At 34.5% G+C, this 129,562-nt stretch overlaps 6 protein-coding genes across 7 annotated transcripts; all 6 read left to right on the top strand.

Annotated features, from left to right (window-relative positions):
* Positions 1-13,566: 13,566 nt before the first annotated feature.
* On the top strand, positions 13,567-16,134 carry LOC140814810 (uncharacterized). Its single transcript, XM_073173907.1, has 5 exons — positions 13,567-13,899; positions 14,030-14,231; positions 14,517-14,585; positions 14,720-14,852; positions 15,038-16,134. Exons 1-5 carry the CDS (start codon positions 13,584-13,586, stop codon positions 15,656-15,658), a joined length of 1,341 nt encoding a protein of 446 aa, XP_073030008.1. The 5' UTR covers positions 13,567-13,583; the 3' UTR covers positions 15,659-16,134.
* A 25,163-nt stretch (positions 16,135-41,297) lies between these two features.
* Positions 41,298-44,646, top strand: LOC140814367 (O-fucosyltransferase 20-like). 2 transcript variants are annotated; one of them, XM_073173316.1, is made up of 6 exons: positions 41,300-42,144; positions 42,299-42,467; positions 43,185-43,274; positions 43,356-43,639; positions 43,774-44,032; positions 44,112-44,646. In XM_073173316.1, exons 1-6 carry the CDS (start codon positions 41,546-41,548, stop codon positions 44,337-44,339), a joined length of 1,629 nt encoding a protein of 542 aa, XP_073029417.1. In that variant the 5' UTR covers positions 41,300-41,545; the 3' UTR covers positions 44,340-44,646. The 2 variants fall into 2 exon arrangements, with proteins under 2 accessions (XP_073029416.1, XP_073029417.1); XM_073173315.1 differs by having other exon boundaries at positions 41,298-42,144; positions 43,185-43,639.
* A 23,563-nt stretch (positions 44,647-68,209) lies between these two features.
* Positions 68,210-70,117, top strand: LOC140814980 (thioredoxin-like protein Clot). Its single transcript, XM_073174073.1, has 2 exons — positions 68,210-68,428; positions 69,754-70,117. The coding sequence occupies exons 1-2, from the start codon at positions 68,284-68,286 to the stop codon at positions 70,005-70,007; spliced, it is 399 nt and encodes a 132-aa protein (XP_073030174.1). The 5' UTR covers positions 68,210-68,283; the 3' UTR covers positions 70,008-70,117.
* A 2,415-nt stretch (positions 70,118-72,532) lies between these two features.
* Positions 72,533-80,684, top strand: LOC140814346 (chaperone protein dnaJ GFA2, mitochondrial-like). Its single transcript, XM_073173295.1, has 18 exons — positions 72,533-72,783; positions 72,886-72,979; positions 73,089-73,166; positions 73,815-73,897; positions 73,999-74,082; positions 74,168-74,206; positions 75,635-75,742; positions 76,526-76,570; positions 76,649-76,736; positions 76,926-76,990; positions 77,104-77,178; positions 77,811-77,883; positions 78,423-78,514; positions 78,618-78,689; positions 78,966-79,022; positions 79,315-79,363; positions 79,985-80,051; positions 80,323-80,684. The coding sequence occupies exons 1-18, from the start codon at positions 72,709-72,711 to the stop codon at positions 80,417-80,419; spliced, it is 1,341 nt and encodes a 446-aa protein (XP_073029396.1). The 5' UTR covers positions 72,533-72,708; the 3' UTR covers positions 80,420-80,684.
* Positions 80,685-81,977: 1,293 nt separating this feature from the next.
* On the top strand, positions 81,978-82,589 carry LOC140814128 (histone H3.2). The gene has a single exon (XM_073173006.1). The coding sequence runs from the start codon at positions 82,050-82,052 to the stop codon at positions 82,458-82,460; it is 411 nt and encodes a 136-aa protein (XP_073029107.1). The 5' UTR covers positions 81,978-82,049; the 3' UTR covers positions 82,461-82,589.
* A 22,883-nt stretch (positions 82,590-105,472) lies between these two features.
* Positions 105,473-108,734, top strand: LOC140813696 (disease resistance protein RPM1-like). Its single transcript, XM_073172339.1, has one exon. It carries the CDS (start codon positions 105,672-105,674, stop codon positions 108,486-108,488), a length of 2,817 nt encoding a protein of 938 aa, XP_073028440.1. The 5' UTR covers positions 105,473-105,671; the 3' UTR covers positions 108,489-108,734.
* The last annotated feature ends 20,828 nt before the right edge of the window (positions 108,735-129,562 follow it).

Below are 129,562 nucleotides of genomic sequence, written 5' to 3'. Positions count from 1 at the left end.
GAGATTGTTAGAGTAGGTGCACGTCGAGCCAAGTGTTGGCCGACTGTTCACAATGAAACTCTTTGTATAAACGATCTTTATTTTAATAATATTTCAATTTATTAATTTGGCGCATCTTTATCTTGATACCCATGCTTGTTGCATAGATAAAGTCCTTGAATATACAAATAGTAGAAAGAATATGAGATGCTCATATGATGAGTATCATGAAACTCATATTTGGAATACTGTATATTCTAAACCGTTCCTAGTCGATTCAGCCGCCACTAAGAAGGATAAAGGCCGCTCGAGTTAGAGACTAGTATCTGCGATGTGAGTACCATGTTTCATTGGTAGGGGACATTGTGATGTCCGAGCATGCAGATAGGTGCTCCTTGTAGAGTGCACTGAACAACCCTCCATAAAAGGACTTTCCAAGTGGTTCTCACTTATCGAGTGGAAAAGTCCTGGTTTATGGTTGTACAGAATTAGTCCTTATGACCCGGGACAACATTGAGACTCTATGTGCTAGCGTTTCACTTTGACTTGTTTACCGACTCTTATGGGGTCATTAGGTGGCAAGGTTGGGTGTTACGGCGAAACATATAGGAGTCGATGCATTGTAGTCGGGGATTCACCGCTTACCTACGGGTATGGATATCCTATGTGTTTTTCATGTATATGTGGGTTGAAATCTCTGATCAGAGTATGGTGGTAATTATGAAAGGGGTTTCATAGATTACACCATCGATGCAACCACAACATGACACATAGTATCGATTCATTGACAACTCTCGATAGACCAATAGTTGTCGAATCGGTCGGGATATATGAGTTGAAGGGACCGTACTGTACGCTAACCATAATTGAATGGTTCTTGCAGGCACTATCATGTGATACCTAGGGAATCACGTAAGCGATGCTGCTAGGCGTTTAACGTGATTGGTTGGGTACTATCAGACTTGAGTTCTGACGTTCTTACTATCAAGGAGTTGATAAGTAAGAATGGAGCAATTGGGGTATGCTCGAATAAGGACATGTTTAGTCCGAATCACATTGAGATGTGAACCCACGGCTAGTTGTATCAATGAACCATTGAGGGCCACACAAGTACTTGCTTTGTAAATCCCGAAGAGAAGTAAAATAGTTCAATGTGTTGAACGACTTATAAATGTGTTTATAAGCGTAAAGAAAAATAGAAGTATGACTTCTAAGAGAGAAATATAAATTTTAATTTATGGAAGTGTTCCTAAGATTAAAATTTGGCCAAGTAAATAATGTAGTTGAAAATTGTGATTTTCATAAACATTATTGGGGACTAAATTAAATTAATTCAAATGTTGAATTAATTAAACACTAGTGGACCTAGTAGAGTCTAAATAATTAAATTAATTCAAGTGTTGGATTAATTAAATAATATTGAGTCTTGTAGAGCTCAATTAAAATAATTATTTAAACTAGTGGGACTTGAGTAAATTCAAGTAATATTTAATTTATCTCAAATGTGTTTGAGATAATTAAAATTTAGTCCATGGTTTTTAATGTGATTAAAAACCATATTATATGCATGAAATTCTAGGGTTTGCATGCTTTGGGGAGGTGAAGGGTTGGAGACTAGGCATGCAACTTTTTGCAACTTTTGAGAGACAACTTTTGTCAAGACCTAGGCTAGTCTCCCACACTCCTCATCCATCACACCTTGGCCGAAAATTAGAGGGATATTCTCTCAAATTTTTCTTTCCTTTGTTCTTCATTTTCTTGGAGAAAAATTCTTCTCTTTGATAAATCCTTAAGTTTTTCTAGTGCAAAACTTAAGGGGATTTACATAGCCAAGTGGTGGGCTTTATTCTTGAAGGGGAGAAGAAGGAGCTTGTAGATTTCTCTACCAAAACAAGAGCTTTGTTATTATAAACAAAGTTGGAGCCATTTCATCAACTCTAAGGAGTTGATAGGTAAATTTCTACAAACATCCTATGAATGTTTTTGGAGTTTTTGTAAATATTACACACAAACATGAGGTGGCCGAAAATTTGCTCTAAAAATTTTATATTTTCGCTTCCGTTGTGTTTCCGGCCTCCGTAACCGGTCCGCTTTCAAGTACACACACACACACATACACACACCACCACTCAAATACAGTCTTGCACAAAGACGTTAAACTTGTGTATGTAGTCTTTAATACATATACGTTAAAGAATTGTCGGCTGGAAGGTGTTGTCTTCAGTCGTAGCTAGGAGTTCAGTTTAGGCAGCAGTGTAAGTCCTAGCTGAGTAGATTTATACAAGATGTTGTATAAATCAAATTCTTCTAGTGGATCCTACCCGTTGAGGTAGAAGGGGTGACGTAGGAGCAGTTGAAGTCTCCGAACATCCATAAACATATCTTGTGTACTTAACGGATTAACTATCGTTTTAAAATTGTTCCGATCAGTTGGAGTGTTCGTGTGTTCAGTTGTCATCTTAACTGAAATACAAGAATGAAAAAACTAATCTGTGTTCTTTCGGTTAGTCGGTTTACATAAGTTAAAATATTTTCTAACATTTCAGTTTTCTTTATGAAGGATTAAGTCGAGTTTCTTCCGCTTGGTTTAAAACCAAACTCGATTTAATTCATCGATGTTAATATTTTTCGAACACGACCTATTGAAGCTCATTGAAGACTATTATGTGGGAAATGTCTTCGAAGGCACTAGCACACACGATCCTTCAAACTGCTTAATTAAGGATGCTAATAATCAAATAATGTTAACCGAAATTAGAAATGGTAAACTTCTAGTAATTATCTACCATCACCAACCTGTTTTACTATTATCAATAATGATAAACAGTGGTTATGGCATAAAAGACTCAATCATCTTAATTTTATATTAATTAACAATCTGCATAAATTAAACACAGTTGATGGTTTCTCTAGCATTGAATTTGTTAAAAATCATGTGTGTTCAACATGTTAGTTAGGTAAACAGATTCGATCTAGTTTTAATAATAAAGGTATAAATTGGCTGACAGATGCTTAGAAATGCTGCATATGGGTTTGTTTGGGCCTATACCTATAATCAGTTTTGGAGGGATGAGATATACTTTTGTAATTGTTGATGAATTTTCTCGATTTACTTGGGTGATATTTCTTAGTGGTAAAAATTATATTATACACTGGTAATTGTTGATGAATTTTCTCGATTTACTTGGGTAATATTTATTAGTGGTAAAAATTATATTAGTACCCAACCTATTAAATTTCTTGAGAGTATTCAACATGAGAATAGGATCAGAAGTAATTGAAGCACTGAGATCAAGGAATTCAGCATGAGTATTCTGCAGTAAGAGCACCTCAACACAATAGAGTTGTTGAAAGAAGGAATATGGCTCTGAAGGAAGCTAGAAGGACAATGCTTGCTAATTCTATGGTTTCACAAATATTTTGGGCAGAAGCTATCAATATAGCATGTTACGCACAGAACGAATCCATGATCAACAAAAGGGCATGTAAAACTCCATATGAAATATGAAATGAGAGTAAACCTTACTTATTTTATTTTCATGTTTTTGGCTACAAATTTTGCGTTCATAATAATGAAAATTCATCTTTCTGCATTTGATGTAAAATCCAATGTTGGAATATTTCTTGGTTATTCAGCAGTCAGTAAGGCTTTTCGTGTATTTAGAAAGAAAATTTTAAATGTGGAAGAAATTTTCCTGTTTTTGATGAAACTGAGTTGATCGTTGATAGAACTAACCTAGTTAATTTGATCAATCAAATGAAATTTGTTGATCTGAAAAATGACAACAAAGAAGAAATCAATGTAAATAAGAGGATTCATTAGTCACCTGAACTGGAAATCTCATATCAGACAGCTATACAAAGAAATGAAGAACGGATGAACCAGGCTGATATTCAAGTTGATGACAATCTAGCTAATGAGATTCAAGTTGTTGAGAATCTAGCTTATGGGAACCAGAATGAAAAGAACCTATCTGATCTTACTCCAATCATTGTTGACAGCAATCCACTTGGACCAAGTTACAAATGGATTAAGACTCATCCACCCTCACTAGTGATCGGTAATCCTTCCGCACTTCTTAGAACTAGACAAAAAATTATCAATGAATTCTTCCATGCTTGAAGCTCTATCACGTTACAATTGGGTTGAAGAAAAGCATGATGAGTTAAATCAGTTTGACACAAGCAAGGTTTGGTACTTGGTACCTAGACCATATCATCATCCAGTCGTTGGAACGTGAAAGGTTTAAAGAAATAAATTTGATGAAAATGGAAGTGTTATCAGAAACAAAGCAAAGAGTTTGAAAAAGGATTTAGAAAATAAGAGAGAATTATTTATGATGAGACATTTGCACCAGTAGCCGATTAAAGGCAGTTCGAATTGTTCTTTCTTGTGCTTCTTATAAAAACTTTGAAGTATTTCAGATAAATGTGAAGAGTATTTTTCTGAATGGGTTGTTACAAGAGGAAGTATACATGGAAAAACCTCAAGGTTTTTTTAATCATATTTTATCTGATAATGTGCTTAAATTAAACAAAGCTTTGTATGGCTTAAAAAAGCATCACGTCTAGTATGATACTCTATCACAATTTTACTTGTTCATTGGCTCACATCACGTCTAGTATAATGCTCTATCACAATTTTACTTGTTCATTGGCTCAGTGAATAAAACTTTATTCATATTTGTTAAAAATAATCATGCACTTTTAGTTTGGATTTATGTTGATGACATTATATTTGGGTCCGCTCACTCAAATCTCTAAGAGAAGTTTGTTAAACTGATGCAGGATAAATTTGAGATGATCAATATGGGTGAATTGGCTTTATTTCTCGGATTGCAAGTTAAAAGGTTGGATATTGGAATCTTTGTCAGCCAGATAAAGCACACCAAAGAATTACTGAAGAAATTCGGAATGGAGTCATGTTCAGCACCACAACCTCCATGATCTCATAAGTTATGATTGATAAAGATGAAGGAGAAATATCAGTCGATATAACACTGTATCGCAGTTTAATTTATTCTCTTTTATACCTAAATGTCAGTCGACCTGATGTCATGTTTTCAATTTGTATTTGTTTGTTTTCATTCTGATCCAAAACAATCTGATTATCAGCTGCCAGGGTCATTCTTAAATATCTTAAAAGAACACAAAATGTTGGATTTTGGTATGCTAAGGACTAATTGTTCGATCTAGTTGAATATTCTGATGTAGACTATGCAAGTTGTAAGCATGACAGGAAGATTACAAGCGGATCATGTCAGTTTATTGGAGACTAACTGATTTCTTGGTTCAATAAGAAGCAAACATCAAATTGCCACTTCAGCTGCAGATAAAACGTCTACTGCTTAAAATAATGCTATAATTTTTTTTAAAAAAATAACTACTACTTGAAATTTTATATTTAAATGCATGCATGCAATACTACTGAAACTTCACATTTTTAAAATATCTATAATCAACTAGCAAAGTAAGATATTGCAATTAAAAATCCATAACAAATCGACATCCTCAAGCTTACGTTTCAAAAATAAATCAATTATGAAATATGAGTAAAGTGCCTGCCAACCATCAACATATAAAAACGATAGGGTATAAAAATAAATGTCCAAATCATTCATATCTCATAAACATGGTGTGCAGAAGAAATAAGGTCTTCGGGTTAGCGTACGCACATCCAGCCCTGCTTACTCAGTCTTCGGCGCCTCCAGTCTTTTTATCGATATGCTCACCTGCATCATTCACACCTAGTGAGTCTAGAAACTCAACAAACCTGTAACGTTATAGCAAGTACATATACATAACAAGCAACAGTGAAAAGTACTGTAATGAAAATACATTTCATGATTGTAAAAGTATTATGCATAATCATAACCTGTCGAAGCATAATTATTTCATAACATATCACATCCTATCATCATATACGTGTTTGTTTTTTCTTAATTTGAATTCCGTTCATTAGTTGTGACTTTCGTACCATCGTGTTAGTCGATGGATCTATCTGCGTGTAACCGTGATACCCGACGACGGGGACATCAGCGACAACATTACACATCCACTGAGCCATGGCCTTACATGTCATTGTGTCATAGTATTAGTTAATAGTTACAACCAACTCTCATCCTTCAAAATATGTCATCATATTCATCACTTAATAAAATCATGCATATACGTTAATTTTTCTTAAAACCAGGCATGCGGCGTATTTTCATATTTGCATAAAAAGTCATATTCATGATAGTATAGCACTTAAAATATGTCGAAATGTGTTTAAGGCGCTTTCAGGACTTCTAACTCGACCCGAGTGCAAAATGACTATTTGCCCATGGAAACCCAAAATGATCATTTTACCCCTGAACTTCAAAATTTCGACCCGATGCTTATCAAACTCCTTAAAACACCCTGAAACAAATTTATGAGCATTTATTAGACGTAAATTCAAGCTCGTTACAAAACTTAAACGATTCGTTCTAAAACTTGGACCGGGGTCTCGGTTTTAGCCCGAATCAACCCGAAACTAATCAAATATTTCCCAACTTAAACCTACATGACCAACCTATAAACCACTCGTTCTAGACCACTTATGACTCAAGAAACAAGCCCCAAAGGTTTCTGGAATTTTCTGCGCAATACATCTTCAAACCCTAGTACCCTAAACTTACAAATTTTCGACCCTAGGCCCTACCGGCTAGGATCAGCCTTGGACCAACCCTTCCTAGCCCACCTTAAGACCCTCATGGACTGACCTAACCCAAGCTCACAGCCCCATGCATGCTGCAACATGCCGACAGTCGTGAGCCACCAAAGAACCTCTACCCGCGACAAACTTAACTCACTCACCCTCAATCGGTTTCTCCACTAACTCCAGCCATGTTCGAGCCATCCTATGCCATGGCTCAGACCCACTAGGGTCTGGTCCAAGGCTAGGGATGACCTTTGCATAGCCGGTGCACCCAAATCATCTGATCTATCCATCCTCGACTCAAGCAAACAAGGTGCACCCTTCGGCCTATGCAAAATCTCGACCCTCACCAAACTCCAGCCCTATGACACCGTAAATTTCAACGTAAAAATCCCCTTGCACAAACACGAGAAAACGTGAGGTATGATCATAAGGAATGCATTAATCAATGTAAAAACACACAAAAACGATAGTACATGCTAGATCAAATAATTTTGCATGAAAATATACATATATCAGCATACATAGCATCAATGATGAGCAAAAGTATTATACAAGGCATGCCTTAAAGTTTATATGCTTGAAAACTCGAAGAACTATGCTCGGGACGTGAACCGGATAGGCGGGGAAGAAGCTTGCTTGAAAGAACTACGGAGAAAATCGAGAGGCTCCTGGTGCTGCTGTAAAAACGTGGGGTTGGAGACTGATGAATGAGGGGAGGGGGCAACAAGGGGGTGTATTAGGTTTAGGGTTTGATTAGGTTATGTTTAAGTAGGAAATTTGTGCATTAATAGACCCTAATAAAAAATTTAAATATATTAAAAGAGTTTTGAGCCCATTAAGAATTAAAAAAAAACCCAACAAGCCCAATAAGACTCTGGAAAAATATTTCGTTCAGGTACATTTTTGAAAATAATGCCCGAACCCTTAAAAAGTCCTCTGAATCGATAAAATTTGTGTATCGGCTAGCAATATAAATTGGCAGATAAAAATATCCAACCAAGGCTCATTTTCTAAAATCATACTTAAAAACACCTAATATTAAATAATTAAAAATAATTATTCAATAAAAATATTTTTCCTAGCTATCTCCGGTCTCGATACTCTTTCGAGCGCGAAAACAACTTAAAACCCTAACGCATGAAATTTTTTTTTAAAAAAAAACAATCATCTATCCATGCCAACCATGAAATAAATGGATAAAAATCATTAAACACATAGTTAAATAAAACCATAGATTACATGCAGTCGTGTTACGTAGTTCGAATTTTCTAGACCTTACAGTAGAAGCTGAATACCTAGCTGTTGAGTTCAACTGCTGCGAATTCACAAAAACTGAAAAACTATGAAATTGACGCCAAGGAGTCACCAATCTTCTGCGATAATACAAGTGCAATATCTATCACATACAATACAGTCTTGCATTCTTGGACTAAGCATATCGATATTCATCATCACTTCATCTAACATCATATATTGAAGAAGAACATACACTAGGAATATGTTTCAAACAATAAGCAGATGATATCTTCACCAAACCGCTCACAGAGAGTAAGTTTTCTTACTTTAGAAATATTTTAGGACTTCATAATTTATCTTGAGTGCATGAATTTAGGGAGAATACTGAATCATGAAGCCCTGCTGATAAGACAGTTGTCAGACACGGGGTTGGCCTTCTTCAACAAGATCCTCGATCTAAAAATCCTGAGGCTATATTCGCTTGTTATATGCCCTCATGACTCAGCCAAGATATGCTTCCATCCAAATAATGGCCATTTCTCTCTCTTTCTTCAATGAAATCCAACTCACGAGCATGGGCTTCATCATTCCCTTTCTGATAACTCCCACTTGTGCATAATTCTGACCTACTTTGGGTGGTAGCACTGCCTCAAACCCATATACTAAGCTGAAAGGTGTTTCCTCTATGGCGATCTAGGGAGTAGTTTGATAAGTCCACAAAACACTTGGTATCTCCTCAACTCAATCTTTCCCGACTCCATACAACCGGGCTCTGAGATCTTGAACAATGGTGTGATTGGTGACATTGGTCTATCCATTAGCTTGTGGATAGGCGACTGAGGTGAAATATGGTATGATCTTCATTTCTTGGCACCAAGATATCGTTTTTCGCCCCTGAAACTACCGACCATTATCATATATCATTTTTCTTGGCACACCAAACTGACATACTATATTCTTCCATAAGAATTTCAGCACTTCCTCCTCTGTGATTTTGGCTAATGGTTTAGCTTCAACCGACTTAGAGAAGTATTCAACGGCTACTAGCAAAAATTCTTATGGGCCCAGGCTATTGGGAAAGGCCTCACAATCTCCAGGTCCTAATTATCAAAAGTTTAGGATGTCCAGATTGGTTTCATGATTGATGGCGGGTTGTCCTAAAAATTATTGTACCTTCGGCACCCTTCACATGACCGGACCACTAGGGTGGAATCCGAGTTCATAGTAGGCCACCAAAAACCTCCAAAAAATTCATTACTGGACAACACAATTCACGCGATATGATCTCCACATGATCCTTCATGAATTTCCATAAACACATATTCGGCCCCCTTCCCTGCCACAAATTTGAGCATCGAGTCCTGATAAGAACTCCGGTACAGTGCTTCATTTATTACCACAAACTGAGGGGATTTTCTTATGACTTTTCGAACCTGGCCCAGTTTTTTGGGTAATCGGGAGGTAAGGATGTATTCAAGTAGACGAGACATCCATGTAACCTCCCGAGGAGTTGATTGCCCAATATCAATTGTGGCGACCAACTCTGTAGGGCACAACATCTCCCACTCATTTATCTCGGTCAGGGATGCTACCATTTTTGCCAAGGAATTGGCCTCTGTTTTTCTTCCTGAGGGATCTGTTCCATACTCCAATAAAATTATATGACAATATGGGTATTTTTCCAACCTTTATTCCCGAGATTTCTAGGTTGCCTGTATTTGTTGGGTGACCGACCGTGAGTCCAAGCAAATAATGACCCGAGTTGCTCCAGCTACTTGGGATGCTCTCATCTCGATCATAACATCTTCATATTAGACCTCATTTTTAGAAGCCTGGAAATTCATCTTACTGTCAGCTTTACTTTTTCTCCTTGTGTGGAGATCAAAATAACTCCTACGCCACTTCCTTCTTTGTTGGACGGCCCATACAGAAATATTATTCACAGTTCTTCTTGCATGAGATCGACCATCTAGGTAAGGAAATCAGAAAATTCCAATTCACCTAACTCCACTGTTCATTTCACCAACCCATCCGAGATGTCCAGATGAGTTGCGATTCTCTCGAGTGCACTATTATTGAGGACCACAATAGGGTTAAACATGAACTAAGGCCATAGTTTTCTCGCAATGGTTACTCAGGCCAGAGCCACCTTCTCCACATCTGTATACCTCAGCTCGGGTTCCTTGAGAGTGTGATTGACATAGTAGACCGGTTTTTGAGCTGCTTATTTTTCTTGAAAAAGTGCAGAGCAAACAGGATGCCTGATTGCAGATTGATAAACCCATAATTTGTCCATGGGTTTGGGTTTTACCAAGACCAGTAACCCAACCAGATGACCTTTTAAATCCTGGGAAGTATGTCCAAATTTGTCATCCCATTCAAACTTTTGAGCTTTTTTTACACTTGGAAGAAAGGATAGCTGCAATGTGCCGACCTAGAGATGAATCGGTAAATGACAACAATCCTCCCTATAAGCCATTGTACTCCCCCCGACAGATTTAGGCAAATCCATGTTCATGATAGCTTTCATGAAGAAAGTTTTACCCGAAGTGAAGAAACTAACATTGTCCTAATCTTCTCGGGTCAGAGATATTTGATGGTACCCCTGATAAGAATCCATGAAACAGAGCAACTCATATCTCAAGGTGGTGTCCACCAGTTGATCAATTCAATGCAAAGAGTAGTGATCCTTGGGGTAGGCTTTGTTCAAGTCCATGCACTTTCTATACTCGCCAAAGGTCTTCGGGACCAAAGCCACATTCGAGAGCCAGGCAGGGAACTAGACTTCTCGAACTCGGTCGGCATTCAGCAACTCATGCACTTGCTCCGTTATCACTTTTTCTTTCTCGGGGCCGAATGTCTCTTTTTTTGCTTGATAGGTCAGGAGCCTACTATCACATTCAGTTTGTGCTCATCAACACAGGCCAGGATTCCTACTATCCCTGAATATGGCCATGAAAATATATCAACATTTTTATGTAGGCAATCAACAACTTGACCCAGGTAGACTGTTCAAGATCTCGGGCCACTTTTTTGGTTTTCCCGTGGTGCCTCGGAACTATTACCGCTTCTTCTTGTTTCACATCTTCTATTGCCTACACCTCCCAAATTGAGTGCACTTCTCTCCTCCCTGGTCTCCGATAATCACTTTCACTTCTCGTCCTTTTGTTTTCCAATTGGGACTGTTTCGGCATTACATTTTTGAGAGGACGGCTGATATTCCTTGACTTTTCCTACCCGATTTCCCACATGGAATTTGATCTCTCGTGGTAGGTCGAGCAACATCCATTAAATTATTCACGGCTGGCATCCCCAAGATGATATTATATGAAAAAGGAGCGCTGACCACTGTGAATGTAGTCATGACTATCTTTCTTAAATCTTTGGCCCCACTGTTAAGCATAGCATCATTTCTCCTCTCAGGTATATAGTATGGCCAGCGAAACAGAAAAGGGAGGACTTCACTAGCTCCAGACTGTAGCCCATAAAATCCATCTGGCCGAGAGCCTCCTAAAATATAACATTGACGGAGCTCTCGGAATCCACAAATATCCGTCTTACATCATAGTTGGCCACTTTAGCTTAAATAATCAGGGTATCATTGTGAGACATGCTAATGTCCTGTAAATCCTTGGGACCGAAACTAATTAATGGCCCCTCTTCTTGGGATGCATTGTTCACCCCCAATATTTCTCATCTACTACAAGCCTTCCGGGCTTAGTTACAATCTCCATCGGTGGATCCTCCAGAGATAATTTTATTAATGATCAGTGTTGGAGACTCCTCTCCTACTCTTTCATCTTGATTCATGTTTCCTCGGAGAGGCCCGTCTCGACTTTCTTTCTTGGCCTAGAGGGTAGGTGAGCCCTAAGTTCCTATGTGTCCATTGGAATGACCGAGTCTTCTTTGCAGAAGGTTCGGCTTCGATCGGGCCCGATTGAGAATGAGCCTGCTTCAGTCTCTTACAATCGCTGGTGTCGTGCAGAATTTGGTGGCCATACGTTGGTCCGATGGGGGTTGGGAGGCCTGTGAGACAGCCGTGTCTTCATCACAAATATGCAGCGTCTGATCTCGAGAGACCTTCAGGGACGTGTATTGAGAAAAACGCCCCAAAGGGTTTTCTTTCTGCGCCCAATCCTCTGCCCTATCGGCCTTGTCTCATCTTTCTTTTTTTCAGGGCCTCCTTTTTTTGTCTCTGAGATTCTTCCATATTAATGTATTTTTCTGCCCAAGACAATAGATCTTCAAAATCTTGTGGCAACTTTCTTCCCAGATCCCCTCGGTGAAGTCTGTAGTCTAGATCTCGGGAGCATGGGATGTTACTTACAGAGCGGCATTAATAAATTGGCAGATGTGTGCCCTTATGATTCATCCTCGATCTGTTTTACTTTAAACAAACTAAAAGCAGTCTTCTTGTATCTCTTGTTGCTGCTGAAGTTGTGCAACAAAATGCACCTGGAGTCCTCAAAGTGATGGATGCTCCTAGGCTCAAGCTTCTCAAACCAGCGATGGGCCGAGTCCACCAGAGTGGTGAGAAAATCCTTACAATTAATAGTGTCTTCGTAACAATGCAATATGTCTACTTTCTCGAACCAAGCCAAGTGCTCCTCTGGGCCAGTATTTACATCATATTCACTATTCGCGCTGACTTGTAGTGAATGGGCAAGGGTTCATTCACTATCCGGGCAGAAAGGGGCAATCTTTTGACTCGACACGTGTAATATGAAAAGACTCGACCCGTCCTTCCAGCTCTTTCACTTTATTCCTTAATTTCTTTAGGGAGGTGTATCCATTCTATTCTTTTAATGACTTTTTTTAAAAAAGTGGACTTTTGTGGAGTTGATGGATTTTGATTGACTTTTATAGAATCTCGTAGAATTGTTAAACATATTTCATACTCTCTTATAGACTTTTTTTTCAGATTATTGTAGACTTTTGTAAACTTTTCCATAGAATTATATGAATTTTGTAATATATAATTGTGATTTATTTTTTTATTAAATTTTTTAAATAATTATTGGACATGTATGACCTATTCAATTTTAATTGCTTTTTTTAATTTATGAAAATGTAAATGAATTTTACTTACTTAAAGATTAAATAAATTTAATTTGTGAAAAACGATAAATGAACTATCCAATTTATTGAAATCAAAATTTCAATTCTTTATGTTAATTCAACATATTAATGAACAATATTTTTATAAGTTTATAATAAAATTTTATTAAATGAACAATCAAAATAATAAGTAGAGTGAAGAACCTTAGATACGACTTGAGATAGAAGAGAAATAGCGTATTTTTCAAAAAAGAAAGTCCATCAAAATCTTTGGTATAGGTGGAAGAATGTTTTAGATTTTCATAAGACTTCAAGGTTTGTACATAAATAATAAAATAAGAATCTTTGAAAATCTATGGATTTTTTGGATACCTCTTGACTTATGGAGAGTTTTAAAAAGTCAAGTTTAAATATCACATCTGCCAAAATTTATGTTGAATACCAATAAACATATATAGAGTATATAAAAATTTAAATTGAATACATCTAAATTTTAAAATTCCATAAAAATCTTTTAAAATATAGATTGAATATACCCTCTCAGTTACTAGGCCATGGTGGGGGTCTAAAATTAATCTCCCGCGGAAGAGATTAATCCCGGGCCTTTCCTCCTACGACATCGTTTATGCCACACCTCATAAACCCTACTTTTCTTCTCGAACCCCAATTCTGTCCCGTCCTCTCTGAAATACTCGGAACACACACATCCATGGAGGAAAAACAAGAACCCTCAATTTCAACCTCGACTGAGAAAAATCAGCCAATTCTGTGTGAGGAGTGCAAAACAAAACCATCAAAGTACAAGTGTCCGGGCTGCTCTCTGCGTTCGTGCAGCCTCTCATGTGTCAATGCCCATAAACAACGTACTGCATGCACCGGAAAGAAACCAGTCGTCAATTCTGTCCCGTTGTCGAAATTCGACGATAATCTTATCCTCTCCGGTAATTGTTGATTTTTCGTCGGGCCTCCAATTTGTGAAAATGTTTTTTTTTCTTTCAAAGCAACTAATCTGTATTTAGCTACCTTTTAATCAATGGAATCATTAGTTTTCTTCTTCTTCTTCTTTTGTAGATTATAACATGCTGGAGGATGTTAAACGTATTGCTGAATCTGCTCAGAGGAAAAGAGTTAAGTTGTGTGGTGATTATCACTTTAGACTGCCCTTTCCCCTCAAAAGTCTTCGGAGTGCTGCTGGTAGTAGGAGGACGAGAATCCTATTTCATTCTAATGGAATGTCAAAGAGAGAAATGAACAAGACTTGTTACAACAACAGGTATTTGCAATCTCATCAGTGCTGTGGGATACAGTGTGTTTTGTTGTGGGATGTTATTGTTTATTTTAGTTTCTGTTCATGTTTAATTATTTCAGGAAACTGTTTTTAGAAATAACTTCTAAAAGTTCGTACAAGTTTACATGTGGTTTATCTTGTGTCATTCTTTCAACAGAGTATCTCTTTTCTCGGGTGACTATATATGCTGCCATTTGATATCTTGTTTGTTGAAACTTTTAACTCAGTTGACCTCAAGAGTTTATGCTAATGTTTGATGTTTTTTTCCAGGAAGAAATTCATATCATGGACCATTGAGTGGCGGTTTCATTCGACGGGTGTTGTGCTAATTGACCATGGGTGAGGATCTTTGTGATCAGATTTCAAAGAATTGTCTGTGAACTCTATATTTTTTTCTTTTTGTGAGACTATTTTTACCCCGTGCAGTTCATGCATATAGTTTTGTATCTCACATATGAGTTCTTCCACTGCAGAATACACGAGAATAGAACTTTCTCTTCGGTGATTGAAAATCATCTAAAGCCTGGCCCTTGGAACCATAAATTGAAACAATTTTGTGACGAGACACTGGATTCTCTTAAATTTTTCATCCGCAAATTTCCAAAGGTTTTCTTTCTTTTGCATTATTTGCAACTCATGCTTATTTCATATCTGTTGTTAAATCTTGGGTAACTTTGCTACTTGATTTATTTCAACTATTTTCAAGTTAAAAGATTCTTGATATTGCAATACAACTTACCTTGGTAGACTTATATTTGTTATTACCCTTAATAATGTTTTCTTAATTGCAGGGGCCGAAATCACCATTTCGTCAATTGAACATGAAAGCTCCAATTCGTGACCAACTAGCAAATATGGTCATTTTAGAGTTCCCCGTTGTCTATGTGTTCTTACCTTCACATAGCTATGATTTTGAAGTGATAACTAATTCAATTCCAATTAAAAGGGAGATTAAAGAGTCTGCTCGTAATGATCGCCCGAGTCCTAAAGGTGTGACATTTAAGGTCGAAGAAATCGAAGATGGGGGGGCTTCAGAACCTCATGTTTCCCATCTCACAAACTGTGCCTATGGGAACAGTAAGACCAAGAAAGAACCAAAATACTCAGTTGAGAGCCCATTAGCTGTAAGAGTGGTGAAGCAAGCCCAATCCATCTTCCAAAGTGATACATGCACCAGGGCCACTCAAGATGGTAATGAAGGCAGCAGCTTCAGCACAATGCAGTTTGCTCCATTTGATGATATAGATTTTGAACTCGAGCCAGGTTTACTCGACGTGTACTCAAATCTTTTTTCAGAAACCAATATTGACAAGTTGCTTGATTTTGGCTCAGTGTTAGCTTATGAGCCCAAAAATTTGGAAGCTGAAACGTTTTTGTTGGACGAAGAACTGGAAGAAGGAGAGATAGCATAATTGCAGCCTATGCCTCTTCGCCTTGCAACTCTAGAAATACTCTGATGTGCATTAATGATCTGAGTTTCCGTACATATCAGTCCTCTATATGGACATTGCAGCAGACTGAAATTTCGGTCTCTGTGAACTGAAAGAGGTAAACCTTTTGTGTCTGATTGGCATTCCAAAGGCTGAAGGTTCGGCAACGTGGGGAGACAATTTTGTGGCAATAACGAATCATTGGCGTTATGTTATAATCTTTCTTGAGCTTTGGTATTTATTTAGACATGGTTCTCGACGAGTAATTTATGAATATGAAGTTTTGCATGTAATCAATCCCTCGTCTCTGAATTTTTTAAGGAAGAATGCCCTGTAATATTGTCCGCGAGCTTCATTTTTTTTTAGGGTGGTGTTACTGAGAAGTTGGCTGCTGTCGAGAGATGTTCAAGTGTACCAAGGCTTTCCTTGCAACAATAGTTTCAGCATTAAAGTGGTTCCACGTCTGTGTTATATGCAATGCATGATCAAATTTCTCTCTAGTGAAAACAAGAACCTCTTTATACAATTATAATCTCTTAAAAAGCTGAGTTTTTAAATTACAAAATAAAATCCATGATGTTGGGGGTTTATTTTAAAACTAATTCAAATTTCAAATTTCATTTCAAAACTAATTTTTAAAAAAAAAGTATTTGCAAAAGTAATGCAATCCGCGTTCTGCGCGACGGATTTTTAGCGACGGAATATATTCAACAAACCGTCGCTAAAATCACATTCGCGACAGTTTTTAACATCCGTCGCTAAAATTGAATCGGCGAGGAGTTATAACCGTTGCTAATATTCGCGACGATTTAAAAACCGTCGCTAATTTCGAAATTTTGAAATTCCCAACCAAAAGAAAATGGTTCGGATATCGGATTATATATTTCTAAAACAGAAAACCGAAATAAAAAATCGAAAACATAACCCAACCGACCGATGAACACCCTTACCGACAATATGTGAACCTCAAAAGACAAGTCTCGATCTTTAAAATTTATATTAATTTCTTACCCACATTTTTTCACATCCTCATAAGAGATATGACAAAAATTCATGTGAAACAGTCTCACGAGTCTTATTTTCTGAAGTTCACATATTGTGGGTAGGGGTGTTCATCGGTCGGTTGGTTTATGTTTTCGGTTTTTTCGGTTTTCTGGTTTAGAAATATATAATCCGATATCCGAACCATTTTCTTTCGGTTCGATTCGATTTTCTACCAAAACGGTTCGGTAATTTCGGTCGGTTAATTCGGTTTTAATATAATTATTTAAATTAATAATATAAATATATTGTAAAATATAATATGCTAATTTTTTACGTGTTTTCTTTGTAAAATATTTAAATATAATGTCTAAATTAATTAAACATTGTAATGGTCCAAAATTTCGAAATTGCGACGGTTTTAAACCGTCGCTAATGTTAGCGACAGTTATAACCTGTCGCAGATTCAATTTTAGCGACGGTTGTTAAAAACTGTCGCTAATTCATTTTAGCGACGGTGATCAGACGTGGCTCCACATATGCAGCGTCCGCGCTTACGAAGTACGGACGCTGCTCCACGTCCGCGCTTACCAAGCGCGAATTGCATTATTTTTGCAAATACTTTTTCTTTTTAAATTACTTTTGAAATAAAAATTGAAATTTGAATTAGTTTTAAAAAAAAAACCCATGATGTTGGTGGTTTCATGTATGAGTAGGTCTCTTATGAGACGGTCTTACGAATCTTTATCTATGAGACAGATCAATCTTACTTGTATTCACAATAAAAATTAATATTCTTAGCATAAAAAATAATATATTTTCATTGATAACTTAAATAAGAGATATGTCTCATAAAATATGACTTGTCGCAACTTGTTTTGCATTATTGGGGTTTTAATGGTTACTCTCTTAGAAGAATAATAAAAAGTGAAAACATGGTGGGTTTCGTGCTCTGATCCAAATTCAAGTCCATCAATTTTAAATGCTTAATTGTACACTAACAAATACGTTTTTCTTTTCTTTCTTTCTTTCTTTCTTTTTTTTTTACTTTTTTTTTTATTTTTGTGTTTCATTATGACATTCTTCAAAATTAAAGTCAATCAAAATACACAATCCAAATCAGTTTGTAAATACAAGTCCTTCAATTTTGACTTAATCAGATTGCGTTTAAATTGAAAGATTTGGAATTGATAAAGTATTTAAGTTAATAATTTGAAATGACTGTTTATGAATATAAAATTTACACATTGACTAAAAAATAACTATTAAAGTTTGAAATTCAAATGTAAAGTGGATTTAACCAAACAAATTAATTGATTTGTTGTTATATATTTGAAAACTCTATCCATCAATTGAAGTGCAATATCAATGCATTTGGAATAAGAAATTTAAAAGTGACAGATTTCAAATTTATTTGATTCATTGAATTCATTTAATCAAGTACATACCAAATTCATTTCATATCAATCGAGCACATGCATTGATGATTATGACAAATTTCAAACTCAATCAATATGAATATATGATGTGTAATAATTATCTTTGTAAGATATAGTAATCGAAACATGACGTCTGAGTTCTAATACAATTTAAAATACTTGAGCTACATAATTACCAATAGCTATAACTTTTGATAAAATGACAAGTTTTTTCCTAAAATATTATTTAAAGTTCATCTATCAAAGCAGAAGAGAAAGGTGTTATAAACTTATATCTCAATTATTGAGTGTTCAACGCCGACAAAGAACACAAGGGACCAAGTGAGCTTAGGGGAGGTTAAAATGTAATATTATAATTATGCAGCTGGATTCCAAGAGAGAAAAAAAGTTCACACGAAAAATAATTTAGCATTTGAAAATTCTAATTCTGCAGCCACAAAATAATAACTAAATAAAAATAGTAGTTTTCTTGTGAAACGGTCTCACGGATTTTTATCCGTCGGGTCAACTCTGCTAATATTTACAGTAATAAGTAATACTTTTGGCATAAAAAATAATATTTTTTTATAAATAACTTAAATAGGGGATCTATCTCATAAAATTGATTCGTGAGAGAATCTCACAAAAACTTGTATAATTAAAAAAATTATGGAAAATAGTTTATATATATATACCCCACAACATATCCAGTTCTTAGACACTTGACAGACAACAAGGCCCAAAAATTAGGGCTTTTACTTTGAGAATAGTGTTTAGAGGGGCCCAATATACAATGAGGCTTTACAATTAATTCATGGCAAACAAAATGGATGGTTATTGGTGGAGATGCATATCAGGTGAGATGTTGGGAATGGGAATGGACAATTATTTAAACAATTGAAATAATTAAATTATTAATAATAATAATATTTTCTGAAAATTACATTTAAATACACGTTTTATGTATATACAAAGATAAAATTTCATCCTCTTGGATATTTAAAATTTAAATTTTTTCCCTTGTAAGAAAATTATGATTCTTTTTCTTATAATTATTGTTTTTGTACATCAATTGTGGGAACCCGGACGCTAATCAAGTTCTTAATCATCATTGGGACTAATTAATCAATTATAATACAGGGTCTAAATTTTTTTATTTTTTTTAAATGCGAAACGTAGTGAAATCAAACTAATATACATATCAGTATAAAATACAATACAAGTCATGTACTGCATGCATTCAAAATAAACTAAGGTTTAACAACTAATGTCAAGTGCTCAAACCCTACTATACATCATAATCAAAGTCCGTAGTCTCCACTCTAATCACGATCTCTCTCTTCATCTCCTGGACCCTGATCCTGCCCCACCTGTAGTCATGTACACATACAAACAAGACAACAGCCGGATAATTCCGGTGAGACTAAATCCCAGTATAAATCAATGAAACATGCAATCATACAAACAAATATAAAGCATGTAATCAGGTAACAGATATATGTATCAAAATCTGAAACATAACCAATCATAAACTGTCGACAATGCTCATAACTCTGTCATTCAGACTAGCCTCAATCCTAGTCTAGGGATCCCGGTTTCCAAATGTGTTGTTCCTATATCGAATTCCGTAATAGAAGGAACTCTGTTCCTATTACTCGATATAACCAAATATGGTATTCCTATATCGAATTCCGTAATAGAAGAATTCCAATCCTATTACTCGATATAACCAAACATCCGGCGTCCTGACCTAACCGTCATGGACTGTAGCTCTATCGCTAATATCCCATCTTGAGACATCGTGCAATGTGCCCGTGGCGATTCCACCACTATCAGGCACTTCTGTCACAAGGTTACTCGTCTAATACCTGCTATCTATATTCAAGAGAACAAGTACATCAGTCAAATCAATGCAAATATCAATGCAATAAAGTAAAGTATGTGATTTAGGGAAACTCAAGTCTAAACCGACTCAAGTCGATCTCCCAGTACCACATTGACTTATACCTTTCTTTCGTCGGTTTCTGGCTCAGTCGAAGTCCTGAATTCACAGTCTGTCTGACAATGACAACATCAATAATCTCATGTCAATAGACCTTTCAAATCGATAACAATCTGATCAATCTTGATTTAATTCAAAATCAACGGCATAACGGTACAATTTCAATATCCCCGTCAATACAATATCCTCAAATCACAGTTACAATCCATAACCCATATCCAATACAATCCGTAATCCAATCACTATTCAAATCTGTCTGGTATAAATCAATATAACCCAGAAAATTCATAACAATTCCATAATCAGTCCGTTTCTTAATCTGACTTCGATTCTATGATGTCTAACATGTCAAGAACAACATATATGAGTTCCATTCAATTCTGACAATATCATAATTCTAAAACATGTCAAAACGTAGTAAAACTTACGTCCAGTTGTAGCCTACGTTTCTAGGAACTCAATACCGAAGTCGGATTCAAAATCAGACGGACGGATTTCTCGCAAAAGGCGTGAGGATTTTCAACACAATTCCTATGAACCTTCTCTCGATTTCTGCTGAATAATTTCGAAGGAATCCTACTATATATATCCATGCATGCATACGTCGAGGTGTCACAATCTTCGCAAAACACGTCGCACCGCGGGTGCGGTAGCTTCAAGACCGCGGGTGCGCTCATGCTTCGGCAGTCTTTTCATTTTCTGAATTTCCACGACCGCGGGTGCGGTCTTGTTTGCATCGCGGGTGCGGTCTTGCACCGCGGGTGCGGTCGTGTTTCTTACCGCGGGTGCGGTCTCAGTTTTTCAAAAATTTCTACCCTACTGGACATCGACCGCGGGTGCGGTCTAACCATGAGCGCGGGTGCGGTGTTGCTTCGGCAACACATTCTAAAATTCAAACTAAATTACCGCAGATTATCTTCAATCGTGTCTCAGTTGGCCCCTTCGTAATCACGTTAAATTATAAGTCAATAATCCTTTCTTAACAGTGATTAATTCTCGGGCATTACATTTCTCCCCCCCTAAGATACGATTTCGTCCTCGAAATCACAGGCATTTCATTCGTATCATTAAGGAGTATATATATTAAAGTCGAAGAAAATTTACATCAGTGAAATAATGCTGGGAATTCTTGTCTCATATCCGATTCAGTTTCCCAAGTAGCTTCTTCAACACCATGACGAGTCCATTGAACTTTTACAAGAGGAATCGTCTTTGTTCTGAGCTGTTTTTCTTGACGATCGATAATCTGGATCGGTTTCTCGACATAACTCAATGTCTCGTCCAGCTCGGTCTCGTCTGGCTGAATAACGTGAGAATCGTCAGGGAGATATTTCCGCAGCATTGATACATGAAAAACATCATGTATTCCAGATAATGAAGGCGGCAAGGCGAGTCGATAGGCACGATCTCCTATCTTTTCGAGAATCTCATAAGGACCCACATATCTTGGAGACAATTTCCCTTTCTTGCCAAATCTGACAACACCTCTGAAAGGAGAAATCTTCAGGAATACTCGGTCTCCTACCTCAAATACCAACGGTCGTCGTCTGAGGTTGGCATATTTGGCTTGTCGGTCCGGAGCTGCCTTCATTTTCTTCTGAATCAATTTCACTTTCTCAGTCATATCTCAGATCATATCAGGTCCGGTCTCAGGAACTTCAGAGATATCATCCCAGTAAAGAGAGGATCTGCATTTCTTTCCGTACAACACTTCAAATGGGGCCATCTCAATACTCGTTTGATAGCTGTTGTTGTACGAAAACTCGCAAAGTGGCAACGCATCTTGCCAGTTAGTGCTAAAATCAAGCACTACAGCCCTCAGCATATCTTCCAATGTCTGAATCGTCCGTTCTGACTGTCCATCAGTCTGAGGATGATATGCGGTACTCAGCTGTAACTTCGTACCAAGAGCTTGCTGTAAACTTTGCCAGAAGTGCGAAGTAAACCGAGGGTCACGGTCTGAAACAATCGACTTCGGCACTCCGTGCAGTCTGACTACTTCCTTGATATAGATATCGGCCATCTGATCATATCTGTACGTCATTTTGTAGGGAATGAAACATGCATATTTGGCCAATCGATCAATCACGACCCAAATCGCATCACAACCTCTGGAGGATCTCGGTAACTGTGTCACAAAATCCATGGAAATGTGATCCCACTTCTATTCAGGAATGGACAAACTCTGCAACAATCCTCCTGGTTTCTTTCTCTCCCGCTTTTACCTGTTGGCAATTCAGACACTTGGCTACAAATTCCGTAACATCAGATTTCATCTGTTTCCACCAATACTGTGTCTTTAAATCATTATACATTTTCCTGCCACCAGGATGAATGCTAAAACGACTGTTGTGCGCTTCTGACAGTATTCGCTGTCTCAAATCCGAAACATTCGGCACAACCAAACGATTATTCACATACAAAATACCATTTCTCACCTGATATTCCGATCGATGTCCCGCTCTGACCATTGCAATCGAATTCTGTATGTTTTGATCAACCTTCTGTGCCTCTTTAATTCTCACTATCAATGCCGGTTCAACTCGAATCGCACATAATCTCAGAAGCTGACGATCTGTTTCAAAAGCTAATCCAGAAAAACAGCAGTCTTGCATCAAATTCGAGACACCTATCGTCGATAAGGATAGTGCACATACCTTTCGACTCAGCGGATCTGCTGCTGCGTTGTATTTCCCTGGATAGTACTTGATTTCACAATCAAAGTCTTTCAGTAAATCCAGCCATCTCCGCTGTCTCATATTCAGCTCTGATTGCGAAAATAGATATTTCAAGCTTTTGTGATCAGAATATAATTCGAATTTCTCACCGTACAAATAATGCCGCCATATCTTCAATGCAAAGACTATGGCTGCCAATTCAAGATCATGAATTGGGTAACGAGTTTCATGGGGTTTCAGCTGTCTCGAGGCATAAGCAATCACATGCCCCCGCTGCATCAAAACACAACCCAATCCTCGATGAGATGCATCACAATAAATAACAAAGTCACCAGTACCTGAATGAATCGTCAACACAGGCGCACTGGTTAACTTCTTTTTCAACTCCAGAAACTGGATTCACAGTCTTCTGACCAAACAAACGGAGCATTCTTCTGAGTTAACTGCGTAATCGGTTTGGCAATACTCGAAAAATCTTTAATGAATCGACGATAATATCCTGCCAAACCCATAAAACTGCGAATCTCTGGCACAGATGTAGGTCTAGGCCAACTAATCACGGCTTCAACCTTACTGGGATCAACTGATATACCGTCTCCCGATATAATGTGACCCAAAAACACAACCTGTTTCAGCCAAAACTCGCATTTCGACAATTTAGCATACAGTTTCTCTGCCCTCAAAATTCTCAAAACAGTCCTCAGATGATTAGCATGCTCAATCATATTCTTAGAATAGATCAATATATCATCAATGAATATGATCACAAAATCATCCAAATATTTCTGAAAGACGCGGTTCATTAATCCCATAAATACCGCCGGTGCATTCGTCAAACCAAATGGCATGACAATAAATTCATAGTGTCCATACCTGGTTCTAAATGTTGTCTTAGAGATATCAGAGTCCCTGACTCTCAGTTGATGGTATCCAGATCTCAAGTCGATCTTGGAATATACAGATGAACCCTGCAACTGATCAAACAAATCATCAATACGAGGCAATGGATACTTATTCTTTACCGTTGCCTTGTTCAGTTGCATGTAGTCGATACAAAGTCTCATCGACCCATCCTTCTTTCTCACGAACAGTACTGGAGCACCCCAAGGAGATACACTCGGTCTAATATACCCCTTGGCCAGTAAATCCTCCGACTGTTCCTTCAACTCTTTCAATTCGATCGGTGCCATCCTGTATGGAGCCCTAGAAATCGGAACTGTTCCTGCCATTAACTCAATGCTGAAGTCTATCTCTCTAATCGGAGGTAATCCAGGAATCTCATCTGGAAAGACATCAGCAAATTCACACACCACTGGCAAATCCGCCAATGATGGGCTCGATTTCAGTAAATCAACTGAATATACCAGGAATCCATCCGCTCCCTTCTGCAATAATCGAGTCATATTCATTGCAGATATCAAAGGAATTCTAGCACGAGAACCCTTACCATAAAATTTCCACTATCCCGCCATCTCAGGTCTGAATCGAACTATCTTGTGGAAGCAATCGACTGTAGCTCGGTACTTGGTCAACATGTCGATACCGACAATACAATCAAAATCAGATAAACCAAGCACAATACAGTCTAACTCAATCGTATGCCCATCGTATTGCAGTGTACACGATTTAACAGATTTTACTGATATCAAACATGTTCCTAACGGAGACGTAACAGACACTACTGCAGACAATGACTCAATAGGCAAAGAATGCATCAACGCAAATCGCTCAGATATAAATGTATGAGATGCACCAGTATCAATCAGTACATATGCAGGATAACCAGAAATAAAACAGTTACCTGCCACAACATCATCAGGTGCATCCTGTGCCTGCTCCTCGGTCAAAGCAAAAACTCTGGCATGCTGTCTCGGAGGCTGGCTCACTGTCTGGCCCCCTCCTGGCCTCTGCTGTGAGTGAGTAGGCGGTGCTGGCTGAAAAGTATGAACGGCAGATGGTCGTCTACCTGCCCGAACCACTGATCCCGATGACTCAGCTGCCTGGGATCCCTGGGCACTCCTCTGGGGACACACTCGAGCAAAGTGTCCCTGTTGTCTACAGATACGACAGCTGCCAATCACTCCTCGGTACTGATCTATGGAATTCCTCCCTCCACAAGTACCACAGTACGGTCCTGTATAATTCTGGCCCTGACTAATCTGTCTCGAGCCGCTTGAACTGGACGAGCTAGTTCCTGATTTCTTGAATTGCTTCCCTCTAGCCCTCAAGAAGGTGGTGGTTGTTGTTGTCCCGGTACTGGAAGCACAAATGAAGCCTCTCTCTGCCTCATCAGTCCTGCTTCGGCTCCCTTGGCTCTGTTCAAGGCATCGGTAAAATTGTTTGGTCTCCCGGTATTCACCAAGGTAAAGGTTTCAGGATTTAGGCCATTTATGAACTGGTCCGCAACGGCCTCATCATGTTCAGCTACGTGGGGAGCAAATCGGAGCAATGTAGAGAACTTAGCCACATAGTCCTCAATGTTTAGCTGGTCCTGTCTCAAGTTTGCGAACTCGGCTCCCTTGTCCTTCCTATAAGATACTGGAAAGAACCGTAGATAAAATTCAGACTTAAACACATTCCATGTAATGGCCGTACCTCGTTGTTCCAATGCCCGTTTCGTCGTGATCCACCAGTGTTTAGCAACATCATGCAATTGGTGTCCGATCAGTTTCACCCTCTTTTCCTCCGTATAATCCAAAGATTCGAACATCGCTTCAATATCGTCCAACCAACTTTCACATTCCACGGAATTCTCCGTACCTTTCAAAGTCGGTGGACGGAAAGATTGAAATCTTTTCAATAGTTTCTCCATCGGTGTAGGAGTCACATCCATGGGAGGATTCGATGTACTCCCCTGTTCTGGTATTCTTCTCGGAGGCATATCTGAAATCAAAAGGATTAGCAACCCCAACCCAAAGTTCTATTTCAGTCCTCCTCCGATCATCTTACTGCTGATCCAGAATCGGCTCTGATTCGTTCTTAATAATACATGTTTTCAAATCAAGTCAGATAAACAGATAAACATGTACTATAAAGCAGTAAATCATGCTAGCAATCAAAAGCAGGAAAGAAAACCTCAATCTACCCCGCTCACTAGCCTCTTCTATCTCAATCTAAAGGATCTATGGCTCTGATACCACCTGTTGTGGGGACCCGGACGCTAATCAAGTTCTTAATCATCATTGGGACTAATTAATCAATTATAAAACAGGGTCTAAATTTTTTATTTTTATTTTTAAAATGCGGAACGTAGTGAAATCAAACTAATATACATATCAGTATAAAATACAATACAAGTCATGTACTGCATGCATTCAAAATAAACTAAGGTTTAACAACTAATGTCAAGTGCTCAAACCCTACTATACATCATAATCAAAGTCCGTAGTCTCCACTCTAATCACGATCTCTCTCTTCATCTCCTGGACCATGATCCTGCCCCACCTGTTGTCATGTACACATACAAACAAGACAACAGCCGGATAACTACGGTGAGACTAAATCCCAGTATAAATCAATGAAACATGCAATCATATAAACAAATATAAAGCATGTAATCAGGTAACAGATATATGTATCAAAATCTGAAACATAACCAATCATAAACTGTCGACAATGCTCATAACTCTGTCATTCAGACTAGCCTCAATCCTAGTCTAGGGATCCCGGTTTCCAAATGTGGTGTTCCTATATCGAATTCCGTAATAGAAGGAACTCTGTTCCTATTACTCGATATAACCAAATATGGTGTTCCTATATCGAATTCCGTAATAGAAGAATTCCAATCCTATTACTCGATATAACCAAACATCCGGCGTCCTGACCTAACCGTCATGGACTGTAGCTCTATCGCTAATATCTCATCTTGAGACATCGTGCAATGTGCCCGTGGCGATTCCACCACTATCAAGCACTTCTGTCACAAGATTACTCGTCTAATACCTGCTATCTATATTCAAGAGAACAAGTACATCAGTCAAATCAATGCAAATATCAATGCAATAAAGTAAAGTATGTGATTTAGGGAAACTCAAGTCTAAACCGACTCAAGTCGATCTCCCAGTACCACATTGACTTATACCTTTCTTTCGTCGGTTTCTGGCTCAGTCGAAGTCCTGAATTCACAGTCTGTCTGACAATGACAACATCAATAATCTCATGTCAATATACCTTTCAAATCGATAACAATCTGATCAATCTTGATTTAATTCAAAATCAACGGCATAACGGTACAATTTCAATATCCCCGTCAATACAATATCCTCAAATCACCGTTACAATCCATAACCCATATCCAATACAATCCGTAATCCAATCACTATTCAAATCTGTCTGGTATAAATCAATATAACCCAGAAAATTCATAACAATTCCATAATCAATTCGTTTCTTAATCTGACTTCGATTCTATGATGTCTAACATGTCAAGAACAACATATATGAGTTCCATTCAATTCTGACAATATCATAATTCTAAAACATGTCAAAAAGTAGTAAAACTTACGTCCAGTTGTAGCCTACGTTGCTAGGAACTCAATACCGAAGTCGGATTCAAAATCAGACGGACGGATTTCTCGCAAAAGGCGTGAGGATTTTCAACACAATTCCTATGAACCTTCTCTCGATTTCTGCTGAATAATTTCGAAGGAATCCTACTATATATATCCATGCATGCATACGTCGAGGTGTCACAATCTTCGCAAAACACGTCGCACCGTGGGTGCGGTAGCTTCAAGACCGCGGGTGCGCTCATGCTTCGGCAGTCTTTTTATTTTCTGAATTTCCACGACCGCGGGTGCGGTCTTGTTTGCATCGCAGGTGCGGTCTTGCATCGCGGGTGCGGTCGTGTTTCTTACCGCGGGTGCGGTCTCAGTTTTTCAAAAATTGCTACCCTACTGGACATCGACCGCGGGTGCGGTCTAACCATGAGCGCGGGTGCGGTGTTGCTTCGGCAACACATTCTAAAATTCAAACTAAATGACCGCAGATTATCTTCAATCGTGTCTCAGTTGGCCCCTTCGTAATCACGTTAAATTATAAGTCAATAATACTTGCTTAACAGTGAATAATTCTCGGGCATTACATCAATCTAATAATAGAATCATTTTTAGGGTATATGAATATAAAATTAATGTATTATGGAATGGGAAAATTGAGTAGAAATTTGTTGGCAAAAAAACTTGTATGAGACGGTCTCACGAGTCGTATTTTGTGAAACGGGTCTCTTATTTAGGTCATCCATGAAAAAATATTACTTTTTATTGTGAATATCGATATGACTGATTCGTCTCACAGATAAAGATTTGTGAGACAGTCTCACAAAAGACCTACTCAAATTTGTTTCCCAAAAACTACAGAAAGTGAGTTGGGAATGCAAAAAAGTTTGAATATAAAATAATGTGCACATAGAAATGCAAAATTGTGTCGTGGAAGATGTAAAATAATGGGGATTTTTCCGGCCATACCCATGCCTATCTCCGTGTGAAACGTGGTTAAATATATGTAAATCCGAACGCTTATAGTTTATAAAAAAAATATAGTAAGTTGTAACAGTGTAACTCAAATCTTTTAAAATGAACAACAATTTAAACACAATATTTTGATTGTTTTATCCAATATAACAATGATTACATCCCAACATTACGCGAGTTCATTGTTACAAGTATAACCCCTTATGAATCATTTCAAATAACTAGTTTTTACAGAGTCGATACATTATGAAAAATTATCGATTTACGTTCTCAAAAAAAAAATTAAAATAAAATAACGTAAAAAGACGAAGAAATATTTCCTATGTTCATTCGATGTATGTGGTTTTGTTGCAATAATGGAACGAAAATGGGAGAAAATAAATGCACATGGGGAGGGGACATTTCCCATATGAAAATAACATGGCTCTTGCTTTGCTTTGTTTCCTAATTTCAAAACATTCTCTCTTTTGGTTTCTTCCACTCTACGCCAAAATTAAAGCTCGATAATTATATTTTACATATGATCATATCGACTTGTCCAACAGCTAAATACTCACAAATATGATAAAATCATAATATAAAATAATGTAATATAATATAATAATTGATACTGGTATGTTTGAATTATTGGGGCCGGCGAGGATAAATTTATTCAAATAAATAAAAATATATTGAAGTTGTAGTGAGATTTTTACAACTGGATTTTTAATTGTTCTTAATATTTTTTAGGCTGTTAAGAAATATTCTTGAACATCTAGATTTATTGGACCACTAAAAAGTATAAATGCAGAAACAATTTAGATTGTCCAGTGATATAATATTTGACAATTTAATAATATATTGAAATGAGATTTGCATGAATGTAAGTGTGTAATGTAATAACACAAATATTATTATGGATACTCGGATATAAAAATATTACGTGAACTCCTTTTTTTACAGAAGATTTTCACTAAAAGACTTTGATTTTACAATGTTTTGTAACAACCTACTTCAGTTAGAACGTATCACTGCCTAATGAAATTTTTAGTAATCACTTTACACTTCTGGATGTTAAATAATCATTCGTTCTCCGGAAACTCCACGGTCAGATTTGTCGGCTTGAGTTGTTGGTGTAGCACAAATTTGATCAGTGATGATATGATATAATTCTGATAAGAGTGTGTTGTATGAGTAACCTTAAAGTATTTCTTGTGCGAGTTCTTAGAGATATTGATAATAATGATTTGAAAAATGCATGAGAGTTGTATATAACTTCTTTCTTGAAACCGGATCCTCACTATATATAGTTGAAAGCATCCAATAATAGGATAAAGCTTTTCAACTATCACGTGTACATTTCATTAAATGTCCATTTAATATTTGTTTGTTTTTGCAACTTAAAGCTCTTAGCTTCTAAAATTTTTTAGACAATTTAAGAAACTTTATGTCATATCAGGAGTTGGTAGGATACTGTTCATACTATAAATGGCAGTTTTCAGAACGACTGGAAGTAAAGTATTCACTTTTCTTTGCAAATTTTTGACCGACGATTAGAAAATAACGGTTTCATATAAAGTAGTGTGGTCTGAAAGCTGGTTTTATGTAACAATTCGATTATGTTATTTTGTCAATTACAAAAAATTAATGCATTTAACATTACCTGTGGATATTATGTATGACATGCACACAATATTTTTTAACTTTTAAAATATTTAGATAATATAGAGTAAGTATCTTGTGATATAGTTTCATGGATCTGTATATGTAAGATATATTGGTCATTTATTTGCACTAAAAAGTAATACTTTTGTCATAAAAAGCAATATTTTTTCAAAATTCAGGTATGAGGTCGTCTCATAAAATTGATATGTGAAACCGCGCTATAATAATTGTTTTTACGCTCGATATAAATGATGTTTAAAATTAAACATGAAAAAATCTCAAAATATTATTTTTTGCCACAAATTGTTTGACATTATCTAATCGAAATATTAAGTTCACTAATGAAAATAAAGTGTTCATTTATGTAATTAATCAAAGAGTGAGTCTTATGTGAGACCGTCTCACGGATCATAATCTGTGAGACGGGTCAACTCTACCCATATTCACAATAAAAAGTAATACTCTTAGCATAAAAAATGATACTTTTTCATGGGTGACCCAAATAAGAAATCCGTCTCACAAATAATACCCGTGAGACCGTCTCACACAAGTTTTTGCCTTAATCAAATACATTGTACACCATGTCCCCTATGGACACAATAATGGCTGTATATTATTGATGATTATTGGATTAGCCAAGAATATCATAGGTTGGTGATTATTTCGATTCTCTCTCCCATAATTATATTAAAAATAAATGTATATGTATTGGTAAATAGTGTTCAAAGAATAAATTAATTAAAGGAACAATAATAAAATCTTGAAATTCTTGACATAAATTTTACATTGATACGATTCAAACGGAAATCAAAATTAACTTCAATTTGATTAACATATATTTAAAAACCAGAATTATGTGCAACCAAATCAAATCATATCCAAATAATTCGGTTTGATTCTATCTTCTATCGAATTCGAAAACTCCGAACCGTTACTTCGAGAAAAATCTTCTTTTTTGTGAGAGAAAAAAGAAAAATTTGGGCAAATAATCTCTGTAAATCTGAAGTTTATTTTGTGAAGGATGGATATATGAGCCTTCCAAAACAATTTAACATAGACTTTAACTTGGAATGTCGTGTAATACTAAAAAATGAGCTGTTCCCAGAAAAAAATATAAGGCGTGATTTAAACGTAGGTAGGTGATTGCTTAAATATGAGGATTTCTTGATTATGACATCAACATTTTTATTTTAATTTTTGAGCTGGAAGATTATGTATTTTGTTATAATAGTAGGTCTTTTATGAGATGGTCTCGAGAATTTTTATCTGTGAGACGGGTCAATCCTACTGATATTCACAATAAAAAATAATATTTTTAGCGTAAAAAATAATGTCTTTTCATTGATGACTCAAATAAGAGATCTGTCTCACAAAATACGACACGTGAAACTGTCTCACACAAATTTTTATATTGTTATAATCATATATCGAGCTCGAAAACTCATCTTAAATTTTAGGATTTTTGTGTTATATGAACTATGGAGCATAGGAATGACACCGACATTTTTATTTACTAATAATTAGTTCATTCATCATTATAGGCGTCTAAAAAATAAAACATTATATGTTGAATAAAATTTATTGATTATTCAACCTTTTTATATTTTATTATTAAAAGGAACTTTATTAAACAATTACAAAATGTAAATAGATTTTTGATTCATCATTTTACTAATAATTAGCCCGTATGCTTCTATTTGATTGTCAAAATTGATTGTTCTGTTGTTTGAGGTATTCAAAAAATGAGAGGATAAACAAGAAGAAATCAAAGGAAAATGGCTTTGTAGAGGAAAGTGTTGAACACTTTGTCTTTAAAAAGAATTTTCCCTCACAATGTCCTAGAGTTTTTGGCAATCTTCTCCCAAGATACAACTACAATACTTGAATAATGAGCACTCAAATATTCAAGTTCTTTCACAAAGAAATGGATGAACTCTCTCTTGAAGAAGACAATACGCATATGATGTTATGATAAAAGTGTTTTTTATTTTTAATAATCATGCATTTAATGCTTTTCAAATGAAAAGACATGAACTTAATTCATAGGGGGTGTCCATTGGCCATTGTAACTGATCACAATCATCAAACAATGCCAAGGAAATGAAAAACATTAGAAAAATCGAAGGGACACGAAAACCTGCAGGCACCCGCTCGCGTATGCACGCGCGCGCGCGCTGCCGAGCGCTCTCGGTAGCGCTCGGCAGCGCCTGTCGAGAGCTCTCGGCAGGCGCACTCACATGTGCGCCGCTCCACGCGCCAGCCACTGTGCGCGCGCCTGCCACTGGCATGCGCGCGCCCATGCGTGCAGGCCCGCGCCCATCCGCGCGCATGACACTGCCATACTGTTAACCATTTTTTTTTCATTTTCGTCCCTTACATGTTCCGACTATACGTTTTAAGTTCGTTCAACATTTGATGAACTTGTTTCGAGTTTATTTCAGAACCCACCGAACTTAATATTCGTTCATTAAGTTTCGTTCTTCGTTTCGAATTTTTCCAATCAAACACATTGATTTATTTGCTCAATTTTCATTCATTAAGCACCAAAATTCCAACATGTTCAACTAAATTGAATCTTCCAAATATAATTATTTAAAAAAAAAAGAAATTCCTTCTATTCATCTTACATATATGTTGTCGAGGTGGAAAATTTTACAATTTTTTTTACCATAATTTATTTTATATTAATGAATTTGTTATAATCAAATGAATTTTTATCGTTCCAGAAAACTTTAAATTTAATGATATTGTCTTGATTATTTGTTTTCATATTTGAGTTACGATTTGATGAAATCATTTCTTTATTGTATGTAATATGTCTAGTATAACTATATTAGTTACAAAAAATAAAATCATAAATAAGTCGAGATAAAAAAAAATTATTTATTCTATATATGTAATCAGTTTTATCGTGTCAAAAAGGCAGAATAAATTTTAAATTTTTTATTTGACATTCAAATAAAATCTTTGAACACTCATATGATTTAAACAAAATTTAGTCATTCATGGGGTGTTTATGAATTTACTTTTTGTGAATAAATCACTTGAAACCAACTATTTCGGGACTAACAGAGATAGTTATTGAAGTATTCCCTATGAACAATCTTCTTGAATTCTTTTTTCTCCAATCGAGTTCACGACTGGAATATTCGTTCCTCAACTAAATTGCACTAGAAAAATTAGATAAATTTTAGCGTTTGAGATCAAAAACCAAAAGGCGGCTCACCCTTATTTTCTTAATTTGAAGTGGCCGAAAATTGGAAAATGGTGGAGAGGGATTTTTCGAAAATTTGAGTGTGTTGGAGGCTAGGGTTTTTTGGCCTCTTTACTTAATTATGAATCATTAACCTAATTACATTAATTATAGATTAGAATTCCTTAATTAAACTCTTTGAGATTAGTTAATTGATTAGATTAGTCCAACTAGTTTAATTAATTATTATATTAAAGTTCATTAAGAGCTTTAATTATTTAGTATGTTGAACTTGTACTTCTACAAGCATGTTATACATACTTCTCATTATATTTTTAATTTATTCTTTAATAAACTCAACTTTTGAGTTTAATATTTTAAATTATCAAATTTTCATAAATTCAACTTCTTGAATTTATTCTCTCCAAATTTTAGTTATCATAAATTCAACTCCTTGAATTTACTATATTGTAAGTTTATATAAATTCAACTCCTTGAATTTATTGTATCAACAGAAACAAGTGATCAAGAGCTTGTGTGACACTCGATGGTTCAAGAATACAGATACCCGTGAATTCACTGCTTTTAAACATTTTTCTTTTATTCGGGTTTACCCTAATTTGCCTCGTTCTATAGACCAACATTTGACCATGAGAATGTCAGAAATCATTTTTCTGATTAAACTCATCGAATCATGGTAAGAGCGTCTAGTATTATCGCTACATGATTCCACAAATATTATTGATAGTTTCTGCAAGAACTAATTGGTTATGATTAACGTACAGTACCATCCTTTCATCTAATATATCCTGATCAAATATGCAATCATTGATTCGTCGAGGGTTGCATATTAGATTCAATATCAATGTGACACATTCATTAAATATCCATAGTGTCATCGTATACACAATTAGAGAACCATTGTCCCTAATGTACATATTATACTCTGGCCAGAGATTTCATGGACTACTATTTCGTTAGATCACATAAGATATTCACACCCGTATGTGAGCGGTGAATTCCCGACTACAATCATACACATGTCGCAATTACACCTAGCCTCGCTACCTTGTGACCCTTGTGGAGTTGGTAAACGAGTCAAAGCACAATCCTAGTATGCAGAGCCTCAGTGTTATCCCATGTCGTAAGTACTAATTATGTACAATCAGAACTATTTTTTTCTATGAATAAAAACCACTTGAAAAGTCCAAAGAATGGTTATTCGGTACAATCATCATATGATAATCATCTGCATGATTGGACATCTCTATGCTCTTACCATAAAACACGATACACAACATCACGTATGCTAGTCTAAACTTAAACGGCATTTATCCTTATTTTTAGACGACTAAATCGACTAGGAACAAATATACCCTTACCATGAAACACACACACACACACCCCATACCATTCACTAATTACTTCAAAGAAAAGTTGTAAAATATACCATGCAATCTATTGTATTTCTCACTTGGATAGAAAGTGTAATATTACAAGAGGTTTAAACATGAAAGTTATATATATATATATATATATATATATATATATATATATATATATATATATATATATATATATATATATATAATATGGAATATTTTAGTACATCGTACTTATTATATTGAAAAATATTGCGCACATCGAATATAACGATATATCGTACATTTCAGTATGATACAATATCATACCGAACTTTTCGGTATCAGTATGACATTTAAAAAAATTAGGCATTTTGAGAATTTTTTTTACATATTTTAAAAATTATAATATAATGTCGATATCGATATGATATCTAAAAATTTCAGTATTTTTAGTGAATAACATCAATTTTTTTTAAAAAAAATGTATAGACGGTTTTATATATATTTATATATACCGAAATTTCGGTGTAATGAGTTTTTTTTTTCAAAGAACATTTAGAAAATCTAATATATCGTACCAAACTAGGTCTAATCATAGATTCTTTTAACTTAGTTTTCATCTAAGATGTCATTTTTCTCACACTATTAAAATTAAAAATCGTGTGTAATTTTGTCTTTTTGCAATATTTTTTTAAAAAAAGTCAAAATGAAATGTAATTAACAAAGTACAGAGTATAAACAACACATATATTACTAATTACATATAGATATGATGTATTGCAATAAAAAAAATTTATTGAAGTAGCGACTGAAATATAATATTTGGACCGATATACAATTTATTAAGATTTATATCGTATACTGAACACTAACCAAAAATTGGCAAAAACTTGTGTGAGACGGTCTCACGGATCATATTTTGTGAGACGGATATCTTATTTGGGTCATTCATGAAAAAATATTATTGTGAATATCGGTAAGGTTGACCCGTCTCACAAATAAAGATTCGTGAGTCCGTCTCACGAAAGACCTACTCTCAAAAATTTTGGCAAAACGACTAGCGATATATACCAAATACGACTTACATTTCAAGCCAGCATCAGCCTCATCTTGTCATAGAAAAGGGAACCAAATTGGCCAATTTCTAAACCACGGTTTTGTAATTGAACCATCAATGTGCCTCGATGAGACATTATCAATAAAACAAGTTAATTTAATACTAGTCCGATAATATTTCTCTTTCACCCCTTACGTTGGCACATATTCCGAAAAGTCCCCCCAAGATTGAAAACAGACGTTAGCAGATAGCGACAAGAACCTACTTAAAATGACAAATCACCCCCTCATCAAATACGAAATTCGAGGTGGACACATGTCAAGTCACTGTCTGCCACGTAGGAAAATCCGCCACGCTGTACTGTCATGTCACCACTTCCCAGCTTTAATTTCGAGATTCGAAGTGTAATAAATAGCTGTAGACATCCACTTTTACCGTGTGATTTATTTTTTAATTTATTTTTTTATAAATTGATTTTATTTATTTATTAGTAATCTTGTCCGAGATATTATTATAAATTCGAGAATTGTTTGAAGTTTGAAAGTAAAAAAATAATAAAATATTGTAAATTTTATTTTTATTGTGAGTGTGTGGTGTTATTAAATTATTAAATTAATTTTGAATCTTGATTATTGTTTTATCTAGTTTTATTTTTGTATGATTTGAACTATATTTTATATTTGAAAACACGATATTGTAGTTGTTTTCAAATAAATTAGAATATATGTTTTAATATTTTTCATTAAAAAAATCGTAAACCTACCACAACCGCTCGAAACCATTCAAAATCGTAAGACTAATTTTACGTGTAAAACCGCGATTATTTTTTAAGAATATCAAACCGAATTGCGCAAAACCACACCATGATCACCCATATCCAAGTCTATAAATATATGAACTTGTAAATTAGCTAGGTTCTCAGAAATCATCGCACAATTCTCATATTCAAGCTTTCAATAGCTCAACTACTTTCAAGACTTCTTATTAGTACACGTTTAAGTATTATATCAGATTATTAAACATCAATTTGTGCTTCATATATTTCATTTCGAAATACTTGTAAATTGACAGTTAGTGTACAGTTCAGTGTTGTTTAAGTAAGCTAATCAATGAATTTCAGTTAGACAATGATAAAACCTTATTGAACCGCGTTGTTACAAAAGTTGAAATTTCCAAAGTTTTCTAGTGAACATCTTTATCACAAAGAAAAAAGAAAAAGAAGTACGTAGGAGTAGTTCAACTATTCGAACATACAGAAAACATCTTTGTGTTATTTACATTTCAATCAGTCTACTTTTGATAACCCAATTTTGTTCTTACTTAGCAATTTTTTTTATTGTTCAATATATCAGGCTAGCTTCATTTCGCATATAACTAATCTGATTATGCAATTGATGGTAACTTGACGAGAATCGCAATAAAAGTTGTTAACCCATCGAATTTCAAATAAACTAGTGTGATTGTTTGTTCGACTCTTTCTAAAATCAATCACCCGATAAATTCATGTAACCCTTCTATATAAATTAATAAGCTTTTAAAATGTTGTGTTTAAAACATTCGCAAAACTAATAAATGGAATAAATATGCCTTTTTTTATTAGTTTGTTTCCACCACGCTCTAAGTAATGGTATATTAAATTTCTCATAAATTAATATATAGAAAAAAATTAAATTTTTTGAGAGAATGTTGCCATATACAGGGAAAAATTATATTTGAAAATTCGAAATATTCTCATTATAATAATTAATTTCTATGATGTCACATTAGTATTCTGCAGTAAAATCTCTATAAATAATACTCAATAAATTAATAATATATCTAAGTAATATTTTTTCTCGATCTCAACTTGGGTCAATGTGCTAAAATTAATAATTTTGATAAATTAATAACATAATAATTTTTTGAAATACGCACGTACAAAACTATGCTCTCATCAACGTTATAAATTAATCATTCTTGAAAATTAAAATATAACTAAGACCATTTTAGTAATATATGATCCTATTTTTTTTTCATGAAACCTCTAGCGAAAATGATTGGAAAAAAGAGAAAACTACTTTTATTATTGTTTTTGTTTATATAGTTAATTTTATTTGATAAGTAAATATAATAACTATATTTAATTAGCAAAAATAATGAATATCACTCAGTTTATAAATATACATGTACAACGAATATATATATATATATATATATATATATATATATAAATTCAATGATTTTTTATGTAATTAAATTTAAGTTATTGGAATCAAGAAAATGATTATTAAATAATACATTTTTAATTTATAGATTAATTAATATCTCTCTAAATAAATACAAATTGATGGACTTAATTTTATTAATTTATTAAAATTTTACTGTATTCCTAAAATTAATTAAATAAAATGGGCCAAAAATATTAATATCATAGCGTTTTTTTTGTTTGTTTTTTTATTTAAGAATAGCATTGGTTTTATAATCCCCCTTTTGAGTAAATCTATGAGTAATATACATTGTATGAACACAAAATATATAAAATACAGAGGAACCAGGCTGTCTGAAATCCAAATGACGGCGTCAAATATATATATATATATATACACACACACACACACCAGGCTGTCCGAAATCCAAATGACGGCGTCAAATATATATATATATATTATATTTAAATATATATTAATTATTTATTTAGTTTAAATAAAAATGTAACTTTAATTTATATTTTATATATTTTAAATTCAAAATAAAGTTTTCCTCACAAAGAGACAAACCTATTCCCAATGTCTGAGATGATCCAACTTTTTTTTATTCGGGAAATTGATTTCAGTTCTCGGTCGTTCCATTTTTTTGTGTTCAGTTTCTGAGTACTTTTTTAGTACCACATTGACACATGAAGTGTACCATATTTTAATGTTATATGATATAGTATCATAATTTTGTGAGTAGGAGTGAACCCAAATAAATGTTTTGATTGAAGATTTTTCATCGATTTCCTCTTTTTTATTGGTTTTGTTAAATCTTAATTAGAATAAATTATTCAGGAAAAATATACAAAACCTAGAAGTTATGATTTCGATTCATAGATTTCTACTTCTACTTTTATATAAAAACAAAAGAGGAAATTTTTCAAACATTTATTCGACCATCAAAATCACTTCTATTTTTTTTATAAATAAAAATATTTTAAATTGAACTTATTTAATTTTTTTAATATACAATTTCTAATATATTTTAATAAAATTATTTCTTTATACAATATGATAAGAAATTTGGTAAAAAAATTACGGCCACTAGAAAATAAGATATATTTGGGAAACCTGAATAAATCTGAAATTCTGGTTACCACAATATTCAAATTAATTTTTAATTTTCTACTTTTAAAATTTTAATCTAAGCTTAAATAGTTCCTAGTATATTATTATTATATTAAAATTGATATTATTCCACTTTTTATGGAAAGTGATATTTTAATAAATGCAACCAAGCTTTGAGCCTTGAGGGAATGGAATGATGCCAATATTATTATTAAAATAATTATGTGTCAAATAATTAATTTCCAGCTGTTTTTTTCCTTTTTCTGGGAAAGGAGGTAAATGAATAGCTAAGCTGGATACAACCTTGTTCAAAAAAGACTTTTCCCTTGGTATAATCCTTCTATTTTTTAAAAATTTAAAATAAAAACCTACGTACTTCGTACGTTATATTGTATTATTATTATATTGCTAGTTTTCTTTTTCAAAAATCTTTATAATTTTGGACTTTTTAGAAAAAAAATGTGGTTTTGTTTTTATTTTTTTGAAAAATAAAATACTTTATAATTCTTGAATTTTCATGAAAGAATAAGATGTTTTGTTTTGATTTTGTTAAGGCATGATTTCGTAAATAGGATAAGGGAGTTATTGATAAATAATCCTACTTATCTCACGTTTGATATTTTTTTAGAAAGCATCGTGTTCTTTCATGATTTAATGATAAAATACATTACAGATTAAGCCCTTAATAAATAAATTTATATAAGGATAAAATATCCTTCCTATAAGGTGCGATAATTTTAATTTAATGAAAAAATACCCTACAAATGACTTAATTGTCCTCAATTTATAAAAATCTTAAACCCTTTCTTCTCTCATATCATATTATATAATATATAAAATTAAGTGAAAATAAAGAAATCATACAAGCACTGTCGACGCATGAACATATAAGAAATAGAACTTAAGCGACAATTTTGAAATTATAAAATTTATTATGATAAAGTTAATTTTGTCATCACAATCTAACATATAAATTTAATCACTCTTATTAAAATTATATCGAAATTTAAATATAATATCCTACGTCTTATTTATCTTTAACTTATCCTTATATTATATATCACCGATTATCTTATCATGTGTACCAAACTATGCCTTAGTCTTAATTTAGTGCACACTTACCCCCATTATATGGATAAATTAATTAATTTACTCCTTTTAATTATTGATTACACAACTTATTCAAGATTTTGGAAATAATTTCATTAATTTAAAATCTTTAAGATTTACATAATTATAAATCTAGTGACATGATTATATTTTAGGTATGTAATTAAAGCATCCGGTTAGAATTCATATTGAAAACCCCCGGGCATGATTATAAGCGTTGATATCGAGACTATGAGATATTTAACATACACTCACGTCCAAGAATGAACATCTGGAGCATTAAATTTACAAAATATTATCGGATAACTCATATGATAGTCTAAAACGTAACAATAGGTCTTGAATCTGAAATCATGTTAAGACTAAGACTTTGAATCAACTCAACCTTAAAAACTAGCTCAATATGAAAGATTATCAAAATTCATATATACAATTCTAAAAAAATTTAATCGAGTCGACATGAGACATTTAACATTAAGTCCTAACATTACGAATACCATAAGAGCAATGTGGATTCAAACCACTCAACATCTTAGAAGGCATATTTATTCTAGAAGGCAAAATCAATTTCGGAAGACAACACCATCCAAATTTAACTGGTGAGGGAATCCGCGGGGAAGGTTAGTCTCTTACAAGATTAATTAGGCGAAGTCAGGACAAAAAAATTATATTACTAATTACTTCTACTTAAATTTTATGACCGGTTATGCCAAAAAATTATATTACAATTACTTACACTTAAATTGTGTGCCAATTTTTTTATTTAAAAAAACACGATCATTTATTTTTATGAAACGAGAAATCACAGCTGCTATTTTTCAGTCAATATTGAATAAATCTATGTGGTAATATAATAATTTGCAATCCACGTTAGCAAGATAAATCGCACTGTAGAAACATTATGAGATACACCCATCCGATAAACTGCGATAGAGAGAACCAAACACATTATCATTATAATTAAACATAAAGACAAAACATGACTGGTTAGCTAATTAATAAGAGTATGTCTTTTGTGAGATGGTCTCACGAATCTTTATATGTGAGATGTGTAAACCCTACCGACATTCACAATAAAATTAATACTCTTAGCATAAAAAATAATACTTTTTCATGGATGACCCAAATAAGATATCAGTCTCACAAACTACGACCCGTGAGACCGTCTCACACAAGTTTTTTCCATTAATAATCTACATGGATTAAGTGTGGACTAAATATGTTTACGAAAGATAAACTTATTTTAAAAAGTGTAGAAAATTAAATGAGATTAAATAACAATTTAATGTGAAGTGGAACTAATTAAAGTACCAACCTCGAATAAAATATGAAATATTTTCAATAATTTTCTTCAGTCAAACGCGGTCTATAAAGACGACAATTTACATACTTGTAGCCTCAAAACACCGAAAAAATTGAAAAAAAAATTGAAAAATTCAAAAACACTGACGCAAATTCCCATCCTCTGCCTAAATATTACAAGAACCAATTGCTTCAACGCGCTTGAATGAGTTTTCGCGTTTCTTCTCTCTCTTAAATCTTCTTTCCAAGAAAGCTAGCTCAAAGGAAGAACCCTACTTCTGCATTTATTAATATATCTCTGTGCAACACTCTCTTCTCCTCCTGTGTGTGTGTGGTTTTGGGGTACTCAAATGTGCGAGATGGCCGTCTGCAAAAGCAGCAAGAAGAAGCAGCAGAGTTACATTTCGGTCCCATCTCAAATAATCAGCTCAATCTCACATTCATCTCTTGAATCGTTGTTGGTATCTCCCAAGAAAAAGCAGCCTCACCCCTCGAAGCTCAGGGCTCTGCTCCACTCCCCAAGGTTTCTCATATTCTTGATTTTTCTGCTTGGTTTCCTCTGGATGTTGAGGGCGTATGATTTTGATCCTTCGATGCCTTTCTCGAGAAACCCATGTGCGGTTTCTAAAGAAAAAGGTGAAATCTTGAACGGTCTGTTGAGTTCTCAGCTGAGTATGGAGGGGAAAGAGGGTGAAACTTATGAAGAAAGTGGGTTTTGGAAGCAGCCCGATGGGATGGGATACAGACCTTGTTTGGATTTCAGTGAAAGGTATAGAAGAGATGGTAATGAAATTGTTAAAGACAGGACAAAGTATTTGATGGTTGTGGTTTCCGGTGGGATGAATCAGCAGAGGAATCAGATTGTGGATGCTGTGGTCATCGCAAGGATTCTTGGAGCAGCTTTGGTTGTGCCCATCTTGCAAGTTAACGTTATCTGGGGTGACGAAAGGTATGTTTTCTTTTGGCATTTTTCTTTTCGTTTGCAGCCTTTCAGTGTCAACTTTCTTGGTTCAAATATATTTTTTTGATATGTTTATTCTTGAATTTTTTCCTTCTAACCGGTTATATTGACGTTGTTTCTGTCTTTGCTGTTATTTTTGCAGTGAATTTTCTGATATATTTGATTTGGATCATTTCAAGAATGTTTTGGCAAATGATGTGAGAATTGTGTCATCTCTTCCCTCAACTCATTTGATGACAAGACCTGTGGAAGAGAAGAGCACCCCTCTTCATGTGTCTCCGGAGTGGATTCGCTCTCGTTACCTTCGACGGGTAAGAATTGGCATCGAAATTTGCTCATAAAGCAGGGGCCCTCAAAAGGGTCGGACATATGAAGTTAAATTTATTAGTAAATTTGTCAACAAAATGAAAGTTTTATATGAATCTGCATTATAAATGTGTGATCTGATTTTAAGCAATTTATAAGCTTTATCAAGTAAAGTAAGTGCATCAATGCTTTAAGAAACATGAGTGCGATTTAAAACAGGAAAAATTTAGGCTATCATTTTGTGGGGTCGAGGATGGCATTTAGCACGTTTTCATTGACCTGGAACTATGTATGTGGTTGAAGAATCAATTCATTAGCAAAACGAAGTCAGCATTGTGCTGCAAAAACACAGTAATGACTCCAAAGTTTGAATCTTTGATGTGTATCCAACTTAAGACTTCCCGGAGGCTAATTCAAAGCTTTAATTCTTTGACATGGTCAGACTTGCGACCATAAACCTTAAATCTTACATTAAGATAAAATGGAAAAAGAAAACAATTCAACTTTTTGTCCAGCAGATTTTGAATCCTGGTACAAATTTTTTTAGCAGATTAGAGTAAGGAACTGGTTCAACAAGCCCAAATAGTTTAATTCCTGAATTGGCTGTAAATTATCATGATTAACAAGCTTACAAGAAATATTATTGAATAATGAATGGAGGGAAACTCTTATATTGCTGTCTCTGTTGATTCTTATTTGAATCAAAATGTTATTTTCTGCAGCTTAGGAGGGATGGTGTGTTGCTGTTGCGTGGTTTGGATTCGAGGCTTTCTAAGGATCTTCCTTCTGATCTTCAAAAGCTTCGTTGCAAGGTATATTGGTCCCCTCATCTTTATAATACACATTTTTACTACAAATATGTCATTAACCAAGTTATTCAATTTGACTTGCAGGTGGCTTTTCATGCGTTGAGGTTTTCCCCCCATATATCTGAAATTGGCAATAAACTTACGGAAAGAATGAGAAACAAGGGACCATATCTTGCTCTTCATTTGCGAATGGAAAAGGACGTATGGGTTAGGACCGGGTGTCTTCCTGGTCTAACACCCAATTATGATGAAATGATTCATAATCAGAGGAAGGCACAGCCAAAGCTCTTGACATCACGATCTAACATGACGTACCATGATAGAAAACTTGCCGGACTCTGCCCTTTAAACGCTTTAGAAGTCGCGAGGTAAACTCTTCAAAACACATGCCATTTAAAATCTCCATGATTTCCTCTCTAAGTTGTCATCACCATCATTCAATATCTCACCCCACGCTCAATGTTGAGGTTTCTGATCTATGATTCTGTTGTGTATTATTTAGGTTGCTTAAAGCTTTGGGAGCTCCGAAAAGTATGAGAATATACTGGGCCGGTGGGGTTCCTTTGGGAGGAGCAGATGCGTTGTTGCCACTGGTGAAAGAGTTTCCTCATTTTTACAGCAAGGAAGATCTTGCATTACCGGAGGAGCTCGAACCATTTTTAAAGAAAGCTTCACTAATGGCAGCAATTGATCATATAGTATCGGAGGAAAGTGATGTATTCATGGCATCTCATGGAGGAAACATGGGGCATGCAATTCAGGTAAGAAGATTTACTTCACAATTCTGAGTGATACCATTTTCAGCGTTGGTCGGTAACTGTAATTCGTCTCCTATAACAGGGGCATAGGGCCTATGCAGGACACAAAAAGACTATAATCCCGAACAAAAGACACATGCTTCGCTACTTTGTTGATTCTTTGCTTCCTGAGGCCAAGTTCAACGAGATCATGCTCAACTTGCACCAAGATTCTTTCGGGCAGCCAGAGATTAGGACTAGCAAATCTGGGAGGGACGTGACAAAGTATCCCATCCCAGAATGCATGTGCAACAATACTAAAATGGTATAGTATCGGTTTGATGAGTTGTAGTAACCTGAAGCTCCAAGTTTCAGCATTGAGATGTTAGAATGTGACGCCGCGCCATTGGAATAGGCAGTGAGGAAGTTTTGAGGTTGCACAGAAAGCATATCCAAAATTGGCTGTTCTACTTCTGTAAGCAGAACTGCAGAAGAGAGAGTTCATTTATTTTTCCCCCTCATCTTTGTTGATAAATTTTCCAGTGGGGGACATTTATGTAGAAAATAGTGTATATTTATTTTTTATTTGATTCATTCATTTTATTCTTGGAGATCACATTTATAACATGTGGATATACCGTATTTTACTTGAATAATTTGTGTTGCATTTTTCAAGACTGCTGATGCTACTTAAATTGGGATGGCGAGTGCATGATTCTTACTAAAACGAGCGATGCGTGTATAAGATAAATGGTTCCTGAGTGCCGCCATTTTTTGTCGCGATTAGGGGCGAGCATTCGCTGCTCACGATCTCATTAACCAAACCGAACAAGTTAAAATCGATTAATTTTTTTCAATGAAACCAAACAGATCGAATTTTTTCGCAAAAATCAAAATGAAAATTTTAAAAATAGAATATACCCTGCGGTTTTCTATAAAGATTCATGCATTTCGTTAGAAGAAAGTATGATTTTACTCTAATTTATGGAAAACATGAGCAATTTATTTTCTGAGCAATAGACTTTATAATTTTTCTTGCAGTCCAATGTGAAAGTTGATTCCAACAGATTTACGAGTGATCCAACAAAAACATTATTAATTCTATCAAACAAAGGAAGATTTTTGAGAAAAGAAAGAAAACTAGAGAGGGATATATAGTATTAGACTATAGAGCCATCAATACAATACCGACAGCCCAACACAATTAAGGCCCTAAAGAAAAATTTAATAATATTTTTAAAATAAAACTGTTCAACCGATTATTTATATCAACCATGAAAATTGTACTAATTTAATAGATTTTTTAAATAAATTAAAAACATAATTTTTAAATTAACTTAATCAATATTTTGAATTGGTTTGATTTGGTCGGTTAATTCGGTCTTTTCTCTTCCTTGATCGCTATTTAGAATCAAATGAGTGAGGGCCGCGAATTTTAGGGCATGTAAATTTTGACTTAATTATAGACATGTATTTATGAATTATGATATTATTATTAAAAAGACATTTTTGAAAATATTAAACCATTATACATGGAATTAAAAACCTTAAAACCAATAAATATATACATTTGAAAATTTGGTGTCATGATCGTGCATGCACTTCAAATTTTAGGAAGGAAAGGGAATTCAATATGCCAGTTTCGAAATGAAGGAGAATAAGTTAAGGTTTTGAAACCATCGGCTTGCACTCAATTAAAGAAAGTTTTGACCAACTTGGTTGTTAGTTATTTTAACTGATCAAGTTTTGTAATCATAAAAAAGAGAGATTATTGGATAATTTCATATTTACAATCTTTATTTTGATGTTAACAAAACTTGTTATTGTGTTTCTAACAATTTACTTAAGTGCGCAGAAAGCTGAAACTGATGATGTTTCGAACTGATCAGTTTTCGTGCCAAAACTGAAGCTATCAAAACGTAAAATGAAAGTGCCAATGATTGCTCAAACTGAACCAGTCTAATTGATATATCAAAGACCATTTCAACTGATTATTAAGCTGATAGATGATTCAGCAGAATACCTTCAAAAGCTGGGCCAGCTAATGAAAAGTTCAACTAATGAAGAGCACAGCTGACCAGTACAACTGAATCAGTGAAATCAGTCTAGCTGACAAGCCAACTGATTTCAGCAGACCAGTTCATAGATTGCAGCAAGCTTATTTAATGGAATTCAGTTGTTCGCAAAGGTACAATAAATTGTACAATCATAGGTACAATAAGAACGTTGCAGCAGATATTAAAGTTGAAAGTTTCCAGAATGACTGTCAGAAAGTGAAGACACTTTTTCGAGAAACAGATTCAAATTGCAACAAACATAATTGATGAGTCTTGATGTTACCTTTGCTTCTATAAATACAAGATGAAGACCATCAAAAAAAGTGTGCGCGGATGAACACACACAAAAGAGGACACACATAATTCATATCAGCTTACAAGAAGCAGCTAGCCCATATTTGAGGGAACACTTCAACATGTTATCAGATTAGATTAGAAGCACAAATCGCTCAATGTATGAGAACACCTTCGTGTTTTATTCATAGATCACTTCTCACACACGCATACACAATCACTCACATATACCAGAGAGTTTATTCTTAAAGTTCATGTGGGGTCCTTTGCTCCTAATCATTATTACAATGCAATTTGATTAGGGTTAATTAATTACAGCGAAAAACGAGTTTGAATTTTCTTTACAATGAGCCCATATCATTTCATTTGAATACTAAAAATAGTATTTCATCACATCATAAACATGCCCACACGTAATCAAAACCAATCATATACAAACAATTCATATCCTTGGGACATGCTCCGGTATATAGATACATATACATATATACTGGGAAACAAAACATAAAATCTCATCCCAAACTGTGACTCCCTCCAGAAGTACCCTCTCCGGCCTCCTGATATCCTGGAATATCTGCCATTGTCCACACACAAAGATAACAACAACCTCCCTTGGGGGTGATCAAAGCTCCGTATGGAACAACCATCATATATACCACAGGTATCTAAACAATGATATATGGTATGCAATGCATGTATGTCGTGGAGGTATCAGGTCAAATGCTCATCCACTGAGCACATGTCGGAATCAAACGAATCGCTATCAAATCAATGCTCGAGCTGGCACACCGGCCTCAATAAGGGATACTCGTATGATAGCGTCGACGAAGCGCAATCAAATCCCAAATCTCATATCAATTGTCGGGGCCACAAATGTCTATGTTTTAAGGGTTATGTAATACCAAACATAGCATTGTGTTCACAAACCCCAGAATCCAATCAAATCATATCAGGGTATCAAAGGATCATAGCTCAACGTGCATGTCATGTATCGATGTATGCATCAAACGATGTGTGTTAACAAAACATTTATTTTATACATCGATATTCAAATCTCAATGTCATGTATGCCACATAAACTCAACAAATAAGGCATATAGACATGTGTTCTCATTCCAATCAATCAAACCAATCCAACATATATCATATAATACAGATACCTGTCGTATATTACCCGGTCGCAACATACCTAAATTCTTCGCTTCCAGTTGATGTAGCCTGAAGATATCGGTATAATACTTTATCTACATCAATAACATACTCATTCCACTCAATAACATAATCCAAAATCATTAATATGAGTTTCAAATATCATTTGAAACTTAAAAAATTCATATCAAATCCAAATCAGATCATAATTCAATTCCGACTTCGAATATGAGTTTCTTGTCGGTTTTTCTACTACATATAGGAAGTTCAACTTCAAATACATGCTATTCCAGCACTTTGATATTTAGAGCTGCTGGAACGAGAAGAAAATTACCTCAGTCAGAAGCCCTCGACGCGAAGATCACAAATATATAATTTGTTTCGCGTTTGGACAGCGTTTCGAAGTCGATTCGGACGAAAGAAATCGAATTCCATTTCTCTCTCTCGAAGTTGCTGAAATGAAAATGAAGAAAGAAAGAAAGAAAATCTTATTCTTATCTCCACATCTCTCGCGCTCGGGCGGTAGAATTCTCGCGCCTGAGCGCGAGAGGTTCTGCCCCCGAGTTGTATTTGTGCCGCGCTCGGGCGGTCAAAAGTTACCGCTCGGGCGCGGAACGTTCTGCCCGAACATTAACAAATTCTACCCTGCGCTCGGGCGGTCATTTTCTACCGCCCGGGCGCCACACGTTCTGTACAAACATTTATTTTTGTACTATATTGGCGTCCGGCTTCTCCACTCGAGCTCTTACAACGTCGATTTATATTCAATATTCATTTTCTCAATTCCATTGTTATGACATACATCAAATACCTAATCACATGACAATTTCATAAATTATCGATAATCACATTAGATTTACGATAATACGATACACGGTCCTTACAGTTCAGTTGAGGGAGTTTTGATACAAAGATGTTAAACAATGTGTTCGTAGTCTTCGCACAAAGGCGTTAGCTGAGAGGTGGTTCCTTCGGTTTAGTTGAGTGCTGGGAGTTCAGTTAGGCAGTAGGGTAAGTTGCTGAGTGGAGTTATTCAAAGTGTTGTATAAATCAATGTCTTCTAGTGTATCCTACCTGTGAGGTAGAATGAGTGACATAAGAGATTCAGTTCCGAACATCCATAAGCAAATTCTGTTTTTTTACTTGTTTTGTGTTGCATATGTTTTTAAAATTGATATGATCAGTTCAATTCTCACCATTACTGAACTGATACAAGCTGCAACTGGTCCTCGATTAATGTTTTCATTTTTCCTTCACGAATGATTATTTTGAGTATTTTTTCGCTTGATTTGAAAGCCAAATTCGATTTAATTCATCGGTGTTTACATTCTTAGAACACGAGCTATTGCAATTTATTGAGAATATTGTGTTTGAAACACCCCTATGGGTGTCAAAACCGATCCTATCATTGGTAAGCCTCATCAATTTCGAAAATATAAGGCCAATTATGCAAGCTATATTTCGAGAATATGAAAGAAATAATTCAAGAGGGATTTTCAAACCAATCAAGGAGGACAATTAAGGAAAAACGACATCCTTTTGGTAGCATAATTGAGATTTAATGCAATTAATGTGCATGATCTGGGCTTAAACAGGTGCCTCAATCAGCCTCTCCTCCTACCTATATATTGTGTCTCATTCCAAGACACAACCATGTCATATTTTCTAATTTAGGTGCTGCCAGAATTGAGAGTTTCAGTAGCACACCTAAGGTGAAATTCTGCTTAACTTCATCCAAGAAACATAATACAATGTGAGCCGAAGTACTGCCCAAGCCAGGAGCAAGGATCAATCCAAGTTGAGTGTAATTCAACCCCACTTTCGATCGTGTACAAGCTAGCCATCACCCTGTTCGACCATTCTCATTTTCTTAAGCTGCAAATACAATAAGTGGTCTTTTGTAATATATTTATGTTTTCATAAATAGGCTTATCTACATTTTAGACAGCGATGTTTCTAATTTAAAAATATGATCATACATCATGTGTTTTTTCCCTCTAATTTGTATTTGTTTCAATCACTCACTTTAATTCATTCGATACACTTGAAATTTTTAAAAGGGCACTGTTGTTATTTGATTTTGAAGTGAAAAGTTATATGATAAGATATGGCCCCGTACGATGAGTATAAAATCGTGCTTATGGCCTAACTTCTTAGTGGAGACATAATAATGAACCACAAATTATGAGATGAAATTTTAGTGTCTTATATATATTCACGTTCTGTTTATAACAATGTTTCATTGCTCTTCGGTCTAAGTCATGTCTTGATCCATGTCGTAACACGTTTTGCGACATGTTCTTTTCAAAATTATGTTTATTAGTATATTTTTGTTGTGGGCAATGAGATGAATTACAGTACCATACACACACACATGTTCATGCTTTGTTTAAGATATGTTTTAAGGTCTCATTCAAATTCTATCTATGCTCTGTCTTGACTTTTGTCCTGACATGTCCTAAGACATTAAGCATTTTTTGTTATTTAGGTGTATGAATGTCCATTTTTTTGTTATTCAGGTGTACGAATATCTCTCATCTATTAAGTGTTTCTCCAAACTCTCACTTATTACTTCCCACCATAAATAATAACGAAGATGAAGTAGATGAAGATGAACAAGACATGTTTTGGGACTTGTGATAACATAGACGAGGATGAAGAAGATATGTTTTGAGGCTGGTGATGAAGTCTCGAGGCAAGAAGATTTTTAAAATTTTTAAAGTTGATTCGCTTTATGCTATAATTTCCACACTTATGTTTCACATAGTAAAGACAATTCTATATGTCTTTTCTGAGAAAAAAATATAACTTATTAATTGTTGTAATAGTAAATTAAATATTTGTGTATGATATATATTGATTGGCACTTAAATCTGTAAAAACAAACATCCACACAAGTGACATCTCAATTAAATCTCAGTTTTTACGGATTTAGTTATGGATCTTTGTTTTATTTTTTATAACACAGAATGAAAATAACATAAATTAAATATTAAAAATTATACCAAATGTATGAAAATAATATAATTGCCTTAACTATTCAATACTATAAAAATATTAATTTGTCTAATCAATTTTTGAGCAAATGTTTTCAAAACAAAATTTCATGACTAAACTAAAATCCAATGTTCTTTATTATATTTAGATAATATTAATATTATAAAATTTCACATGTTAATAAAAAAAATTAGTTTTTGATGGTAATAATTTTTTTTAAAAGCACAATAATTCAATAATATTTTTTAACATAAAATTTAGCTCCTCTAACACAAAATTATGGTTCCGCCTTGCGGAAAAACAACTGACATTACAATTTTTTTATTTTTTTATTATCGTGAATTGGAAAAATTAAAATATGTAGGGTTTATATCATGTGAACTTGATTATTTTGAAAAATATGTGAAAATTAATTTATATTTATTTTCATTAAAATGTTCAAAAATTAATAAAGCATGGAAAAAAAATACATAACACTCAGTTATATATATAAAGGAACCATAATTACAAAAATCATAGCCTCACTTGAACAATAAATCGACCTTGAAATCAAAATTATAAAAGAGAGGCTCGCGAGTTCAATGGGAAGTAAGAAAGGGGAATCGGAGCTTTTGTCGATTTCTCGTCACTCTCCGACTTCTCGGGAGCTCTTGTCAATTTGTCACTCCCCGACTTCTTGTGAGATGACGAACCAGAATTATGCATGTTCGAATCCGACGTATCGGAAGTTGTGGATACAAAACAACGTATAAAGTTTGAAAAAAAACCCATGATCGACTTTAAATTTGCAAGACGTACAAAAAAAAAAATATATATATAATTAATTTTATTATGCTACTTATCAATCGTCCCTATATATAAGTATGTTTTTAATGAGTATTTATAGTGAACAAATTTGAAAATAATCTAATAGTTTTGATTGGTAAGCAAGGAATTGGTTGTGATTGGTTGGGTTGCATCATATTTAATTTGACTTATCAAGGGTGGAGATCTTTCCATGTAGCTTCTGAATAGACGATCTTGCCATGGGGCCGAAATCCATTTTTTTTAAAATATTTAATTAATAAAATATTAAAAAAAATTTATCCTTAATTATTGAATTCATTGGGTTAAAAAATTTAAACAAGTTTGAAAATTAATTAAAGTTAAAAGTTTTAAACAAATTATGCAATTATTTCTTTGAATAATATTTGTATATAATTTTGATGGTGTTGATTTATTAATTATCTTAGTACGTCTCTCGATCTTTTCTCTTTATCTCAAATTTCACATGGTTTTTTGCTATCTTATAAGTTTTGTTTAAAAAATAATTCTTTATTTAATTAACTAAATTATGTGAATACGTGAAAACCATATGATATGATTATTAGTATATTATTAAAGTTGAGAGATATAGAACAAAAAAGTTTGGCGTACGATGTGCTAGTTAACTAAATACAGAAAATACACATGTTACAACAATATATTAATACACAATTATTAACCACAAAATAATTATACTAATATAATATTTAACTTCTCGAATGTTTTTATGGTAATTGATTTTAATCCCAAGATTATTGTTGAAAAAACCTATACAATAAACAAAATATCTTGCAAGGATTATGCACTTGCAAGCAAACTTTTCATAACCAGATTTGTGATCAAATCGATTTAGCTTGAAAAACGATTTAATCGATAAAAAATTAACACCGTTATATTATATAAAATAAAAATATATTATAATATAATAAATAATATATTTTAAATTATAAATATTTTAAATTTGCATATAAATAATAAAAATATATAGTTATTAAAATTTAAATCTACAAATATGTATAAGATGTATATAAATAAAGAAAAAAAATATATTTATCAAAGTTTAAAACCTAAATAATTATATACATATATTCAAAATATCAATTATCATTATATACTTTTTAAAACAAATATAATAAATTAAATAAATATATTATTGCTAAAATAATATTTTTATAGAAGTCCAAATTCGAAAATAATCATGTATATATTTAACAAAATATTAAATTTAAGATTTTAAAAAATATATTTTTAAAAAAATTTAAAATTTTGAAAAACTAGTTCATAGTCGGTTCGATCAGGTCTTTAGGGTGTTTCGGAACGAACTCGTAACAAGTTCCCGATCCAATCAATTTGACCGATCGGTCCTGTGGGGAACCCGGACGCTAATTTATTTCTTAATCGTTCTTGGGAATAATTGGATCAATTAAATAAATTGGGTCTAATTTTTTTTAAAAAATACAAATGCAGAACTTACATATTTAATCTGATATACATATCAAAAGTAAAAGTACATGTCTTGTACAACAGTATGTCATAACAAACTACTGTTCTTTCACTACATATCAAGTAATGAAAATAACTCTACTTCTGGGTCTGGATCTCTACGCTAAATTATAATCTCTCATCTTCGTCTTGACCCTGATCCTGTCCCACATGGTGTCATGCACACATACAAACACAACAACAGCCGGATAACTCTGGTGAGAATAATATTCCCAGTATAAACAACGTATACATGCAATCATATAAGAGCATATAAAAAAAAACATAACAATCATCAATAACATGTATCAATCTGAAACATGAAATGATATAAAATTGTAACTCAAACTCATATCTTTGACTCGACTCTGATCTAGTATAGTCTAGGATCCCGGTTCCCGGACGTTAGCATAATATATCGAATCTCAGCAATAGAAGTCGATTTGCTTCTAAGCAACATCGATATAAACCGAACAACCAATGTCTAGGCACCTCTGCTCAAGAATTTTGTCACCTCTGCCAATGACTCGTTCTCGTAATCTGTAATAGCTAAGCTTGGTGTACGGTACGGTTTAAGTTTTCATAAGTTTATTGACTACTTGGTCAAGTTTAAGTATAGTTTGGATGTTAAAAGTTTCGATTTAGGATTTATAGTATGGTTGGTTATAGAGAATGTGTAGTGCTATTGTAGCGGCGTTACGATTAAATTCATGATAATTCGTATGTTGAGCCAATTGGTATGAGGCCAATTGGAGTGATTAGTTAAGACATAGAGGTGTAACTTTCTTATTTTGAGTTTTGTTCAAATCATTGTGGAAGATAAGCCAAAAGTGCCCCGAAATGTGTCGTGCGTTTCGTCGTTCCTCCAGTGACACATGTTGGGAGAATGGGCATAACGTTTTACTCAGACCTCCATATGATCTGAAATTTGGAGAGATTTAAGGAAAGACATAGGGCTACAACTTTGTAGGTTACCACTTTTTTTAATTCGGAAGGGAAAATGCGTTTCTGAAGCGATCTTTAACGTGGCAGTGTGCAGAGTGGCGCCCGAGCGCCACACTTCTGGAATATTGGATTTTGGGCAGTAACGTCGGCGCCCGAGCGGTAATTTTCGACCGCCCGAGCGCCGAGCACAATACAAGCGTGTTTTCGGATTTTAAGTGTTAATGCAAGAGTTGGTCTCACTTTTCTCATTCTTCCTTCTCACTTTTCGTTTCTTCTTCTATTGGGAGACTAGGGTTCCAATTTCTCTCCTTTCTTTTCTTTAATCCAAGCTTCTTGTTAGTTATTTGTATTGAGAGCAAGATTATTTTGGGATCAAGGAAGCTAAGGTAAACTTTTGGTTTGGTTATTTCTTGGTTTTGGTGTGTGAGATGATATGGGTTTGTGATGGTGTTGATTTTTTGGCTTTTATGGTATTGTTGTTGGATTATTTGGTTATTGATGCTGCAAATTATGGTTTATTGTTGTAGGATTGCTATCAAGAGATTAGATACAAGGTTCCAAGTGGTTGTAAGTGGAATCTCATTCTTGTGCTCACATGATAGTATATGTATTGTGTTTCAATGGTTTTAACATGTTATTCCCTTCCATTTGATCCATATTATGTATTGAATTACTTGATTGTATATTTGAGACAATTGAATGTCTCAATTGTGAAAAAGAGAATACAAGAGAAAAGAGTTTACAAAGTTTGATTAAATGCCCCAAAGAGAGTTTAAAATGATTTATGGATTGATAGATACATAGTCATAGATTGCATGCAATTAGTTGATCAACGACCATAGGCTTATATCCCTCAGAGTTATCGATTTATATCGATGGGATATAGGTACAGAGACAGAGATACTATATAGATATCAATCCAACAGAGAAAAGAGAAATGCCATCTTATTGTTATATTATTGCTATGTTATTCATGATTCAGAGTTGATGGTGTTTAATGTTTTTAAAGCCATGTTTTACAGAGTATGCTATGTACATTGCTATGTAAGAGTTCCACTTGCTGAGTTTTTTTACTCATTTCAGTTATTCATGTGATGCAGATAAGAGCGACGAACCAGGACGTTGATTGAAGCCGGGGTCATATTGAAATGGGATCGGTTACGGTGACCGGAAGCGCAACGGAAGTTAAAAAATTTTATTTTCTAGAGAAAATTTCGGCCACCCCTATTCTTGTGTAGCAAATACAATAAAATACAAAAATGACATTCATAGTGTGTTTAGAATTTTACCTATCAATCTCAAGAGATTGATGATGGCACCAACTAAGTTGTAAACAACTTGGCTCTTGAAAAGGATGACAATCTACAAGCTTCCTCCTTACTCCAAAATTAGGCCCACCACCAACTAGCTAGAACCCTTCTTATTTTGCACTAGAAAAATAAGAAGATTTTTCAAAGAGAAGAGATGAATTCCTCAACAACTTGAAGAACAAAAGGAGAAAAATTTTGAGAGAAAACTTGCATAATTTCGGCCATGGTAGATGCAATGAGGGGAAGGGAGACTTGTCTTGGTAGTGAAAAAGTAGAAATCACTTTTTTTTAGCATGCCATGCCTTGAAAACTCAAAAAGTAGTCTCCCAACCTTTCACCTCCCATGCATGCATATTATATGGTTTTAACAAATTAAAAACCATGGACTAAATTTAATTATCTCAAACATATTTGAGACTAATTAAACATTACTTGAATTTACCCAAGTCCCACTAGTTAAATAATTAATTTAAATTGAGCTCTACAAGACTCAATATAATATAATTAATTCAACACTTAAATTAATTTAATTATTTGGACTCTACTAGGTCCACTAGTGTTAAATTAATTCAACACTTGAATTAATTTAATTTAGTCCATAATAATGTTTATGAAAATCACAATTTTCAAATACATTATATATTTGGCCAACTTTTAATTTAGGAACACTTCCATAAATCAAAATTTACATTTCTCTCATAGAAGTCATACTTCTATTTTTCCTTTACGCTTATAAACTCATTTATAAGCCGTTCAACACATTGAACTAATTTCTCCTTTATAGAAGTCATACTTCTAATTTTCCTTGCGCTTATAAACTCTTTTATAATCCGTTCAACACATTGAACTATTTTACTTCTCAACGGGATCTAGAAAGCTAATACTTGTGTGGCCCTCAATGGTTCATTGATACAACTAGCCGTGGGTTCACATCTCCATGTGATTCGGACTAGGGCTGCAAACGAACCGAACATGTTCGCGAGTTTTTCGAGCCAGCTCGATAAATATTCGATTCGTATTCGAACTTATCGAATTTGAGCCGAACTCGAACACGTTCGAACTTTTTTCCGAGCCGAACTCGAGCCCAAATTATTTTGTTCGATAGCTCGCGAATAGTTCGCGAGCCTTAATATTTTATTAATATAATATAATTATATATATATATATATATATATATATATATATATATATACATTTCGAATATTTCGAGCATTTCGAGCTTTCAAACCTTAATATCCGAGCAATAATTCGAATAGTTCATGAATATATTCGAATATTTCGAGCCGAACTCGAACTCGAACTTCATTTCGAGCCGAGCTCGAGCCCAAATATTTGAAATTATCGAACTTCGAATCGAGCTCGAATATACCTATTTCGAGCCGAATTCGAGCCTAACTTTTTTACTATTATTCGGCTCGATTCGGTTCGTTTGCACCCCTAATTCGGACTAAACATGTCCTTATATGAGCATACCCCAATTGCTCCATTCTTATTTATCAACTCCTTGATAATAAGAACGTCAGAACTCAAGTCTGATAGTACCCAACCAATCATGTTAAACGCCTAGCAGCATCGCTTACATGATTCCCTAGGTATCAAATGATAGTGCCTGCAAGAACCATTCTATTATGGTTAGCGTACAGTATGGTCCCTTCAACTCATATATCCCGACCGATTCGACAACCATTGGTTTATCGAGAGTTGTCAATGAATCGATACTATGTGTCATGTCGTAGTTGCATCGATGGTGTAATCTATGAAACCCCTTTCATAATTACCACCATACTCTGATCAGAGATTTCAAACTACATATACATGAAAAACACATAGGATATCCATACCCGAAGGTAAGCGGTGAATCCCCGACTACAATGCATCGACTCCTATGTGTTTCGACAGAACACCCAACCTTGCCACCTGATGACCCCATGAGAGTCGGTAAACAAGTCAAAGTGTAAGTCTAGCACATAGAGTCTCAATGTTGTCCCGGGTCATAAGGACTAATGGTGTACAACCATAAACTAGGACATTTCCACTCGATAAGTGAGAACCACTTGGAAAGTCCTTTATGGAGGGTTGTTCAGTGCACTCTACCAGGAGCACCTATCTGCATGCTCGGACATCACAATGTCCCCTACCAATGAAACATGGTACTCACATCGCAGATACTAGTCTCGAACTCTAGCGGCCTATATCCTTCTTAGTGGCGGCTGAATCGACTAGGAACCTTTCAGAATATACAGTATTACAAATATGAGTTTCATGATACTCATCGTATGAGCATCTCATATTCTTTCTACTATTTGTATATTCAAGGGCTTTATCTATGCAACTAGCATGTGTATACAGATAAAGATGTGCCAAAATAATAATATCAAATATTACTAAAATAAAGATTGCTTATACATAGAGTTTCCTTGTGAACACTCGGCCAACACTTGGCTCGACGGGCACCTACTCTAACACATATGCATATAGAGATGGAAGGAAGTGGAAGATTATTTTGTTATACATGATCAAAATGATATTTTGTATTTTGATGCAACACTTTTTGGATCATGTATATTCTTTTGATGGTATATATATATTGGAAATGTATTTGGAATCCTTCCTCCCTTTTAAAAAAAATTTAAATTCCGCTGTTATTTTATAAAATAGGTCAGAGGTGTCACATTTAGTGGTATCAGAGCACCGTTCTTCGGACCAATGCATATGACTTCGTCTACTTTCAACGGTCCGGGTATGTCTTCTTCTACATCTATTCATTGTTATCTATTGATTTGTTTTGTGTGAGCACATTGTAGAGTACGCCTCCTAAGAGGAAAGTCGTAGAGGGTGAGGATAGTTCTTCCTCTAGAGTTGTCGATGAGTTCGGCAAGTTGTTGAAAGAGCAAGCCAAGGTCCATAGTGAGCAGATCCAACAGTTGCTACGTATGCAAAGTACAGGTCAAGGTAGAGGACGGGGTAGAGGCCAAGTGGCTCAGGCAGTGGGAACCGATGGGATCTTTACTGCTTTCAAGAGGATGGATCCGCCAGAATTTGCAGGTAGCACTGATCCTTTGGTAGCTGTAGAGTGGATCAAAGCTCTTGAGGCGATTTTTGATCATCTCAACTATGAAGACAAAGACAGAATCAGTTGTGCAGTGTTCATGTTGGTCAAGGCTGCACGCATTTGGTGGAATGCTACTAAGGTTGGTGTTGATGTTCCGACATTGAAGTGGCAAGAGTTTACTGATCTTTTCTATGACAAGTACTTCCCAGATGCACTTTGAGCTAGGAAGGTGACTGAGTTTCTAGAACTTCGTCAAGGAGGTATGAATGTCGATGAGTATATTCTGAAGTTCAAGGAGGGCTGTCTGTTTGCCACATACATTGCCTCCAACGACAAAGACAAGGGTGCTCATTTCATTAGAGGCCTTAGAGCAGAAATCAGAAAGGACATCAACATGTCGAAGGCTGTGACATTCAAGGAGATTGTGGCTAAGGCTTTATTGGCCGAACAGGATGTGAAGGACATTGCAAGAGAGAGACAGGCGAGATAGCATGCCATTGCTCAGAGAGGCCAGGGTTCGAATCAAAGAGGAAGGGATCGTTTCAAGGGGAAAGGCAAGTTAGAGCCGAGTCCTAATCCACCGACGGTTCCATCTGATCCCGAGAAGCAATTGTGTCCCAAGTGCAGTAGACATCACCGGGGAGAGTGCAGATTTGGTACTCACACTTGTTATCGATGTGACACTGCAGGCCACATTGCCAAAGATTGTCCTAGAGGAACAAGTAAAGAGAAGGTTCATGGTCGCATCTTTACCATGACGAAGGAAGGTCTAAACCATGATTCTTCTGTGATCTCTAGCACTATTTTAATTTCAGGCAGAGTAGCTACGACATTGATTGATACAAGTGCTACTCATTCTTTTATGTCTGAACTATTTTTGAGATCTTTGGGTATAGTTCCTTCTGTTCTTCCCCTCCAGTTTAATGTTGTATTGCCTTCGGGGGATGTGTTGTGCCCGACATCTATTGTGTATGCGTGCTCTGTTTAAATTGATGAGCGAGTGGTCTATGCTGATTTGATTGTTATTCCAATGGTCGCATTTGATATTATACTTGGCATGGATTGGCTATCAACCTATCGTGCCGTGATTGATTGCGTTGCTAAGACGGTGAAATTTGCAGATGATGGCAATAAGGAAGGTATGATCGCCAGTGCAGGTACTTCGCTGGTCCTTCCTTTTATTTCGTGTCTTGAGGCTAAGAAGTTGTTGTGTAGAGGTTGTGATGGGTTTTTGGCTTCTATTGTGGATGTGGATAAAATTGTGAAGTTTAATATTGATGATATTGATGTTGTGAGAGAGTTCTCTGATGTTTTTGAAGATGATGTGCCGGGTTTACTGCCGGACAGAGATGTGGAGTTTGTGATTGACCTAGTTCCAGGTACGGTTCCTATTTCCAAGGCTCCGTACAGAATGGCCCCTATAGAGATGAAATAGTTGAAGACGCAGTTGCAGGATCTTTTGGATAAAGGTTTCATTCGACCGAGTTCTTCGCCTTGGGGAGCTCCGGTTCTTTTCGTCAAGAAGAAAGATGGGTCTTTGCGGCTATGTATTGATTACAGAGAGCTCAACAATGTGACTATCAAGAATAAGTATCCATTGCCACGGATAGATGATTTGTTTGATCAGCTGCAGAGAGCTACCGTGTTTTCGAAGATTGATCTGCGATCTGGCTATTATCAGTTGAAGGTTAGGGAGTCTGATATCCCTAAGACGGCGTTCCGGACCAGGTACAGTCATTATGAATTTCTTGTGATGTCTTTTGGTCTGACCAATGCCTCTTCAGTCTTTATGGATCTGATGAACCGTGCGTTAAAGCCGTATTTAGATAGCTTTGTCATTGTTTTCATCGATGACATATTGATCTATTCCAAGACCAGAGAGCTTCATGCAGAGCACCTCAGAGTTGTTCTTCAGTTGCTGAGAGAGAAGAGGTTGTATGCTAAGTTGAAGAAATGTGAGTTCTGGTTGGAGCAGATTTCTTTCTTAGGCCATGTTGTTTCGAAGGATGGTATAGCTGTTGATCCAACAAAGATTGAGGCGATTCAGAAATGGCCTATCCCTACCACTGTATCAGAGGTACGCAGTTTTCTTGGTTTGGTGGGTTATTATCGTCGTTTCATTTCAAATTTTTCCAAGATTGTCCTGCCATTAACCAATCTGACGAGAAAGACTGTGAAGTTTAAGTGGTCCAATGAATGCCAAAGTGGATTCCAGGAGTTGAAAGATAAATTGACGACAGCTCCGGTACTTGCATTGCTTAGTGGTTCAGAGGACTTTGTTGTTTTTACTGACGCGTCGAAGAAAGGTCTTGGTGCAGTGCTGATGCAACGTGGAAAGGTTATAGCCTATGCTTCTCGTCAGTTGAAGGACTACGAGAAGAATTATCCTACGCATGATTTGGAGCTGGCAGCTGTGATTTTCGCCCTGAAGATTTGGAGACATTATTTATATGGCGAAAAGTGTGAAATCTTCACGGACCACAAGAACTTGAAGTATTTGTTTTCTCAGAAAGAACTCAATATGCGACAGAGACGATGGTTAGAGCTTGTCAAAGACTATGATGTGACAATCAGTTACCACCCTGGAAAAGCGAATGTTGTAGCGGATGCTTTGAGCCGTAAGTCGAGTTCTTCTTTGAGTTCGATGATTCAGCAACCGTGGTTGTTAGACTTGCAGCGAGAGGAGATAGCTTTGGTGGTTCCAAGAACCATTGCTCGCTTTTCAGCATTGGTCATTCGGGCTACATTGATGGATAGGATCCGTAGAGAGCAGGTCAATGATTTACAGTTGACAGAGTTGAGAGCCAGAGCAGAGGAGAGAGGTAATTCAGAGTTTGGATTGAATGGAGATGGTTTGGTGACTTTTAGAGGCCGTATTTGTATTCCTGTTGGTGATGATATTCGGCGAGATGTCTTGACAGAGGCACATACCGCGCCATATTCGATACATCCAGGTGGTACCAAGATGTATCAGGATCTTCGTAGACTCTATTGGTGGCCAGGTATGAAGAAAGATATTGCAATGTTTATTTCTCAGTGCCTAACTTGTCAGCAGGTGAAGATCGAGCATCAGAGACCTGCTGGGACATTGTTGTCATTGCCGATTCCTCAATGGAAATGAGAACATATTACAATGGATTTCGTGACTGGTCTTCCCAGAACGCAGAAATGTTTTAACTCTATTTGGGTTATGGTTGATCGGTTGACCAAGTCAGCGCATTTTCTTCTGGTCAAGACGACGTACTCCATGAACCAGTATGCCGAAGAGTACATAGCAGAGATTGTTAAACTTCATGGTGTTCCTGTGTCGATCGTGTCTGATCGTGACCCTAGATTTACTTCAGAGTTTTGGAAGAGTTTGCACAGAGCTATGAGTTCACGGTTAGCTTTTAGTACAGCATATAACCCCAGAGTGACGGTCAATCAGAGAGAGTTATTCAGATTTTAGAGGATATGCTCAGAGCTTGTACTATTGATTATCCTGGCAGCTGGGATTCCAAATTGCCTCTTGTTGAGTTCACGTACAATAACAGTTACCAAGCGACGATTGGCATGGCACCGTATGAAGCACTTTATGACAGAAAGTGTAGATCTCCCTTGTATTGGGACGAGATTGGTGAGAGGAAGATGTTGGGTCCAGAGTTGATCCAACAGACAGCTGATGTTGTTGCGGTAATTTGAGAGAGAATGAAGACAACACACTCGAGATAGAAGAGTTATGCTGATGTGCGTCGTAGACCATTGCAGTTTGAGGTTGGCGACCATGTGTTCTTGAAAATAGCACATCTCAAGGGTGTGATGAGGTTTGGCAAGAAGGGAAAGTTGAATCCGAGATTTATTGGCCCATTTGAAATCTTGGATAGAGTTGGTGATCGAGTTTACAGGTTAGCCCTACCGCCAGATCTTGATAGAGTTCATAATGTTTTTCATGTATCAATGCTCCGGAAGTATATTGCGAATCCTTCTCATGTTCTTCGCCACGAGCCATTGGATTTGACGCCGGATTTGACGTATCAAGAGATTCCAGTCCAGATTCTGGATCGAAAAGTTAAAGTATTGAGAAACAAAGAGATCGACATTGTTAAAGTCCTTTGGAGGAATCATTTGATCGAAGAAGCCACGTGGGAACCAGAGGATGAGATGAGAGAGAAGTATCCTGAGTTGTTTGCGTAGTGACCTCAATTTCGGAGACGAAATTCCTCTAAGGAGGGGAGATTGTAATAGCCAAGCCTGGTGTACGGTACGGTTTAAGTTTTCATAAGTTTATTGACTACTTGGTCAAGTTTAAGTATAGTTTGGATGTTAAGAGTTTCGATTTAGGATTTATAGTATGGTTGGTTATAGAGGATGTGTAGTGCTATTGTAGCGGCGTTACGATTAAATTCATGATAATTCGTATGTTGAGCCAATTGGTATGAGGCCAATTGGAGTGATTAGATAAGACATAGAGGTGTAACTTTCTTATTTTGAGTTTTGTTCAAATCATTGTGGAAGATAAGCCAAAAGTGCCCCGAAGTGTGTCGTGCGTTTCGTCGTTCCTCTAGTGACACATGTTGGGAGAATGAGCATAACTTTTTACTCAGACCTCCAAATGATCCGAAATTTGGAGAGATTCAATGAAAGACATAGGGTTACAACTTTTTAGTTTACCAATTTTTCTAATTCGGAAGGAAAAAGGCGTTTCTGAAGCGATCTTTAACGTGGCAGTGCGCAGAGTGGCGCCCGAACGGTAATGTTTGGCCGCCCGAGCGCCACTACTTCTGGAATATTGGATTTTGGGCAGTAACGTCGGCGCCCGAGCGGTAATTTTCGACCGCCCGAGCGCCGAGCACAGTACAAGCGTGTTTTCGGATTTTAAGTGTTTAAATGCAAGAGTTGGTCTCACTTTTCTCATTCTTCCTTCTCACTTTTCGTTTCTTCTTCTCTTGGGAGACTAGGGTTCCAATTTCTCTCCTTTCTTTTCTTTAATCCAAGCTTCTTGTTAGTTATTTGTGTTGAGAGCAAGATTATTTTGGGATCAAGGAAGCTAAGGTAAGTTTTTGGTTTGGTTATTTCTTGGTTTTGGTGTGTGAGATGATATGGGTTTGTGATGGTGTTGATTCTTTGGCTTTTATGGTATTGTTGTTGGATTATTGGGTTATTGATGGTGCAAATTATGGTTTATTGTTGTAGGATTGCTATCAAGAGATTAGATACAAGGTTCCAAGTGGTTGTAAGTGGAATCTCATTCTTGTGCTCACATGATAGTATATGTATTGTGTTTCAATGGTTTTAACATGTTATTCCCTTCCATTTGATCCATATTATGTATTGAATTACTTGATTGTATATTTGAGACAATTGAATGTCTCAATTGTGAAAAAGAGAATACAAGAGAAAAGAGTTTACAAAGTGTTTGATTAAATGCCCCAAAGAGAGTTTAAAATGATTTATGGATTGATAGATACATAGTCATAGATTGCATGCAATTAGTTGATCAACGACCATAGGCTTATATCCCTCAGAGTTATCGATTTATATCGATGAGATATAGGTACAGAGACAGAGATACTATATAGATATCAATCCAACAGAGAAAAGAGAAATACCATCTTATTGTTATATTATTGCTATGTTATTCATGATTCAGAGTTGATGGTGTTTAATGTTTTTAAAGCCATGTTTTACAGAGTATGCTATGTACATTGCTATGTAAGAGTTCCACTTGCTGAGTTTTATACTCATTTCAGTTATTCATGTGATGCAGATAAGAGCGACGAACCAGGACGTTGATTGAAGCAGGGGTCATATGCATATAGAGATGGAAGGAAGTGGAAGATTATTTTGTTATATATGATCAAAATGATATTTTGTATTTTGATGCAACACTTTTTAGATCATGTATATTCTTTTGATGGTATATATATATATTGGAAATGTATTTTGAATCCTTCCTCTCTTTAAAGAAAAATTTTAAATTCCGCTGTTATTTTATAAAATGGGTCAGAGGTGTCACATAATCTATCTTCTTTTCTCTGCTATTCTATAAGTCAATAGAATAAGCATATACATCCAAATAATACAAAAGTATTAAACAATAACAAACAAGTATGTGGTTTAGGGAAACTCAAGTCAAATCTGACTCAAGTCGATTTCCCGGTTAACATCGATTTATACCTTTCTTTTGTCGGTTTATGGCTCTGTCGAAATCTTGAATTCGAAGCCTGTCAATATTCAATCTGAAAATGACAATATCGAGGAATACAATATCAATACACCACTCAAATCAATACTGGATATAATCAGAAGTCAATCTAATTCTGTTTCAACAACATAACTGCACAATCTCAATATACCCAGCAATAAAAATCAACCGATATCAATTCCCACAACTCATAATCGATAACAATATAAATCTGATATCAAATCTCAATCAAATCAATTCTGAAAATCATAACAATTTCATACGGTATCTGTTCTTTAATCCGGTTTCGATTATACGATATCTAATATATCAAGAACAACATATATAAATCATATCCGATTCCTTCAATATCATATTTTCAAATCATATCAAAACATAATAAAACTTACGTCTATGTGAAGCCTGTAACGAGAGGAGCACGGTACTGAAGTCGGATTGAAATTCTAACGGCTGGATATTGCAAAAATCAGAATTCTATGAGGTATAAAGGCGTAAGTAGCTTTTCTCAGTTCCTCTTTCTGAATTCTGAAGGGATGGGTTTATATATATCAACTTGCATAATTCAGCTACGTGTCTTATTTTTCTCACATATAGGGCGACGCTCAGGCGGTCAAAAGCTACCGCTCGGGCGCGGAACCTTCTGTCCAAGTACTCGGCTTGTTATACACTGGCGCTCGGGCGGTCTTTTTCTACCGCTCGGGCACCAGACTTTCTCTCCAAATATTACATAAATCATATGCTTTACCCAATTTGGTCTCGGAGTGGCCCGTCTATAATCACATCAATTATCAATAAATCATTTCCCTCCACTAAAATCTCCCATACAACCCTTCTAAAAATTCTTTTATTTTCCTTATTTTCCATCCACATCCCAAGTCCCAAACTAATGCTAATTGTTAGCCGAGACATCTCTATTATCTTATATTTGTGGTAGCGTAAAGGCTCATATTAAGCGACAAATGAATTTCGAAAGATGCATCTATTTGGGTGCCAATGTGTACGTCGAGTTGTTAGACTCATGATCAGGAAAGAAGTTTGCATACTATTGGTATTGTCTCATATTACCCAAAGTTCAGTCTTATCCAGGGACGTAATGTAGCGACCCATACCAGGTCACCTATTGCAATCTTAATAGCATGCACTTAAAAACCTAATCAAATCATAAACATGATAACTTAAACAGCAGGAACATAAACAAAACATTAAATCGATATATAATTCCTAGACACGAAACAATAATAAATCAAAATATAATATAAACATATGGAATGATAATGAAAATTCAACAACTGCAATAAACCTCCTCATGCTTTCACTGCTCGCTCACCGCTTGCTCCCACCAGGTTTGTCCAACCTAAGACCTGTCTCCATGGAATGAGGAGTCCAAGAACATAAAACCGAGGACGTAAGCGATAAATCTCCGTGCATGGAATTATTAAGTTCTATATGATGCATGTATGCAAATATGTACTGGATATTAAAGATTAAACAAGATCAACATGCTTAGTCTAGAGGCATCATAGTGTGTAGCACTCTGTTCTGCCGCCTTAGGAGGTGACTCCCAACCCAAATTAGACCGGGGACAAAAATGTCACCAGAGATCATAGTCAACGAAAGCATCTCACAGTGACAGTGCACACTCATCCAATAAGACATATGTCTGAAAGATTATGATAAACTCAACGTAATATGCATGCAACATAATAATCGTGACATAAAATATGCAACATAATAACATGTCAAGTAAAATACAACACATAAAAATGAACACTCAGCCAGGATATCGTGGACAACACTTACATACCTATAAACAGTTGGTCTAAGAATCCTAAGCACTCGTCCTGGACAACGTAATCAACACACTGATATTACTAAATGTTGGTCTCAATTGCGGAATTTGAGATAGTAAAATCCTAAAATAAAGAATAAACTGGACACCGAGATTTACGTGGAAAACTCCTAAAAATTATTAGGTAAAAACCACGGGCAAGATTAAAATAATTTCACTATAATATTTTGTGGTGTACAACTCACTCACTGTGTTTCCAAAGAGAACACACACTCTCTTAATACAAGAGAACAAACACCTCACAAATATAATAGAACTAAGCACTCAAATGCTTATAAGATGAGAGAAAACTCGAAGAAGGGATGATTTCAGAATGAAGGGTGAGCTCTTTTTATAGAGTCTCCTGTCAGTGTGAATACACGTTAAAAACACGTATTTCCGTCCAACTTGCCAACCACAATTTTTTCCTTTCTTGATTGGCCCCTACTTCATTTAAATGTTTGCCGACACTAACTGAACATACTTCAACTGATCTATTCTAACCTCGAATTTCCAGTTGCATCCTCGTCAGGCGAAGAATTAATTTTTGAAACTTATATTTCGGTTTTCTCGATATGTTCGTGGGGAGAAGTTTTTCCCCTTTCTTTAAGATTGTCCATTTTTTTTTTCATAATTTATTTTAGAGTAAGTTTTTTGTGAGACGGTTTCACGAATCTTTATCTGTGAGATGTGTCTATCATACCGATATTCACAATAAAAAGTAATAATCTTAGCATAAAAATAATAAATTTTCATGGATGACACAAATAAGAGATTTGTTTCACAAAATACGACCCGTGAGATCGTCTCACACAAATTTTTTTGTCTTTTTTTTAAAAATATTTGTATGCAGTTTAATTGAAATAGAAGAATTATATACGTAATAATTAGTTTGATGTCACATTACATTGCTCAAAGTTTAATAAATAACATAGATTTGTTTTACTAAACATTGTATTCTTTAATTACACGAGCACCATTAATATTATATATTTTTTTGTCGATAATTGTAAAAAATACATAAATGAATATGAACAAATGGACTTTACATGATTTTGCTCAAACTTATTCTTAGTTCATTTACAATTTATTTGAAAATAGATCACAATCTTAATAATATAGTGTATATATAATTTTTTTCAATAATTAGCCAAATAAAATTATAACAAACATAACCAAAAATTACCTTTAACAAAAAGTTTCCTTTAATTATAATAATTTAAAATATCACAATTTTTTTAAAAAAATTATCATATATGATTCTATAAAATTATTATACCTAACAAAAGATTAAAAAAACACGCAAATAATGTATTATTGTAGAATTACCGCTTTAAAAAAATTAATAAAAAATATTTTATAATTAAAAAATCTCTACGACATCCCAAATATACCTTTTATTAATATTACCTATACAAATAATAATATTTAATCTTTTCATAATTATTTTCTTGAGAAGTTTTCGTATTTTCAATATTCGACAAATTTTTTACTACAAAATAAATATAATCCAAAAAAATTTAAAACATTCTAAATATACCTTTGTATTAATATTACTTACAAAAATTATAATTTTTTATATTATAAAAATTATTTTTCAAAATGTATTCACCTTAATTATTTTTATTTGTATATTATTTATTTTAAAATAGGAAAATATAATGTCTATTTTATTAAAATTACTATCAAATTTTAATTTCATCTAAATTAATTTAATTGTATCAATATTTTTATCATTTTATTTTAAAATATTAATATTTTTTTATTATTTAATTTGATTATATATAATTTAACTGACATTATCATCACACAAATAAAAATAATTAAGGTATAATTAAATTTATAGTAGTTTGAAATTAAATTTGTTGAATACTATAATTTTTATTTAATCTAAAAAAATTGATGAAAATTTCTTACGAAAATAATTATAGAAACATTGAAAAATTATTATTTCTATAAGTAATATTAGAAAAAGGATAAATTTGGAACGTGGTAGATATTTTTTTTCTTTTCTAAAGTGGTTGGGCCTTGTAAATGAACTGGAGCCGGTCAAGCCCAATAATTTTAAGGCCCATCAACATTTTCCCGATAAAGGAAATTCCACGAGCAACCAGAGAGCGGCTTTCGATTTCACACAAAAATCTATATATTCGATCGGACGGAGAGAACAAAGATGCCAATGAAGGTGTTAGATGCAACAATTTCGACATTTGAAGGTGTCTTGGAGAAATTCAGAAGCGAAGGAGCAAATAACAAAGCTAATCTTATCCTTTTCTTGGCCGACAAAGATCCCTCCACCAATCTTAGTTGGTGTCCTGGTACAATTTCCACCATCCTGTGTACATTTTTTGTTCATGTATATTTGAATATATGTTTGTTGGATGAGATTTGATGCAGGTTCTGAGTATCCGATTGCGGTTAACTTTTCAATTTAGGGGTGAGAATGGGTTTTGTGTGTTGTAAATAAATCGAGTAGAATTAAGCGGCGGAAGGTGTTTTTTAGGTTGTTGAACGGATATTGATGGCTGAATTTGTGTTCGATGTTAAAGAGGAGTTCTGAAATTGTTGGCTTGTTTGTGAATGAAGCGGTGAGCAGAGCTAAATTTTGTAGTAATCTGTGTTGGCTGTGTTTGTGGGATTTGTTGTGTTTCTTGAATGTTCATTTTCTATCTGTGGAGTTTGTGTGATCCTACTGGGGGTGCTAGATTGCAGTACCGAACATGAAATTACATGTTATTTATTTTCGAATATCATGATTTTGGGGTAATCAGCCAGTTATGATAGAAGATGATAAGACAATAGATAGTGATCTCATTGAAAAATTTGGATTAATTTGAGATGGAGGATTTCAGTAGCTCTGTGATCATGAAAAACAGTAGACGATCTCATGTTTTTATAATGTAAGGCAGACCAGACATCGAATCCCATGTACATGATTGGAAAAACTAAGAAATTAATCTAATAAGAGGATATGAATCTGGTCAAAATATAAGCAGTTGAATGGAAAGTAAACATATAGAATGTTTAGTAGCTATGTAGAACCCATTCTGCTGAATGAAGAATTTTATTTTTGGTTTTGGTTGGCTAGAGTCTGGTTGTGGAAGTACAAATACTAGAATTCGAGTAACAGAAGGCATGAAAATATTTGCTCAAAAGCTTCTCACGAATATCCCTCGCTCTTCGCATTTCTCTCAATTTATGGAGTTTGAGCCACTTGAAGTGCTCGATAGGACTCCATTCCTATTATCATTTCATATCGTGGTAATGACTACAATCTTCTCTTGTTCATGTAGACAAGATAGGCATTCAAAAAAGTATACAAAACACGGAAATTTTTGGAAGTTTTTTCATCTCCAAACATGGTTTTTTTATTTAGAAAAGCCACACAGCTTAACTCTAAAATGAGAATTGGCCCTTTTTGTCTGTCATTGTAGATAGCACCTGTAAGAGCGCTGAGCAATAATTTTAAGTCGAGTGGATAAAGCGTTCCAATAGATACCATCTCTAAAATTTCCACGGTCATCCATTTTTATAGGTTACTTTTGATCTTCCTTATCAATTTTGAATTACGGCACCAGTTTTCTCGTTTGATTTGCTGAAACAATTTCCTTAGTGCAAATAGTACTTGGTTTTCCTTGTTCAGATTGTGTGAGAGCTGAACCTGTGATATACAAAAAGCTAGAAGAGTCGTCTGATAATGTTGCGCTTTTGAGAGCATATGTTGGAGATCGGCCAACTTGGCGAAATCCCCACCATCCATGGAGAACGGACTCGAGGTTCAAACTCAAGGGAGTTCCCACATTAATCCGTTGGGAAGACGATGGTATAAAAGCTCGTCTCGAAGACCATGAAGCCCATCTTGAGCAGAAAGTCAACTCCCTTTTATCTGAGAATTAATCTTAAGTCAAGCTTATACGATCTGGCAGGGAAAAATGTTTCAACTTGCAATATTTTCTTGTTATCGCAATGACAATACTACTTTGAAAATATGTCAAAATATTTTCTTGTTGAAATTGAATGAAAAAGACATACAATCAAAGATTTTCTAGTTTGAAACAAATAAATTTTTTTCTAAGACGGCTACATGGATGGGCGGAATGTATTTGATGAATTTGGATTTTAAATCTTAACATCAACTTGTTTAATTTGTTTGGTTATTTTAAAATTTTTTTGTATTGTAAATCCATCGTGGTTTATCGAATCAGTATGTATAATTATCACACTGATTATATTGAAATGTAGCGGTGTACCGAGATTTTATTCGAAATATTTTATTCTGAAAAATTACCTTACATTTTTAAAAAATTTAACTTTATTATTTACAAATACACAAAAACTTGTTATTTCGTATTTCGATATATATCGAAAATTTTCAAATTTCATACGATCACAGTACTGAAAATGTACCGAAAACTTCGTTAATTCGATATAATAATCTCGGGGTGCCGAAAAGTTATTATTTTTTCCCACTCCTAATTTTCATATGATTTTGAGGTTTTCGAGCAATTCTAACTTCAAAATAATATATTCTATATGAAATATAAAACACATCTCCAGCTCATTAACACTAAAAAATAATATGAAAATATTTTATATAATTTTGTACACATCAACTAATTTATTTATTTAAAAAGTTAATTATTAACACATTAAATACAAAATCTATACATTGATTTTATGCTTATTAATTTATATAACGAAATTGATTAAAGTAATTAATTAATTTAATTTAAATAACCAATTAATTTGTTTAAACAACCACTTTAATTAATTTAAACATTAAATTTTAAGGCAACACTTAATTTTAGAAATATCTACTTTAACAATAATAAAATGAAAACAATTTACTTCTCTACAATAATTTAGCGACACAACAATTACTTTACATTTTTAAACAATTAGCTTAACAATAATTAAATATAAAAACGAAAAAAACATAAATGATAATAATGAAAGCAACACTCACTTTTAGCTTATTATTATTATTATTATTATTATTATTATTATTATTATTATTATTTAAACTATGAATGAAATCTGAAATTGTTCCTGAAAAATGGAGACTGGAGGTGTCTTTTTGGTTTTGAGATTTTGCAAAAAAAAATAATTAATTGAATAGAATATAATTCCTAATTTTTTGGAAGGCCTGTGGAACACCTTGTTTGATTTTCGAAAAGAAAAGTAATTGATGCCGCAAGCGTAAAATATCTGAGAAAAAATAGTTAAATATATCCAAATATATTATATTGTAAATTTGGTATTTATTATATTATATACAATTATTGTCTCGTGCTGATAGATTGTCTCACATTTCTGTCTTTCTGATACAAAATCAATGTTAATTATAATATATTTCAAGTGAATTTAGGTTATAATTTAAAGTATTCGAAAACCTCAATTTCCCAAAACGTGGGGAGGCTTAAATAAATTATCCAAACGAATTTAGCATAAAAACAATTTTCAAACAAAACTTGTTAAAATATATTGTGTATTTTCAAATATAATCACTATTTGCCTAGAACAACCAAACCAATACCTCCCATTACTCGGATGAAGAGGCAAAAACTCGAGAAAACATCTCATGTTCGAGGGAGAGTTCAAATCCACATAAATGCGAAATCTCAAGTTTTTTGTATCAAACTTCCACGTGAAATATCGAGAATACACATTTCTCCAAATCAAATAGACATATTAGACATTAAACTTTCTATAAAAGTGGCACGAACGACCTCCACATAAGCTGAAATTTTGACAAAATGAAATATTTTGATGATATCTGATATATCAGCGATCAAAACAGTTATAAAGAAAACTCATATTTCATGACGGCTAAACCAGTTCAGATGTTATTTACATTAATCGGACGCTGATAATTATTGTATTCGTGTCATCAAGCTCGATCTTGTAGCGTCAACCTAGCACAGATAACGTCCGAATTATTATAGCCGATCTGAAATATGGCTTTTATCAAAATGAATTTTTTATGTATTTGTTTTGCCCATTGATCATTTTGATAACTTATTTATGAGATATCATCAAAATATTGCAATTCGTCAGATTTTCAGTTGGTGGAGGAATATGTTCGTGTAATTTATATAAAAAAAATTAAGATTTAAGATATCTATCTAGTTTTTATAAGGGAAAAAACTTGTGTGAGACGGTCTCACGGACCGTATTTGTGAGATAAATCTCTTATTTGGGTCACCATGAAAAAGTATCACTTTTTATGTTAAGAGCATTACTTTTTATTGTGATTATGGATAGGATTAACCCGTTTCATAGATTATGATCCGTGAGATAGTCTCATATGATATTCATTCTTTTACAAGTTTGAATTTACAATATTTCATAGGGAAGTTTAGTAAAAAAAATCGCGAAACCTCACCTCAATATCATAACCGGGGAAAAAAAAACACAACCAAACCAACCTGACCGGTTCATCTTGTCGGTTCGGTTCCTTGGACCATTTTCAGCATATCCACTCCTCACTAGAACCTTCTATCGGCTTACTTCTTCTCCAAATTGAATAATAATTAGGGTTTCTCTAGGGTTTTAATTATCTCTTGGGGGTCCTAATTGATTGTACAGATACCAACCGATGGTACGGTGCCACGGCTTCCGGCTCGCGCGCCGCTGCCTCGATTCATTGCTCCTTCACAGTCCCCCTCCCTCCGTATGCATCATTTTTCACATTGTCTTTATGAATAATGTTACATTTTGCTATGTAGTAGTTGTTGTTTTAATGGATATTTATTTTTATTTGATTGATTTGCAGTTGTACGAATCTTTATGGAAAGGGGACCGCAGGAGCTTCAGCTCCGTGTTGTGCGATCGGTGGAAGGCCCTTTTTAATTCCGATTTTAGAAATGGTACTTGAAATTATCTCCGAGGTTCCATTTTCTTACTCATTTTATTTTTATTCCTTGAATTTTGTGGTTTCTGATGTTTTCTTTTTGCTTTTTGGTTAATGCAATGCAGAATGTGGTGAAAAACACTGGCTGGGGCTAGGATTATTCAATAGCAATCTGGGAGCAGCACGGTTGATTCATGCCACTGGTATTATTAACATGTTATCTTGTTATCTTTTGTGTTTTTCTTTGTTGAGGTTCTGGGATTTTCTTATGATTATTTTCATGTACTTGGAATTTGATTATTTGGAATGAGGAATTCATGACGAAAAATATAAATTATGTAGTGTAATTTATATTAATTTATTACAAGCAGCTACATATTATTGTCAGCAGTCAGCCTGATATCAAATTATTGAAGAAAATGATAATTTTTGTTAATATATCGATGTTAACTATTTGTCTCAATTAAAAGTTTGATTGACTGGTTAACGCACTAGCAGCATTAATTTATCGTTCCTTAATGACTCAATCTTGGTTTCTGGGTCTTTTTATATCTCCTTCAAACCACGAAGAGATTGCCTAATAAGTACGCTGGTAGCCAAAGATCAGCTACCATAATATATTGATTAAGTATAATAAGTCTACTTATTTCTTTATTATGATTATGTGATTAAACTCACAGTGAACCTTTAAGTTGCTCAGTCTCCAATTACCTTTTGTCATTAATCATTATCCTGTTCATGTTGGTATTAATTTATGTTTGAGAGTCCATATTAACTCTTTAACTGCTATGTTAACAGACTGACTTATTATATTCTCCTTTTCTTTTTCTCTGTTTACCTTTTCTGATTAGCGCAATTGTCAAGAGATTTTTATGATATACTTGGTGTCAGTAAAAACGCAACGGCATCCGAAATCAAGAAATCTTATTATGGGGTATATTTTTGTTTCTTCTCCTTTTGTCTTCTGGGCTTCCCTCCTATTTTTTCTCATCTCTTTTTACGCCCACAATCTCAGCTATTTCCTCGATTTTGCAGCTTGCGAAAAAGTTACATCCAGATACAAATAAAAGTGACCCTGAAGCTGAAAAGAAATTTCAAGAAGTTCAAAAAGCTTATGAGGTACATTCTGAAAGCAATGGCATTTATTGGCATAAGCTCCTAGATTTGTGTCTTTTATTTAACTTGTTGTCCAAAATATTTGCAGGTGTTGAAAGATGAAGAAAAGCGCCAGCAATATGATCAGGTCTCAAATATATATTTATCTGCAAGTAATGTGTTTCTTTAAAATTGAAAATCTTATAACTTCATTAGTCTGCATCGATGGCTCCATTTACTTCAACATTCATATTATTCTTTCTTATGCTATATGGCACATGATTTAAGAGCCATAGTTTTTTCTCAGTGTAGGATCTAATTTTAGAGTTCTATTTTCTTGATTGTCATTCCCAAATTAATTAAGATGGTCCTTTAATTGAACTCCTCTAAACAAAATTGAATCTTAGAATTTTTTTTCGATATAGAGAGGAAAAGAAGAAAACTAAATGATGAATAGTGAAATGATACAAGTGCAATTATGTACATGGTAAATGCGAAAGTTGTCAGCAGCTAAGTGTTTTTAATTATTTTTGTGATGTGGCTAGAAAGTTAAAAATGGATTTCGTAAACATTAGGAAGTGGGCAGCTAAGTGTTTTTAATTATTTTTGTGATGTGGCTAGAAAGTTAAAAATGGATTTCGTAAACATTAGGAAGTGGTGTTGGCTAATGCTAAAGTTTAAGTTAGAAAAGAAGTGAATAGTATATTAGGATAATAAGACTTGGCTTGGAACAAGATAAAATTTTGAAGACATGGATGCTTGTACAAACTGATAGTATGTGATAAGAAATTTACCCACACTTAATCAAGATATACTAAATTTATACGTTCAAATACTTTACCTTATTTTTTAACATGATTAAAAATGTGTTTCAATAAAATTAAGATGAATTATTTTTATCTGATTTCTTTAATATGAATAGCATAATTGAATTATTTATTCATTGTCTCAATTTTTTTTCTTATTTCTCATAGTTGTCTCCAACAGTTTTTTTATGCCATGTTAAGTCTGTATTTAATATTTATTAATGTCTTATCTGTTAAAAGTAATACAGCAAACCCAATAGTCATTATGTGTACTCCACATGCATTTCAAGTGACTTTTCCTAGCATATTTAGGAGTACCGTATGTTTGATGCATATATCTATATCTGACAACTTTTGCAGCCAGCCTTCCTTAACTTTTCTTTCTGTACATATAATTTTCCAAGCAAAATTCAAAATGAAAATCACTTGTGCGGATGTGCCATTGTATAAGTCCTTTAAATAAAGAAATTTTGTGTTCCATGTATTTTTGTTACAATCCAATATGTCTCACTTAAAGCATATAATAATAGCATCCTAATGCCCACAGGGACTCTTAAGTTTGCAAGTTTTCTAAAAATTATATTAACTGAGCTCTATGTTTTACAAAGTGCATGGTTGCATATGATGACAGAAATCTACTATACCTGTGATGTAAAACAGTTGCTTGTGTGCATGGTGGAGGAATACTTTATTCTCATTTTTTCAGTTGCATCTAAAATTTCTTTATTTGTCTTTTACTGTTTGAATCTGAAGAAATGTCCCTTTAACAGCTTGGTCATGAAGCTTTTGAGCAAGCCAGTAATGGTGGAGGTCCTGGATTTAATCCATTTGAAGGAGCTGGTTTTAATCCTTTCCAGGACATCTTTAAAAATGCAGATGTAAGCTTATGATCTTAAATTATCTCTGTTGTTAACGATGTTTATAGCTATCATTGTTTTCTCAAATGTCTTGGACTCGTAATTCTCTCCCAGTGCTAATAGGACGAGAGTTGCAATTGATCGGCTATTGGGATGTGTTAGGGACTGAAGCTGCTGTAAAATAGCGATACTCTGCTGCAGTCTTATAGGAGAAATATTAGAAGGGTAGTATCCAGAAATTGCAAGAACATACAATGATACAATGCTGAAGCATACAGAAGAAGAATTTAGTTATTCTGCTCCAAAAACTAGCTTTTCTAGGTTGAGAAATTTTTTTGGAGTAACTAACATTGTATACGGGGGTGCATTGTTGACCATCACTATTCACCCCCATCTATTCTTCAGAAGCCTGATATATAGTAAATATTGCAAGTGTGGAACTCACCGACCAGTAGCTTTTGGATGCTCCCTCATTTAGGCTGGAAATTGGTTTGCGGTGATAGAACCTAAATACACAATACAGCCACGGGAACTTTGATGATTTCAAAGTCCCTTAAGTTGTATGGTCTAATTATGAGAGTTATTGAACTCACTGGTACTTATGATGAAAGAGGATGTACAAGTTATTCATGGACATGAATTCAACTGGTAACAGGCGACTTCAAGGCAGTGGACCTTAACATATTAACACTTGAACTTTTCATCCTAATTTTGACCTTCTTTCCTCTGTTTTCCTTATGGTTTCTGCTCATGTTTGGAAGATCTAATCTCTGTGTGTTTTGGTATGATATATTGCAAGATCAGATTTTCAACATCTTCAATAGGAACATGGGTGGTGAAGACATCAAGGTTAAAATTTTTTGTCTAATCATCTATCACAAATTTAGTGATTTTAATACGTTCTCTTAATTTGAGACATTGATGCAGGTTTCTGTTGAACTGTCGTTTATGGAAGCTGTCCAAGGATGTACCAGAACTCTATCAATCCTGACTGATTTGGCTTGCGAAACTTGTGGTATTGGCTTTCATCTTTCCTTCGACAACTTCAGAATCCATGAAGCTCCCTTCAGGATTCTATGGCTTTGTTCATTTTCTTTGAATCCTGACTTTGTTAAGTTGATTTTGAGCTACATGACAAGAAAGTTGAGGATTACACTATGTTTTCTCATACATTGACTTTAATAATTCTTCTTGTGTGTGTTAGGTGGAACTGGTGTCCCTCCTGGGACTAAGCCTGAAACTTGCAAGCGTTGTAGAGGCTCTGGCATGGTGAGTCCCTTTGGCCCAGTACCTGAGTTCCTGAATTCGTATTAACATTTGAGTTTTTTTCCTATGAAAATTAACTATGACATTCATATTACTATTTTGGTTTGCCAACCCAGATTATATCACAAAATGGTCCTTTCACACTTCAATCTACTTGTCCAAGTTGCGGAGGAGCTGGAAAAATTGTATCGGTATGGCATTTCTATTGTTCTATGATTGTTATTTTTTAACACACCCACTTGATAGTTTTTTTGGTTTGTTATTGTGATTTGATGTACTGGGCGCTCATGAGGATTTGTAGTATCCCATTTTTCCTGTGATTGGGTATCATTTATCTAGGCAGTTCATAAAATGGCTTTAGAGGCTGAGGATGATCGCGACGTTACTAGATCTATTATATACCCTAGGTTTGTCTGATGCATTCATGGAAGTACATTGCATTGGATAAAGGATAATGTTTTCTCATACTGGTATATACTCCCTGGGTTATAGATTTAATAAATTGTACTGTTTAGCCTCGTCTAGATTATGATATCAAGTCAGTTGTTTACTTGTTTATGATAACGTTCCTTGTGATGCCAAATGTTGAAAGATATTGACAATATCATTTTGCTGTTTTTTTAAACTTGAATCGAGTCTAAAGTAATTCTGAATTCTATTAAGAGATATCTGCTTATACCTATTCAAAGCTGTTTCTGGCTTGAAGAATGCGGCCATTACTAATTACTGTTATGGTAGCTTTTTTATTATTGTTGGTGAAATAGAGATAATTTAAACGAATTATTTAGAATACTTATATCTTCTGACTTCAAATTTCAACCAGAGCTTCTGCAAGTCCTGCAAGGGCAAGCGAGTGTTGAGAGGGCCAAAAACAGTTACATTGAAAGTCATCGCTGGTGAGTCTATAATAAATTTAATCATTATTTTCGTTCTTCTTTTTCTTTTTAACAGCAGTTATGGCTTCTGGGTCAGCAGTTTCCTCCTGTTTTGAAAACTCGATGTACATTATTTTCATCAACCTCAGTGTTAATGGAGATTTAATAAGATGCACCTTGATATCTTGCCTGTTAAATCAGTTAATGTAGTTTAACCTACTGCTGTTAAGGAGAGAAATACCAGTTATTTTCACTAGTAATTAGCCAAATTCAGTTTTTTTCTTTGAAGTGTACTCCAATAAAAAGCTTGTGAAATTTGCCATTATGTTGGAATATTTCTTCATTTTGGAATTGATTTCCGGTTGTGGCTAACTTTCGGTAGTATTTTAGAACTTGGCTCTTTACTTGTTGGTCTGGGTTAAGAATGCAGTTGTTTGTAACAATTAGAAAATGTGAGTTGAGGAGTATATGGTTATTCATTGTTTGTATTTATTTTTGTGTGTGCCAAAGGTCCAGCCATGAGAAAAATTTTCATTTGATTCTACATTGTTAATTTGCAGGGGTGGACAACGACGAAACTATTAAGGTTCCCAGAAGTGGTGGTGCAGATCCTGATGGGAATCAACCTGGTGATCTTTATGTTATGATCAAGGTCTCTTGCTTAGATATATCACTGCATTTTGTTTCTCTGCATATGGTAGATCGAATGTGGTTGGAAACTTACACACTGAGGTTTGGATGGATGCATTTTTCAGGTCAGAGAAGATCCAGTATTCCGTAGAGAAGGGGCGGATATCCATGTTGATGCTGTTTTGAGCATCACTCAGGTAATACCTCTCAATTACTATTTTCTTTCATTTTGGTATTAGATCAAGAAAATTATTTCTTTACCCAAACTGCTAGTTGTTAGTGGTTTGATTTGCATTTATCTTAACTTCGTGTTGATAGCAATTTACCTGCATAAAGATGTATTATGCTAAATGATTTAATTTTTAATTTTTACATGAAGAACCAAAATTGATGGTTGTCCTGACGTCTATTTTTTCAGTCCTGATGACCTGTTCTTTTAGCGAGGTTAGCTAATGAACAATTTCTATTTGCAGGCGATTCTCGGAGGAACCATCCAGGTGCCCACTCTGTCGGGGGATGTTGTTCTTAAGGTCGGTCTGAGGTTTTTTTTTGTGATTTATTTCTTGTTAGTGGTGTTGCTTCTATCTCCATATTTTACTCTCCTTTTTCAGATGAGATTTTGGATTTACTTCTCAGTTTTTCTGTCTTCTTCTGTTTTGGGTTTAGATTTGGAGAAGGGGTTGGTATTTGGGTTTAATATGTTTTAGTAGCAAATGCTTTTTTGGTGTAGTACGCTTTCCTCTTACTGTTATCCATTACTATTGCTATTAACCTTTCATTGGGTGTTTAGCCACTGAATCTCGTTCTACTTCTGGTTTGTAGGTTCGCCCTGGCACTCAACCTGGCCAAAAGGTTGTCTTAAGGAAAAAAGGTAGGATTTTTCCTGGTTATATAACTCTGGCTCCTCAATTCTAATCAATGAGTTCAGATATTATAACCATTAGTTCGTTCTTGTTTGCCACCAATCTTGCTATTTTCATGTAGTTGCTGGCTTGTGAGTTTTGTCTATTTGACATCTGAGCGTTATATATGTACTGGCATTAGAATGAGTTCCCGTAGCATTACTGGAACAATCTATTTTGGTATTACTGGAATAATCTATTTTGGTCGCGTGGTCATTTTGCATTTCAAGCTAGGCATATCTGTGTTTTCGAAAGAAAAAGACCAGCCAAGTTATGGAGGGTTTAAACCACCCAAACATGTATATACCTCTGGCACTAGTAGGTTTTGGCTTTTGCTAAGATATTTTGTTGTAAAGCCCATTAGAGAGAGCTTTTTGATGTCCGTAAGTGCCATTCTAATTTGTGAGGAATTTACTGTGTTTAAACATATACTTTTCCCCCATTTTGTCACTGGGCAGACAGATTTTGTAAACACATAAAATTAAAAAGTCAATAGATTGTACTTGCCTTACCATTTTCTTCCGCATTTACAAATTTTGCATATGATGCTACCCATCCAGGACTGAAGATTGTTAATGCTTTTTATTCAGGTATTAAAGTCAGAAACTCCTTTTCATTCGGAGATCAGTATGTTCATTTCACCGTCACCATTCCAACGTAAGTACCTTTGATGTAGTAGGTGTAGCTCTTCTCTCCTTTTCTTGTGTGAAATTGTTTGTTATCTATCGCATGTTCAAGCATATTCCTTTTCTTTTCTTTGGAAATGTTTCGTTCTCTAATCTACAAGTTCAGTTCCTTTTCATACAAAAAATTCATATTCTACTAGCATCTAAAAATTTGCATCAAGATACGACGAATATGTATTCGTGCTTCCTATAGAGGATGCTATCTATTTCGACTAATTTGTCCTTCCATGCCTTCTCGTTAGAAACTTGACCCAGAGGCAGCGCCAATTGATTGAGCAGTTTGTGAAAGAAGAGCAAGGGGAAACTGATAAAGAGGCTGCTGCAGGTGCATCAGGTTGATCCCGATGGCAGCGCGAGGTTGTTGGAATATTTACAAAGGTAAATGGGAAAAAAAAACTATTCCCCTTAAATTTCTGGCGCTGAATGATTTGGCTGAGCAATTTTGAGTTAGAAAGTAATTACATTATTTTGTGTCCCTTCCCTTTGCTGAGGAGGGTATGTAATATTTCTGGTAGCTGAGCTATGTTACAATAGATAGATCATGTTTGGATTAAGAGCATTATTGACATTAGAACATAAGTTTTTATTAGCCTTTCATCCACTATATATTTTTTAATGCCATATAGTTTTTCATTTATAAATAAATTCAATTTTACATTTGGAGCATGCCTGATTTTGTTGCTCTATTTCGTTTTTTTTTTAATATATAGATTTTGATTATAGTTTTTTATATTTAAAATAAAACAATAAATCAAATCTTAAATATACATTTTACTTGTTTATACGTTAGTAATATAATATAAAATATAGTGAATTACAAATGATATAATTATCAGCGAATTCAAAATTCATTTTAATTAAAATAAAATATTATATAATCATGTAAAGTTGAATTCATTTTAATTAAAATAAAATATTATATAATCATGTAAGGTTGAGATTATAAAGGCTAACGTTGTAATTTGAATTCAATGATAAAATGATGTGAGATAAATGATTGATGATTTGATAGATATAAGTAAATGATTGGTAGATATATAAAATAAGGCAAAAACTTGTGTGAGACGGTCTCACGGGTTATATTTGTGAGACGGATCTCTTATTTGGGTCATCAATGAAAAAGTATTACTTTTTATGCTAAAAGTATTACTTTTTATTGTGAATATGGGTAGGGTTGACCCGTCTCACGGATTAAGATCCGTGAGACGGTCTCACATGAGACCTACTCATAAAATAATATTGTGCATCAAACATGAGATTATATTAAATAAAAATATGGATAAATAATATAACGAATCTAAGTTTCTTGGGCATCACAAATAAACTATAATAAGAATAACCACCAATCAATTAATATTATTTTTTTAAAATTTTCATTATTTAATGAACTTTTTTTTTTAACAAAACAAAGAATAGTGACAAATAATTAATTTTTTTTACTAACTTATTTTTTTAGAAAAATTACTTTTTAAAATAAATTTGGATAGAAATGCAAACAAAAACAAGGATAAGTTTTTTGTTTGAATTTTGAAAAAATATAAATTGTATATGATCATTTCTTTTTAATAAAAATTTTATGTCATTTTTTTTCCACATGAGTGATAAATAATAATTTTTTTCATATTCATTTTAAAACATGTAATAAGAAACATTATTAATTAAATAATAAAAAGGGATTTTGCCATTTATAAAAGCGAAGATCCTCCCGAATCTAATAAGCACGACGTGGCAATATTCAATTCGATACTAAACCATCACAAGGATTGCAATACGAAGCCCTTCGTTCCTTCAATCTCCACCGTTGAATAAAAACCCAATCAACCGTCTTCCCCAACCCAAATTCTAGCCTACCTCAAAATTTCCCTCTCCCGCTTATATAAACACACCACCATCCCTTCACCAAGTCATTGCAATTTCCACTCCCAGATTTCGATTCCTACAGAGATTTTTCCACCAAAATCCATTTCCAATGGCGCGTACGAAGCAGACTGCTCGGAAGTCCACCGGCGGCAAAGCCCCAAGAAAGCAGCTTGCCACCAAGGCCGCCAGGAAATCAGCCCCCGCAACCGGCGGAGTCAAGAAGCCCCACCGCTTCCGCCCCGGAACCGTCGCCCTCCGTGAGATCCGTAAGTACCAGAAGTCCACTGAGCTCCTCATACGCAAGCTCCCGTTCCAGAGGCTGGTCAGAGAAATTGCTCAGGACTTCAAGACTGATCTGAGGTTCCAGAGCTCCGCCGTGGCGGCGCTGCAGGAGGCGGCGGAGGCATACCTTGTTGGGCTTTTCGAGGACACCAATCTTTGTGCTATTCACGCCAAGAGAGTCACCATCATGCCCAAGGATATTCAGCTTGCTAGGAGAATCAGGGGCGAGAGAGCTTAGAATTGGTAATTTGAATCATGTTCTGGGTTTGATGTTTTTGTTGATTTTCCTCAAGTTATGATGTAAATCTATCTGTTCCGACAGTAACATGATCATTTCACTGAATGGGAAAGAAGTTCTTGCTTTCAACATTTCATAAGTTTCTGTTTAATGACATAATTAAAAAATTGTGTACCATTAAAATCATTTCTTTAATTCAAAATTAATGTTTTTTTAATCTATAAATTTGTATGATCTCATCACAGTACACACCAGTAAGATTTCAAATACTCTGTCAAAAAAATACAGAACTATGCTCAAATTTATATGTAGCCAATCTTTCATACCTTAATGACATTTTTATTCAGTTATGTTTGTGAAGTTGAACTATCAACTTGGCAGTGGGGGTTGAATTTATGGTTGGTTTATTGTTGCGATCTTTTTTCGTAGGAAATAATGGATCTACTTTCAAATGCATCTTTCATGATCATGAAGAAACAAATTTATATATGTATTTGATATTGAAATTTTGTAAACATGTGAAATATAATATATACATTCTCTTTATTTTTTTAGGGTTCGTGTATACATGAAACAATAAAAGGTTTTGTCCAGAAAATGAAACCAATTCTCCAATAAGTCTATCTTTTTGCAATTAAAAACGTAATTATTACACACAATTGTCTGAAATACAAGACAACAACACATTAATACAAACTCATATTTATTAATAACACTGATGTTTGTGAGATGTTCGATGATATCTTTCATCGACTATGTTAGAATTCAAGAGTTTTAGAGATTTGAAAAATGCAAATGTCATTAATGATAATGAATTTTTTTTTTATAATGATGGATATATCACATTTTCTATCATTTTTATGTTTATTTACAAGTGTTTTTTTAAACCTCTTTCTAGATGTTATTGGCAAAATAATAGCAAGAAACCCACCTCAAAATAAAGAAATTAGTGGACGTTCTACAAAACTTATCGATTTTTTCTTGAAGATTCAGAGTAACCACAATTTTTCTTATTTTCAGATTTTATTTGTGCAAATTAATTTTTGACATTTTAATATATATATATATATATATATATATATATATATATATATATATATATATATATATATATATATAATTTTGATATCCTGCACACCTACCGTGCACACTTTTGTGAGCACCAATGAGGTGTCACTCACCCATTGGATGCGCAATTTTTCTATATTTCATCACATCTAATGGGTGAGTGACACCTCATCGGTGCTCACAAAGATGTGCACGGTAGGTGTGCAGGATATCAAAATTATATATATATATATAAAGAAATTAGTGGACGTTCTACAAAACTTATCGATTTTTTCTTGAAGATTCAGAGTAACCACAAATTTTCTTATTTTCAGATTTTATTTGTGCAAATTAATTTTTGGCATTTTAAAAAAAAAATATATATATATATATATATATATATATATATATATATATATATATTGTTTTTAGAAACAACAAATCAACATATATTTTTTGGGAAATTTTGTTGATGAAATCATGACATATTTGGGCACTATCGATGATGAACCAGTTGTTGTTATTATTCAAATATGCCGTGCAAGAAGATTTAGAGATGTAGTGCGAGTTCAAAGTACGTTTTATGTCACCAAAATGATACTAAATGGAATCTTAGCTGAATTTTTTGAATTTCGAAACATGTATTTTATTTTTAGTTCTTTTTGTTTAAAATTTAATTTATCTTTTATTATTACTGAATTTTTATAAATTTTCCAATTTAGGATGACTTCTGATTTTAAGACATAAAAAAATTCAATTAGCACCATTTTAGTGCAATCTGCCACAAATATCATGGATGAACTTTCGAATGCAAAGAACAATTTCAGGACCATAGAACAAGTTTCAGATAATAATGAGAAATATTTTGTTATTTTTTTCATTAATAAGAGTTTCACTCAAAATTTTGTTAATTCAGTGTATACAATTGATACTTGCTTAATTTTTTTTTGTCAATTTCCAGGTTGGGAGTTTTTGGGTTTATGCAAGAATTGTATCTGTTGAATCTCATGGAAGTTGGTGGTATTTTTCATGTAAAAAATGCCCCAAGAAAATGATCAAAGGGAGAAGTATTCTTTGTGTATGGATCTGGAGGTACTGAAATATAAACTTATGTTTTAGAATGAGGCTTCAATGACAAGTTTTGTTTGGAAGTTTTGGATAAAAGCATGAAAGATATAATGAGATTTGTCAATTTTTCAAGCCCTTAGGCAAAACAATTGTTTTTGGTGGCGATTTTCGCCAAATATTGCCTGTTATTCCAAAAGACAGTAGGCAAGATATTGTTCACGCCACTATCAATTCTTCATATCTTCGGAGATATTGAATAGTTTTGAGATTGACGAAAAACACGCGATTACAGAATTTAGGTTCTGATGAAGAATGTATTAAAATAAAAAAAAATTCAGATTGAATTGCTAATTTAGGAGATGGAAAAATTGTAGAAATTGGAGAACAAAATGACGGTTATGCGACAATAGATATTCCTGATGAACTTTTGATCAAAAATTGCAATGATTCTATATCAGCAATAGTTGAGAGAACGTATTCGTCTTTAGACAACAATATCAACAATACTGCATGTGGGGACCCGAACCTAATTCATTTTTTAAATCGTCTTTGGGATTAAATGAATCAATTAATGGTATGAGTCTAATTTTTTTTTTAAAAAAATACATGCGCAATATATGATAATCAATCTTATTTCATTTACAAGATCAAGTTTGATTTCTACAATATGATCCAAAGGTACAAGTCTTGTACAAAATAAACCATAACATACTAATGTTTATCAACTACAAGTCATGTGTTGAACAACAGCTCTACTTCTAAGCCCGGATCTCCACTTTAATCTCGATATCACATCCTCTTCTCGACCCTGATCCTGTTCCACCCGTTGTCATTCACACATACAAACACAACAACAGCCGGATAACTCCGACGAGAATATAATTCCCAGTATAAATAACGTATATATGCATTTCATGTAAACATATACAAAATCATATAACATTTATCAATAACATGTATCATAATCTGAAAGACATGAATTGATATAAAACTGTAAATCAAACTCTTTGACTCTGAATCTCTGACTCGACTCTTCTCTAGTCTAGGGATCCCGGTTTCCACACTTTGGTCACTATATCGAATCTCTGCAATAGGAGTCGATCTACTCCTAAACACATCGATATAAACAAAAATTTCAGTGACTTGGCACCTCCGCCAAAGACACATCTGCCCAAGACTCTTTCTCGATATCTATATTCTATTATCTGCTTTTCTATAAATCCATAGAATAAGCATATACATTCAAAGAATACAAGGTATTAAAACAATAACATGCCAGTATGTGGTTTTGGGAACTCGAATCGAATCTAACTCGAGTTATCTGTCCCGGTTTGTCATTGACTTATACCTTTCTTTTGTTGATCTGACGAAATCAAAGTCTTGAATTCGAAGCTGTCAACAATCAATCTGACAATGACATTCGAAATATACGATATCAATATCAGGACATGATTGATCAATCTCAATTTAGTTCTGTTTCGACGGCATAACAGCGCAGTCTCGAGATACCGGCAATACAATATCAGTATATACCATTCAACAACTCATAACCAATAACAAATACAATCCCAATACCAAATCTGTATAATCTCAATCAATTCAGATCTGGAAGATAATAACAATTCCATACGGTGTCCGTTCTTCGATCCGGTTTCGATTATACGATTACAACCATCTCAGGAACACATAATATAAATCAAACTCTGGTTCCTTCAACATCAATTTTTTGAATCATGTAAGAAAAGTAATAAAACTTACATCTTTGTGAAGCTCTTGACGCGAGAAACACAGTACTGAACTCAGATTGAAAATCGGACGATCGGATCTTGTAAAATCATAACTCTAGTACACGAAGAACATTTGAGAATTCCTACAGCTTTCTCGGCTCTTCCCTATTCTTATATGAGGAAAATGAAGCCTTTGTTATAAATTCAGTGCATGAGAAGACATGTGGCTTATTCTTCATGCTGCACGTCTCGCGCATATGCGCGACCTTCCCCGGCGCATATGCGCGAGACTCACTATCTCGGCAAGTTAAGAAATCTTCTGCTCGCGCATATGCGAGCCTCTCCTGGTGCATATGCGCGAGGTCTTCTGCCTCGGCACATTGCAGCTCGCGCATATGTGTGCCCCATCTCGCGCATATGCGCGAGGTCCTCTGCGCTGCTTGCACATATGCACGCCTTTTCTCGCGCATATGCGCGAGGTGTTCTGTCATCGCACATGTAACATGCTTCCTCAAATCTTGTCTCGGCGCGGTCCTTCTAATCACAACAGTTCATACATCAATAATCTCGGATTACAATAATAAAATCTTAGGCCTTACAATTCTCCCCCTCTAAGATCTGATTTAGTCCCCGAAATAACAGGCAATCAAATCAGATAAGATATGAATATGTAACAGAATTGAATAAGAACTCGCATCAGTGAAATAACTTTGGGAATGTCTGTTTCATATCTGATTCAGTCTCCCAAGTAGCTTCTTCTATGCCATGACGACTCCACCGAACTTTCACAAGCGGAATATTATTCGTTCTGGAGTTGCTTTTCTTTACGATCAAGAATCTGAATCGGCTTTTCAAAATAACTCAGAGTTTCATCAAGTTCGGCCTCATGTGGCTGAATAATATGGGAAGCATCAGGAAGGTATCTTCGCAGCATAGATACATGAAAGATATCATGTATTCCAGATAGAGAAGGCAGAATAGCGAGTCGATAGGCACGATCACCTATCTTCTCAAGAATCTCATAAGAACCGATATAGCGTGGAGATAATTTCCCTTTCTTTCCAAATCTGACAACGCCTCTGGAAGGAGAAATTTTAGAAATACTCTGTCTCCTGTCTCAAATACTAACGGTCGTCGTCGAATATTCGCATATTTGGCCTGTCTATCATGGGCTATCTTCATTCTCTGTCGAATCAATTTTACTTTCTCTGTTATATCTCGAATCATATCAGGCCCAAGTTCTGGTACCTTAGAGATATCATTCCAATAAAGAGGGGATTTGCACTTCTTGCCATACAACACTTCAAACGGAGCCATCTCTATACTCGTCTGATAGCTACTGTTGTACAAAAATTTACAAAGTGGCAAAGAATTTTGCCAATTAGTGCCAAAATCTAGCATTATAGCTCTAAGCATATCCTCTAATGTTTGGATAGTCCGCTCTGACTGTCCGTCGGTCTGAGCATGATATGCTGTATTCAGATGTAACTTCGTACCTAGAGCTTGTTGCAAACTGTGCCAAAAGTGTGAAGTAAACCGAGGATCACTGTCTGATACAATCGACTTCGGCACCCATGCAATCTGACCACTTCTCTGACATAAATCTCTGTCATCTGGTCATGTATGTACGTCATATTGTACGGAATAAAACATGCTGATTTGGTCAATCTGTCAATAACAACCAAATCGCATCGCAACCTCGGGAGGATCGTGGTAGCTTCATCACAAAATCCATGGAAATATGATCCCATTTCCATTTAGAAATAGATAAGCTATGCAACAGACCTCCTGATTTCTTTCTTTCTGCTTTCACCTGTTGGCAATTCAGATATTTGGATACAAATTCTGTAATATCTTCTTTCATCTGTTTCAATCAAAACTGTTTCTTCAAATCATTATACATCTTTCTGCCACCAGGATGAATACTAAATCGACTACTGTGTGCTTCTAACAATATCTTTCGTTTCAAATCTGAAACATCTGGCACAACAAGACGATTATTCAAATATAATACATCATCACGAACCTGATATTCTGATTGATGCCCTGCTCTGATCATCAAAATCGAGTTCTGAATATTTTGATCGACTTTTTGAGCTTCTTTAATTCTAAAAAGTAGCTCTAGTTCAACTTGAACAACATAGAGTCTCCACGGTTTACACTCTGTTTCAAATACTAATCCAGACAAACAACATTATTCAATCAAATTCGAAACACCAATCGTCGATAAGGTTAAAGAACATACCTTTCGACTCAGTGCATCAGCTGCTGCATTTGAATTTCCCGGGTAGTATTTGATTTCACAATCAAAATATTTCAATAAATCAAGCCATCTTCGTTGCCTCATATTCAATTCTGATTGTGAAAATAGGTATTCAGACTCTTGTGATCAGAGTAGATCTCAAACTTCTCACCGTATAGATAGTGTCGCCCAATCTTTAATGCAAACACGATGGCCGCCAATTCAAGATCATGAATTGGGTAGCGAGTCTCATGTGGTTTCAATTGTCTCGAGGCATAAGCAATAACATGTCCTCGCTGCATCAACACACAACCTAATCCTCTGTGAGAAGCATCACAATAAACAATAACATCACTAGTACCTGACGAAATAGTCAACACCGGAGCACTGGTTAATCTGTTTTTCAACTCTAAGAAACTGGATTCACAGGCTTCTGACCAAACAAAAGGTGCATTCTTCTTAGTCAACTGAGTAATCGACTTAGCAATACTAGAAAAATCTTTAATAAATCGTCGATAATAGCCTGCTAAACCTATAAAATTGCGTATCTATGGCACTGATGTCGGTCTAAGCCAATTGTTCACAACCTCAACTTTGCTAGGTGATAAGTGCAAGATTCGCACTTAAATTATATTAGAATCTATTTTGAATTATGCTTGTTTCGAACAGAATTATGCGTTTTTTGGTTTGTTTCTGTTGTCATTACAGGAATGGAGAAAATAGCGAAGACGAAGCCAAGTGGACCAAGAAGTGCACAACCGAGAGAACACCCAAGGACAGTGGTGTGCCCGCGACCGCGCGACTTCACGCGCTACCGCGCGCACAAGAACATTGGAGCATGACCAGAGAGGCGCGCGCCACCGCGCAGGATCTCGCGCTACCGCGCATGCATGGAAGCAATAGATCGACAGAAGCTTGCGCGCGGCCGCGCGAGATCTCGCTCACTCGCGCGCACATAAGCAACTTGAAGACCCGAGAGGTGCGCGCGACCGCGCGAGATCACGCGCAGCCGCGTGCGCACATGCACGGCCAGACACAGCAACTCGCGCACGACCGCGCCATTTCATGCGCCGCCGCGCGCGCGCCACGTCCAGAAAGTGTATAAAAACGCGATCGCTAGGTCAGAAGAGAGGTTAGCCGCCGTGAGGAGAAATCAGACGAAAATACACCATCTTGGGAAGAAAAAGAAGCGAGAGACGGAGCGCATACACAGGACGAAGATTCAGAGTGTGAAGAACAGCCACAACTACGAAGAACGACGGATCTGGGAACAGAGACGAAGCTTCGGATTTGTTATCTTTCCCTTTGTCTCTTTATTTTATTGTGTGGCGATGTCTAGAATCTCAAACATGTCTTTTTTTCTCTTTGATTTCGTGATGAACTAAATTCACATTCTAGAGGTTGACGTAGCTTTGTCTATACGATGATTTGACGTGGATATTTTTATGATTGGATTCTGTTTTATTTAATTGTGTTCTCTACTCTTATTTCATTGCAATTTACTGGCCATAAATTGTATGTCGTGATTAATTCTGCAACTCGGGAGAGTAACTAGGATTATAGATCACTAGAGGCACATCGTGGGATGTTTATATCGTTCGGAAGGCGTATAACTTTTGCGAGGCTTACGTAAGAACATTGATTGCATCTATCAATTAAACTTAGATTTGTATTAGGAATAATTGAATCGGAGTTTGATTGATACATTTATTCATCACTTGGGAAAGGGGGAATAAAATACGTAAGTGTTCTTGGCCATTAAATAATAGGAATTCAAGAATTTAAATGCTACCAGGAAGAATAATCGTAGAAACTTAGTGAAATCATTCCTCTAGATATTTTCTCTCACTGATATTTCTCCATTCGGTAATTCGAATTATTATTCACTCGCAATTTAATTGTTTTTAACAAACCAATTCTCGTACGAATTTTTTAGATAAAGTTTGGACTATTTTAATTACAAGAATTGATATACAATTCTACACACACTCCTCGTGGGATCGATATCTGTACTCTAACCAGTACTAAAACTTGACACCGTACACTTGCGGTAGTGAAAACACGCAATACTAGGATCAACAGAAATACCATTTCCAGATATAACATGCCCCAGAAATAAAACCTGTTTCAACCAAAACTCACATTTCGAAAGCTTTGCATACAGTTTCTCAGTCCTTAGAACATTGAATACAATTCTCAAATGTTCAGCATGATCATTCAAATTCTTTAAATAAATCAGAATATCATCAATAAAGATAGTCACAAAATCATTAAGATATTTTTGAATACGGTTCATCAAACCCATAAATACAGCTGGAGCATTCGTTAAACCAAACAGCATGACTATAAACTCATAGTGTCCATACCTGGTTCTGAAAGCTGTCTTCATATATCAGAATCTCTAACTCTCAGCTGATGATATCCAGATCTCAAATAGATCTTGGAATATACAGTAGAACCCTGCAACTGATCAAATAAATCATCGATACGAGACAAAGGGTATTTTTTCTTTACCGTAGCCTTGTTCATTTGCCGGTAGTCAATGCAGAGTCTCATTGAACCGTCTTTCATTCTGACAAATAGTACTGGAGCACCCCAAGGAGAAACACTCGGTCTGATGTAACCCTTGGCCAATAAATCTTCTAACTGATCTTTCAATTCTTTCAATTCAATCGGTGTCATTTTGAAGTTTTAGAAATAGGAACTGTACCTGGTATCAATTCAATGCTGAAATCTGTTTCTCGAACTGGCGGTAAACCCGGAATCTCATCTGGGAAGACGTCAACAAACTCACATACCACTGGCAGATCTACCAATGAAGGGCTCGACTTCAGTTTTATTTTGTTACAGGTATTGTTTTGTACATAATACATAAATTTATATGTGAATACAATATAATTGATAACACATTATGTCATTCATTGTCTAATATAAACGTGATATTAATTTTCAGCGGAAATACAAAAATGACTCTTTTATTCAGTGTTTTATTGTTAAGATCTATATTTATATGAAAACAATAAACATTTGAGTTTGATAAAAAGTCACATTATAGAGAAAGTAAACAAATTATCATACATATAAATTTTAAACAAATTAACATACATATAAATTTTAATAATGAATTAGATAAAATAACTATCCGTACGAACTATCATCATATAATTAAGAGAGTCTAGCACTTAATCCATGCATAAAATATCATATATTTAATTATATTACTATAAACGTTTATCCATATTTATCGGTTTTTCATCATTCATACCACATATCCATTGTCAATGGCTACAAGAAAAACACGGATTAAAGACCGATAATTGGTCTCTATTCGGTCTCTACAGCAAAATAGAGACGATTAGCGGTCGATTTGGTTGGTATCAATAACCTTGGTCGCTAATTGTGAGAGATTGGTACGATTAATCGGTCTCTAAATTAATGATCACATTTACGTCACCAGTCTCTAAAATAGATATTGATATTTTATATCCGGTTTATAATTTAGATACCGAATAATTAAAGTCAGTCTCTAACATAGAGACCGAACCATAATTCGGTCGCTATATGAGAGACCACCGCAACACAATCAATCTCTAATTTAGAGACTTATTGTTTTTCCTCATTCATCCTCTATTATTTACACCAATCCAAACACAACACAATATGCATAATCAATCAATATAACCATCCAAAAAGCACAACACAATATTAACATCAATACAACTATTCCAAGCCACAACTTATCAACACGAAAATCAATACAAATATACCAACTATTCAAGTGTCAAATTTCCAAAACAAGTGTCAATTCATTCTACAAAATGTTCAACCACTTCCAAACATTTTCAAGTCAATCTAATCGAAACTCAAACTTTAACTACTGGGATGGTGTCTAAGGAGCTTGAGTCTCATCAGAATATATAATGGGTGAAGAAAAGTCTGGAAAAGCAGAAGGACGGTTTAGTGTTTGAGAAAACACCATACGAGCCATAAATTCACGCATCTTTTCCTCCAATTCAGTAACTCGAGTCTTCAAATCTGCATTCTCATCCTTCAACTCTTGTATCTCAACACATGAGCTACTTGGACGAACCCTTCCTGTAGAAGCAGACGTCGCATGAGGAAAGACAATTTTTTCTTGGGAGCCAAGTCCAAAAATGCATCTTTTCTTCATCCCTCCAACAACGTCATAATATATGTCGTTTATGGCATCCTGTGATGGAGTATGTGGCTCCTCCCCCTCTGTAGTAGCTTGAGATATCTCGAAAATTCTTGTGTCATATTATCCTATGTCAAAGAAAAAAATTTCAAAAAATAAAATTAAATCCAATAGAAAAGATGAGTTTTTAGCACACAAGCATTGAATATGGTGGAACTATATTATTTACTAATAAATTTTTAATACTTACATCTATAGCTTGAGATAGAGAGCATCGACAAATGTTCCATCCTTGTGACGATGTGTAATTCGAAACACTTCCCAACAATCATCTTTTCGCTTTAAATCCGCTTCCTGCACAAACAAGTTCAAATATGCTAAGTTTGTAATATTAACGAATGAAATATATTATTTGAAACCCACCAATTTCAAAGTATGCTCAATTATAGAGCGTGATTCGGCCGTGCAGTTAGTAACTCCAGTGCCTGTGCCAGCCACCTCATTATTTATGTTATTTTAGCTATCTCTGATTTTTTTTCCATTTTACCCCGCTCCAAACAATCTACCATGCAGCCCATACATTAATAGGAACTTGTGTTGGCAGATGAATCTTTTTTCTCCATTTGTGCAACAGTTTTTTGTATAGTTCTCGACAATACAAATTTGATGTTGATTTAAATTGTTCTTCTTTCCCAGGTTGCCATTTTTATATCTTCTGCAATGTTTAAACCAATAGAAAAAAGAAAATAATTATTGTTTCTACTATTATTATTAGTATTAACTTCTTACCAAAAACTCTTTGTAATAAAAATCTTTTCCGTCTTCATCAAAATGTCCCCATGTATTACCAGATGCATACAGTCGTAGTTTGAACTTAGAAGTGATATATATATGCAGAAACCCTATGTCCATGAGGAACAAAACTGCAATGGAAAATTCGTAAAAATGAAAATGGATTGAATATTATAACATTTAAAGATAATAAAATACTTATTACTTCTTCAAAAAAAAAATACTTACTTATTATCCACTACTCTGAGCTCAATCCGATCTCCAACTTCTTCTTCTGCAATGTCAACCATGATGATGTCTGCAAATCAAATCTTAACACAAACAATTTTGAAATATTACTCAATCACATAAAAAAAAATACATCATGGCCTTTTAACATGAAAGTTCTTAGACAAGAAATAAATGTGAAATAAAAATATCATAGTTCTCAATCATACAATTCAATCATCATCATAATCTGTATCATAATCACCATTAATTTCCAAGTTATCATGGTCTGACTCTATTATTACATCAATCTCTTCATCGGTGGACATCTCTTCATCATCTAATTGCTCACGAGTAACGTTTACATCTACAACTAACTGTGATGCAGTTTGAACTTGTGAATCAAGTGAATGTCCCCCTGCTTCCTCATATGAAAGGCATAGTTGGCTTAGGCGTGAGAGAAGTTGCCATTTCTTGGTTGATCGTTGATCGAGCCTTCATTCTACAAATTGTTGTCCATTCACTAGGTCCTCTTCTTATCGTTGGATATGTAGCATAGAATACTTGACCCGCTTGTACCGCAAAAATGAAAAGTTCAAATTATTGAATCTTCTATTTGCATTGACTTCAACTAACTTGTAGTTTATATATACTCTCGTACCAATCCTGGGCGTCGGATCATACCATGAACATTTGAATAATACTATCCTCTTATAGGTAAAGCTCTATATTCCACCTCGATGATTTCATCAAGCATACCATAGTAATCAAGTTCAGCAGTTAAGTTGCTAGATCCTTTCACACAAACAACCTGAATTACTAGTCAATGTGGTTGAATTACACCGTGCCACATGGAATTAGAAACCATTAACGTAGTAACCCGAGTACACTCTCGTGTTACGCAGAGGTCCGCTCTTAAAATCCTTTATTGATTTTGGTTCCTTCACCTGAAAAGTAAGATCTAACATAAAGTAAATAAGCTTAACATAAACCTACAAAATTATATTACATCAACACTTACATGGCTTTCAAACCACGATGCAAAATTTGTATCCAACATTTTGTCCACTTCATCAAGTCGAATTGCTGGATTTTCTTTTCGCAATTCTTGTTCGTACATACTACAAATGAAAATTTTAAGCAACGATGATACTTCAAAAAAAAAAAGTTAGAAAAATAAATATTTTATGAAGTAGAATCAAACTCACTTTATGAAAGGTTTCACCTCATCATAGTTGAGGAGAATGTATGTACTTGCTGCATGGTATTCTTTGTCATCTAACCATCTAAAAATATATGCACCAATCGGTCTACCAAGGAATTTGAAATTCGAAAACATGTTTGAGTCTATCGGGCGATCACGGTTAAACAATTATGTGTAGCTAATTCTCACATTTGCTATTCTCGTCAGTAGTCATTTTTTTTACCACCAAATTACTTTTTTTTTTTAAAATATATCATTAGTTAACAAAAATTTAAAAGAGATAAAAAAAAACCTTACTCTATCACTAATATTTTTATTATTGTCATCTACATTATCATTTTTACCAAAATTTCTTCCGCAATTTTTTTCTCCAGGTTCGAAAACATATCATTTTTAATTCTTTTAAATCAAAATTTAGATTTAGAAAATTTGACAAATGGAACTTATAATTGCATGTCAACATTATCTATATTTTTGTCAGATTAAATGAGTGCTTTGAAATGAAAATAGAGAAGGGACGTTCATTTTTTCTAAAAGTAACGATATTTTATATATTCAATTTACTATTCAATTTGTGTATTATATGTTATTTTCTCCATTTAAGTATGATATTATATAAAGAATATTTTCAACTATGTATGTTATCATAATAACTATGTAAAACTTATATTTTTTGAGTACTGGAAAATTTATACTTAATTTTAATTTATTTGATTATATTATCTTTGAAATCATAATATTTGTAAGTTTTCTCTTAATTGTTTGCTTTAGGTTCGATGGTACACAATCGAGAAGAATGTGATGTATCGAATGTTGATAAAAAAACAGTATATGTCTACGATTGAAGAATTTGAACAAATGTTAGCAGTTGATCAATTCATTAAAAATATTGATGATTCATATCTTGTAACGTCCCGAAAATTTGAAGGTTCACGTGATTCACATACATGCAAGTTATCAAATTTCTTATGTATTTTAATTAAATTGTTTTAATTTCATGAATTAATTATGGTAGGCATGTTTACATATTTAAAATATGGTTTCTACTATAATGCGTAAAACTGCGTTTTTAAAGGTTATTCGAGACGCGATCGAGGAACGGAGACCGGTGACTATATAATGAAAAATATTTTATTAAATAATTATTTTTAATTGTTTAATTTGTGGTGTATTTTAAATGGAATTTTCGAAAATGAGGTGTTTTGAAGTGATTTTACACATCGAGTCATATTTTTAAATGATATTCAATTTTTGACGAAAATATGAACTTTTTGAGAACTCAGCTAATATTTGCACCAACTTTACTAAACAAAATATTTTAAATATTTACAGATGGGCTTAATGGGCCTATTATACTAGACTAATGGGACCTAGTTTGCACACATGTTTAACTAACAAATAAATAGCCCTAAAACCCTAACCTAAAGCCATAAAACACACGCCCCACACACCATACACACACTAGAGCTCTCCTAGCAGCTACAACACACACACACACACACACCACACACATATTGAGAAGGAATGCCACACCTTTGAGATATTAGCAAACAAGGGTTCCGTTCGTCGTCGTTCTTCACATCTCAACTTATTTGTCGTGCGTAAAAAACGCAAAAGCACGGCTTAACTTTCTTTCAAACATCTTTCACACCATATTATATATTTGATTAACCTTGCATGAAAAATATGTTGCACAAGATTTATTTTCGTTTTTATGGGCATATGTGCATATAACTCATGTTTTGATGATATAAAACTCATGTTAAGGATGCGTGAAGGGGCTTCAATTCTAGGATATCTTGAAGGGATGTTTTTCCACATGTTTAAGGACACTTAGGAGTATGATAAAAGGCTGGAAAGAATGGGTAAACATTTTGAACGAGATTGGGAATCCTAGAGTCCTAGGGTTTCGGCCTTCCTTCTTAGGAGAGCACGACGGCTTGCTGCTGTTAGGGTCACCTCCAGGAGACATAAGGGGATGGTACGAGGGTCCTAGAGTGGCCGTGCAAAGGCTGGAAAGAGTGCACGCAGGATGCATGCTGTTTTGGGGCTAGGGCGTGCGGTCCTTAAGAAAACGAAGGAAGGGTCGTGAAGGGGGACTGTCCGGTCAAAGGCTGGGCTTGTGAGGGTCTAAGCCAGGAGTCAAGATGGTCCACGTGGTCTGATAGGCTAGGAAGGGGTAAGCGCATGGCTAGGGCCCATTCTATCCATGCACGAGTGTGGGAGGATCGAACCATGCACATGCTTGTGCATGGCTGACTAGATCTGGTCCAGCAGTGTGTTGAGGGATCGGTCTGGGTCATAGGATGGCTGGTGAGCGACTGGTTTTGTTGGTTAAGGGCTGGAGCCGAGGTGATAGAAGTTAGAATCCCACTAGGACTAGGATTCCTTGTGCAGATATTCAGTAGCTGGTAAGGGCGTGTTCAAGGGGCTCAGTGGGCTTGAATTGGGTTCGATATGGTTGAGTTATGTTTTAGGAAGCTTTGGTTCAAGTTTAGTAAATTTTGGTTAAGTTTTGAGTCCATACGAGTCAAAACCGAGATGTACGTCTATGTTTAAAAACGAATCAAGAAACCTATCAAAAAGCTAAATTTTAAGCCGATATATTTATGGGAGTGTTTTAAGGTATTAGGATAAGTTCGGGACGTCGTTCCGAGGTTTAAAAGATAAATGCAAAAAATATGCTATTAGGGGTAAAACGGTCATTTTACACCCAAAGATTGATTAGGTGTCTTGGCAGTACCCTGAATTCTGTAATATATGTTAAAATACTTATGTTAAATGTTTATGAAATTTTATGATGAAACGTTAACGCTAAAAGACGTGTTGAATGTTTGGTTTAAAAGAAAAGTGATTTATATATATGCATGAATTTTTATAACTGATGAAAATATGAAACGTTGGAGAAGGCGAAGTGATTGTGACTAATACGATGATACGATGATATGATTGGAGATAATATGAGGGAAAAGGCCTAGAGAGAGCCTGTTTATGGGAGAAGGCTCAGAGGGACCCCGACGATCGTATTTCCATTGACATGATATGATTATATGATAGGCCAATGCTCAATTGATGGGTGAGAGTGTCGCTGATGTCCCCGCCACCCAGTACTGTGGTCACACGTAGATGGATCTATCAACCTTCAACTGATACAAAAGTCACAATTAATGATCCGAATTCAATAGAAATGAAACATATACGTATATGATGAAAATGAAAATGTTTATGATGAAAGAAAAAATGTTTATGTTTATGCATGTTCATGAAAAGCAATTTTAAGTGAAAGTATTTTCACTGTTACATGTGGATGTAAATGTATTACTGGTTATCATGGTTAGGGTTTTTTGAGTCAATAAATTCTCTAGGTGTGATTGATGCATGCGAGCATGATGTTGATGTTAGCGATGGACTTGATGGTTGATCTTGCTGGACTAAAGTTGCACATAACCCGAGTACCAGCGCTAGTTTTCCGTACTTACGTTTATGACTTACGGTTATGGTTTTTGTTTATGACTTATGCTAATGATTTAAGTTACTTCTAAGATTTTATGACTTATGATGCTTTTGAGAGGTTTTTGAGAGGATTATAGAGTTAAGTTTATTTTTGAAACAATGTTAGGTTAGATTGGTCGACGCTTTACGATTTTACATTTGAATTACTTTTTTTTGGATTTTAAATAATAGTTGGTTGAGTTATTTTTAAATGGTGCAAAATATTCATATTTTAAAATACTTATTGTTTCAGCCAAATGAATTAGAAAGTATTGGAAATATGCGTTGAGATGTTCAAACTCGAAAAAAAGAAAAAGTAGATTACCGCAAGATTGCTGGACTTATATGCATGAGCTCTATGTACCCACAAGTCATTTTCATGTTATATATCCAATTTTGAACCCAAAAATGTTGATGAGGTTTTAAAAGATAAATTTAGGATTAATGCAATGAATGATGAGCTTGAACAATTTGTTCGAAATGATATGTGGTATTTACTTCCACCTCCTGACAATGGTAATATAATTGGCACAAAATGGATTTTCACAAATAAAACAGATGAGTCGGAAACATCATTCGAAACAAAGCAAGGTTGGTTGCTCGAGAATACACACATATTGAGGGGGTTGACTTCGATGAGACCTTTGCTCTTGTAGCTCGTATAGAGTCAGTTCGACTATTGCTAGCTATTGCATGCTATATGAAAATCAAACTTTTCAAATGGATGTCAAAAGTACTTTTTAAATGGAATTTTGTGTGAAGAAGTGTATGTTAGACAACCTAAGAGTTTTGATGATCCACATCATTTGGATCATGTTTACAAATTAAAGGACACTTTATGGGTAGAAGCAAGCACCATGTGCATGGTATGGAAGATTGATAGAGTATCTACTTGAAATTGGCTTCAAACGAGGTGATGTAGACAAAACTCTTTTTATTCAGAAATCCAAATGTGAGATTCTTATTTTTCAAGTTTTTGTTGATGATATAATCTTTGGTTCTTCATCTCAAAAGCATTCCGATGATTTTGTTGAGTGTATGTCATCTACTTTTGAAATGAGTATTGTCACGCCCCGAGCCCAGGCCCGCGCCTGCGTGACTGCACAATGGGCCCCTATAGCAACTACTTCGTATTCGTCCTCGCTTTACGAAAATGATTAACCCAAGTTGCTATAGAAGTCCATTGTAAGCCATTATAAACTCATTTTAAATCTTGTTTTTTTTCGATGTGGGACAAGGGTATCACAATTACCCCTCCTTCAGAACGCGACGTCCTCGTCGCGGCCTGACCCCTCGATCCACCAGCACCGAGAATCTAGAGATGGCTCCTACAGGTTCAAGAGGTGGCTCCCGTCATGTAGCACTTTGCCCCGCAGGTTCAAGAGGTGGCTCTCATGCACGTAGCACTTTGCCCCGCATAGCACTTATTTCCCGGTGTTCCATGCCGGTGACCAGCTCTGATACCATTCTGTCACGCCCCGAGCCCAGGCCCGCGCCTGCGTGACTGCACAATGGGCCCCTATAGCAACTACTTCGTATTCGTCCTCGCTTTACGAAAATGATTAACCCAAGTTGCTATAGAAGTCCATTGTAAGCCATTATAAACTCATTTTAAATCTTGATTTTTTTCGATGTGGGACAAGGGTATCACAAGTATGGTTGGTGAGTTGAGTTTCTTTCTTGGTTTGCAAATCAAACAAGTGCATGATGACATATTTCTGTGTCAAAGTAAGTATGCTAAGAATTTGGTTAAGAAATTTGCAAATGAGAACACCAAACACATGAAGACACCTATTGGCTCGAGTAAAAAATTGTGCAAAGATGATGTTGCCGAAAATGTTGACAACATTTTATACCGCAACATCATAGGTAGCCTCCTGTATTTGACAGCCGGTCGACCTGACATCATGTTTAGTGTATGCTTGTGTGATAGATACTAAACCAATCCTAAAATTTCTCATCTAAAAGCTGTGAAGCGTATCCTACGTTATATAGCCGGAAGTATTGATTTAGGATTATGGTACACTACAGAAAACAATTCGAATTTGGTAGGATTTTATGATGCTGATTGGGCTAGTGACTTAGATGGTAGGAAAAGCACATCTGAATGATATTTTTATCTTGACAATAATTTGATCTCGTGGCATAGTAGAAAACAAAATTATGTTTCACTTTAACCAGCTAAATCTGAATATGTGGCAGCTGCAAGTTGTTGTTCTCAACTTTTATGGATGAACCAAATTGTAAAATTCTATGGGCTTAAGAGTGAAACTTTAGTTGTGTACTATGATAATTCTAGTGCAATCGATATTTCAAAAAATCTAGTACAACACTCTCGAACAAAACACATTGACATTATACATCATTTTATTCGAGATCTAGTAGAAAAAAGATTGATTCGAATGGAATTTGTTGATACAAATAATCAATTGACAGACATATTCACTAAAGCATTAGAATTTGAGAGATTATCTAACTTTAGGAAATCTCTTAGAACGTGTGTAATCTGGTCATTCATGGATGTTGTCTTAGATGTTATAACATCTCGAACAACACCTAACATGAATGTGAATTTTAGGACTTAGGCGTTCTGCATTTCATTCATATTGTGATATGATGTGTTGGCATAATGTTGCATAATCTTGTGGTGTGCTGACAAATTATTGTCTATTTAAACTTAAAACACTTGGACATGATTAATAATCTGATTAAATCACAAACTAGTTAAAGGATGATAATGTACTCCATGACATTGACCCATGCGAAAAGTGACTTGAGAAGAATAAATAATGAATATGCTCTGTATCAGAAGAAAAGAATGGAAAAATTTATCTAAAAGAGTCCAATGAAGACTGTGCTTTTCGTGTGGGAGTTACCTATTCTGAATTTAATACAGAAGGTAAAATAGAAGAAATTGGAAAAAACTACCTAGAGGAATCCTAAATAAGACCGTTCTTCTAGTGTGAGAGCTACCACTTCTATGATCAGAAAGTTAACAAGTCTCTAAATGTACATAAGAATCAAATTTTTTGGAATTGAACGTGTGTCAGAAGATGTTGCCGACATTGGTGGCAACACTTCGTCTGTAAACATATCTCATATTTGTTTTCATATTTCTATTACATTCTGTTATTAGACATACATAGGTCATGCATAAACATAACATTGTGAATATTGGTGTGTCATGAGAACATGAGTATTTCGACAAAGAAAGTTCGACGAAAATCCAGATTTTACAAAAATTGAATATGCGTGATATTTGATGTTTTAGTGGTGTTAAAATCGATGTGGGTTTCCAATTCTGGCAATTATTTTGAAATCAAATTGAGCTGAATTAACATCACCGTACATGGCTAAATTTCCGGCGATTTAATTTTTCACCCGTTAATCTCTTTACCGTTAGAAGCAAATCAATTGATTGTAAACCCTAATTTCGCTACCGTTGTGGTGATTGCACATGCTTTATTTATTAATCCGCACTTTTTTAATTCAAAATTCATGTTACCCGCATTCTTATCTTCTTGCAAATCTTCGAAAACTATCTATGTGCGATTTCTCTTTTTTTTTTTGTAATCTCTTACTGTTTTCCCTTACTTGAAATTCAATTCATAATCAATGGCAGGCAAGGGTTATGATCCTCATGATATTAGGAACGAAATGGGCTATTATGACGATCTTGCTCCTACCCCCACAACATCTGTCACAACAACTGTGGAAACACCCAGTGTAGAACCATCCATGGCGTTGATACCAGTTGTTGCACACCCAGTACCATTGGAAACCATTCTCCCAGGAGAACCAGGAAATGAATTTGATGTTGAAAACCCTCCTTGGGATTGGGATGCTGTCAATCGTGTGGTTCCACCCCCTGCTCCAAAACGCCGATCAAAGAGAATGAGGGGATACAATCCTGACTTCACACCAAACAAACGATTTCGTCACAGAGGGGAACCATAAAATGTTCCTTCCCTTGCTTATCCTGAAAACACTTCTGGAGACGACTCTGCTAATGCTGATTACGAGTTTGTGGCTCGTAAGAAGACCTCTTCGCCTAAGAACGATAGTAATTCTTCCAGCGAAGCCACTGAATCCGATGAGGAAGCACCCCGTGTTCCTCTACCAGAGCCATCTCCATCAAATGAGGAGGAAATCACATTGGCCCGTTTATGGCCAACTTGAAGAGTCAAAAAGCTGAAATTACGTCTGTTTCTGTTGCTTCCCAAGAATCTGATAGTGATCCAGACTCTGAGATGCAGAGAGAATTTGACGACAATCGACCCAGTGACTCTTCATCCACTACTGGGTCTGACAATTCTACTGACGAGTTTGTTGAACAAGATGACATTTTTGAAGAAAGTGAGTCTGCTGAGCAGGATGCTGCTGAAGATGTTGCCCACATTGCGGACAACACAGACCTTAATGACTATGACTTGGGCACAACCTTTAGTGATAAGTTCTATACTGAAGCAGCTGTTGCTCAGTGGTCTGTGTATGCAAATAAAGAATTTCTGGAGGAAAAGAACGTGGATTCGAATGCCTTTACTAGGAAAAATCTTATGTCTTTTCTCAAGCACTGCCAGCTTTACTCGACTGTTTCTGCTGTCACTCCACATTGTCGCAGGCCTATCCGTGAATTTTATGCAAATTTATCAACCGACGTTGATGATGAATGGTCTGCCAAATATGGAAGTGTTTGTGCGTGAAAAGATTTTCAATTTTAATGATGCTGTCATAAATCAGTATTTTCATACACCAGCGAACATTGAAGAAGGGCTCTTCCCCGATATTCATGATGTTACGACCACACTCGCCGGCGGCCTTATTACACAATTTCCTGCACATGGGCAACGTCTGTCGGCTTCCAATTTGATGACCTTTTACTCTATTCTGCACAATCTAGCCATTCAAAATTGGACTTTATCCACCAACTCAACTATCGTGACTCGCCACCAACCTTTGGTATTGTACTCCATTGGGAATAATGGAGTGCTTGATTTTGGAAAGCATGTTTTCCAAATGGTTCTTCAATATGCCGAGGGTGGCCTCAAGGCCTCAAAACTTCTGTTTCCTTCTCTGATCTAGTGCATTCTTGCTTCTCAAGGTCTTGTCTATGACATTGCTGAGCCTTTTTCTGATACCAATGATCTATTCAAGATAGCTCCTGCTTTTTTCAAGGGCAATAGTTAAATTGATCTACCCTGGTGCGCAGACCGTGTTGCACCAAGTGTTACACCTAATATTGTCCTTGAGACTGCACAACATGTTGCGCCTCCGTTCTCCACATCTGATTTTGTTCAGCTTGCTCCTTCCGTTCTTCAAGCTCAAATTGATTTTGCTCTAAATGAGATTGTACGTGCTAAGGACTTGATCCCACATTATGAAGATCAAGTGGCTCATTACCGGATGTTCCTGGATGTTGGTGTCCATTCTGGGCAAAAAAAGGGAGGAGATGAAGCTCAAGCAACCACTCAAGCTGCTGCTGACACTGACGCTGGCCCATCAGGAACCAAGGATACAGACACAAATGCTGATGAAGGGATAGAGGATTGAATTGAGGATCACTTGAAACTCTTTATGCTCATCTTTTGAAAGTTTTCTATTGTTAATGATTTTACTGTTTTTTGCTTTGCTAGTGTAGATCTTGTTATTAGTTGTTTCCCTGAAATGTTTTTGTTGCTCTTATCTAATAAACTATTTTTGCTCCTGGATGTGCTGTCTCACGTGTTTCCAACACGCCTAATAACATCCGTGCTAACTTGCTTTTATTCAGAGGGAGAAAAATTCTCGAAGTCAGGGGGAGATGACTTGAGCTAATATAGATAAATGTGTTTGATCTCATTTTGTCCAGAAAGACAAAAAAAAAAGAGATTGAAGAGAAATATAATTTCCTAATTTAACTTATTTCCCTAATTTTATATTTTTCTTGTTGATTTGATTGCAGTGAAATTTTGCTTTTCTAGATAATGAGATAATTATGTAAATATTGTCATGATATGATATCAATGATTAAAACGAGTTTGTCCCTAATTAAACTCCTACTTTCTTTGTGTAATAAGTTTTCTTATGGAGATAAACTCTAGGGGTGATGTTCTTATTTATAAAACTATAAACTCCTACTTTCTCTGAAAGGTTTCGTAGTGACTTTATATTATTTTTTACGATGATGTTGATTTGTTTTAAGTTTTTATAAACATAAATCACGAAAATACCCCAACAGTTTCATCTCAGTCCGAGAATGGTCCATCTACGTTAATTTTTCCAGAAGACGATGAAAACGGAGCCGTGGCCAAAACATGTCGTGGTTGACTTATTTCTGTCCAATAACTTTCGTGACTTTCTTGACTTTCCCTAGAACCGAGTAGCTAGTTGCCTCTTGGTAACTTCCAAGAAACAACATTTAACGCGAAAACAAAAAAACAAAAGAATATATAAAAAAGATTCGTGTTCCCATAGGTGACTTGAACCGGTCAGAAATACGGCTCCGTTCAAATAAGATATTGGATTTGAATTTTTCGAATGGAGAAAATGATTGATGGGAGAACCTCCGGGGCAATGAGTAATGAATATATTTTTATATAAGTATGTTTATCTTGTTTGTAAGAGTTTGTCTATGTGTATATATATATTTTGATTGTCAAAACTTTATTTTTCGACATGTATTGAGTATATTTTTGGATTAATGCAGTAGCTTAAATCACGTTGTACAAATTTTGTGTTCGTCTGATAAAATATTGGTAAAAAGAATCAAACTCATATTCATATAGAACATCTCTAAAGGACAATAGTTTGTATATTTGATTTTTAAAAGCATGGATTTATTATAAAGGTTTGACATATATATAATTTTAACATATTATCTATCAACCGTGATCATAAATATATTCATCGCTAAAATGCTTAGTAGACGAATAATTTTGATATCTTGTCTATCAAATATACTAACTCTGTTCATTTTTATATGTTTTTTTGAAATGACACTCAATTATCTGAGATGATAGATATATCAAAATTGTTTATATATATACTTTATATTTTGATATTTGAATATTAGACTGTGGCGTAAATAACAGTTGATTAAATTATCTTAATCGAAAAACATGTTCTTGTGGTTTTAGGACTGATCAATCATTGGAATAGGTTATAAATATGTGGTGCGAGTCAGAGTTAGTGCTCACAATCGCTGTAATGAATTACAATAAACTTCTGAATCGTTGGAGCACTTGAAATCAATCCCTCTTCTTCTTTGGGATTTGAAAGAAAAGAAAAGAAAAGAGATATGGCAGAGTGTCTTACGTTTGTTCTCGAGAAGTTAACAGATCTATTGGAGGAGAAAGTGAATTTGGTGAATGGGGCCAGAAGGGATGTTGAATATGTGAGGGATGAACTTGAGAGAATCATCTCTTTCCTCAGAAACGCTGATTCTGCAGGTAGCAGCGATCCGGAGCTGGATGTTTGGGTGAGGCAGGTACGGGTACTTGCTCATGATATTGAAGATATCGTAGATAATTTCATGCATCAGATTCCTGATAGCAGGGACCGTTTCCCTGGAAATCTGATTTCTTGTCTCAAGAAACTGAAAACCCGTCATCAAACCGCTTCGGAGATCCGGGAAATCAAATCCCGGATGAAGGATGTGGCGGAGAGGCACCAGAGATATGGGTACGTTAAGAGTGTACTGAATCAGGGATCAAGTATGTCGGATGGTGTTGGGGGAGGGAACACCTCTAGTGGAATTGATCGTCGAGGTGATGCGCTTCTTTTGGAAGAAGGGGAGCTTGTGGGTATTGATGACCGGAGAAAAGAAGTCATTTTTCGGGTTCGGGAGGGGGGTTTGAGGCTTCGAATGGTGTCTGTCGTGGGGATGGGAGGTTCTGGGAAGACAACTCTTGTCAAGAAAGTGTTTGATGATGGTGTTATGAAGAAACATTTCCACAATCACGCGTGGATTACGGTTTCTGAATCTTTTAAGATGGAGGAGCTTTTGAAGGATATGATTCGGCAATTGTATGGACAGGTGAAGCTGCCTGTTCCTCTGGAATTGGGCACCATGACTAGCGGTAGGCTGAAAGCCATGGTTAAGGATTTCTTGCGGCAGAGGAAGTTTTTGCTTGTTTTTGACGATGTCTGGAGCGCAGAGGCCTGGGAAGGGATCAAACATGTGTTTCCTGATGAAGAGCAAGGCAGTCGGGTCATAATCACGACGCGTTTTAGGGATACGGTTGAGAATGATGCTTATGTGTATGAATTGGATCCCTTATCGGAAGAGGATTCATGGACTCTTTTCTGCCAGAAAGTGTTTAGGGGGGATTCTTGCCCTGCACATTTGGTAGACATTTCCAAGAACATCTTGAGAAGATGTCGGGGTTTGCCACTTGCAATTGTTGCAATGAGTGGGGTGCTGTCGACAAAGAAGGTGACTAATATTGATCAATGGAGGACTTTTATGAATGGCATTGGTTCTGAACTTGAAGGCAACGATCGGCTCAGAAGTCTCAAAGCGATTTTGTTACTAAGCTTTAACCATCTCCCTTACTATCTCAAGCCATGTTTTATGTATTTGAGCAAATATCCAGAGGATCACTTGATTGAGCACAACACCCTTATCCGACTTTGGATAGCTGAGGGATTTGTGAAGCAGAAAGAGGGACGAACCCTTGAAGAAGTTGCCGAAGGCTACCTCAATGAGCTCATTAATCGAAGCTTGATCCGTCCCATGGTGACAAATGATGATGGAAGTGTGAAATCGAGCTGCATTCATGACTTATACCGGGAGCTTATAGTTCAAAAATCGAGTGATCAGAACTTAATGACTCTTTCCTCTTCAGAAAACATTTTGTGGCCTAAAAGGGTTCGGCGTCTATCAATCCACGGCACATTCCGCAATAATGGAGTTGAGAGATACGGTTCTCGACTCTGTTCTCTTCAGTCATTTGGTGCAGCCGATAGTGCATCAGTTTCAGGAATCTTGCAGTTGATCGGAAACTGTAAATTGCTAAAAGTTTTGGACTTGAGGGGTGTTCCTTTGGAGACATGTCCCGAAATTATTTTCGAATTGTTTCATTTGAAGTATCTATGCTTGAGAAATTCTAGGATCAAAAGGCTGCCAGGATTGATCAAGAATCTTCGGAAGCTAGAGGTGTTGGATCTTAAAGAGACTAAAATAACCAAGTTGCCTACTGGGATTCTGAAGCTTCAACATCTTCGCCAGCTTTTAGTTTACCATCATGTCCGTGATTCATATATGCCTTACAACTACGTAAATGCTTTCAAAGCTTTGAAAGGAATTGGACGTTTAAAATCGCTGCAAAAACTCGGATTTATAGAAGCAAGTCGAGGAGGCCGTGTGTTTAAAGAGATCGCATCAATGACCGAACTTAGGAAAATTAGCCTCACGGAGTTAAGAGCTATAGACAGCATTGTTTTGTGCACCATGATTGAAAATCTTCGCAAGATCACTTCATTAGGTCTAAGAGCAAGGGAAGGAGACATCCTTGATCTTCAACTTGTCTCTTCGCCGCCACCATTCCTTCAACGGTTATATCTGAACGGACGTATGCAACAGTTCCCACATTGGATTCAATCTCTTAGTAGCTTGGTTAAAATTTACATGAGATGGAGTCAATTAAGGGAAGATCCGCTTCAGTACCTTCAAGACCTGCCTAATCTTGTCCATATCGAGTTCCTTCAGGCCTATACTGGACAGGTATTATGTTTTAAGGCAGGCAAGTTTCAGAAGTTGAAACTGCTCGGACTTGACAAGTTAGAAACACTAAAATCGGTGATCTTCGAAGAGGGCACCTCGCCTCTTCTCGAAAAACTTATAATCCAGCGATGTAATCTGTTAGAGAGCATCCCATTTGGGATTGAGCACCTCACAAACATGAAAGTTCTTGAATTTTTTGACATGCCAGGAGAGTTTATTATGTCCGATGGCGAACACTTGAAAGTTAAACATATTCCTAAAGTATATCTTACACACTGGAGGGACGGGTTCTGGGAAGTCTGCCCATTGGAGGGGTTGGGGGAAAATGGGAAATCGTGGGAAGCTGGAGCTTCCATTGTTAGGAGCCAGGAACAAAGGAACTGGCTGTAATTTATTTATATAGCCATGTTTCTGAATTATGACTAATGTATGTTCATTTGTTTCAAGTACTTGTACTTCTAGTCCATCAACAAACGAGCTCTTGCAAGGATAATAGCTGAATTTTCTCTATATTGTAACGAGTCTCACTATTTTTTTCTAGTAATTTTTTTTTTCTGAATTTAGCATGTGAAATAGGAGCCTAAAAGATGTGTTTAAACCAGGAATGAGAAAAATGTTGTCAACTTGATATGTCAATATTGCTTGAATATCGTCTTCTTTGCGATTCTTTGTGCCTCATACCAGTAACACATTATCCCACACGACCCTAATAGACTGGACTTGTTCATTGATTTCATCCTATGGACTTATCGACAGTATTTGCAGTCTGGATTCCTTCATGAATAAATGCAACTCGGAGCTGATATAAACCCGATGGTAGCTAGCAGAAGATATGTCAAGGGTACTTGAGGTTATGCGGCTCTTGTAGCAATTACATCGTATTCTTCGTCGCTCTACGAAAATGATTAATATATGTTGTTACAGGAGTTAATTATAACCCTTTTATCAGTCAATCCAAGCTCTTCTTTGTGGGATGTGAGTGCTACATTTGTTGTCCTAATAATTTTCCATGATTCCATGCATTCTAAACGTGTTTTCATTCAAATTTTGATTTGTTCAAATCCTTCTCTTCCATTTTCTCTATATTTCATTTTGTTTCCGAATTTCATACACGTAACTTTTAGGCCCGAATTTGTAAGATACAAAGCTTAAATTCAAACATTTATTTAAAATAAAAACACTTCAACCGGAGTTATAAATAATTCGGCAGATCGCAAAAAATTCAAGAGATTTCTAAGCATATAATGGAAACCGAATGGTCATCGATACTATTAATAAAAATGGAACATTTCACATTATATTTGAATTTGATGAAGTGTTTGAATGAATGATTTGAAATAAAGAAAAAACTTGTGTGAAACGGTCTCACGGGTTGTATTTGTGAGACAGATATCTTATTTGGGTCATCTATGAAAAAGTATTACTTTTTATGCTAAGAGTATTATTTTTTATTGTGAATATGAGTAGGGTTGATCCGTCTTACATATTAAGATCCGTGAGACGGTCTCACATGATACCCACTCTTGAAATAATTATATTTTAATATAGATTTGAAAGTCATTACAAACTAGTTGATGATTTAAAATATATTATCGGAAGAATTTATTCAAACAAGATGATGAATTTGTTATTATAGATTTGAATCTTTTACCTTCTAATCTATCAATCAAAATTAAATTTTGAAGGTGTTTTGGTGAAACCTATTCTAAAATTTCATAATTATCTTTGTAATTCCCACAGCTTTTGCGTCTCCTTATTCTCTCTCCAACATCTTATTTTGTTCACTTGAGGAAAATATTTTACAGTTTTTTTCAAAACAGATATTTCGTTTTTTTTAAAAAAAAATTTTGTTCATAAATTATTATAAAGACAAATTATCAATCAACTCCACATCCTCAAATGCAACTTCCTCCTCACTCTTCATTTCTTCAAATGTTTGTTTGAGTTCTCTAATTTTTTTAAAATTACCAAAAATATCATCAATTTTTATAATTATGGTATGAGTAATTGTTTTACCTAACAAATATGTTCTTAAAAACATATAACATAAAGACATGAAGCTACACAAGGTTTACACCCTATATACTATGTTCATATGATCGATTTTTTTTAAATGGTCCATCATATTGTTGTATAATAAATTAAACAGTTTACCTCTTTGACATAGTAAGAGATGGTTCCTGATGTAGATTCTTTCAACATCACCTAGTACAACCCTATTTCGTTTCCTACCTCGAAATTTATAGTAAAATTTAATTTTGAAAATAATACACGAGAGGGACAATAAGCCTTTGTTCTTTTACTCAAACATCCAACATAGAGGATGAGAAACTAGTTTAGCTACTTATAGTAGTTGAGAATACAACACATATAAACTAGAAAGAGAAAATATTATAATTTATTTAAAAGAAAATGAAAAGGTGGAATTATGCTTTCATCTTCCTTCTGTCTTGGTATTTATAGTAGTCCTGATAGATTTGAAATCCGGACTACAAATCTTGGGAATTCTTTTGCAAGTTGTGGCCGAAAACATCTTGTAAGTGGTGATCCATTCAATCACTAGTTGGTGAATTCTCTTTATGGGAGATTGAGTGGTCCATCTTTCTACTAGTTAGTAGAATCGTCTTTTAGAGGTGGTCCGTCCTCCACTAATGGAGTTGTTGGATCACATGCCTACTTTATCTTTGTCGGAGAATATTTTTTTTTGTATGGTCTCCGAGAAAATTAATTTTTGTGTGGTCCTTCACTACTTGGTTATGTTTCTGCAAAATACTTTCTGTCTAATCTAGGTCAAAAACCATTTTCCGAATTTTGGCTCCTTTTGGTCAGATGCTTTTTGACCATCTTCCAACATGAGCTATGTTATAGAATTTTAGGCGAGTTTCTTTACTCCTCGGCCGCTTACTATTTCATATAAGCTTTCTTTTCTTTTTAAATATATTTTCCAAAACTTGTTGTAACTTCATATCACAGTACTTAACATGAACGATCCATTTACAGAATTATGAAAAAACTTAAGTGGAAACTTGAATTTGTTTATCTCGGTTAAACAGATTCATAGACCCCATACTCTTCGGGTAGAAATATCATCTTAAGTTAATGAAGCAACAATGTGTGTTTCTACGATCGGAGGATCTTTGATAAATTTATGAATATTTGTATCTCGCCTTTTTAACTTGATAAAATGAAAAGTTTCATGTAAGCCTTTTCCTGCTAGTTCTGGTGTTGTACTGAAAGAATATAGCTTCAGAACATTTTCTCTGGACAAATAATCAATATCTTTTCACGTCTCATGCACTGCTTTCTGGATCCACTTAGGTAATCCTAAAATTTCTGGGAAGCTAAGTGATGTGGTATAAACTTAGGCAATGGTCCCGAATTCATACTATGCATTAACATCCTTTGGATATGAATTTGATTTCATCCATAACCTGTGTTATTTTTCTTCTAAATCAACCCGGATTGTGGCTGGGTTAATGCCTACTATTGTTTTCAATTTCTCTCAGTTTTGTTGATACACCTAAAATGAAGAAACTGTAGTTTCATTAGTATCAACCTTAGATTTATCCTTGCCTGTATAATGTCTAAAGTTGATCTTTCCCTCTTGAATCCCCAAGGTGAAGGGTTGACTGAAGACTCGAGATAAAGATATGGAGTTTTAATTTTTGTTTCAACTGACTCATTTTGTAGAGCCCAAAATCAGTACACGTAAAACTCATGCATTTATTTAAAATTTTAAATTATTTAATCAAGTTTAAAATAATTATAGCGATGCATGATCTATTTAATTTCATCATTTTAAATTATTTATGGTTATGTGATACACGTTAAATATTTTTTTGAGTTTCATGTTTCAGGCGATTATTCGATGCAGGATCGAGGAAAAGAGACCGCCAACGATTTTGGTAATTTTAAAATGTGATATTTTATTTTAAATTAGGATTGGAGCATTTTAAATGATTTATTGAGTTTTAAGCATTTTAAAAGCCTAATTTAATTATTAGGCGATTTTATGATTTTTAAAACTTTTAAAAATTAGTAAATGTGCATTTTATTTTAACTTAAGTGGTTGTGTATACTAGTGGGGATTAACATTTTTTTTTAATTAGCATTTCAATTTTTTAATTTAGCAATTTATCACCCTAATTAACCAAACACACGCACACACACAAATACACAACACACAACACACACATACATATTTCATTTCATTTTCAGATTTTTTGAGAGGAAAACCTAGGGTTCCAAGAACTTTTAGTAGTCGCCCCTCTCCCTTCAAATTTTTCCAGCAATTCACGTTGATTTTGTTGCAAGAAATCGAGCCACAAATCGTTCCGGATCAACCCTCGCACCTTCCCCGCTTCGGTATCGTAGTTTCATAATTTTTAAAGATCAAAGGCATGTATATTCTTTCGTTTATGCATCGATCTCGTCATATTATTTGTTTTTATGTTTATTATGTGTAAAAATTCATGTATGTTGTACAAAGTTTGAGCAAAAATTAGTTGGATCGATTTTGAAACGATTTTAGATCTGAAAACTCGAAATTTGCCGTCATTTTAAAAACCGCGACTTTATGGTCGATTTTCTGGAAAACTGTTCAACATATAAAACATATAAATTTTTGATACATTCGATTTGACAGTAAACTCGAAATATTTGGATACAAAATGCGTGAGTTATGATCGTTTCGTGAGACTGATCAAACTGCGTTTTTCTGAAAATACGTTCTTGAAGCTTTTGAGTTGCAGGCTTAGTTGGGCACCGCCGGGCTTATGCTACTGGATTTAGATATGTTATGGGATGTATTTAGGTGTTATTTGGTGATTCGTTTGGGTCGGGATTGGCTTGGGATGTAATAGAAGTCGTAAGAAGCGAAATGATGTCGAATTACGGGTTAGTGTTGTATTGAAGTTGCTCGTCGATGATTGGGGACGTTTGTGGTGTTTTTACGGGTTTGAATCAATGTATTAGCATCCTAGGATGAGTCTCGAGGTGTTAGTTCATGGTCCCTAGGCTTGGATTGGAAGAATGAATCAATATGTTAGTGAATTTTCGCGAGTTTGCAAGTTCAGAGGCTGCCCGGACCCCGACACAGAGTCCGTGTCCATTTTTCCTTCAAAATGAGAATTTCCAGCACCTACACAGACCCGACTGTCCTTTAAAATTTTTTTAGGGATTGTTTTGGGGTTTTGATGTCATGATTTAGTACGATGATTAAACGAGGTCGAATCTCGAGAGATTTAGAATGTCATAAGGAAATTTGTCATTTTTGGGTGTGAGCATGACTATACATCTAAGTTATGCAAGATAGGTATTCGAACTCATGTTAGTATGTGCAGCATTGCTCCCAAGCGAGATCTAACGAATCCCTCAACGCCAAGTAAGTATGTTCGACATGCAAAAGAAAATCTTTTAAGTTTTTGAGGTATGCTAAATGTCTTGTGACCAAATTATGAACGAGTTTGAAATTCGGTGAACGTGGCCGAAGACCTCTCCACCCAGGTAAAGCATGATCAGGTTTAGATCAGGATTGGAAAGCGGTAAAGCCTGACCAGAGACCAATACACTCGGTAAAGCATGACCGAGGATTTCATGTATGTGACGGTGGATTTTCCCTGTCAGCCCTGTACTGTGGTTTAGTCTGATCAGGCACATTTATGTATGTGTCACTTGCTTTGAAACATATATCTACGCAAAATGATGAAGTTTATGTATGTTCAAGTATGTATGAAGCAATCATGTTTATGCTATTACGTTCAAGTTTCAAGTATGTACGCTCTATTTTAAAGATGCATATGGTTTTATTACGTATTACTTGTTATATCCAGTTTATACATGTTGAGTCTTTAGAATCACTAGACTTGATCGATGCAGGTGATGATGACTTTGAAGAGACGAGAGGTGGAGACCAATTAGCCGACTTGGACTGAGCAGGAGGCTAAACCCGAGGGTCGCCCATGTGTTTATGAAATTATGCAATGTTTCAAATACTCTGATTTTCATGAAGTGATTTATGATGTTTAAACGTTTATTATTTTGGCGCAAACTTGGTTTTGGTTGTTTTTATTGCAAATGTTTTTAGACGAGCAAGTTCTTTTAATGCAAATTTGAAAGTTTATTTTGTATTTAAGAAAATTTTTATTTTTTTGCAAATTTTAAAATAGTTAAAAGTACAGTACGTTACACATTTGGAGATGATCCCGACTTAACACTCGTGTTAGGGGTATTTGAATCCCTGCTACATGTATGTAGTCTTGTAATAAAAAAACTCTCCATTTGTGAAACCGGTGGCGTCTCAATGCCTTGGAGGATATGCCTTTGCAATACAGACCATAGATGGGTATATTCCTGTAAACATCATGTAATTCAATCAGATACAATTCTCTTATCAGCTTGTTGTAGCCTACCCGCAACTTCTGCATTTAGAGCAAACATGTTGAACTTTTTTTGAAGCATTTCAAGACGTTCCAACAAATGGTTATGTATTTTTATGATGACATCGATATCACCGCTGTCCATATCTTGTTAAAAAATTTGTAAGAATATTTTCATGAGATCTAATAATCACAATATCAAAAATATAATTTACGCATAAAGCTTGCATTTTAATAATCTAGGCTTCTCGGATTTAGATTCTATTATATTTTCAAAAATATTTTACTTGTGTATTATCAACGTTTAAAATAAATTTATTTGCCATTAAAAATAATGGTCATTTTTCAATTTTTTTGAATTAAAGTGAAATTTATCTTCATTGATATGTCATCATATGACTTCTGCTTCTGATAATATACTACTACGATACCTTCATGGTTGTTCTCTATTTGGTGTGAACTTAGTTAAAACCATTGTCCACCAATGATCACTGACATCTTTGTATAATATCAGATCATCTTCATCTTCAGAAATAACCATTTTTGGAAGATTTTTGCAAATCTCCTTTAATTGGCTAAGTCTCTTTGTGTGTTCTTCTATCCATATAAATTTTGCTTCTTTTTTCAGCATTAGACTAAAAGCTTTCATGTGTTTTGCTATGTTCTTAATGAATATCTCAGTAAAATTAACAACTCCTAAAAAACTTTGAAATTGTTTCTTTTCCTTTAGAACGCTTGGAAAATTTTGCATTTTTTCTGTCATGTATTCTTGCAAAATTATTACAGACACCTCGATTTCTATTCCAAGATATTCAATCTTTCTAGTAGCGATGACTGCTTTCCCTTCAGATAAAACAAGTCATTTTTTCTTACAAATTTTAGAGAAAATCTCTAACTGTTTGATATGTTCTTCCATATTTTTAGACTTTATTAAAACATCATTAATATATATAAACATAAATTTGAAATAATCTTTAAATATATTATCCGTTTTCTTTGAAATATCTGGGGTAAATTAGTCAATCTCATTGGTAAGATTTCCCAAATATAGTGTCCTTGTAGTGTGGAGAAAACTGTGAATTTCTCGCTTTCTTCATGCATCTGAATCTAATAGAATCTCCTTTTACTCATTTACGGTCGATTTGAGTTGTCCTTCTTTACTCATTTATGCAGAACTCTTGAGGGGATTTGTGAATTTGGTGATGTCTGGCCATTCATTTGAGTTGGATTATTATTTAAAAGAATACAAGTGACTTTGAATCTTATGTTGGTGGAAGATGAATGAGATCAAATACTCATTTTTCATTACATTGCTAGGGATGTGTTGGCTATTCCTGTGACGACTGTTGCTTCCGAATCTACATTCATTACCAGTGGGAGAGTTTTAAGTGCTTACCGTAATAGGCTACATCCAAAAAATGTGGAGGCTTTGATGTTTGCTCGAGATTGGTTATGGGGTGAAATTCAAGGTATTAAATAGTTTCAAATTAAATTGTTTCTACTACTTTGTTTATTTTTTTATTTGTAATTTTGTTATTTATTTGTCTTAATTATTATATTCTACATTTTCAAATGATCAAAAGTTCGACAATGATTTTGATACAAACTTAAGCAATAAGTTGTTGGTTTTTTCATTGTATTAAAGTGTTTTGAATTTATACAATTTTTTTCTACTAGTCTTATTAATTTGTAGGAGCCGGAGTCACACACTAATAGTAATATTTATTAATATCTGGAGTGATGTGATGTGGCATAATGGAGAAGAAAATAATCTGATGACGGTGATGATAATGATTAGTGTGATCGTTAGTTTTTATTATGCTATGCTATACATTCCAATATTCCGAAAAAAAAATGAAAAAATCTGAAGCCTAAGGTTATACGTTTATTCTTTTCGTTCATGATCTTACTCTAAACGAAGCAGAAACTATTGTGTTATATATCCTGATAGCAAGTTATGGAGGAAAAGGTTGCAACCAATAACGTCGATTTTGCTAGTTGGCACCTACTTATCATCTTACACCCTAGTTGAAGTTGTCGGCAATTGTGAGTGCATTAAATGCATGTCGGGAGTGGGCAGACAAACACAATGCAGTTGGGGCAAACTTTTTTGAAGAGAATTAGAACAACTGATTTTCTGAAATGGCGGACGAAGGTTCACACTGAATGATGCATCTATAAATAGAGGCATCATTCGGCATTTCAATGTATCCCATTCTCAAGCAACATCTTGAGTTGTCTTTCAATGTATCCCATTCTCAAGCAACATCTTGAGTTGTCTTTCTTCTATCCTATTAGTTCTATAATATTTGTAAGGTGTTTGTTCTCCTGTATTAAGAGAGTGTATTCTCTTTGAAAACACAGTGAGTGAGTTGTACACCACAAAATATTATAGTGGAAATTCTTTTCATCTTGCCCGTGGTTTTTACCCTAATAATTTTTAGGGGTTTTCCACATAAATCTCGGTGTCCAGTTTATTCTTTATTTTCGGGTTTATTATCTCAAATTACCGCAAATAGGACCAACAAGTGGTATCAGAGCCTTGGTTTATATTTCTTAAAATTCTGTGTAATGCCCAAGAATTTGATTAACATAATCTGAAATGATTAACGTAATCTGAGATGATTTATTGATGATGAACGAATATGAGTATAGTTAGACCACAACATGAACCAAATTGGTTAAAGCATATGAGTTATGTAATGTTTGGGCAGAACCGGTGGCGCCCGAGCGGTAGAAAGAGACCGCCCGAGCGCCAATGTTCAACAAAGAAGAGTCTCGGGCAGAAGAGGTGGCGCCCGAGCGGTAGAATAGTACCGCTCGAGCGCCAATGGAGGAGCATCCGGACAGAGAGCCTCGCGCCCGGGCGGCAGATTGTCACCGCCCGAGCGGTACTTTCTTACCGCTCGAGCGCGAGACGTGTTGCATGAAGAAAGAGCCACTCGTCAGTTTGCATGTGCGTGGGTATATATATATATATATATATATATATATATATATATATATATATACCATAGGCAGAGAATGATACACCAGGAAAATAATTCAGAAAGTAACAAAGAAAGTAATTCAGAAAATAACAACGATGGTTCCCTATTAAAGGAAATCCACGAATATATGCAGAAAGTAATTTGCGGAAAATAATAAAATTCTTTAAGGCTGTGGTTCCTCCAGTTTCTGATGTATATAAACCTTTAAGGGGTCTATATACAGAGCATACTTTTGCAAAGAACTCCACGAATCTTAAAGAAGTAGGCGGTTTAACCAGCCATGAATGTATTTATATATATATATGAAAGAACACCACAATTAAAAACAAAATTTTATTACTAACCTTTGGAATCAAATCTTTACATAAATGAAAGATACAAATCAAAAGGGTTTCGGATTTCTGGATAATGTTTAAAGGGATTTGGATCTGAGAAAGGGTTTCGGTATTTCTGGAAAATGGGTTGAAGGAATTTTGATCTGGAAATGAGTGGTAAAGAGAGAGAGGGAGAGAGAAAGAGAAGAAGAGAGATGTGGGTAGAGAGTAGTAAAATGTTTCGGTGCCTTAATACCGAGAGTGAGTCCCCTTTTATAGACTTTTTTAGGGGTATTTTCGGAATTTTTTTTTTTTTTTTTTTTTTTTAACACATGAAACTGTACATAAATACAAATACAAATACAATACTCAACAATCTAATACAGGAATTTATACAAGCATTTATACTCCACTATTTCCAAAAATCGGTCCAGGGTCGTCTGGTCCAAGGAGGTCATCGTCTTCCAAATTGAGCGAATCATCAGAGGATTCTGACTTTCTTGAAGGTCCTGGTGAGAATTTCATTAATATAGCTTGCATTTCTTCAGGAGTTTTTGCAGATGCAAGCATTGCCGTCATATGGGATTTCTGTGCTAGGAATTCTGTATGTTGCCGTGTTGGAATCCTGTAAAGTGGTTTCTGAGTTGGGACTCTGGTATTTTTATTATTAACGATCCAATCTTGGACATTGGTAGCTGTAAGGCTCGGAGGAATTTTGAATTTGTCCCACCATTTAACTTTGAATCTTCTCTTAATTTGTAAAATTTTCTCATCTGAAAATTCAACAGTCCATGAAAGGACCCAGGGAAGATAGAATTTCATACAAAAAAGGGCAAGAGGATGGAATCGTTTTTCTTCTACTGTTGGGGTATATTGGGTTCTAAAAAGATTAAATGAATGTTGGACAGGGTGTTTGAGTATCTCATAAGTGGATCCGAAATATTCCCACCATGTGTACCACCAAGCTGGGAATTTTTTGGGGTTACAAATCTTGGTATCAAAATAGAATAACCATGTATGCTTGTGTTTTTGGTTTTGAATTAAGAAAGAATTGTACCAGGCCTGTTGATAGTCCCAGTAGTCAAAAGGTGTTTCGAAAAATGAGGCTTCTTTATATTTTTCTGGGAATAATATGGGTTTTGAAAGATTATAGCCCCAGTCAATTGGAGCAATGACTTTTAGGATTTTGCAGGTGGAATAAGCGGGATCATTATGGCTTTGGTCTAGGTAGAAATTTTTAAACAATGCTGAGTCAGTAGTTTCCAGAATTGCTTGGTAGAAAAAAGGAGTCTTATTTACATTCCAAGGTTTATAATATCGACCTTTTCCAAAGTATTTCTGAAGTGTTTCAAATGGATCTTTTTCATGGAATCCTAATTCAACATGTATTATATTTTGCCAATTATTTTTCACAAAATAATCAGAAGGAGCGTTTAATGGTGGTTGTGTAAGAACAAGCTGGGAATTTGTAGTGTGATAGGTTTTTGAGGAATTATCTGAAAACGAAACAGTTTGGAAGGAATCTTTGGTAAGAATTTCTTTAGAAGGTTTTTTGTCGGAGCTTTCACTTGTCTGGGCTTTTTCAAGGGCATTTTTTATTTCAGGTGTTTGGAGAAGGGATTCAAGGAATTTGAGTCTTTTTTCCAAATCATCACTTACCTGTGGTTTTGATTGTGCAGTATCTTTAAGATCCTCTTCTTCTTCCTTTGTAACGATGTCATACCAGGTTTTGATTTTTTCTGGTTCAGTAGGGGTTTGAACAGGCTTTTTATCCTTTTTGGGTGGCATTTCTGTTTTGGAGAAATTCTCTTGTGAGAAAATCAGGTAAAGAATTTGTATCTCCTTTTATGAATTCGATTTCAAAATCAAATATGCTAAGAATAGCTTGCCATCTTGCAAAAATTTGTTTTGAGGCAAGATTTTGGACATCCTTTTGTAAAATTTCTTTTGCACTTTTACAATCTATTCTTAATAAAAATTTTTGATTTAAAAGATCACTCTGAAATTTTTGAACACATAAGACAATACTCAGAATTTCTTTCTTTATGGCTGAATAATTTTTCTGGGTATCATTCCAATGGGCAGAAGTGTACTGAACTATGTTTTCTTTATTCTCTTGTTTTTGTTTTAATATACCTCCATATCCTAAATCTGATGCATCTGTCTCTACGATTTTTTGTAGGTTGGGATCTGCTATGTGAAGACATGGAATTTCTAACACTTGTTTTTTGATATTTTTTACGATTTCTGTATGTTTTTCTGTCCATGGTTTTGGGTTTTTTCTGAGTCTATCATGTAAGGGTTTTGCTATCTTATTGATATTTGGACAAAAATCTAGAACATAATTTAGGCTTCCTAAGAATCTTTGTAATTGGGTTTTATCGAGTATTTTGTCTGGAAATTTATTTGTAAATTCTAAAGATCTCTCAATGGGAGTTATAGTACCACGAGATATGTAATGACCTAAAAATCTTATTCTAGTCTGAAAACAGCTTATTTTTGATTTTGATACAACCAGACCATTTTGTTTTGTGACATAAAGAAATGTTTTTAGATGTTTAAAATGATCATCAACATTATTAGAGAATATTAATACATCATCAATGTAAACAATGCAAAATTTTGAATAATCATTATAGATTTCATTCATAATTCTTTGGAATTCAGAAGGAGCATTTTTAAGTCCGAAGGGCATCACATTCCATTCATATTGTCCAAAGGGAACTGTAAAAGCAGTTTTATATTTGTCTTTTTCAGAAATTTGTATTTGCCAAAATCCAGATTTCATATCGAATTTAGAAAATATATAAGCATTATGGAGTTTTTGTAATAAGTCTTTTTTATTTGGTATTGGATATCTGATCCATTTTAACGCTTTATTTAATGGTTTGTAATTAATTACTAATCTGGGTGTTCCTCTTTCAATTTCTGAATTTTTATTAACATAAAAGGCAGCACAACTCCAAGGAGATCTAGATTTAGAAATTAATCCTTTTTCTTCTAAATCTTGAATTTCTTTTTTACAATGTTCTTCTAATTCAGAATTCATTTGGATTGGTCTTGCTTTAGTTGGTATTTGTCTGTCATTGAAATCTTCTTCATAGGGGAGATCAACAATATGTTCTTTTCTGTTCCAAAAAGCATTAGGAATTTCTGAACAGACTTCTGTTTCTAATATTTTTAGGAAATTTTGAATTTTATTTTGAATTTCTTTTGTTTCTATTTGGTTTTGTATTCTTTTTAAAGAAACATCTTTTTTAAGATTTTCTAATTGAAAAGTTTTTCCTTGGATTATAGTATTAATATTATTTTCATAGATTGAACATGCTTTTATTAAGTTAAGGTTTCTAGTTCGGGGTTTTTCTAAAAATTCAAATTTTAATTTTTTATGATTGATTTTAGAAGAAATAGAATCATTGTTAACTTTATATGGGGTAATTAAACTAATAAAAGGAGTTCCTAATATTACAGTGTGATGAATATCATTTACTAAGACAAAAGTAGTCTTAATGTAAATACCATTATTTATTATTGATGCGTCTGTTTTTGAATTTACATTTAATCTTGAATTGTTAGCAGCTGAAAGTTTTTCTTGTGTTTTTTGTTGGAATTCAGTGGGTATTATTCCTGATTTAATACAATTTAAATCTGCACCAGTATCAAATAAGGCTATTGTATTCATTTTGAAATTTTCTGAAAATACTAGATTTATTTTTAAGATGTATTTTCTAGAAGTTATTTCTCTTAAAACAAAAAGAAAATCTTCAGGAATTTTTTCAATATTTTGAACGTTTTGGGTTTCATCGTTTTCTGTTTCTGAGGAACTCTCAATATTTATATTTTGTAAGATTAGTTTTATTGCTTCAGTATTTTGAATCTGTTTTTCTTTTAATTCTCTTATTTCTAATTTTATTTCTTTTATATCTTTTTGTAAGTCTTGGATTGTGATTCCTTTATCCTTTTTTCTTTTTTCTAATATTTCAGTTAAGTCGTAAGTATTTTTTGAAGTACTTGGGGATTTTTTATTTTCTTCTTTGTCATTAAGAGATTTTAAAATTTTTTCTAAATATTCTTTTTGGATTGTTGGGTCGTTAATATTTTTCAATATATCTAAAAGAAGTGATTGATCTCTGGTGAGCATATTGATTTGTTTTTCAGAATCACTACTAGTTATGATTTCATCAATTAATGATTCATCAGTATTGGTAGAGTATTCAGTTTCTGAGTTTCCTTCAGAAGAATCAATTAAGAGATTTGAAATTTTATTTAATATTTCTTCTTCTAATTCTAATTCATTTAATTTCCTATTTAATCTACAATAATTTGCCGTATGACCTTTCTTATGGCATCTATAACATTCAATATCTTTGAAGGATTTTTTGAATTCTTGTTTGTTATTTTTAAATTTTCTAAATGGTTTTCTTCTTGGTTTTTTATAAAATTCTTCTTTCGGATTAAAATTATCTTTTTGATTTCTTCTAAAGTTTTTCTTATAGGGTTTTTTATGTATTTTTTGACAATTTTCAGAGCATTTTGTTAAGGGTGGTTTATTAGTATTTATATCGAATTGATTACAAAAAGTTCCCAATTCTTGTTTTGTTCTTTTCATTTCCCATTTTAGATGTTTTTGTAACTTTAAATCTTGGCATATTTTTAGCCCTTCTTGTTGGGTTAGACTAATTAATTGACCATAAGTATATTCATTATATGCTATAATTTGTTTACCACTGTTTTCTCTAATTTTATTTCTTACCTTATCTCCTAGAAGAGTTGGTAAGCCTGCAAGGAATTTTTCTTTCCAAAATGGTTGATTAGAATCTTCTCTAAGCATTATTCTAGTTAAAAAAGTATTTTTATACCATTGAAAATTACTTAATTTTTTACATTTCAGATTTGATAGGAGTTCTGCATTTTTATCTTTTAGATGTGAAGGATCTCCAATAAAATGTAATGAAATCGTTAATATTAAAGTTGCAACAGCATCTTGTTGCGGATTACCATTTTCATCTAGAATTGGTATTCCTTCCTCATCTGTTTTTATAGAATTTAAAATATCTTCTTGTTGTTGGTTTGTGAGATAGTAATCCCACCAACCTTTTATTTGACCAGAGAATCCAGCAATGAGGAGCTCAGCAATAGTTTTATCTTGAGTTCCGATTTGGGTTTTATAGGCATTTGCAGCCATAGTCATTTGTTGTAATAAATTCAGAATGTTGTATTCTGTCATACCATCTATATTCCAATTATAGACTGAAGATGCCTTAAAATTTGGTTGGGTCAATGGTTTAACTACTCCTAAATCAGGAGCAGGAATAATTTGTAGGGATTGATCCCAACTTATTTTATTGATTTTTGTAGAATTTTGGAATTGTTCGATAGTTTCACTAATATCAGAATCTTGACTTAAAGTATTTATTCTAGGGACCGATGAAGGTGAATCTGGAACAGTTTGATTCATTGTTTCATTAGAACCGCTGGTTGTTGCCATTATTCTACTTAATTGATCTTGAATATTTTTTATAAATTCAGACTTATTATCTTGAATATTTTTTACACTAGGTTTAGATATTTGGTAAGGTTTAAAAATGGGATTTTTAAGTTTAGTGTCAATGTTTTCAGGGTTTATTATCGGTTGCTTTTGTAAATATTTTTCTAATTTGTCTAATTGCTTTCCTATAGTATTTAAATTAACATTTGTGAAATTATTTTGTGTTATAATATTTTTTATATTAACCTTATCATTTTCTCCTGGATTTTTTATTGGAATAGCTTCTATTTGTTGATTTTGTATATTTATTTTAATTCCTTGTAAAGGAGGATGATTAGATTGGATTGTCCTAGTATCAGTTATTGTTTGCCATTCTTGTGTTTTATTTCTTATTGTAACGGGATTTATACTTTTAGAAAAGGGATATTTTAATGAATTTTGAGAAGCATATATTTCAAACCAGTCAAAAAATAAAATATGTATTTTATTTATTTTTATAAATTCATAAAATTCTTCTTGAATAACTTTTCTAGAATTTATAAAGTGTTGGAAAAACCATATTCTTTTTTCCATATTATGTTTGGCATAAAAATCATCATGTAATATTTTTTTATTTATTTTAAATTCTTTTTCTATAACATTTAATTCATTTGTAATGTTTTCTGTAATTGCAGAAAATGTTGGACTAGTTGGTTCTTGATATGATTCTGAATTATGAAATTGTTTTTGAGAGCTTTCTTCTTTTATTTTCGTATAGATTGGTCTAGGAATTTCAGAGGCATAATCTACATTTCTTAAAACTGAATTAGGTAAATCTGAAGTAGAATATCTAGGTTGTGTTTTATAGGGAGAAATATTTATGACCGAAGGGATTTGTGATATTCTTCCTAGATCTATGGTATCTGTAATAGATGATTCATCGTATCTATTGCTACTACCAGATTTTCGATTAAATGAGAGTTTAACTTTTCCATCTGCGTATTGAGTTATTTCTTTTAGTTGAGTATTTGTTTCTATGTGTCCTATAGGTTCTGGATTAATAGCACCTTCTAAGATCCATTCTTCAGGTAGTGTTATATCTTTCCATTGAATTGGTTTTGGAATTACAGTATTGGATTTTCCTAAATCTGTTTGTAATAATAGGGTTTCTCCTTTCTTACTATGATATTTTACTTTTGTAGCAAAGGCAGAATTCATAGCCTTGTAATGGATTCTAAAAATGACAGCAACCGGAATTGATCCTTTAAGCATATTATAATTATGAGTTTTTATTTGTAAGACTAAGGATTTTAAAATGTTTTTATCGTTTAGAGATACAGAGAAGTTTGGATAACAATCAAAAGAAATTGGTCCGGTACACAGACTGGATTCAACAGAACTTAATAATGAATCTTCGAAATTTGTGAATCTGGCATCTCTTAAAATAGTAAGGATGGAAGTATTTAATCCTTCCTTAGTTAAGGGTTTTATTCCTACTTGAACTAAACCTATATGAATATATTTATAATTTTTATCTTTGTGTTTTTGTAAGGAATTTTGAGATAATAAATTAATTGTTTCAAAAGGTTTAGTAAGTTGTATATCTCTTTCTTCTGTTTTAATCGTGAAATCAGATTTAAATATTTGGAATCTGGAGTATTTGTAAATCTGATCTTTATTTATTCTAGGAATTTCCCAGTTATCAATAGATTTATAAAAATCTTCTATAATTATTTCTTCGGCATTAATTATTTTATTATTATCATAAAAAGATGTACCAGCAGAGTTTAGAGAGGTAGATCTAGAGAAAATTGAATCCATAATTAAAAATTTTATCTTGAAATAAAATTTCTCTCTACAATCCTAAGCAATTCTTAGGGTTAACGGCCTTAAAGGACTTACTACCCAGACTTTCTTAGGCAAAACACTCAAGAGATCTTAAATTTCTAGACTTAATTTTTTATTAAAGATTTTATTTTCTATAAACACACACCCCCCGTGGCTCTGATACCACATAGGCAGAGAATGATACACCAGGAAAATAATTCAGAAAGTAACAAAGAAAGTAATTCAGAAAATAACAACGATGGTTCCCTATTAAAGGAAATCCACGAATATATGCAGAAAGTAATTTGCGGAAAATAATAAAATTCTTTAAGGCTGTGGTTCCTCCAGTTTCTGATGTATATAAACCTTTAAGGGGTCTATATACAGAGCATACTTTTGCAAAGAACTCCACGAATCTTAAAGAAGTAGGCGGTTTAACCAGCCATGAATGTATTTATATATATATATGAAAGAACACCACAATTAAAAACAAAATTTTATTACTAACCTTTGGAATCAAATCTTTACATAAATGAAAGATACAAATCAAAAGGGTTTCGGATTTCTGGATAATGTTTAAAGGGATTTGGATCTGAGAAAGGGTTTCGGTATTTCTGGAAAATGGGTTGAAGGAATTTTGATCTGGAAATGAGTGGTAAAGAGAGAGAGGGAGAGAGAAAGAGAAGAAGAGAGATGTGGGTAGAGAGTAGTAAAATGTTTCGGTACCTTAATACCGAGAGTGAGTCCCCTTTTATAGACTTTTTTAGGGGTATTTTCGGAATTTTTTTTTTTTTTTTTTTTTTTTAACACATGAAACTGTACATAAATACAAATACAAATACAATACTCAACAATCTAATACAGGAATTTATACAAGCATTTATACTCCACTATTTCCAAAAATCGGTCCAGGGTCGTCTGGTCCAAGGAGGTCATCGTCTTCCAAATTGAGCGAATCATCAGAGGATTCTGACTTTCTTGAAGGTCCTGGTGAGAATTTCATTAATATAGCTTGCATTTCTTCAGGAGTTTTTGCAGATGCAAGCATTGCCGTCATATGGGATTTCTGTGCTAGGAATTCTGTATGTTGCCGTGTTGGAATCCTGTAAAGTGGTTTCTGAGTTGGGACTCTGGTATTTTTATTATTAACGATCCAATCTTGGACATTGGTAGCTGTAAGGCTCGGAGGAATTTTGAATTTGTCCCACCATTTAACTTTGAATCTTCTCTTAATTTGTAAAATTTTCTCATCTGAAAATTCAACAGTCCATGAAAGGACCCAGGGAAGATAGAATTTCATACAAAAAAGGGCAAGAGGATGGAATCGTTTTTCTTCTGCTGTTGGGGTATATTGGGTTCTAAAAAGATTAAATGAATGTTGGACAGGGTGTTTGAGTATCTCATAAGTGGATCCGAAATATTCCCACCATGTGTACCACCAAGCTGGGAATTTTTTGGGGTTACAAATCTTGGTATCAAAATAGAATAACCATGTATGCTTGTGTTTTTGGTTTTGAATTAAGAAAGAATTGTACCAGGCCTGTTGATAGTCCCAGTAGTCAAAAGGTGTTTCGAAAAATGAGGCTTCTTTATATTTTTCTGAGAATAATATGGGTTTTGAAAGATTATAGCCCCAGTCAATTGGAGCAATGACTTTTAGGATTTTGCAGGTGGAATAAGCGGGATCATTATGGCTTTGGTCTAGGTAGAAATTTTTAAACAATGCTGAGTCAGTAGTTTCCAGAATTGCTTGGTAGAAAAAAGGAGTCTTATTTACATTCCAAGGTTTATAATATCGACCTTTTCCAAAGTATTTCTGAAGTGTTTCAAATGGATCTTTTTCATGGAATCCTAATTCAACATGTATTATATTTTGCCAATTATTTTTCACAAAATAATCAGAAGGAGCGTTTAATGGTGGTTGTGTAAGAACAAGCTGGGAATTTGTAGTGTGATAGGTTTTTGAGGAATTATCTGAAAACGAAACAGTTTGGAAGGAATCTTTGGTAAGAATTTCTTTAGAAGGTTTTTTGTCGGAGCTTTCACTTGTCTGGGCTTTTTCAAGGGCATTTTTTATTTCAGGTGTTTGGAGAAGGGATTCAAGGAATTTGAGTCTTTTTTCCAAATCATCACTTACCTGTGGTTTTGATTGTGCAGTATCTTTAAGATCCTCTTCTTCTTCCTTTGTAACGATGTCATACCAGGTTTTGATTTTTTCTGGTTCAGTAGGGGTTTGAACAGGCTTTTTATCCTTTTTGGGTGGCATTTCTGTTTTGGAGAAATTCTCTTGTGAGAAAATCAGGTAAAGAATTTGTATCTCCTTTTATGAATTCGATTTCAAAATCAAATATGCTAAGAATAGCTTGCCATCTTGCAAAAATTTGTTTTGAGGCAAGATTTTGGACATCCTTTTGTAAAATTTCTTTTGCACTTTTACAATCTATTCTTAATAAAAGTTTTGATTTAAAAGATCACTCTGAAATTTTTGAACACATAAGACAATACTCAGAATTTCTTTCTTTATGGCTGAATAATTTTTCTGGGTATCATTCCAATGGGCAGAAGTGTACTGAACTATGTTTTCTTTATTCTCTTGTTTTTGTTTTAATATACCTCCATATCCTAAATCTGATGCATCTGTCTCTACGATTTTTTGTAGGTTGGGATCTGCTATGTGAAGACATGGAATTTCTAACACTTGTTTTTGATATTTTTTACGATTTCGGTATGTTTTTCTGTCCATGGTTTTGGGTTTTTTCTGAGTCTATCATGTAAGGGTTTTGCTATCTTATTGATATTTGGACAAAAATCTAGAACATAATTTAGGCTTCCTAAGAATCTTTGTAATTGGGTTTTATCGAGTATTTTGTCTGGAAATTTATTTGTAAATTCTAAAGATCTCTCAATGGGAGTTATAGTACCACGAGATATGTAATGACCTAAAAATCTTATTCTAGTCTGAAAACAGCTTATTTTTGATTTTGATACAACCAGACCATTTTGTTTTGTGACATAAAGAAATGTTTTTAGATGTTTAAAATGATCATCAACATTATTAGAGAATATTAATACATCATCAATGTAAACAATGCAAAATTTTGAATAATCATTATAGATTTCATTCATAATTCTTTGGAATTCAGAAGGAGCATTTTTAAGTCCGAAGGGCATCACATTCCATTCATATTGTCCAAAGGGAACTGTAAAAGCAGTTTTATATTTGTCTTTTTCAGAAATTTGTATTTGCCAAAATCCAGATTTCATATCGAATTTAGAAAATATATAAGCATTATGGAGTTTTTGTAATAAGTCTTTTTTATTTGGTATTGGATATCTGATCCATTTTAACGCTTTATTTAATGGTTTGTAATTAATTACTAATCTGGGTGTTCCTCTTTCAATTTCTGAATTTTTATTAACATAAAAGGCAGCACAACTCCAAGGAGATCTAGATTTAGAAATTAATCCTTTTTCTTCTAAATCTTGAATTTCTTTTTTACAATGTTCTTCTAATTCAGAATTCATTTGGATTGGTCTTGCTTTAGTTGGTATTTGTCTGTCATTGAAATCTTCTTCATAGGGGAGATCAACAATATGTTCTTTTCTGTTCCAAAAAGCATTAGGAATTTCTGAACAGACTTCTGTTTCTAATATTTTTAGGAAATTTTGAATTTTATTTTGAATTTCTTTTGTTTCTATTTGGTTTTGTATTCTTTTTAAAGAAACATCTTTTTTAAGATTTTCTAATTGAAAAGTTTTTCCTTGGATTATAGTATTAATATTATTTTCATAGATTGAACATGCTTTTATTAAGTTAAGGTTTCTAGTTCGGGGTTTTTCTAAAAATTCAAATTTTAATTTTTTATGATTGATTTTAGAAGAAATAGAATCATTGTTAACTTTATATGGGGTAATTAAACTAATAAAAGGAGTTCCTAATATTACAGTGTGATGAATATCATTTACTAAGACAAAAGTAGTCTTAATGTAAATACCATTATTTATTATTGATGCGTCTGTTTTTGAATTTACATTTAATCTTGAATTGTTAGCAGCTGAAAGTTTTTCTTGTGTTTTTTGTTGGAATTCAGTGGGTATTATTCCTGATTTAATACAATTTAAATCTGCACCAGTATCAAATAAGGCTATTGTATTCATTTTGAAATTTTCTGAAAATACTAGATTTATTTTTAAGATGTATTTTCTAGAAGTTATTTCTCTTAAAACAAAAAGAAAATCTTCAGGAATTTTTTCAATATTTTGAACGTTTTGGGTTTCATCGTTTTCTGTTTCTGAGGAACTCTCAATATTTATATTTTGTAAGATTAGTTTTATTGCTTCAGTATTTTGAATCTGTTTTTCTTTTAATTCTCTTATTTCTAATTTTATTTCTTTTATATCTTTTTGTAAGTCTTGGATTGTGATTCCTTTATCCTTTTTTCTTTTTTCTAATATTTCAGTTAAGTCGTAAGTATTTTTTGAAGTACTT

The sequence above is a fragment of the Primulina eburnea genome, chromosome 15 (assembly GCF_022965805.1).
Source record: "Primulina eburnea isolate SZY01 chromosome 15, ASM2296580v1, whole genome shotgun sequence".
Lineage (NCBI taxonomy): Eukaryota > Viridiplantae > Streptophyta > Magnoliopsida > Lamiales > Gesneriaceae > Primulina > Primulina eburnea.
The sequence above is the reverse complement of the archived record's forward strand: the minus strand, read 5'-3'. Positions and strand labels throughout refer to the sequence as shown.

Coding starts and splice junctions, on each gene's coding strand:
- LOC140814810 (XM_073173907.1), top strand. CDS start 13,584: ATGCCACACCTCATAAACCCTACTTTTCTTCTCGAACCCCAATTCTGT. Junction 13,900..14,029: donor CGATAATCTTATCCTCTCCG/GTAATTGTTGAT, acceptor CTTCTTTTGTAG/ATTATAACATGCTGGAGGAT. Junction 14,586..14,719: donor GTTGTGCTAATTGACCATGG/GTGAGGATCTTT, acceptor CTTCCACTGCAG/AATACACGAGAATAGAACTT.
- LOC140814367 (XM_073173315.1), top strand. CDS start 41,546: ATGTGCGAGATGGCCGTCTGCAAAAGCAGCAAGAAGAAGCAGCAGAGT. Junction 42,145..42,298: donor GTTATCTGGGGTGACGAAAG/GTATGTTTTCTT, acceptor TTATTTTTGCAG/TGAATTTTCTGATATATTTG. Junction 42,468..43,184: donor GCTCTCGTTACCTTCGACGG/GTAAGAATTGGC, acceptor TATTTTCTGCAG/CTTAGGAGGGATGGTGTGTT.
- LOC140814980 (XM_073174073.1), top strand. CDS start 68,284: ATGCCAATGAAGGTGTTAGATGCAACAATTTCGACATTTGAAGGTGTC. Junction 68,429..69,753: donor CAATCTTAGTTGGTGTCCTG/GTACAATTTCCA, acceptor TTCCTTGTTCAG/ATTGTGTGAGAGCTGAACCT.
- LOC140814346 (XM_073173295.1), top strand. CDS start 72,709: ATGGTACGGTGCCACGGCTTCCGGCTCGCGCGCCGCTGCCTCGATTCA. Junction 72,980..73,088: donor TAATTCCGATTTTAGAAATG/GTACTTGAAATT, acceptor AATGCAATGCAG/AATGTGGTGAAAAACACTGG. Junction 79,023..79,314: donor CGGGGGATGTTGTTCTTAAG/GTCGGTCTGAGG, acceptor TCTGGTTTGTAG/GTTCGCCCTGGCACTCAACC.
- LOC140814128 (XM_073173006.1), top strand. CDS start 82,050: ATGGCGCGTACGAAGCAGACTGCTCGGAAGTCCACCGGCGGCAAAGCC.
- LOC140813696 (XM_073172339.1), top strand. CDS start 105,672: ATGGCAGAGTGTCTTACGTTTGTTCTCGAGAAGTTAACAGATCTATTG.